This window comes from Trachypithecus francoisi, unplaced genomic scaffold, assembly GCF_009764315.1.
Source record: "Trachypithecus francoisi isolate TF-2019V2 unplaced genomic scaffold, Tfra_2.0 Contig01440, whole genome shotgun sequence".
In the NCBI taxonomy this organism is placed as follows: Eukaryota; Metazoa; Chordata; class Mammalia; order Primates; family Cercopithecidae; genus Trachypithecus; species Trachypithecus francoisi.
Genome location: NW_022681431.1, coordinates 4,364,146 through 4,486,148, shown reverse-complemented (window position 1 = coordinate 4,486,148; position 122,003 = coordinate 4,364,146). Strand labels below are relative to the sequence as shown.

Genomic DNA, 122,003 nt, shown 5'->3' with positions numbered 1-122,003 from the left:
ATCTTACATTGTAGGAAGTCAATAGTTAACAGGCTAAAAATAAGACCAATCAAAAAAAAATGTTGATAGAAACATATTATCTTGAAATACGAAGGTAGACACCAAAAGAAACTGCCAAAAGATTTGAGAGTGATTGCCTCTGAGAAGCACAAAAGATGGATGGTGTTTTTTTTTAAAAGACTATTTAGAGTTGTCTTTTAAAAATATATACACATAACTTTAATAAAACTAAAATATAGTTCTACGCAATCAAAGTGTATTCTAAACACAAACTAGTAGTATAGTACACATTCTTTCATACCTTACTGTGTTCCCATTAAAATATTTTACAGATCATGTCATATAAACATAAATGGATCTCCTACTTTTTTCAGTTATTATTTTAATAGTTATATAGTATTTCATTGAATGAATATATGTATTGACATGCAAATTTACTAACCCATGTTTTGGGATATGATAGTCCCACAAGTAAAATTTTGAGATATTTCTCTATTGCCCTCCAAAGATGTTGCACCCAAACTTAAAGCTCACCAGAAACATTCGAGAGTTCTAAATTGCCCCCCACACTCAATAGTATACATTATAAAACTATTCTTTCAATCTGCAACGTGAAAGGATATGTTGTCATTTTAACTTGCATTTCTTTACATTTATTTTCCCAAAAACTGTCTACTCAGTCCATTAAAAACAATCTATCTTCATTCAGATCCCTCTCCATTCTCTTATCTTTTCTATTCTATTTTTCATAAGTACACCTCTTTCTCTTCCTTCACAGTGTTGGACAAAATTTATCTTTCCCAGAAAACTTTCTCTGTGCATACAGTCACAATTATAGGTATATTCCTCCATTTTTAAGATGTGTGCCAAAAATACTGATTATGCTATATAGAGAACTACAAATAGAGTATTTCACAGAATCTAAGACAACATTGCAAGATGTACCATTATTTTGTGAACTACTAAGAAAGTAAAAATGCTACCAATTTTTTGACAAACCACAGTGATTTCTTATCACTTAGAATTTGTATTATACTTTCTGAATATTATGGAATTAATATTTATATATCTTTTGGAAGTAAAAGCACTATATTTTAAAAAGCATTAATTTACTGTATGACTATAAGTAGTAGGATAATAACTATTGTATTCTGAAACATTTCTAGGTGTTAGTAAGATGATACTTACAAAATTAATATTCCATTAAGTCACATGTAAACTTTCTGAAAAGCTTTCCAGTATCAATGACCATAGTTCTATAATTTAGGAATTCCTACAATATACTTTGAGAGGCTTTATAGCTCTGTGATTTACTTACCCACAAAGGTGTTGATGAGATAAATGTCATTGGCATGTGTTGCCACAGAAGAGGGAATAAAATCAAAAGAGGTTTAGTAACCCATAAAGATTTCCAAAGTTTGAAGGTTACATTTTCAGAAAGTCATTATTAGTCCACAGATACATATAAAAGCCAAGTACAACGTTTCTTGATTCAAGGGCAGGAATATTTATTTTAAGATAATATAAGAACGTAAGACAGGTTGCTTTGCAATTTATAATAAGAACAGTAAGTTGGAACTTAAGCTAAATAAGTTTATTATTATGAAATGATTCTGAGAAGTACCATAAACTGTTTATCATGTATGCTTTCTGTAAAAAGTTTAATGTGAATTTTATGTATAACTTAATTTTTCCAAAGAACAGTCTATAGAACGAAACACTGATACTAACAGCATACATGTCGTCAGCACGTTATTTCCAAACCATCAGCAAACTTTAAATTGATATAAGCAACAATTCAGGGAGATATTTTTATCTCTCATCTTAAAGGTGATAAAGTTCAAGAGTAAAAACATGAAGGAAATCACTGTAATTTACCACTTTCTTTTCTATTTTATCAGGATATTTATTTATTCACATTTTAATATTATGTTGCAGCCCTACAAACGTTTTCATCCACTCACTCTGATAAGCAATAAAGAATAAAATAAAGATTGCATATGTACAGTGGTATTCTTCCTTGGGAGAATGACAGAATTATAAAGGATTTCAATGGGCTAATTTAATTTTTAATCTATATTTGCAGGATTTGCCATGTATGCAACATACTATAACTTATAGTCAAGGATTAAAGGAAACTGCATCTTTTTCAATTACTTTAGGTATCAAATCATACTGAGAACATTCAGTGTAAGGTACAATAGACCTGAGGTATGTTCTATTAGTTGGCAGGCATTTTCATTTAGTCAATTAAATCAACTTTCAAAGAAAGTGAAATTAAATTATTATACTATATGGGATCCTTGAACTTATGAATAATATATTTTAAAGCTACTGTCATAAGTAATATTGGATAAAGAATGTAAAAAGTCTACTAAATCAGTGCTAAGAGTAACATTTTCTTGGAAATAACATTACTTTTACAAATAAGCTGATGCAGATCAATTTCACATTTAATAACTTATAAAAACAAAGTCGGTGTTTTCTATTTTCATATGCAAAAGCAAAGTAATAGTTGGAGTGTATCTAACCTACATTAAATATGTCTTAGAAAGGAAGATAAATGAACTTATCTTCCATATGATATGTAAATATATTAATTTAGATTAGTTCTATTTTTGTGTATTATTCTTGTATAAACTAAGCATTTTTAATTGAACAGATGTCTATTAAGTATTATCAAATTGTTTCTCTATGTACAAATCTAATTTTGTTGTGATTCAAAAGAAAGTTTTTATTTTCCCTTTTAAAACATATTCTTTTGAAATAATAATTTTATTTAAGTTACTATTACTGGCTGTTTAGCATCACTTTTGCGTGTGGTCCTTTTGCAAGAAACAAAATATTAGCTTCTACTTAATATATACATCAGTCTTATAAACCATTTTATATTAGTCTTTTACAATACTCATTTGATGCTAGACATATATTAACAATATGCAATAAGTTACAGAGTGTAAGACATTATTTTTACTAGTGTTATTAACATGTACCAGCTACAATTAGGAGCAGCTTCATGTTTAAGAAGATAATGACAATGACAATGATTACTGTTACAACAACTACCACTGCTTCTACTATCAACACATGACTTTCTTGGGGAGAAAAATTCTACACTTTAAATTTCTTTACTGTATACATAAAAGAATAACAGACATTCTGTTGACTTTGGCAAATGAACAAAAAATTTTAAAAACTTCATACAAGTCAAACAACATATGTTAATTAAGTACTTTTAAAAGTTAAAAGTACATGTAAACAATCGTTTTATATAGTAGCTTCATTTCTATTTGTTTTCAAAATTATCTCAGTGTAATTAAAAACTGGGAAAATAACAGGAATTTAATAATAATTCTAAGGGTCTTATAATCTCAAGCAATATTCATCTCCAAAAATAAGTTCACAGTCCAAAATCAGAGAAAATGCAATGTTCATTTTTAGGCGATCAACATTCCATGAGTCATAAATTATTTTGAAATGAGGCAAAGTTCTAATGAATAAATAAATAAATAAATATTGAAAATACATTCATATGTAGTCACTGGAAGTATTTATGTACTTCTGAAGGGAATGAAAAAGTGCAGAGTTCAGCAAATCAAGGCAAAAACTCGGCTTGATTTTATATATATAACATCTGTAGTAACAAGATGCATTTTATCTGTTTTATGTTTAAGAATTCAGTTCCAGAAAAAATATCAATTTCATAGCATTCACCTTTTCCTTCATTCTCTACTTCTTCTGACCTCAGACCTGCTTCCACTCTGAAAATTTTGCTTCTTGTTATTTGTCACACAGATAGTAATCCTTTAAACTTTGTTTTAGGAGTATCTAATTAAAAAAATAGTAACACAAAAGCAATATTTATTTAGGATACAATTCTGAGGTGATAGTGTTAATCAAATATTCTTATAATAATATGAAACAGTAAGGAACTCAACAGAAACACCCCACATAAAGTATAAGACACAAACACTTAAAAGCTGAGTGTTTTGTTTAGTAATTTGTGCAGTCCTCAGTCTTAGGCTTAGAAACAGGCAGCCACTTCCAGGTATGGCTCTATACACTATTACTTAGAATCAGTGGAGCCAGTGTGATACTACTACAAGTCGGTTGGGAGCACTACCTGTGTGGACATAGCAGTCAATGGTCCTCCTTTTTTTTAAATGTTTAGTTTAAGAATTTATAAGGCAGTTTAAAATTCCTTAAAATGGAGATTAGGAAGACCTGACTTCTTTTGTTAACTCAGCTACAAGGGTTACCACCCTAGACAAATAAGTAAGCCTGCTTGCCTCTAAACATTTTAGATGAGTATTTCCCAAAATGGGCTCCATAAAACAACAGATCCCAAACCTAATTTGCAAAATGCCGAATACTGCCATTTCCTTTTGGCAAGACAAAATGAATAGTAGCATATTACAATCTAATAAACTCTGTGGGGAAGAAACTTATTTAACCATTTTTATTATATTTCTTAAACGTGACTAAGCAACTTTTTTTTTTTTTTTAAGTATGCACTGATGTGCTGAAGAACCACTTCGGGAAACACCTCTATCTATCTATCTATCTATCTATCTATCTATCTGAGCTACAAGCTTGAGAAAAACAGCAAGAAACATATACATGAATATACTTGCAAGCATTTTTAAACAAACAGTAAAATCTCCATTGCAGAAATCTAACTAATAAAAACCCACAACTGACCAAAATTTTATAGCTACAGTTGACTTTTGAAAGAAAAAATAAAAAAAAAAACCCCTCACTTGGAGATTAGAAACAAGTCTGACGCATTTCTTTGGGTCATAAATAATACATAAAATGTGGTAAGGAATAATAAGATATAATAAATAGGAAATAATAAATGAATAGGATAGAATGAAGCTTAAATTCTGGTTTTCCACTGACTAGCAAGTTATCCTATGTGAGTTACTTGTTAAACATTGATTTTTCTCTGCTGTTAAATGGGATATCTGTGAGAATTAAATGAGATACCACCTGTGGAAGAACACTTAATATAATGCCAGGCAACTAAAATAACTAAAAAAATAAGTTGTTATTTTTTCTGGATGCTCAGAATCATGATCCTATAAAACAGTCACAAATATTCTTTGGGTGCTAATTATCCTATATTATACAAGTCCAATTTGGATTTATTACACTGTGTCTGCTCACATACAAAACTTCAGGTTTAACGTAAAATTTTTCCATCAAGATACTCTAATGACTTAAAAATTAAAAATAAATTAGATAATTGTATTTCTTTCAGCTATTTTCTAAATGTTATAACAGAAAAATAAATTATGATCCCTAGTGTTACTGAACAAATTTAGACAAATTTAAGCTAACATACTTATCTGCTATGAAGTTCTTTCTTCAGGCAGGATTTGAAAGTGGGATACTTCTGGACTGTTTTATAACCCTGTAGAATAGAAGACAAAGTGTGCAAATGTACAGAAAGACAAATGCAGCGTGATTTCACTTATATGTGGAATCTAAAAAGTCAAACTCATGGGAGTGGAGAGTAGAATGTTAGTTACCAGAGGCTAAAGGGCTGGGGGACTGGGGAGGAAAGGGGAGAAGTTGACCAAAGGATTCAAAGTTCCAGTTAGACAGGAGGAATATGTTTTTGAGATCTATCGTGCAGTAAGGTGACCATAGTTAGTAATCATGTACTTTATATTTCAAAACTGTTTTTAAAAAGTACATTTAAAATGTCCTCAGAAAAAAATAAGTATGTGAGCTGATGGATTTATTAATAAGTTTGATATAATCATTCCACTATATATATATATCAAAATATCACATTTACCCCATAAATACATGTTTATATGCTATTATTTGTAGATTAAAAATAAAAATTTAAAAAAGTGCAAATGTGAATAAAATGCTAAAGGCCACAGGTATGTAATAAATAAAACTAATAATGTAACACTTAAGTGAGCCAGTGTCAAACATTTCTAGCGTACTTTATATTTAATTTGACTTTGCTACTCTAACATTTTTGAGGCAAAATAAATGATTTTCAGTGTATGTTGTTTCAAGTACTTCTGCCATCATCGAAAATGTTATCAACTAACCACCAGGTGGCAGTTAAGTACACAGCATCTTTAACTCAAGTAGCTTGGACTTAAAAGTCATTAAAAATCTTTAAAAACACTAAGATGAATCTTGAGGTTTTAGATATATAACTTTTTCTCTTTTAAAATATATAATACTGGCCAGGTGTGGTGGCTCATGCCTGTAATCCCAGCACTTGGGAGGCCAAGGTGAAAGGATTACTTGAGGTCAGGAGTTTGAGACCATCTTGGCCAACATGGCAAAACCCTGTCTCTATTAAAAAATTACCCGGGTGCGGTGATGCACTCAGAAGGCTGAGGCAAGGGAATCACTTGAACCTGGGAGGCATAGCTTGCAGTGAGCCAAGATCACGCCACTGCGCTCCAGCCCGGGCAACAGAGCAAGACTTTGTCGTAAGAAAAAAAAAAAAAAGTATAAAACTTAGGGATATTTTAGAAAGAGGGAAGATTGAATATTCTAGCTCTTTATTTTAATAGAACATTTTTTCTCTTTTTCTATTTGTGGCACATCCATAATATGTTACATGTGTACACATTTACTGATTCATACTATATCTCTAGCTTTAAAACATGTTTCTTGGGGAAAAAAAATCCCTGAATTCCTGGTAATTAGTTTTTACTGTAAAATTTCAATAGACAAAAAATGTTTAACTTATTTTTCATATTAAAAAGTACTGATTATGCAGTAACATAAGAGCGTCAAGTTACCCAGAGGTAATCTGTCTCATCTAAAATGAGAAATAGTGGCCAGGTGTGGTGGTTCATTCCTGTAATCTTAGCACTTTGGGAGGTCAAGGCAGGAGGACTGCTTGAGCCCAGGAGTTCAACACCAGGCTAGGCAACAGAGTGACCTCGTTGCTACTAAAATAAATTATAAATTAGCCAGGCATGGTGGCATGCACCTATAGTCCCAGCTACTTGGGAGGCTGAGGCAGGAAGCTCACTTGAGCCCAGGAGCTCAAGGCTGCAGTGAGCTGTGATCATGCCACTGCTTGGGTGGCAGAGTGAGACCCTGTCTCTAAAAGAATAAATAAAATAAAATTAAAATAAAACAAAATGACAAATAGTGATATTTATTTGTATAGTAACAAGTCCAAAAAGCTAATATGCAGACTAAATTTTTTGAAAATATTTGGTAACATTTTTCTTCCAAAAACTAGGATGAAGACATTAGATTAATTGAATATGAAAGTAAATTATTAAAAGGTCAAACTGATTTTGTATTTTTAGAAAAGAATTCTCTTTTATCACCTCAAATTGTTTTTTAAGGGAAGTAAGACCTATGTTTTTTTCTTTTCAAATAAAGCATTCATGTTTATATTCTTAAGAAATTAAGACAAATTATTTTTCACCGAAGATGGATTTATTTCCCTCAGACTTTAAAAAGGATATCAATAGGTTTAAAACGTGTAGGTTTACCCGGAATCCTCTATGGAGTCTGTCTTTCATAATTCCAATAAATTCTTTATAACTTAATTGATCATCTTTGTCAACATCAAAAATCTTGAAGACGGTGTTCACTAAATGTGGTGAAAGTTTGAGTCCAGTAGCTACATAGACGGCACGTTTAAATTCATCTAGATAAATGTTACAAAGAAAAAGAATAGACTGTTATTATTTTTATAGTATGTGTTAATTACTAGAAAGGCTGTAAAAGAAGTTGTTTTCTAAATGTGAATCATGATCTTAGGCAACATGGCTTTCCATTAATCATGCTGTCTTTCAGGTAATAAAAATTTTTGTGGTTTAAATGAAAAGAGCCAAGCAGCAGCTGCATCTTAGGTTAATAATGCATTCATATTCAATGAATGTTTAATGAACACCTACTCTCAGTGACAGATACTTTAGAAGTTAGTAAGATGAATAGGTTTTCAAGAAACTTACGGTTCAGAAGAGATATGAGACCCTTGCCCAAATAATCATTACACAGGGCCACACAAAAAGTACCAATAAAATGCTATGAGAATCTGGAGATGAGTGATCGCTTCTGTGTGTAGTGTGGAGCAGGGAGAAGGGAGAGAAAGGCAGTGGTTAAGAAAAGGCTGTGATTTTGTCTTTGAGCTGAACACAAAAGGACAATTTCAGTTTATAGAGATGATAGAAATGGCAGATGAGATAACATGAATGAACCGAGGCATGCGGGGAGTTGGAAAGGCATAAATCACTTTCAGAAAACAGGGAGTCGGGTCTGGGTGGAGCCGGGGACATCTAGGATACGGAGAAGCTCTGCACAGGCACTTTGAGGCAGGGAACCAGAACATTCTTCAATACGCAATTGGAAAACTTAAGAGTTTTCCACTGCAGATGTGTCATAGAAAAGTTAATTTTTTAAGGAAGATTATTCTGTCAGGTGTGTAGGAAACATCAAAGAGGAAAGTAATTAGTAGCAGGACTGTCACTTTGGTGGCTACTGCAATATTCCTTTTAAGAAGTAATAACCTGAATAAAGATACTTGTGGTGGCAAAAAGAGATTGATGTATTTCTAGCGCCTGCAAGACAGGCGACACCATCAATTTTTTTCATTTCCTGGTTCTAAAAAACAAACAACTTTTCTATTCTGAACGCAGTAACCAGATACTGATTTGTTTCTTTACACGTTGATTAGGTTTATCACAGCAGTAAAAGTTAGTCTACAGAGGCAGAGTTCCCAAAGGTTTTAGCTTTAAAACACTAAAATGGGTTGAGAATATGTGTTATTTGAACATCCAAACCACAGAAAGGGTAAAATATAAAATTTTTCAGGTTTCTCTTATTCAATGAATAAATGAATAAGGCGACATAACGAAATCAGTATCTATGGTTTTGGGAAAGATATAATTATCATCAGCACTTAGGGACTGCAGTTTGGCTTCTCTCTAAAACATAATAAAAAAAGACTGTCCTCTGGGGTTTAAGTTTGTGCATTAACATATATTAGATTATGGGACAGACAGGTAAAATCACCTTAAAGACAAAGTCCCCATATGGCAAGAAGTTTTAAAAAGAACATGGCCATGAGGGGAGGAAAGGTGATCATGGCCACAGGATCCTAGGAAAAGGGCTTGGCTTCTTAGTCCACCTACAGCCAAAGACAGCTGGCTCGGAGGACACCAGCATTCTGAATTCCATGACCATTGTATTTCTTTGAAAATTACACAAAACTAATACTCAGTTTTACAGGTTAGTTGGCTAATGTAAGTCCATGGCTGAGCAGTGCCTCTGCTGAGAAAATTCCAGTTTCTGAGTCGGTAGGCATTAAATTAGTAAAATAAATACCATCCTGTGAGAACAGGACATGACCAGCTGGTTCTTCCATAGGTAGACGCAAGTCCCTCAATGTCACCCAGTGGCCAAGAGGTTTCTTCCTCATGGCTATTTTCTGACAAGTACCAGAACTGACTTGTCATTGAAAGTATACACCGGACTTTCACACAAGTTAATGGGTGATATGTCATATTTAATTAATTGGTTGACAAAATCTATAGAAACAACATAGTATTACTTCTTGCTTTTAATTTTTGTAGATGATTACTTACCTTGCCCTATAGAACGACTTGCAAAGTTATACATATTCAAGGCTATTGCAAAGTCTTCTAGGTTGTTTAAAAACTGGAAAAATGACCTGAATTCATCAAATGTGATGCCCTGTATTGGGAAAGGAAATGAAAATACATTTAGTATTGCCAAATTTATTAAAATAAGCATCTACACATAAGAGAAAAAAACAGATAAAACATTTGCAATGCATCTTGTAAGTAAACATTTCCAGGGTACGTTTTGGAGTTGTTCTCCAACTGGAATGTAAAATTCACTCAGACTTAGTTACACTGGGTAGTGCTGTCTGCTACCATTACAATATTAGGTAAAAATATTTTTTAAACACTGCCGTATCAGCACAAAATTCAAAAAAAAAAAAAAAAGCTCCAATAAAAAAGAATTAAAAACTTTCAATTTTGAAAATCCTCTATTTTAGGCCTGAATTTTTTTTTTAACCTTGTAAGGTAAATATAAGAAAAAAAAACAAAAAAACAAAAAAACAAAAAAAGCCGTAAAAAACTTTGCCCTGCACATGTATTCCTCAAATGTGATTCAGCATCAGCATTAGATTATGAATGTCTTTATAATGACAATGCAAAATCAAAGTGCTGACTCCATGCCAACGCAGTGTATTCACACTTGTTCCTGTCACTATAGCACTGCCGGGGCAGCGGCAGGAAGTGCAGTGCAGAGATACAGTTCTGGGTGCCTCCACACTGGGCTGCTATGGGATCATGTAAAAGACCGGTGGTCAGGGTGGCCTCTTCTGGAATGTCATATGTATAAACTGTAATTATTGCCATTGCTGTTACTTCAGGTGAATAGGGAAAGTCTTTGAAATAAGTACCATGTATCTCAGAGAAGACACATTTGGACAAGAGGAGCTGCATTTAGGTAATGTGTTCTCCTCAGCAAATTAACATAGAGAAAGAGCACAGAGAGAAGATGAGAAGGCCGAGTTGAGACCTAACAAATTCCTATTTAATATGAGGGTGAAAGGGGAAGGGACAGTAACAAGGCTGTGTTGGAAGGCTGGGGAAAGAACCACAGGGGTCTAGTTCCATATAAGCCATGTACTGATTAGATCAAATGGTTTACTACCTAAACACCCAGCTTTTGATACATGTTACTTCAATTACAACTCATCTTTTACTTGCAACGTGAGAATCCTTACTGTCTTTTCTCCTCACATTTTTTACTTTCCTTTCCTTACATTCATTTAATACCATTCCAATCTTGGATCCTGCTTTGTGACCCTGTCCCACTCATCATGTTTTCTGTAGAAGGCTGTTTGAATCAGTTAGGAGATCTGCACCAGAAAGGATCTGTCTTGATGTGGAGAGCTTGTTGCCAAAAAAACTGGTCACTGCTGTGGTTCTGCACCAGTTTATGCTGCGACCTGCTGCCATAACAGCAGTCTCTGGGTGACAGGCTACTGTTAGCAGGAGTAAAACACACAAAGATGGGATATTTTTAAATAAAGGGAAAACAAAAGTATCAATATATTGGGGGGCAGGCATGAAATTAAGAAATAAATTTTTTTTTTTTTTTTGAGGCGGAGTCTCGCTCTGTCGCCCGGACTGGAGTGCAGTGGCCAGATCTCAGCTCACTGCAAGCTCCGCCTCCCGGGTTCACACCATTCTCCTGCCTCAGCCTCCCGAGTAGCTGGGACTACAGGCGCCTGCCACCTCGCCCGGCTAGATTTTGTATTTTTAGTAGAGACGGGGTTTCACCGTGTTAGCCAGGATGGTCTCGATCTCCTGACCTCGTGATCCGCCCGTCTCGGCCTCCCAAAGTGCTGGGATTACAGGCTTGAGCCACCGCGCCCGGCCAAGAAATAAATTTTAAAATGACAGACTATAATGTTCCAACGTCTGAACTTACAGATTTTTCAACACATGGTTCTCATGTCTGGAAAGAGGTCATATTCAGAACATACATCATTCTTTTGTATAGATTAAACACTTTGTGTTTAGAAATATAAAATTATAAAATAACAAATGGGACATTTATTTTGATGGAGATTATTTAAAGCAATGTTTCTTAATGGCCAAGAGGGACAGACAGTCTTGGAGAAGGGCAGACAAAAGGGGTGTGGCCATTTCTAACAATGATAACTGAAAACCTGAAAGCATCAAAAAACACATGGACTGAGAGTACAGAAATAAATATCTATGGTCAACTGACTTTCAATAAGGATGTGGGTATGGTTTGCCTCTGCGTTCCCACCCAAATCTCATCTCAAATTGCAATTCCCACGTGTCCAGGGAGGGAGGGCCCTATAATCCCCACATGTTGAGGGAGGGAAGTGACTGGATTATGGGGGCGGTTCACCCCATGCTGTTCTCATGATAGTGAGTGAATTCTCATGAGATCTGATGGTTTGATAAATGTCAGTTTTTCCTGTGTGTTCTCTCTCTCCTGCTGCCTTGTGACGAAGATACTTGCTTCTTCTTTGCCTTCTGCCATGATTATGTTTTCTGAGGCCTCCCTAGCCATGTAGAACTGGGTCAATTAAACCTCTTTCCTTTATAAAAAGATGCCAGTCTCAGGCATCTCTTTATAGCAGTGTGAAAATGAACTAATATAGATGTCAATACCATTTATTGGGGAAGGAATTGTTTCTTCAATAAATGGTGCTATGACAAGTAGATATCCACATGCAAAAGAAAGAAGCTAGACCCTAACTTCATACCATTTATAAAAACTAACTAAAAACAGATCAAATTTCTTTTTTTTTTTTTTGAGGCGGAGTCTCGCTCTGTCGCCCGGACTGGAGTGCAGTGGCCGGATCTCAGCTCACTGCAAGCTCCGCCTCCTGGGTTTACGCCATTCTTCTGCCTCAGCCTTCCTAGTAGCTGGGACTACAGGCGCCCGCCACCTCGCCCAGCTAGTTTTTGTATTTTTAGTAGAGACGGGGTTTCACCGTGTTAGCCAGGATGGTCTCGATCTCCTGACCTCATGATCCGCCCGTCTCGGCCTCCCAAAGTGCTGGAATTACAGGCTTGAGCCACCGCGCCCGGCCCAAATTTCTAAATTTAATAGTTAAAGCTATAAGACTTACAAAATAACCAGACAAAACTTCATGGCCTCGAATTGCCAACAACTGCTTAAATATGATACCAAACACATAAGGAACAATATAAAAATAGATAAATTAGACTTCATCAAACTAAAAACATGTGCATTAAAGAACACTATCAAAATTAGCTGGGTGTGGTAGCATGGGACTGTACTCGTAGCTACTTGGGAAGCTGAGGCAGGAGGATCACTTGAGCCGAGGAGTTTGAGGTTGCAGTGAATATGATCGTGCCACTGCACTCCTGCCTGGGCAACAGAGTGAGACTCTGTCTGTAGAAAAAAATTAAAAATAAATAATAAAAATAAAGTGAAAAGACAATCCACAAAATGGGAGAAAATATTTGCAAATAATATATCTGATAAGGCTCTAGAATCCAGTTTATGTAAAAAACATGAACAAAGCAGTAACAAAAAGATAAACAACCTAATTTTAAAATGGGCAAAGGACTTGAAAAATCATTTCTCCAAAGAAATGGCCAATAAGGCCGGGCGTGGTGGCTCAAACCTGTAATCCCAGCACTTTGGGAGGCCGAGACGGGCGGATCACTAGGTCAGGAGATCGAGACCATCCTGGCTAACACGGTGAAACCCCGTCTCTACTAAAAATACAAAAAACTAGCCGGGCGAGGTGGCAGGCGCCTGTAGTCCCAGCTACTCGGGAGGCTGAGGCAGGAGAATGGCGTAAACCCGGGAGGCGGAGCTTGCAGTGAGCTGAGATCTGGCCACTGCACTCCAGTCCGGGCGACAGAGCGAGACTCCGCCTCAAAAAAAAAAAAAAAAAAAAAGAAATGGCCAATAAGCATATAAAAAGATGCTGAATATAATTACTCCCCAGGAAAATACAAATCAAAACTACATGTAAACATATATTCATAGCAGCACCAGTCACAATAGCCAAAGGCAGAAATAGCCCAAATGTCTATGAAAGGATGAATGGATAAACAAATTGTGGTATGTACATAAAATGGACTATTATTATTATCCAGCCATAGCAAAGAATGAAATAGTGATACATACTACAGTGTGGATGAACCTCAAAAACACTATGAGACCAGGTATGGTGGCTCACCCCTGTAATCCCACTACTTTGGGAGGTTGAGATGGGAGGATCACTTGAAATCGGAGTTTGAGACAAGCCTAGGAAAAAAAAAAAAAAAAAAAATAGCCAGGCACAGTGGTACATGCTTATAGTCCCAGCTACCTGTGAGGCTAAGGTGGCAGAATCACTTAAGCCAAGGAGTTCGAGGCTGTAGTGAGCTATGGTTGCACCACTGCACTCCAGCCTGCTGGCAGAGAAAGACCCCATTTCTTGAAATAAATAAAAGTGAATAATAAAAATACTATGAAAGAAGCCAAACAAAAAGGCTACATGCGTATGATTCCATTTATATGACATATCCAGAATAAGTAAATCCACAGAGACAGAAAGCAGAGTGATGGTTGCCAGGGACTGAGGAGAGAAGGAAATGGGAAGGGTCTGCGTCAGAGGTACGGGGCTTACTTTTGGTATGAGGAATACGGTTTAGAAGTAGAAGGAGGTGGCAGTTGCGCAATACTGTGAATTCACTAAATCCCACTGAATTATTCAGTTTAAAAGAGTTAATTTTTTGTTACATAAATTTTACCTCAATAAAATAAAAAACAAAAGACTAGGAAGAGGAAAAGACTAACTCGAGAAATCCAAACAAATCATTACAATATAGTATTGACTAAATACAAAGACGTTCAGAAAACATGGTCTAATGAGGCTTTCAAGTGTATATAAGCCATGTTTGTTTTCAGCACAAAATTCATGCTGATCCCATAAATTATGCCACAATATATACCGTTCAAAGTTAATTGGTAACTGATGTAAATGGCAACTATATAATAACTTTTAGAAAAAGAAATGAGTTTAAAAGGTTAGGAGAAATAAATCCAAACTCCGAAATTTACTGGCTGAATGATCTAAGGTAAGCCACTTAAATCTTTCTGAATATCCATTTCCTTAAAGCTTAATAACAATAATTATACTACTTTCTTGTTACCATTTGCATTACATGGTTAGTATGAGAAGCCATCTTTCCATCCCTCTGGTCACTATCTACATTATCTACTAGATAAGTTTACCTAGTCCCATGGCATTTAAACAATTTTTAAATTATTTATTTAATATGACAATATACTCACTTATTCAAAATTCAAAAGGCCCAAAGACTGTATAGCACAAAATCCCCCTTCCACCCTTAGCCATGTAGTTTCTTGCCTTAGAGGAACCATTTTCTAGTCCCGTTTATCCTTCTAGAGTTAGCATGTTTTTATACTCTACAAATGGCTCTAAATCATGCCCTTTTCACACTTAGTATATCTTGGAGATAGTTCTACACTAGCAAAGAACTTCTTTGATCTCTTTTCAGCTGCACCTTATTCCATTCTATAGATATATCATGATATATTTGATTAGCGACTTACTGAAAGACATTTAGGCATTTCCAACTGGTTACTATTACAAACAACATTATAATGAATAACCTTGTACATATGCCACTTCATCATGAGTGAATATATCTGTAGGTAAAATTCATACAAACAAAAAAGCTTCAAGTTCTACATTTTAAAATACCATCTATCCATCAATTAACAGGAGTTCAACATAATATATATATTTGCATACATATACATAAAATATATTTGTATAATGAAATAAGCAAATTACACAGTATGTTAGAATATGATAATGCTATGGAAATAAAAACAGATTCAGGTAGGAAGGAATAAGGAATGCCAGGAGAGGGAGTATCATTTATATAATAGTTTATATATTATTCATATAATAGGCTATTATTTATACATTAGAAAGGGTAGGCATCATTGAGAAATAGCATAATGAGCCGTGTGGCTATTAAGGGAAGAACATTCTCGTCAGAGGGGAAAACATATATAAAGCCCCAAAACAGAAGATTTGAGAAACGGTAAAGAGTTTCTGTGGTTGGTGCAGAGTGAATGAGGAGGATCAGAATATAGGAAGTGAGGTCAAAGGTGATGAGGGAGCAGTGTGTGTAGTAGCCACTGTAAGGATTTTGGCTTTTACTTTGAGAAGAATGGTGGTCTTACTGTGGTATGATCGAAATCATAGTCAAAAGCATTTCCGTGAATGCTACATGCTGAACAGATTGCAGGGAGGCAAAGTCGGAGGCCAAAGGATGATCTGGGAGGAAATTCCAGTAATCCAGGCAAGACAGAATAGTTACTCGGATGGTAGCAGTGGAGGTGGCTAGGAGTGGTTAAATTCTTATACAGGTAGTATCAACAGGATTTGCTGATAGACTGATTGTATGTAGAAAGTGAAAAGAAGGAGTCCAAAATTTTGGCCACAAGAACTGAGAAGAACCGAGTTTCTATGAACTGAAACAGTGAAGATGGTTTGTGGAACAAGTTTTATGGGAATGACCAGGAGTTCAGGTTAGTAACCATTAAGCCTGAGATATCTATTGGATCTTCAAGTGAAGATGCTGAGTAGGTAGTACAATGTAAAAGCCTGAAATTCAGGGGAGAAGTTTAAGCTGCAGACAGTGTGGAGGTTTATACACTAATGACTACTAATCAGTCGTCCTGACCGCACCCTTGACTGCTAGATTCACATATCCAACTTGCCTGCTTAATTTTTCATTTAGATAACTATTAGGAATCTAAAATATGACTGGTTCCTAAGAAAACTCTTGATTCCCTCCTAACCCTAAATTCATGGTGTTGCTTAGCTCAGCAAATGGCACTGTTCCAGCTTGTGGTTCAAACCAAAGCCCTAGGAGTTCTTGATTCCTTTTTCTCTTATAATGAAATATAATCCATGAACAGGTACTATCGGCTCTACTTTTTAAATGATCCAATCAATATCTGACCCCTTTTCCCTACTCTTACCCTGGTCCAAGCCATGCTTTTCTATTACCTGGGCACTTATACCAGTATCTTAACCTGTCTCTTCCTTTCAAACCCAGGCCACCTAAAATCTATTCTGTTATGTAGCAGCCAAGATATCTTTTGAAACATGAATCAGATATCTGGTGCATGAATTAGACCACATCTAAGTGTCACAGTTGATTGTCAATACTTGTTGAATATTTGCTGAATGAGTATCATGCCTATGCTCTAAAGCAAGGTTCCCAAACTTCTTCTGTAAAGGGCCAGAGAGTCAATATTTTCATTTTCACTGGCTACATGGTCTCTGTTGCCTCAAGTTTACCATTATGGTGCAAAATCAGCTGCAGACAGTATATTAAAAGAACGAGCATGGCTGTGCTCCAATACAATTTTACTTACAAAATTAGGAAGTGGGGTAGTTTGCTGACTTCCTGCTTTAAAGTTGAAACACTACAATGGCTTCCCATCACTTTTAGAGTCACTATTTGAATAAAGACTAAACTTCTTACCTTAGCCTACAGAATCTTAAAAGATTTGACCCATATCCACCTTTCCTTACTCATCTCCAATTTTCCCATCCACTTACTTTAACTTTTGGCATTTTCTCAAATAAACTGAGCTTCTCTGTCCTCAGGTCCTTGGCATTTGCTGTTACCTCTACCTGGAAGACTTTACCCAGAACTTTGCATAGGTCATTCTTCATAGTCTCTCCCCAGAAGCTACCTTTTCACTCTCCAGCAAAGCCCTTCCTGACAGTCTACTTTCTTTTCCAGTCCCCACGACTCTTGCTCCCTTTCATAACATTTATCAGTATCTGAAAGTATGTCGTTTTTTTACTTGTTTATTTTCTCTCCACTAAGATATATTTCCATGAGAGAAGGACTTTGCTTATGTTGCCACTTTAGCCCCAGTGGTTGGAATAAAGCCAAGCAAATAGTAGATGCTCAATAAATATCTGGTAGGTAAACAAATGAAAATAAAAGTAATTTAGAAATGTAAAGTGCTATTCAAATATTAGTAGCTGTTACTCTTCTGGAGACAAGGAGATGAGAGATGGAAAGAAGGGGAAGAGTTAAGTAGGTGGAAGGAAGGGAAAGACATAAGTGGAGCATGGTAAGAATATCACTGGCTTAGAAAGCCTTGGATTTGAATCCTTGGACAAGGGTCTAAGTATCTGAGAGCCTCAGTTTCCACTGTTGTAAAAGAAAGATGCCAAAGAACGCTGTCAAGCCTGGAAGGCTGCTCTGAGGATTGATGAGATAATGTAGAAAAAAAAAAAAATCAAAATCAGTGAGAATCAATTAATTTTGGTTCATGTGCAAAATTTTCCATTTCTACAAGTAATCATTTGTGGTGCTTAAGATACATCTAGAAATTGGAATTGTTCAGAAACTGAATTTAACTTTAAAAAACAACCTTTTAAGTTACAGATTTTAATGTTTCCATTTAATAAAAGAAAAAAAGAAAAAAAATGCAGATTCAAGGCCCTAAGTAATACCCCAGTAGCTGGAAAAACTGCACTACTACGGTAGTACAATTTTCAATATTTATTTTTAGGGAAGTACCTATGAATTGGAAAACTTCCATTTAACATGGAAAACAGATAAAAAGTACTCTAATTCAGAGATATTGTAAACTAATTGCCAAATGTATCAAGTCTTTTTTTTCCCCCCCATTCCTTAGAGGAAATGGAGAACTGTTAACATTGTCACAGTGTATCCATTCTAAACAAAGTAAAACTATTTGCAAGTTTTTCTTGGATGATTAACCTGATCCTTGTCTAAACACAAACAGAAGGCAATATATCTAAAACATCCCGCGCTTGAAGAGGTACTTGTAACACTAGTTCTATTTGCTTGCAGTGATGCATTCAAATACCACTAGATAATGCGACTGTTCAGAAGCGCTGACAACACGTTTGCTGCTAAACAAATAGACAATCAGTTGTCCCAGGTTCTTAACCATTCCTGCCATCCAAACTCTTTGAAAAACTTCACTTCAGCTGATGATAAGATCACTCACTCATCAATGGTGGTCTTCAAATGACCTTTTATTAAGGGTGTTATGGAAAGGAATAGAGTGTGACAGAAATGATGTCAACATCAACTTTTTTATGAGGTGATGTTTAGGTAGTAGTCAAAGCATAGAGCTAAGTGGAATTCTCCTGAAAAATGGTATTGTTAATTTGAATAAAACAATTGGTAGTAGCCTAAAGGAGTTTCGAAATACCTAAGAAAAATGTGGATATGTACCCAGAATTTACAATTAATTTATTTTTGAAAGTGTAGCCACAGCACTTAGGACACAGAATGAAATATATCCAAGATATCTTTTAATCCACAGAGAAGCAAAAGAACTAACAAAAGGGCAATGTGTTTTACAGGCACATATTATAAAACAGTAGCATAACCAACTAAATATGAGGCTAAGGTACCTTTTCTTCAGGTATACTGTAACGCACATTTTCTAAAAATACTGACGTATTTTCCACATTTGTATATCGTAAAAGAATATGAGCAAAATCTTCTTCACTGATGGTATTCATTCCATTAGAGTAGGAAAGGAATTCTATTTCTAGAACTTCTGTTTGGAGATTATCCATGAATCTATGACAAAAAATGTAATAAAGAATAAAAAGATAAATAAAGAGTTATGATAACAGGAGATGATGAAATACTCACTGTCCCAGAAAAGGTTGCATGGAAATAATTGTATGATGACACAAAGATTAACAAAGTTCCTCCCTGTAAATGAGAATGAAAAGAGCACAGGATCTGTGAGGCTTTACCACTTAATGATGGTAGCACCTGGGGCAAATAACCTAGCCTTTCAGGGGTGTAGTTTCCTCATCTATAACCTGGGGATAACAAAAGTACCTTGCAGAGTAGTAATGATACTTAAACTACTTGTTACTATCACTGCAGCTTATTGAGACAAGGAATTGGCAACATACTTTCTTCTGACTATATAGAAGATAACAATTAAGATATCTGGAATTTCAAAAAATCGTTCAGTAACTTCCTGTTATAATTATCAATATAACTACTGGTATGTAGGTACTGATAAATGTGGGTATTTATTATATAGAGGATCTTATTTAAGATTAAAGTAACAAAGGAGGTGAGTATTGCTGTACTAGACAATGTCTAAACAACCTCCTGATTTCAGTAGGCTAATAATTTTTAATAAAAATATAAAAATAAGCTCACCTATAAAAATCTTCAAAGTTGAGCTCAGCTTTTCCTTTCTTTCCAAAAAAGTGTACAAGAAGTGTAGTATCTGTTACTAAACTTGTGATGTCATCAGCACGCTTAAAAATAAACCACAATTTGAAAGTTAGCTTCAATAAAAGAAACAGAATAGGGACACCCAATATCTCTCAAATAATTTTGTTATCGACATACAAACATCAAGAATGTAAATATATTAATATTGGAATGAAAAACACGGGCATATTAATACATGCAATTATAGTTAAAATAAAGCTCACATTTTAGTAATCGAACTTCGAATGAAACTGATCTTTGTACTCAAAAAATTTTGAAGATGTAAGAAATGTTCAATCTCAAATTATGCATATAGCAGTCTATCTTTTAAATTATCTAAAATAATTGAAATCCTTTAATAATCATCTAAATATTCTATTTTTATTCAAGTAATGTAGTTTGGATTTTCCTAATCAATCTGAAAAATTATTTTTTTAAATGATGTTCCAAAAAGATATTGAATAAATGGGGCTGACACAAGAATGGTCTCAAGCTTCACAAAACAGCTTCCTTTAACCATTATATTCTGTAATTATGATACTTTAATGGATACTGTATTTGGAAAAAGAAAAACTAAGGTAATAATATGACCTTAAAAATTTATATGATCTACAATTTTTTCAAAGTCTTACATACCTTGTCAAATGGATAAAAAATTAATTCCAGAGATTTTTCCTTTCACACTCAACTGAATAAACTAAGTTCCAAGTATTTTCTTAAAACTGCTTGGTTATAGTCCTTATAAAGTATAATGGCCTATGAAAATCATCCACCTTCCTTTAATGTAGCTTTATAGATCTTCCTTTTCTCTCCTTCCCTTCCTTCCTTCCTTCTCCAGTTGGCCATTAACTCATTTCATAAACTTGGGTACAAAAAGCATACAATTCAAAGGATTGTAACTTTCCTATACATCATCCTAGGAAATGTGAAAAAAAAGAGTTTAAATAATCCTATTTTTTATTCAAGAAAAATAGCTGTAGATAGGCACATAGTTTTATTCCTTTTTGTCCAGAACCCTGATAGTACTCCATAGAAAACATAAGACAGAAAACAAATACTTCTCTACAAAGGATCAGTCTTCTGTGGCTGCTGACCAAAAGTCTCATTCATCCATACACTACATTTTCATATTCCTTTGATTCCTCACAGCCCCTCTCCCTAATCTTTCACAAAGATGGCAATTTTATCTTTCATAACATTTGTTAAATCTTTATTTCCTTTCTCCGTGGACCAAATCTGCTTCTCTTTTAATGATTAACATGGAGTAACAGAGACCACATCTGATTTCCCCTGCACATGTCCCCTTTTAACGCATTAAAATCCATTTCTAAAGTGACTAATTATTCACATTTGTCTTAAAAACTCCAGCATGTGGGGTATCTACACTTTAAATTATCTAAAACTGTTGACATTCTTTAGTAATCGTTTAAATATTCTACTTACATTTAAGTAATTTAGTTTAGATTTTCCTAACCATTCCAGCATATCACCTCCTTATTACTGGTTTGGTAGATCTCTACTACTACTTCTCAGTTTACTCTGTTGAGAAATCCCAAGTATCCTCCATAGCTGGGATACTTGAGAAGTTGTCTACAATAAAACCAACTTCTCTGAGGATTTGATAGTGGTTTGATCTGTTTGCCAGGAGAAAAAAAAAACAGCCAGGTAGCCAAGTGTCACATACTATGTTTTAAATGCGTCTTCTTAAACAAGCTTCTTATGAAAGTTGAGGAATATTAGTGGTGCCAGTCTTTTGGGGATCCATAAGTGAGAGGAGACTAGTATAATTGGAGTAGTTCTAAAAGGCATTACTTTCCCCAGAACTTTAAGTTGAAGAGGCAGCCTGCTCTAATAGAACAAGATTTAAAATCAGAAGACCTAGGTCACTGACTTTTTTTTACCGTCAGCTTTCTTATCTATAAAATGGGAACAATCCTAACCATAACAACAATTTTGCGGATAAAGTTAAAATATAAGCAAACAAATGTTCTTATTAGTAGTCATAAGATGCAAATAACTTTTGGGAAAAAAGAAATCTGATATTAATTATAGGCACTCTTTTTGTGATTTAATAGAGTCTAGCTTAATAAGGTTATCTTATTTATCATCAGTTTAAATTAGTAGTAGGAGGAACTATTTCAGAGGCTATTCCACGCCCGAGTGGAGCATAAGAGTAGAGACTCTTGCCTCTGTCTGGAAGCTAGAGGAATGGGGTGAGAAGAAAGGAGACAGAGTAGATCAGAAGGGGAAATGGTGGTTTTGAAAAAGTTGCTTACTTCACAAATAGCCAGTATTGTGGTGAGCAAATAAGATGAGTTTAAGAGTCAGATTGCTGGCTTTGAATCCAGACACTTCTCATTATTTAAGTGACCTTACAGAAGTTAATCTCTCAAGGATATCACTATCTTAAGGAATAATAATAGTATCTATCCCAAAGGCTTGCAGTAAGGATAACACATTTAAATCATTTAGCCCTGTGACTAGTGTACTGTAAATGCTACTAAGTGTTAGCTGTTATTATGTACTTTTATCAAATATATTTCAGGACACTGAAAAGGGACTAGACAAGACAGAAAAGATAAGAATGTTGAGGCCGGGTGCAGTGGCTCATGTCTGTAATCCCAGCACTTTGGGAGGCCAAGACAGGAGGATCACGAGGTCCAGATTTCGAGACCATCCTGGCGAACACGGTGAAACCCTGTCTCTACTAAAAATACAAAAAATCAGCCGGGCGCCTGTAGTCCCAGCTACTCGGGAGGCTGAGGCAGGAGAATGGCATGAACCCTCGAGGTGGAGCTTGCAGTGAGCCTGAGGTTGCAGTGAGCTGAGATAGCGCCACTGCACCCCCAGCCTGGGCAACACAGCCAGACTCCGTCTCCAAAAAAAAAAAAAAAGAAAAGAAAAGAAAAGAAGAATGTTGAATTGTAATAAAAAAAATTTTTTACATCGTACACTCTTACTTCTTTTTTGCTGTTGAAATTACATATTATATACATCTGGAAAAAAAGCCTTAAAATGAGTGGTTACAAGAACACCAAAAGTTAGTGAATTCAGATAACGTAATTAAGGAATGTTTTCTTACAGTGTGAGATGTCCTTTTCAAGACACAGTATACAAAAATAAGATGTCTTTGTCTTATACAGGTTTTAAATAATGACCTCATTCATGCCCACTGAGCAGAGATCTTCACTTAACAGTCTTTCAGCATCAAAATCTTATGAGATGTATGTTGCACTTATCCAGATAATCCAGATCCAGTGAGGCATAAGTAACAGTGACAACAGAGAGATGAAAATGAAAATGGGGAAAACTTTTCCCCCACTCAGAGAAACAGAGTACTGCTCAGTCACTGAAAACCACACCAGTGTCCTTGGTATCCTAACAGTTTACGTAACTTACATCACCCAAGGATTGAGATAAAAATAGAGACTTTAATCCTGTGATTCTTGTGCTTATTGTTAAAATAAACTGAATTCGGGTGTTTTCATAACAAAGGGAGAAAAAGCCACAAAAGAACCCCATGGGCCATTTATACAAAGGACATTATCTTACTTTACTTTGATTAAAAACTATTTCAAATGATTTCATCAAAAATAAACAAATTGCATGAAATATAAATATATCAAACTATTAAAGGGCTTAAAAATATTCTTTTAACATATTTTTATTGATTATAATGTGATAACAACCCTATGAAATATCCAAGGAATGGAGGAAATCTTCAAACTTTTCATTTTGTTAATAAAGTTTTTGAATAACCTATTGAAATTTACCAAGAATATATAATTGAACACAAATTGAAAGCAAAATTTTACATTTCATCTGTAGAACTCAAAATAGTATTTACATTTTTGACACTGACAGACTGTATTCAACAGTTGCATAATATACTCATCATACTGCACTAAGAATTTATTATATATGATTTTGGTTAGAAAGTGGTCTTAGCTATGATACTCAAATTTTCATTACATGGTTTCACAGTAATTGGAGACACAGAGTTTTACTGTAATTTTAAAAACCTATGGTTAGAAACAGCTCCAGACTAGAATATGAGGGGCTAATATCCAATTTCCCTATAATATTTAGAGATTTTATCTCAGTAATTACATATTAAATATATAACAAATAAATACAAATAACAAATAGATTTCCAAGCCTTCTTTCTGAACCAATTTGAATCCTGAAATACTAATACTATCAACAGTTCTGTATTCCACTGGTATTCACAGTAACCAATAAGGATTTATATAATTAGTTGTAACTGAACTGTAGTTAATTCTCAATTATTATTCTAATGTGGGAGAGTAGTAACAGATACTCCCCAAGTAATTATTTTACTTTGGAACACGATATTTAAGTTTTGTTTTCTTTTCCTCTTTTTCCTTTCTTTCTTCTCTCTATCAGATTTACTTTCAGGGAATTTGATTCAATTCATTCATTAATTTAGCAGCTTAGAATCAGTATGTGGATTAATTACAGCCAATAGTGTGCTAGCAAACTGAGTTGTCCAGAATAAAAAAAAAAAAAAAAGGCCGATTTGTTATGCTGGCCAGTTTCTGTGATATTCATACTCCTATTACAGCCACTTTCAAGTATCAAAGGGGGTGTCACACAGTGTTGAGTTGGGAAGACGTGTGCAGAATTAATTAGCTCTGTAAAAGCCCACCAGCTCCAGCCCATCTACAATAGAACCATATACATTTTCCAAAGATCTTAAACAAATCATATAATTCTCTGAGTACACAGGACCTGACTGGTTTTCCGATATTAAACTTACCAAGATTTAAGTTAAATTCAGTATCTAATTAGTAGATTTTGTCTACCTGAGAATGTCTACCAGAGTTAAATGGGATTAAGATGGTGGGAGGCTGGAAGGTGGATACTCGAGCATGGGGAGGACAACAATGGTGCGACCGTTGATTTGAAGCATGGAAGTTGGGGCGCAGCTGACTTGTAGGGACTCTAAGAGGTAGTGCTCCCAGTTGCTCTTATTTTTAAGCGCTGACTACTACAATGTACCTACATAAATGATTACAAAATAAAGTGCTTGTAAAATATCTGTAAATGGAACATCTGCCATGTCATACCTAAACATGGTTCATATTTAAAAGGTAATTTTAAAAGGTAATTGTTGGTCATAATTACATCACATTTATATATCACAGACATATTAAACATAGGACAAAATACTTTATTGGCTTTGGGACTTTAAAATTGAGCAAGGGTGACAAAATTAACATTTTGAAGTGTTTGCCCTAGTCTAGATATGTCAATGGAGTAACATTGTATACATGGATAACAGAAGTCACAAGTGATTCCAGTTTACTTCTCCAGATATTTTTAGGTGTAACTTTTAAAAGTTAAAAACAAAGTCTAGAAAAAGAAATGAGAAGCCCACTTTAAAGAGAAAGAGATAATGAAAAATAAATCTCAGTATTTATGAAAAGTCTTTTCTGGCAAGACTGCTAGCTGCCTCTAATAAAGTTCTTAGGAAAAATTCTTAATAAGAAACACAAAACAGTGTTTCTAAGATATGGCCCATCTTGAAAAACTAGAAATCCCTATTGACAGTGTCATAAGAATGGGATAATGGAAGCAGTCTACTTCAATGCAGCAGTAAGATACAGATCTGTACGATATTCAAAAACGGTAATAAGACTGAAATAAGGTCGGTCTGCTTTTTATTTTCACTATGCACTGGCAATTTTAGTATCAAGGTAAAATATTCCTCCCTTCCTTGACTGGCTGTTCCTACTCCCATACCTTCTCAAACTCCCACACCCTGGGCCCTTGGTAAGCCACTCACTATCAATACTGGGAAATTTGTTTAAATCTAACATAATTCTGAAGAGTCAGGTATCTTTTATTGGGGAAACATTTCAGCACTTCATGTAACATGGTAAACTGTAAGCTTAAAAGATTCAGTGAAACTTTAAAATACATATATTCTAATTTCTACATAGTGATCCTTACGTTAAAAAAAATGCCATTTCCTTTTAATTAAGTTGAACTGTCAAAGCTGACGTATTCAAATACACAGTTTATATACAGTAATTTTTGCTGTACTAAAAAAAGGGAAAATGTAACATACATGTTGGGTTTCATCACTGTGACTCTAAAATGAAATGAGGACCAGATTAACAAGATGGCAAATAGTACAAGGACCTTGTTGAGGCTTAATTATACCTCTGCGAGGTCTGAAAACAGTGCTTGGCTTGTGTTACGTCTCAGTGTATCCCAATAGCTTCTGGAGACAAGTTCCTCAGCATCTGTTTTAAGAACCTGTAGAAGTTTCAAGAAGCACAACTGAAATCTAAAGAATAGTCACAAAGAATGATAATTTATACACTTTAAATCTAACCAACCTTGCAAAGGAAACACATTAGCTTACCTTTTTTTCTTGTTTGTTTTGTTTTCTGCTGTGCACGACAGTATTGTATTACACTGCTGGTAACTCACATACTTTCAAAGGTGTAATGGTATATAACCACTATTTCTAAGTACAAGTAGCTTTGTCGAAAAGAATCAAATTCTCCCATCTCTCCTTCTGCCCTTCTACTGAAACGTGTATAACTTCTGAGAAAGGGTGAAAAAAATTCTATTCACACCTTGTGTGAACTAAATTTGTTTGGGAAAAATTGTGGTAATTTTGTAGCAACCTATTAAAAGATAAATTATTGTTGGCTATCATACATCTTGCTAGTGTATCAAAGATTCAAAATAACCTTATCAATACTTTACAGAAACAAAGTTTAAATTCATCCCAAACTTGTCAAAAAGAAATAGGCTTGTTTTAAGTCAAAGCACTCAAAACTACTTGAGATTTGGCAGGTGTTTCTATTGTGAATGGTTAAGGTACTTCTTAATCTTTATTACAAGGACAGGATACTAAATTCTATCTGAGAACAAGGTAGTCTGAAGGAGATACCAGGAAGTGTAGATTAAGAGGTGTAGTCAAATCACTCTTAGGAAGATTTCAAACTGCAAGCCTAACTTGGATCCCCATAAACAAAAATAATTAAACCCAGTTTCTGTCAGGATTCATCAGGGAAGATTTCACAGTTTCTCAGGCGATCTTTTGGTTAATGTGAGATGAAATGCTGCATGGTGTACTCAAGAGTGACTGGATGAAAATAGAACTTTTCTTTCTTTCATTTTGCCTTAATCTTTAAAAATCCAGTGCTACTAAAAAAATTATATGCATCTAGGAATTATTTCAAAGGTCCTCTAAGTTTTAATTCACTATTACTAACTAGAAACAATGGCCGCTGCCTATATTTTAATAAAATCTTTATAAAATGTTAATAAAGTATTATTTAGCAGGAACTATTTACATAACACAGACATAAATATTACCATAACTATAAATGTAGCAAATTGACAGAGAATCTGCATCACTCCCTTTATAATGATATAAGCTTTAAGTAAGCAGTTATAAACTAAACACGTAAAACTAGCTAAATATAGAACTAATACAGTTTTCTTTTACATAGATACGGAATAACCTCAGTAAATACCAGCTAGATCAAATGCTTGATCTGAAAATATTATTTACACATTTTGAATGTGGATGCATTTTAAAACTTCAACTCAGAAGGTTAATATGTGATAAAGAAAGGGATTGTTAAACCCACCAAACTAGAAAATACGGCTTACTGTGCACTATTATTAGAAGAGTAGCAGGAACGATTCACTTTGTGAAGCCATGCCTCATCCTTACTTCCAAACAGTGTCCACCATCACACACACACACAAATATATTTATAACATATTAAAAGCTAAAATTAGTTTAACCAACCATGTATTTTGTGGGCAAGAAAAAGAAGTCAATATATTAATTATCTCCAAATGTTGGGGTTAGGATATTTTTAATTTTCTTCTTGCTTTCCCATATTTGAAAATATTTTGAAAATGTGTACTTAGCTATCAGGATAATATACAACTTTTCGAATTTAAAAAGTCTTATTTAGAACGTAACACTTTTACAAGTGTCCTGCCGCAGAAAGCTTTCTGGCTCATCATTTAGCCTCAGGGATTAAATTATGCTAGAATATACTACTGAATTGCTGTAACTGGATATATTTGTTTTTGTTTTATCTTACATCATCTTTTAAATAATTATAAAGTTTCGGAGGGCAGAAACAATATCCTTACAGCAACTATTGCTGCAGGAAAAAACAGCTAATAAATCAGTGATATGCCCGGCACACTCACTGATTCCTATGTATGTATCTGTTCTGGAGACAGTTTTAAATTTTTTAAACAACAATTTGAACAATGAAGTTCAGAGTAAATTCTCAGAATATGCAAACTAGTAGGAATTTTTATCACCAGGAAAATATAATACAATAAGGATATTTTACATAAGCTTAAAGTAGCAATGAAAGTCTGACTAGATTTTAATAGCAAGAAATGCAAAGCAAATATAAAACCAGAACATATCTATGCATACAGGCTAAGTAAGGAAACGCTGATAGAGAAAAATGCCCAGGTGTAACTGGGCACTGGGATGGCTGTGAAACAAACAACTATGATGCTTTGATATGTAAATAGGCCAATAGGCAAAGACTTCCTGAAGTTTTCTCTGTTATCTTTGTTTGCTATCTGAGCTACTGGCCCCTTTGCCAGATGTCATGTTAAGTATGTAGACCTTCATTAAAAGAGGTAAAAGAATATACAGATAGGTAGCCCAGAACTTCACAAATGAAAGGCATAGGCAAAATGATGTCCTGGATGTAGCGTGTCCTGTAAGTCTGACACAATTTTTGCTTAAGTTCAGAGTTTGTTATTGATAGAACTTCCTTAAACTTTGTAGTTTTGGTCAAAAGTGCCCAATGCCTTTTTGGCTAAGCCAAAGCAGGATCCCTTTCAAGGCATTCCATGCCACATATGACTGACAGGGAGGAAGGTAGCAAGAAAGGAAGAGACAAAAAAGGAAGAGAGGAAAGAAGGAAATAAAGAGGGAAGGAGGAAAGGAGGGAAAAAGGAAGTTAGGAGGAAAGAAGATTGATTTAGAGATGGTTAATATATCACTGTGGTAAGCAGAATAATGGCTCCCTAAAGTTGCCCGTGTTCAGACAGCCAAATATCCTGTCTGAATAAAGGGTCTAAGAAGGTTCTATTCAGAGATTAAACAAACTAGGAGAAAATAAAGTAACAGTCCATAGGAACAGACAGTAAAGTACACTGTCTTTGCTATTAGTGATATTTAAACACAAACACACACACACAAATTAAAACTATACCTTTATACTTCATGTCACCATGACAACCATGGCCCTAAAAACTGTCATCTGAGACTTGTTATTTAAAGTGACATGGGACTGCATCCTAGGTATATCATAGGAAAAAAAGAAAAAGAAAACTGAACACAATCCTCCCAGGAAGAACATATCCTTAATCTAGTCCTCAAAGTATCTGAATAGAGACAACAACAATTGTATGCTCACAACACAAAACCGTTGAAGACAAAAGAACATAAGCCACCCTAAGTGAGAGCCAGCAGAAACAACAGAACCAGATGTGCAGACTTCCAACACTGAAATGGTTAGATATGAAATGCAAAATAACTTTGATAACTTTGAAAAATATGAAGCTAGATCTGAAAGGATTATTCAGGAAAAAACAGACTATCGAAAATTGTTGTACTCTTAGAAAAATAGCCAAGTAAAACTCTTAGAAATTTAACCACTGAAATTTAACATCAGATTACATGTATCTCTAGTAGAATTAATGAACCGGAAGATAAATATGAAGAATAGCATGAAAAGATAAAAATATGGCAAAATGTTAAGGAGAAATTAAGAGGCATAGAAGAATGATTTTTTTTTAATATTTGGTGTGATGGAACAGAAAGTGTGCATACAGCACTACTGCTGCATACTCAATTACCATGGTTGTCTTCAGAAAGAACACCTGTGTGATGATTTGTGTTGCAAGCTGAACTAGCCACTTTTTTCATGAGCCACCGCTTTTACTTGAAAGAACAACTAATAGACAAACCATGGTTATTCAGACTTCAGAAAATGAACCAAACGAGAGCCTGTCACTTCAAAGTAAACAACTGACAGTATTTATTGCCAAAATAACATACTGCAACAGATTGAATGCAAAACAGCTATGAGAAACCAGCTGTCTTCTGGTAAGTCAGACATTAAAGAGATTGGCAAAAAATGTAAAACAATACCACTCTCCTCACTACATTTTTTTTTTTTTTTTGAGACAGAGTCTCGCTCTGTCGCCCAGGCTGGAGTGCAGTGGCCGGATCTCAGCTCACGACAAGCTCCGCCTCCCAGGTTTACGCCATTCTCCTGCCTCAGCCTCCCGAGTAGCTGGGACTACAGGCGCCCGCCACCTCGCCCGGCTAGTTTTTTGTATTTTTTAGTAGAGACGGGGTTTCACCATGTTAGCCAGGATGGTCTCGATCTCCTGACCTCGTGATCCGCCCGTCTCGGCCTCCCAAAGTGCTGGGATTACAGGCTTGAGCCACCACGCCCGGCCCTCACTACATTTTTGAAGTTATTTTTCTAAATTAAAAAGTTTATGTTAACATATACTGAGTTTTTAAATTATTGCTTTAAAATAGACTAATATTTTTAAAATCTCAGTTTTAACTTCTAATACGGTAAATATACAATACATAACCTATGTAAACAAAATCTCTGTTGGATCCTCAACAACTTTCGACAATGTAATGGGATCACAGACCACAATGCTTGAAAGCCACTGTTTACAGCAAAAAAAAGTGAATTAACTAGGACTACATACAACACAGATGAAACTGGCAATCATGATTTGTTGAGCCCAAGAAACAAGAGATAGAAACATTCATATAACATGATGCCAGTTATATAAACTACAAAAAGGGGTAAAACTAAACTATACTGTTTAGGATGCATAAGTAGGTTAAAACCATAGAACAAAACAAGTAAGTGATTTACATAAAAGTCATGATTGTGTTTATCTTTTGAAAGACATTGAGGGATTATGAGTGGGGATACACATGAAGGGGATTCGTGGTATACGGCAGTATTTTACTTCTTCATCTATATGGTGGTTATAATTTTATCATTATTTATTTTATTGTATATTTACATTTTAATTATAGAAAATTCCTGAACTAAAATATATTTTAAAAATCAGGGAAAGTTTCATCATCACTACAGAAAAAAAAGAAAGTGGTATAAAACAGTAAAATAGAGGTAGGTAGTATATTTATTCTGATAACTAAAAGAGATTTTAGGGCAAAAAACATTTCTAGAGATCTAGGGATAGGATATAATAGAGGACTCAATTCACTAAGACAATATAAATAATCTATAATCTTATACAGGTAACAATTCAAAATATATAAAACAAAAATTAAGAAAATTGTAAGTAGAAGTTAACAAATCTATTGTAACGTATAATTTAACATACTAATTGACAAATCAAGCAGACAAAAACATTAGTAATGACATAGAAGATTTAAAACACATAACTAACATGCTTGGTAATATGTATTTGTATATATTACAATCCTGTACCCCAAATTGGAGAACACACATTGTTTTCAAATACAGATCATTTAAGAATACTGATACTGTTTTAGTCCATAAAAAAGTCTCAAAATACATCAAAGAATCAGTATAAAAACTGGTATATTTTCTGTCGGCAATGAAACTAGGAGAATTAAGAATATTATTTTTAAAAAATCCTGTAATGCATGCCAAAGTCAAATGTACTTGACTTTTGGCATTATTTATCCTTTTGAATTTTTGTATTTCTTTTCATCACTGTGCAATGATGAAACTAAGAGTTGACCACATGAGAAATATGAAAAGAATCAGGGTTATCTGGAACAGAAAAGGTTATAAGGTAACAGCTGTCTTCAAGAATACAAAAGTGTATGCTTAGTTTTATACTGTAGCAGGAAATACTGTGATGGAAAACAGGCAATAATCTACTGTAAGAGTGATTAAATTTTGGAACAGTCCACACTACAGGGACCACAGAACCTCTGTCTCCATAGTAAAAAACCAAGCGGGTCACTGCTTTCCCTGCGGAAACTTCTTCCTAAAGGTAGAAACTGGCTCTTATAAATCTCTTAGTTTAAATCCAGCTCTATGATCTATACTCAAATTAGATACTTGAGTTAATTTACAACTCTGGAAACTAGCAGATAATTGCTAGTTAATTCATAACACCATACTAATAGTTTTGTATAATACTTGTATCAATGATATTTCATATACATTTTCAGGCTGTTGGAATTTTTTTAAACTGTAAATGAATTTCCCTTGTTTGCTTGTAGTTTACGAAAATAATAACTCCTTATTGAGCAAATATTTTTCTAGTATAGGAAATATAGTTTATCTAACCAAATAAACTCATAAGGGAGTCGAAAAATCCTGTAACATTTAAGACTATATGTAAAAATGACATTAAGTTACATCACTTTATTGTGTGCATTTTACATAAAAGCTGTCTTCTATAAAATGAAATAAAGAAAAAATATATTACCACAATAAAATGTAAAAATCATAATTTTTTTATTAAACAGGTATAATATAAATAAAATCTGTGATTTAAGTCTGTTTCTCAATATTATTCTCATTAATGACTGCAATTTGCATATGTAGTTTAAACTAGAGCAATATTAGCATCTATTTTCTTTTAGCAACATTATTCTGAGATGTGTTTTTTTTAAAAAAATGTATAATCACCCTATATGAAAATTTCTTATGAGATTAAGGGAAAAATAAAAATTGTCAAAGTTAGAAAAATGGTTCATACAATGATGACATATTACATTAGAAAAATAAATCATAGGTCAGGCATGGTAGCTCACGCCTGTAATCCCAGCATTTTGGGAGGCCAAAGTGGCTGGATCACAAGATCAGGAGATCGAGACCATCCTGGCCAAAATGGTAAAACCCAGTCTCTACTAAAAATACAAAAATTAGCTGGGCATGGTGGTGTGTGCCTGTAAATCTCAGCTACTTGGGAGGCCGAGGCAGGAGAATCACTTGAACCAGGGAGTCAGAGGTTGCAGTGAGCCGAGATTGTGCCACTGCACTCCAGCCAGGCAACAGAGCGAAACTCCGTCTTAAAAAAAAAAAAAATCATAAAGTCTTAGGTATTGTATGGCATATGGCATTATAATCTGTGAGATTTTCATCTTACACATTCTAGAAATTTTTGAAATCATTAAGAGTAATCCTTTAAAAATTTAAAGGAAATGACAGGCTTTACTTAATGGAAAAGAGTAGTAATTTCTGTAGAAAAAAATTTAAAGTATCTTATGAGTAATCAAAATTATTTATATGAATCCTATGGACTTGGCTTGTTTCTCAACCCATTCCAGGTCCATTTTGTATAACGAGGAAAAACATCTTGGGTTTAGTTTATGGGGATCAGCCTCCAGTAGCTGTTTAAATCTATAACAAGAATTAGTTTTTATAGTTGGGAATTTTGATTACCTATCCAATATAGGAGGCAACACACCTACTTTTAGAATTGTACACTACAACTAGAATACTTTTAGCTGGATAATATTAAATCAGTGACCCTGAATTCAAGGGCTCCTATGATGGAATCTGTATAAATTGAGGGATCCTTGTAGGAGGCTTAAGGATCCTTGGGGAAATCAAGTGAACTGTACATGTTTACATTCAAAAAGGGCCATGGGCTGTTCTTCTTTAGTAGCTGGGCTAACCAAAAGTGCTGACTTTCTCAGGAGAAAAGAAAGAAGAAAGCTCAGCGTAAGAAGAAGAGTACATCCGGAAGGTCATCTACAGAAATTCACAATGTTTTCAAGACAAGTCTGAACGTCATTATCCTCTTTAGAAATAATATGATACACGGATATAAACATATCAAGTAGCAGCTTACACCAGATTTTTGTGTAGAGTGAAGGAAACAGCAGGAAACAAAGGCTTTGAAAAAAAGTTGTGAGCAAAAGTGAAAATGAAAAAAAGTCTATCCATTAAAACATTTCTTTACTAGAACTGAACAAAGACTGTACGTAAGATGGATAGATCTGGTTCATAAAATACCTGTGTTCTGCAGGAATATAGCCTGAGAATCTGCTCTCTCTACATAACTCTTCAAATACTGCTAAAAAATATAAAATTTCAATTATTATGTTTTAGTTGTTGTACACTTACCTTTTCCTTATTTCAATCTAAAGTTAAAGATACATAATTATTCTGCATATTTTAGTCTTTGCATAAATCTAGGAATGAAATGTAACATTATGGCTTCACTGCACGTATTGTATTCAATAAATTCTAAAACATTCTATGAATAAACAGCAGATACAGCTTTATATAAAGAAATAACATTATCAAGTATAACAGGTGAGGGCTATATACATAAAGAACATTTAAAGTATTGTACATACACTATTAGTAGGAGAATGGTATCCATAAAGTTGAAGACGCTGACATACAGCACAAAGGGCCAAATGAAGTGTCATATTTCAGAATGAACCCAAGTACAGCAAAAGAAAAAAGGAAAAAGACGACAAAATAATCAATTAGGAAGGGCAAATCATTATGCTACATTTTATATACACACGAACAATACAAGTGGGATAAATGTTAAAGATGAGTAGCAAAGTTTTAAAAATCTCAGATAATTAAACATTAAATGAATTTGTGCTCATTTCGACCACTTCACTATAACCTTCGAATAGAACTACTGCTTTGAGTAAAACACGTTGCCCTGAAGTATGCAGTTTGATTTGGACATGCTTCCGCAATGCTACATGGCACAGGGAGAATCCAGATGCAGCAGTACGGCAGTGGAAATGGTTAAGAGAGACCTGTGCTGGAATCCTGCTCTGCTATGATCAGTGCTGTGACATCAGGCACATGAATGTCTCTAAGACTGTTTTCTCATCTCCAAGCAGGTATAATACTTACCTGGTCGAACTGTCATGAGGACTAAATGGGAGTAACATCTACAATGACCACAGCATGGAGCTTAGCACATAAGGTTCCCAAGAAATGTTATGTTCATTTCCTTTTTCCCTTCTGAATCACAGTTTTATTTTGGCATATGAAAATTTTTAACTTTAGTTTTGATTTAATTTTTATTTTTATTTATTTATTTATTTTTTTGAGGCGGAGTCTCGCTCTGTCGCCCGGACTGGAGTGCAGTGGCCGGATCTCAGCTCACTGCAAGCTCCGCCTCCCGGGTTCACGCCATTCTCCTGCCTCAGCCTCCCGAGTAGCTGGGACTACAGGCGCCCGCCACCTCGCCCGGCTAGTTTTTGTATTTTTAGTAGAGACGGGGTTTCACCGTGTTAGCCAGGATGGTCTCGATCTCCTGACCTCGTGATCCGCCCGTCTCGGCCTCCCAAAGTGCTGGGATTACAGGCTTGAGCCACCACGCCCGGCCTGATTTAATTTTTATTTAGGTATGTTAAGATTCAGTTTAAAGTAGCTGCATGGTTCTACTAATTAAAGAATAACTTTAAGTGTTACTACTAGCTAACCTTTCTGAGTGTTTATTACATTTCACATGGTTAAGTGGCTATGTGCTTTAACCTCCATACCAATCACATGTGATCATCACTCCTAATGCCCCCATTGTACAAATGAAAACAACAGAGGAACAGAGAGGTTAAGGACTTTGTCCAAGGTCACCCAGGTAACGAGTGGCAGGGCTAATATTCAAACCCCAAAAATCTGGTTCCTGAGCCTGTGCTATGCTGTCTCTCTTATGTAATTCATATATTTTCACAACAAGCTAAATTTTAACTACCTCAAAACTCAGCCAAAATATTCTAAGAATATGTGGAATCATATTGTCATTTCTATCACCTTGATAACATCACCTTACATTTTACATATTCTTTTCTAAGTAGTATAACTAAAAAAAAATTTTATAACTAAAATCTTTGATAACTAAAGTAATATAAAATAAAACCTCTCTGGTTCAGATTTGCATTATTTAAAATGTGATTAACTAACAATGTTAACACTAATTATCATTATCGCTAAACACAGTAATGACTATTTGGAGAGCTGTATTATAAAGTGCTGTTAGTTCCAAAGATTAAAGTTCCAAAGATTAAAGATTATTTCTGAATTGTTTTAAGGAAGAGTTCTGATAGCTAAATTACGAAAGTAAGATTTTAGAAGCACTATTTAAGTTATATAAAATGAATACTTTTGAGGTACCTGTGGCTATCAAAGACTTTAGTAAGCATTCATTTATAAATAAACAAATTATATATTATATTACTTAAAAGTTATTTTAATCTGTTCTTTAAAAGAAATCTCCTTCCCTACATATTTGAAAGGGAATGGTTCATAAACCCATATAAACATAAAATAATACAATTGAGGGTATGCTGATATAATTTAGATTTTATAATTCAGATGGATTTTCCCTAATTAAGTTAATGAGGTTTTACTCTATCACTATCATAAAATATTTGCATTAAATCAATATTAAATTTCTTACACCGTGGCTGTAGTGATGCTCAGAGCCAAATTTTGTGCCAACATTGTAGGCTTTCTCAGTGTGCACTGCCTGCTATAATTTTTCTCTTTTTTATCTCCCTTTATTACTTGATGGATTTATTAATAAATGTTAATGATTAGAATAATACTGTGTTTTTATTGGAGGATGCATAAGTCCTCTCTGAAAGTAGTATAAATAAATAAAAATTATATTTATATCCATTGAAATACTATCTACTTTATCATTAAAGTATATCAATAGATTCATTAACATTATTCAACCTCCTTACATAGTATTTTATTAACAACTTGCCTATTCAGTCAATTATAGTTAGAGGTAATATATCAAAACTAAAATAACTGTTTACTCATTTAGTGTATTATTTACAATAAATAAAATTTAAGAAAGCATTCAATCCTCTAATGTTCTTTGCTAACGCTCTAAACAGTTGCAATTATGGGACTATTCACGTAGTATTTATTAATTACAATTTGAAAATCATGAGACCTGAATTAAGTAGAGAACTACTATTGCCCCTTTTAATACCTGACTAACATTACAATCAACTCTTTGATTTTTTTAAGACTGTCTTCCATAAGCTTTGTCAATAGTATACTGAGAGATGTTCAATGACTACCGAGAATAATAGCATAGTCAAATACCCTACAAAGCAGTATGTGCTACACAATCCTGATAAATCTGCTTTTATTCAACTAAATATAAATGTATACTTCATAAATATATTGGGATTGAATATGGCACCCATCTGCTATAGATAATCTATGTTAAGCAAAACCTAATATTCTTTTAAAAATGAGAATAACAAAAATAAAGTTTTAGCTCTCTGAAGTTAATCATCTGAATTCCATGTAGGACAATTAAACTACTGCACAGGGACATCAATTTGCAAATGAAACAAATATCATTTACATGCCAACAAAATTCACTGTATTTCTGGTTATCTAAGTATCAAAGAAGTATGTCACAGAGTGATAAAAGTGAGGTTTTGGAGGATAAAAGTGAGGTTTTGGAGCTGGCCAGACACAGGTTCAAATCTTTGGCTTTGCCATTTAATAACTGTGTAACTTTGGACAAGATGCTTAACCTTCCCAATTATCAGTTTCCTCATCTATAATTAGGGATAATAAGAGAATTGTTGGATAGATTAAATGAGAAATGTATGGAAAGCACCTAGTATAGTGCCTGATGATAAGGCCTTAGTACCTGTTTGTTATTTTTATTATGTGAACCTGGCCTATGGTCAGGCTGAAATACTTCAGACAAAAATAAAACTGGTTAGGAAGATGGAGTGTAATGTTGCTTAACTCTAACTTCAGAAAAAGATGAAAATATTATATATCCTAGAAGAAGAATCTCTAATATACACATCTAAGAATGCAAGAAAACATATTATTTCCTTGTATTTGTTTCAACAGTCACATTGTTATATTACCACTAAATTCTCTCACATTATAATTAAATCTTTGCAATTCACCTTTAAATTTTTACATGCATAATGATCTGTATAATCTATTGTATGATATACCCTTCAAATCTCACAGATAACAATATGGATGACAATGATTTAATGAATGATTATGGATACAGATGTTTAATATCAATATTTGAAGTAAATATTGATATCAATGCATATAAATACTGAAGCAATTTTTCTACATAAAAACTTTACAAAATTTTCAAGAAGGGGACAGCTTCAAAGTTACAAACTTTAATTACTGTTTCTTAACATGAATAAAATAATTGTTGCCTAGAAAACCCACCTAAAGCTACTATAAAGTATTCTTACCAGCATTGCACGCTTTTCTTCATCTCCTTTAGTTTCTCTCTTTTCATTTTTTTTCCTGAATATCTCTTGAAGCTGACAAAGAAATCAATCAAGAATCAAATATCCAACAAGAGTTTCTGGGCACCTATCTCCTATTCTGGACTAGGTATATTCCAAAAACAAAGAAAACAGCCTCATCCACCAAGAACATTTAAACTGCTATAGATATATTTTCTGATATCAGTTTTTTCCCCCAAGAAAATACATCCTTTGGTATTGGTAACCCATAATTAAGTTAAATGTACTTAATATTACAGTTTTACTTTATCTCTAAAATGCAGACATCCACACAGGCAACTTCCAAAGGACTGAATTCCAAAAGCTAATCTTCTACTTTAAGTCAGGGGGATGGAACCTGGCAGGGTGGACATAGAACGTTCTGTAGAAAAACAGGCCCATTCTGAAAGTTCCTAAAATACAGCTGTGCACTATCATAAGAAAGCGACACTAACCTTGGCCATTTTCGGATGGCAGAAACACATCTATATCTATTGTAATCAAACTGAAAGCTGCCATCTCCCCCATCATTCTGCAAAGCACTGGAATGAAGGCTCCAGCTTCAGCGGCTTGGCTCAGGGACTACACCTGGGCAAGGGCTGCGTGGGTGAGAATTTAAGCCTTCTGATAAATCCCAGTAATTAGTCTGCTTGTTTCCCTTTGAATGGCTACTAATTAGCTTCTGATGAGGATTTTTATATTTTCTCTTTCCTACTAAGAAAAAGAATGATGTTACAGACTTCCTCTGACTTTCAGCTTCTGAAGTAAATATGAAGCTCTTTCAGAGGTTTTCTGAGGAATTTTTAACAGCTACGTTAGAAAGGAAAAGTAGAAAATAAAATGGCTGTTTAGGAGGTAGGGCCATAATTTAAAAAGAAAACAAAAAAAGAAAATGGCTGTTGATTTCCCTTTCTTTTTACTCGGAGAGTGTAGGTAAAGACAGAGTGTAGGTAAAGACAGAGTGTAACATATATGCTAAGAGCAGACCACGTTACTCTAAGGAATAAGTTAATAGTATTTTCTATTTCAGAGAAAAAAACAGACTAGGCATTTTGCACGAAAAGAGATGCAAAATACATAGGTAAAAAGAAAGAGAAAAATTCTGGAAGGAGATTGTGTGAAGCTGAGTGAGCAACTGACCTCCCTGTCAGACCAGCACCAGAGCTGGACCAGTCAAAGAAATGTCAAAAGGTAAATACCTAAGAACTATCAGCCTACGGTCAAAGATAACAGAAAGGAACAGGGAAGTGGGGACAAGACTGGAATACAAAGCAGGAGCAAGTGGAAGAGAAAAGAGAAACAAAAATCATGAATCCTATATTGAGAAGGAAGAGAAGTTCCTATGGAAGGAGTTGTGCCTAGGTGGATGACATAATGGAGACTGAATATTAACTGGACATATATAACCTGAGGACTGCCTGTTATGCACCCAACAGAAAACACCTGATATATTTCACACTTTTGTGTAAAAACAACAATAATTATTATCATACACTGAAGAATGTAATTTCTATTTGTAAAATGTAAATACTGTTCAAAGTACCTGAGTATATACTTTATTAAATAAAGGCAAAAGTATACATTTTTCACTCTTTTCTCTACAGTAGTATTCCCAAGAAGGCAAAAACATAAAAATATAAGTAAGCAATATTTAATTATTGATAAAAACGCAGCATATAATATACATACCACCAAAAACTCTTTTTTATCCACCATCTCATTGCCATCGGTGTCAAACATGTTGAAAGCTATTCTGAACCCTGCATGTGGCTCTGCCAGAAAAAAACAGAGAAGGTATTCACAAAATGGAAAAATGTATTTTAAAGTACAAAATCCATTATTAGTTGTAAAGTTACTCATATTCTGTACAGAAAAAGTTTCTTTGACCAAGAAATTAAAAGTTAACATGTTATTATTGGTTAAATAAAAAGCATATAAAAGTATTTATATTTCTGCTTTATACATTAGTACACTTAATAAAAATTGCTAATACACTTTACAAGCACTTCTGTGATACTTGTTGCATAGCACTGAGAGAAAAATTTGAATACTTTCCTTATTTCTAAAAATAAATACTTCTCTTTTTTATCCAAAGTCTGTTTGTTTAAAAGGAAAATATCAACTTGTCGCATTTTAAATATATTCAGTATGTTCAGCTACTTAGTATGGCAGAAAAAAAAACATGACACAATGGACTAGTTCCGATTCTCGGGAAAATTATAACTAAAATGACCTATGAAAATAAATGTTAAGCATAAGAGATTAGAGTTAAAACTTCTAGAGGCTTCAACAACAGAAATATAAAACAAAAGAAGATTGAATATGTAATTACCAATTCCCCCAAAATACAAGGAATAATTGCTTTTCTGAGAAAGACTTTGACATACTATGAAGTGCTTCAATCCTTAAATTAATGAGGTTCAATCCCTTTCTCCTTTTCACTTCTAGAGCATAAAGGAGAAAACCTGGACAGAAGAAAACTTGAAAGCGTCCTTCAAAGAGCAGCTCAGTGGATGTGCCTTTCTCAAAACACTGGATCTTTTCTTTTGAGATGACTGGGGGGAGGGGCACAAAGTTGAAAAAGGGACCCCCCACAGACACATTTGCTACCACCTGTTGGGAAATCGTGAACCTGCAAAAGAGGCACAGATAGCGTCCTACTTTCTTAACTGGTAACAGTAGTCTCTGAAAATAACAGAAACAGAAGCCAGTCCTTTATGCAAACTCACTTCTTGCATGTATTTTAGAAATCTAATACAAATTTACACCATCTCTAATAACCAAGTTTTACACTTTAAAAAGATCTTGAAAATACATACAGGAAAGAAGTCCTCCTTACAAGCATTGTTTGGAGGGAAAAATACAGTACAAAGTAAAGAGAGAAACACTTATAGACAGATAACCAAGATTATGTAGCCCACTTCCTGCCAGCCCTCTTTTCACAGTTTTCTTAGTTCTAATGTAAACAATATCCCATCATTTTTCAATTCAAACTCCTTAGAAGCTTCTGTTGGTGAGTCCTGAACTCCAAAGAAGTTTCACAGCACCCAAAGATCCTAAGCTTTCTGTGCCAAAATCCACTATGTATGTTTTTTCTGACACTCCTAAACCATACCCTTGTCCCGTCTCAACAAGTAGCTTTCCTAGTCAACGCTTCCTAGTCTTGCCTTTCACTCCGCTGGTTTAGGTACTTAATTTAACTTCTAATATTGCAACCATCATTGTTCTGGCAAACAAGGTAACTTTCAACACATCTATGAGACACTCCTTTGCATCCACTCTAATTCTCAGGGTAGCATCATTGATTGGACTTGCTTCATTACCATGGCTTTGCAGAGTGGATCAACCTCAGGTAGCCCTATTACAAAATGTACAATACTAGTTCTTCAGCACTAACATTTTAATTTCATTTTAAGTCTGAAACTGCCACTGCAAAATTATAATGGAGACAGTGAAAGAGATCTGACTAACCAACTCCATCTTGCTTTAATCTCCAAGCTGTGTTTGCTCATTCAGTTGCTCCTTGTTTAGTTAGGCCAAACTAACTTTGGGAGGAACTTAATTTATAGTTTAAAAGAAAGATGATACGAGCCCTTTCCCATAACAAACCCCCTTCTAGTCCTTGACTAGGGACTAGATTGCCTTTGTAGGACTAACAAATTAGCCACAAGATTAGAAATTCTGGTTTAGGAGTCATGCAGCTGGAGCTACAAGATTCTGACCCTCCCTAAATTGCTCCTGGGGGTAACATTACTATTGTAAAACCTAAGACCTATGCTTGAGATATTTTGCAGACCCCACACTTGATGGATCAGCTGGCACTACACAGAGCGATAAACTGGCTCATCTGGTCTTGTGGTCCTCAACCAGGAACTGACTCAGCACGAGAGAAAAGCTTTGACTCCCTATGATTTCATCTTTGATCTGATCAACCAGTGCTCCTGACTCACCCACCCCCTACCCACCAAATTATCCTTAGGAACTCTGATCCCTGAATGCTCGGGAAACTCATTTGAGTAATAATAAAACTCCAGTCTCCCGCACAGCCAGCTCTGTGTAAATTACTCTTTCTCTGTCGTAATTCTCCTGTCTTGAAAAATTGGTTCAGTCTAGGCAGTGAGGAAGGTGGCAAGTCCAAGAGAAAAAAATAAGGAAAGATATGAGAGTGCATGTACACATTCCTTCTTCTCGAAACTTACTGTAACTGAACTCAATGTTAACATCATTCCTCACTAAGTTACACAATTAAGAATAGCACAGTGGTGTGAATTTTTTAATCAAAGAAGTACAAAGTATTTTTAGACTTGTTTCTAACGACAGAGTTTTATTGATGTTCTTGTTTCCATGCATCTTCCCAAATCTCCACAACTGGAAATTCCACTAGCAATATTCTTTGATGTATTCCTTTCTTCATTCATTCACTGACTACTTTTTGGGAGGGTACCATGTGCAAGGCATTGTTCTTGATACAGAGATGAACAAAAAAGATAAAATCTTTGCCATAACGGACCTTGCATTCAAGTGTGGGGAGACAAACAAGAACATGTAAACCAATAATACTTTCAAATAGTCTGATATAAAGAATATGAAATGCAGCAAAGAGATATAAAAAGAGAGGGAGCTATTTTAGAGAGGCTGGCCAAGTAAGGATTTGCTAAGTCTTCACATTTGAAAGGAAACCTGAATGATATTTATTATCATAGGGATCTTGAGGATAAGTAATGATGGCACAGAAAGCAGAAGGTACAAATCCCTGAGGCAACAATTCAAGAAACGGAAAGGCCAGGTGGCTGGAACACAGTAAACCATAAGAGAATTGTCTCCATTAAATGCAAAGAAATTTAACTGAAAACGTAGTAAACCCTTCATATATTTCCTAAGAAATGCTGCACATGAGAGGAAGAAAATAAAAGTTTTGGATGTGAACGACAGGTATTCTGATAGACTCGATAGTTAAGAGACACTCTCTCTCACATCAGTCTTGCAGAAAATATGACTCAAATGAGTGCAGTAGGAAATTTACAAATTATTACATGTCATGACCTTTCAAGTGTGAGGTAGATTAAAACCACAAGAATGGATACATAATAGTAAATTTATAATTTATTAGCATTTATTACTATACCATAAGCTGTAGCATTTACGTTTTTGACTCTTCACAGTGCTATGCTTAGCATTTTTCTGTGGCATTAAACATGAATTTTGCAGAACAGCATGGATATTGATTTTCAAGAGTAAGTGAATCTAAGATCTGCTTTCCAAGATTCTGTTTAAAAAATAAAGCTGCATCGAGAAATAAATTTAATAAGTATACTTACTTGTTAAAATACATAAAAGAAAAAGATATTCTGTGTAAGAAATCACACCTACAAGAAAAATAGTATCAGTTATATGTATAAAATGTTGTTCGAGAAGCAATAAATGCTATAATGAGCTTATACTTTAAAAATAAATGCTACATATTATTTTAAATGACAATTATTATTATAAAATCATAGCGAAAGAAGCAACAAATTTAATTTTACTTTAATTGTTCCACATGCCTCCGTAGATACTCATATAAAATCATTATGCTGTCAAATACATTGGCAAAAAAAAGCAAAATTATAATGCATACTTATAGCAGTAACTTTTAAACTTGTTGCTAGTTTCTAATGTATGACTCTTAACATAAAAAAGTTGTCAAGTCCAACAACAGAGCTTAAAGGAAAAAATAAGTAAAAATAAAAAGGTTGGACATGGTTAATGAACACTGCAAAGTGCTTACTTTTTATTAACACTTGGATAAAATATTTAGACATTGTTACTTAGAAATTTGATTTTTGTTTTGCATTTTAAGAATAAAGGTCTATAGTTAACACTTTTCTGCTTTCAAATTATCTTCAATGCTTCTATTATATGTACTCTAAGGAGTTTTTATTGTAATTAAATGTCTCATACTTTCTGTACGTCACATCCTGAATTCTCAGTAACTCCATACTTACAAATTTTAAAATGAGTCCATTTGAAGTAAATAAAAAAGTGCATTCTGTTACTTGAATTCTTGCTTTTGGAATACAAAACCCAAAACTAGATTTAGTGCTTGAACTGACCTTCCAAGTAGATACTGAGAAGATTGACATCAGGAATCTGTATCTACAATACTTATTTAGATATTAGATAGTTCTGATGCTTGGTAAAAGGGTATAAAAATCCTTAAAATAACCAGATTGTGAACTTTAAAACTCCATTTTATATGATGTTCTTTGAGGCTGACTTCTTTGTTACAGAACAAAGAGAAGAGGAGTCACTGTCAGGCAGTTTGTCAGAGACATGAAGGGCACTACCCAGGAAGCCCTGAAAGCATTCATTCCCTTCTTTTGTTTATATTAGAATATTGTGACCTATAGACAGATAGTTCTGCTTGATTGCCATGAATGTTATGGGAGAAAGATTCTGGAATGGTCAATGTATATAAAGATACAATACTTAAGAGTCCATAAGGATCCCTCAAAAAATGAAAGAAAAGCATAAAAGGAGGGGCAAAAAAAGGAAATGGGTTGGGAAACGGGTATGCTGTCTCCATAATCCTATCTCACTGACTGTTGTTCTAGTTGACCTGGTAGAATACACAAGAGATGCTGGTTGGTATAAAGAACTTTAGTAACTGCTATGCATCTTTTATTTGATAGTTAACTCAAGACTTCCCTCAAGTAAAGGACTACTTCATAGCGAGTGTCCAGACCATGACTGTCATGGTAGACACTTCTCTGTAGGACCACATGGTGATTGAGGTGGCTTAAACCACAGGGAAGAAAAATGAAGTGAAACCCATGATACACTATAATTTAATAAAAATAGTCAACAAAAAGAGAAAATACTACTGAAGATGAACTGTATATTTTTAACGCTTTCCAATTATAAAACAGAATACTATAAAACTCACTCTTCAATTTACTTATGGCATCCAGGATCAAAAAAAAAAAAAAAAAGCTAGGCATATAGTAATCGTGTGATCTTTAGAAACAGAGGATAAGAAAGATGCCAACTAGGTTTCTTTTGAAAATTCAATCAAAACAAATTTTAAGGGAAGTTCCTTAAAAGGATTATATTGTTTAATTCCTATACATGACACATTGCAGTTGGCTATTATAATTAAGTCTCTATAATACATGTTTTCACAAATGCATATCAATTTTTTATTATTTAAATGTATAACATTTTCTCTAGAGGTAATACTTTACATAGATAAACTTTTAATTTTAAAATTAGTCTTTAGCCAGGCATGGTGGCTCACACCTATAATCCCAGCACTTTGGGAGGCCGAGGCAAGAGGACTGTTTGAGTCCAGGAGTTCAAAACCAGCCTGGGCAACAAAGTGAGACTTTATCTCTACAAAAAATCAAAAAATGAGGGGGGAAGAATCGCTTGAGCCCAGGAGGTCGAGGTTGCAGTGAGTCATGACTGCACCACTGCACTTCCGCCTGGGTGACAAAGCGAGACCCTGATTCAATAAATAAATAAAATAAAACAAAGATAAAAATAAAATTATGTCTTCAATAGCTCTAAAGGTTTAGTCTTAAAATTTCTCTGCCACTTAATCACTATTTAAAAAAAGCAAGGCTCTTCTAACTTCTCTATTTATTCTAACTTCTCTAATGATTCTAAAACTTTCTGGGATCATGTATTACCCTGATGATCTAATTAATATGATACAGATACGCATTGTACTACAGGGTGTAGCTATTTAAATTTAAAATACTTAAAATCAAATACAACTAAAAATTAAGTTCCGCAGTTATGCTAGTCACATTTCAAATGCTTAACAGTCGTATGTGGCTAGTAGCTACCATAAGAGACAGCACAGAAACAAAGTATTTCCGTCATAGTGGCGCAGAATAGATTCTATCCCCTGGGGAAAAAAATGCAAACATGTGTACAACATGAGAAGGATTAGGATATGCCTAAACCTAGGACTTCTAGATTTAACCTTCCCCTTAACAAAAAAAAAGGTTCTTTCTTCCATGCGTTAGTTTTCTCAGATTATATTTGATCCAATTTGTATTTTCCCATGAGGTATATATATTAAGAAAAATGGTTGAAATTCACCATACGTACTTGATCCTTCTGAGCTTTGAATTTTCCTCATCACATTATCTCACCCTAAGATCTGAATGGCAATCTTTAAGACAATATCCAGGAAAAAAATTTCTAAGATTTTTTTTAAGACACTTTGGCCTAGGTTTCTTGAGGATTTAAAAATCTTACTTATGAAACACCTACAATAAAAGATACGGTGTCTCTTCCTTTCAGATTCTATGTAAACCATGTGGAAGCAATACAAACTTTCTAATTCTACTTAAATAAAATATATGAATTATAACTACTCTTTCAAAGTATTTGTCTTCAGGCTGAAGTACATTATTTTCAAACCAATATTCGTTAAAACTGATGAAAAGGGGGCCGGGCGCGGTGGCTCAAGCCTGTAATCCCAGCACTTTGGGAGGCCGAGGCGGGCGGATCACGAGGTCAGGAGATTGAGACCATCCTGGCTAACACTGTGAAACCCCGTCTCTACTAAAAAATACAAAAAAAAAACTAGCCGGGCGAGGTGGCGGGCGCCTGTAGTCCCAGCTACTCGGAGGCTGAGGCAGGAGAATGGCGTGAACCCGGGAGGCGGAGCTTGCAGTGAGCTGAGATCCGGCCACTGCACTCCAACCTGGGCGACAGAGCGAGACTCCGTCTCAAAAAAAAAAAAAAAAACTGATGAAAAGGGAAAATATAACTGCTTATATAATTTCTTTAATATATTGCACATTCCTGTATTTGAGGATACAAAAAATATATTTCCAAGAAACATTACTTTTTAAGATTAAAAAGACTAATACATTTTTTCTACAAATGTGTAAAAAGGTACACTGTAAAAGAAAATTACAATAAAAGCCATATAATTTGATTGCCAGGAAATGTATAAATTAATGAATTAACCTAATATTGATACCGATAATAGAGTAAATTGAAACAGGTACATGTGCAGTAAGTATTGGCCTTTAAAGGAAACATGTCCAAACTAGGCTGTCAAAGGACACATCCAGTAAATTTTTCCTGTTGATTAGTTTAGGAGCATCTATAATTCTCTCAGAGCGAAATGGAAGGAAGAAAAATATACCTTTGAAGATCTAGTATTTTTGTAAAATGTTTTCTTTGGGTAAATATAGAATAAACTTTTCAATATGGTTAAAGAACAATTTGTTAAACTATGTAAGTCTATTTTGTTGTAAAAAAAATTTGGAAGATACAAATAATATATAAACAATAACATGAAAACCACCCTTAATGAAGAGTGGAATTACCCGAGAACAACATTAATACTCAGAAATGTTAATATTTTGCTGTTTTCTTTAGTTTTTTCTCTATGCATACACATAGATGTAATTTTAAAATTATTTTAGGTATGGGAAAATATGCATATATAAATAGTATACATAATACAGTTTAAAAAAAGGACACGTACTAAGGTTAACTCACCTCTTTCTTTAAGATTTCGAAATAGCTTTGATGAGCCTTTCCAAACTGGTGGTGTTTCTGCGAGCATTTGATTTAATTCCTATGACAGAAGTTATTATACTACTGATGAACTGGTAAACCACTTGCTTATAAAATAGATCAAAAACATGTTTAAATGTCCATGCAAAATTCTCCACTTAAAAGACCTGAAACATGGCATTATTTATCCTATGTTATACCTGTGGTTCATTCAAGCACACAACACAGTATTTGCCCATGGTTCGAACATAAAATAAATGAAGAAGAGGCTACATTAAATTTAATTACAGCTACCTAAAATTTCAGATAAGATGAATAATGGGAGGTTATACATAAGACAACCAAATCAAGATAAAACAGTAAGTGTAAGTTCTGGAGCCAGTCATAAAGGGATCGTTTTAGGAAAACCATGGAAAAATGTGAATTTCCATATCAAGATCAGAAACGGTCACATCACCTGGCTTCACGTAATGTCTCTTCTTTGTAACACATTTGGATTTAGAGAGCTTCGTGTAGAGGAAGTAAATGAACAAAGGATTACGTTACAAAGGAATGAAAAGTACTTTAATGGTTAGTGACTTAGAGAATGATAACATTGGATGAAGCAGAAAGACAAGGGTACTGCGTTATTGTGGTCACTGTTTCAATTTGTTTCTAGTTTTTTTTTTTTTTTTTTTTTTTGAGACGGAGTCTCGTTCTGTCGCCCAGGCTGGAGTGCAGTGGCCGGATTTCAGCTCACTGCAAGCTCCGCCTCCCGGGTTTACGCCATTCTCCTGCCTCAGCCTCCCGAGTAGCTGGGACTACAAGCCCTCGCCACCTCGCCCGGCTAGTTCTTTGTATTTTTTAGTAGAGACGGGGTTTCACCGTGTTAGCCAGGATGGTCTCGATCTCCTGACCTTGTGATCCGCCCGTCTCGGCCTTCCAAAGTGCTGAGATTACAGGCTTGAGCCACCGCACCCAGCCAATTTGTTTCTAGTTTTAACTTAAAGAACATAGACTTCAACTGCTGCTTAGCTTTTTCTTTTTAAAAAAGTCAAACTATCAGTGCTGCTCGGAAACTATTGGACAACTTAGACATCTGAATCATTACTCATATGCTAAATCAATTTTGAATTTATTGTGTATAGTCTGTTAAAAACACTAAGTGAAAACTATAATTTGATTAATTGTGAAGAAAAATGATTAAAAGATTTGCTGAGATAACTTGAAATAATTTGAAATAATAAAATTAGTCTGCTTAGAAACACATTAGACAAACACAGAACCCACTTCTATTTTCAGATCTGATCCCCACTCCTCAGAGCATGTGGTTCCCCAATAGTTTGAGCATCACACCTGGGAGTTCGTGTGAAACGCAGAATCTCAGTGCCCATGCCAGACCTACCGAACCACAACCTGCATTTTTAACAAGATCTTCTAATTTTTACACACATTCAAGTCTGGAAGGCATTTCAGACAAATCATTCTTGATGCAGCTGTACCTAAAAATGCTTTCTGACATTTATAAATCATATTTGTTTCACTGCAAAGCTGAGCCAGCAGAAGTAAAATTCTTGGTATGTCAAAGGCAGGAACAGCATTTTTAGGGGATTTATGGACACCTTGAAGCCCATATGTGGATTCTTGTGTTTGTTTTCTTCATGTTTCTATATCTGCACTGCAGGTAAAATATGCCACCAAATAATCAGTGCATCTGATTATAGAATAGCAATGGCACAGAATAATTCAGCTCCAAATTGTAATGAGAAACTGGGATATTTATTGTTTAGACAACAGTAAACTCACATATTTTTGTTAGAGTAAGAGATGAAATAAAATATTCTGGGCTGGGCTCAGTGGCTCAGGCCTATAATCTCAGCACTTTGGGAGGCCGAGGCGGGGGCAGATGCCTTGAGCCCAGGAGTTTGAGACCAGCCTGGGCAACATGGCAAAACCCCATCTCACAAATAAACAAACAAACAACAATTAGCTGGAAATGGTGGCGTTCATCTATAGTCCCAGCTTACTCAGAGGGCTGAGGTGGAAAAATCATTTGAGCCCAGAAAGTCGGGCTATAGTGAGCCATGATCACACCACTGCATTATCCAGCTGAGGCAACAGAGCGAGACCCTGTCTCAAAAAAATATTAAAAAATTTTAAAAACAACATTCTGAATAAATCTTATGCAGCTTAATTTATGCCATATCTATTGTAACTGTATAAATATTAACTAATCTTTCTCCATTTTAACTGTTTCCATGTCTTCCAACCTCATCTGTTCTAGCTTAAACTCAGCTACAGTGTAAGACTGAAAAATCATAGCTACCTTTTATTGTGTGCCCTCTATGTGTTTGGCAATGGGCTCATACAGTAACTTCATTCTAAAAACAATCCTCATTATGCATATTTTAACAAGACTTAAAGTGGATAAGTAACACCCAAGGTCACAGAACTAATAAATGACAAAGCACAGATCCTTATTGACTCCAAGTAGCTTATTTTAGTAACAATCTAGTTTCTCCTGGTCTAAATCATCCAGCCAACACATTCATCTTGTCTTCTCTTTTTAACTTTAAGGACTTCTAAAATTTCTTAAAATCTTTATATTTCCACCCATGTCAGGAATCTCTCTCCCTACTCCCAATTCCCAGCTTGGTTTCATATGTAGCAGTGCTATATTACAAAGAGTTTGGTCTTTGCCCCTGGGTCCTGGAAAGGAGACTCTAAATCCTTCGTTCATACCTGAGCTAAGGAGATCACTCAGGAGGGGAGCTGCTTACCAGAAAGAATAACTGTGATTACAGAGCTGGGGCTTTAGCGAGCCTGACCTCTGGGGAGACAAGAGAGGCTATAGATTAAGTTCAATCCATGGACAACAATTCAATCAATCATGCCTATGTAATGAAACCCTAACAAAAAATCTAAGCACTAAGCTCAGTGGCGCTTTCTGGTTGTTGAACATGCTGTTGTGCTAGGAGGGTGACACACCCCAACTCCATGTTCTCAAAGAAGGCATAGAAGCTCTGTGTTCAGGACCTTCCCAGACCTTGCCCTCTCTCTTCATCTGGCTGGTCTTATTCTGTATTCTATCTAATAAAACCATAACCATAGGTACTGCATTTTTTGAGTTCTATGATTCATTCTAGCAAATCATTAAACCTGAGGGGAGCTGTGGCAACCTCCTAGACTCCTAGACAGTAAGGCCAGAGTGTGGGTGGCCTGGAGCCCCCAAACTTGCAACAAGCATCTGAAATGAGGGCAGTCTTGTTAGGCACTATGCTTAAACTCGGAGTGGTGTTAGAATTATATTGTAGGTAGAAAATAAATATTTGCTGAATTAAATTCAGTCTCCTAGAATTATAGTTGCCTTTTAAAGGAGTTACACAATTTTCTTAAATAAGTACTATTTTAAAAAAATTATACAGTTAGTAGCTATATATTATAGAAAAATTAGTAAATACAGAAAATAAAAACTAATTGTAATCCAGGGATGACAAACTTAAGTTTTAGACCAAACTTAATTGAGTCTCTAGGGGTGGCAAGTTACACACACACACACACACACACACACACACACACAGAGAGACACATTTTAACATCATTTTAGTCTGATTCTCTAGCTAGGCATATTTATATAGTATATAGTATTTATATAGTATTTTGTTAATATTTGTTGCTGCAAATATTAAATCATTCTCTACATACTGTTTTATAACTTACCCTTTGCATTTACTATATTATCACGAGCATATATATTTTCCTGTCAAATATTCTTCATTTTCATTTTAATGGCTACACAGAAGTTGTCTATAGTAGCAGTTCTGAAGGGCAACTCTTCACATTCTTAAAAATATTAGGGACCCAAAAGAGATACTGTTTTTATGGGTTATATCTATCAATATTTAATTTATTTGAAAATAAAAACAAATTTTTAAAACACAAGAATACACAAACACACATTCCATTAGTTGGTATAGCAATGGCATCATTACCAAACAGCCTCTAGAAAACTCCACCACACACTCATGAGACAATGACAGTGAATAAAACAAGCATAGTCTCAGTATTACAATAAAAATAGTTCTGACTTCATAGACCTTTGAAAAGGTCTTTGCAGTTTAAATGACTGTCAGCTAATATTATTTTGCAACTTGTTTTTACTCAACCTCGTTTTCTAGTTCTACTCATGTCAATGCACATAGCTGTAATGTATTTTATTCATTTTAACTCTGTATTTCTACATTTATCCTGGGTTTCTCTATTTCATAAATCTTTCATTCACTTGCCTAATGATTGACATTATATCGTTCCCAAATTTTTGTTATTACAATTGATGGTTCAGGAAACACATATAGCAACAATCCCCATCCTTTTTGGCACCAGGGACTGGTTTCTTGGAAGACAATTTTTCCACAGACCAGGAGCAGGGAAGGAGAAATGTTCTGGGGATGATTCAAGTGCTTTACATTTATTGTGCACTTTATTTCTACTATTCTTATAATCTAACATATGATGAAATAATTATACATCTCATCATCATGTAGAATCAGAGGGAGCCCTGAGTTTGTTTTCTTGCAACTAGAGGGTGCCATCTGGGGGTGATGGGAGACACTGACAGATCATCAGGCATTAGATTCTCATAAGGAGCACGCAACTTAGATCCCTCACATGCCAGTTCACAATAGGGTTTGGGCTCCTATGAGAATCTAATGCTGCCGCTGATCTAACAGGAGGCGGAGCTCAGGCAGTAATGTGAGCAATGAGTGATGGGGAGCGGCTGTAAATACAGATGAAGCTTCACGGGAAGCGGGGGTGGGGAGGATCTGATATATAGGATTTCTGTGGCAAACACGAAAACATTTCTCTAGTATGCATTTCTAGAAGAGAGATTTCTCATATGAATTTTCAACATTATTAGGTATTGCCAAATATCACTCAAAAGTAAATATACCCCAGCCTGGGTGACAGAGCAAAACCCTGTCTCCACTAAAAATACAAAAATTAGCTGGGCATGGTGGTGTGTGCCTGTAGTCCCAGCTACTCAGGAGGCTGAGGTGGGGGGATCACTTGAGCCCAGGAGGCAGAAGTTGCAGTGAGCCAAGATAGTGCCACTGCACTCCAGCCTGGGTGACAGGGACTGACTCTATCTCCAAAAATTTTAAAAAAGTAAATATACCAATTTACATTCTCACCTGGTTCCTTCTTGTTCTCCTTGCTAATTAGTGGTATTGTCAGATTTCTGGAAGCTAACAACCTGGTGGGTGTGAAACAGTATCATATCATTGGTTTAATTTGCATACCCTAAGCTACTAGTAAGGTTGACCTCCTTTACATATATTCAGCGGCCATTGTAGGTACTTTTGTCTATTTTTTTCTTATAAGCTGATTATCTTTTTTATAAAGATAAAAAAAGTGGTTCTACATGACTGCAAGACACTTACCCTCTTCTGTTAATATGCTGCATGCATATCCTCCCACCATCACACATCTTTTAACATTGTTTACACTGTCTTTTGATGCTAAACTTTCAAATATTTAATTTAGTAAAAATTGCTAATAATTTCAAGTTTTGCTTTGAGTCTTATCTAAAAAAAAAAAAAAACTCTCGTGCCTCTCATTTTGATTTTACTCTTATAGAATTTTTGTCACAAATAACTTAATCCATCTGAAATTAGTTTTTGTATATGGTAGTAAATCTGAGGCCTAATTTGCCCCCTCCATGGAAAAATGATTATTCAGACATCTATGATTGAGAGGTCAATCTTTTTACCAGTGATTTATAGATCTATCTATAAATGCCTGGATCTGTTTCTGGATTCTATATTCTATTACCTTGATCTAGTTTTTAAAATATCTTTGCAATGATGTAATACTACTTTATTATAGCTCTATTTCTAATCTTAATATGTCATAAGCCCCATTATTCTCATCTCAATGGTTTTTTTTTTTCCCTCTTTCCTTTTCAGAATTGTTCTAAATATTTTGGGGCCCTTACTCATCCAAATTAATTTTAAAAGTTAATTTCGAATCAATTTGGTTGGGATTTTAATTGGAGTTACAGTGCATTTATAGATAGATTTGGAGGATCATTATCATAACGAAATGGCTTATTACCAGTATGAACATGATATGGTTCTCCATTTACTTGTACTTTTAAAAATATAATTTAATAATGTTTTGTACATCTTCTGTTATGAATTGCTTTTAAGTACCTAATAGTTCTTGTTTCTATTATGAAATGCATTTTATTCAATACTAGTTTCTAATTGCTCTCGCTGGTGTGGAGCATCTTATTAACTTTGGTTTATTGCTCTTATATATAGTAGCAATCTTGCTAAACTTTTATTAAATTTAAACAAATATAAAATGTATATATTTTTACATTTTTCTTCCAGTCATATTCTATTCTATGCCTCTATTCTAATCCTTAGAGCCTCTTCTTTTTTTCATACTACATATTATGGTCTCAATTGTGCCTCTCTCCCTCACTCATATGTTGAAGTCCTAAGCCCCGGTACCTCAGAATCTGACTGTTTTGTAGAAAGGACCTTTCTTTAAAGAGGTAGTTAGGTTTCTATATAAGGTCATCAGGACGAGCGCTAATCCAATATGACTGATGTCCTTATAAGAAGAGATTAGGACACACGCATGCCCAGAGGAAAGACCATGTGTAGACAGAGGAAGAAGACAGCCACCTAAAAGCCAAGGAAAGAGGCCTCAGAAGAAACTAAGCTGCTGACACCTGGATCTCAGACTTTGAGCCCTCAGAACCATGAGAAAACAAATGTCTGGTGTTTAACCCATTCAATCTGTGATATTTTGTCATAGCAGCCCTAGTATACTATACTAGCCCAGACTTCCAGTAAAATGCTACGGAACAGTTGTGATAGCAGGCATATTGGCATTGTACAGTAGCTCCCCCTTATTTGTGGCTTAGTTTTCTACAGTTTCTGTGACCCTCAGTCAACTGCAGCCCAAAAACATTAAATGGAAAGTTCCAAAAACAATCCACAAGTTTTAAGTTGCGCACTGTTCTGTGTAGCATGATGAAATCTCACACTGTCCAGCTCTGTCCTATCCAGGACGTGAATCATCCCTCTGCCCAGTATATCCACGCTGTATACGCTACCCACCTATTAGGCACTTAGTAGTACTCTTGTCTACGACATTGAAAAAACATAGTATATATAGGGTTCAGTACTTTCCACATGTTCAGCATTCATTACCAGGGGTCTTAGAGCATATTACCCACTTTTCCCACCTAACTTGAAAGACAATGTCTCTCAAGTTTCACAAATGACCATGAGCTGTAGGCTTTTGGAGGATTCCCTTTAACTAGTTAAGGACGTTCCCTGGATTTCTAATATTCTTTTTTAAAAAAATAATAAAATCATATCTATAAAAGGAATATATATGCAATTTAAAGTTAAGAAATAGTGAAGTTAAAAAATAGAAAATTAGCAGTACTTTAGAAGCCTCTTTGAGCCCATTACTGATGATATTCCCTGCTATCATCCTGAAGACGAATACTTTCTTGAATTTAATGTTAATTACTCCTTAGTTTTTCCACGTATGAATGTATCCTAAATAATATGATTTCATTTTCCCCGTTTTGGACTTTATACAAATAGAATTATACCTTGTATTTTTGAACTGCTCATTTTGTTTACCATTATGTTTCTGAGACTTGCTTAGTTAAAGCACTGTTATAATTCATTTGTTTTCACTATTGTGTAGTATACTATATGAATAAATCAAAATTTATTTATGGTATAGTATTGATATATTAAAGTTTTGGGGCCATGACATATAATCTATAAACATTCTTATGAACCTCTCTGGCTAAGCAAGAATTTCCCTAGGTATATACACTGGTGTATATTAGATACCAGTGTATTTAGTATAGAAATTACTAGATCATAGAGTCTATTCAAGCTCAACTTTACAAGGTACATGTGCATGCACTATTGCAGAATTTAAAGGCAGGCATGCATTTACTAGGTATAGGGTAGACATATCTTCAATTTTAGCAGACAATGCCAAATTGTTTTCCAAAGTGGGTATACCAACACATGAGATTTACCAGTAATCTACATTTTCACCAACCCTTAGAAACGTCCACCTTTTCATTTTCTGACAAACTGGAGGATAAAAAAAAAGGAACCCTGATGTGATTTGATTTGCAAAAAAATCATAAAATATATAAAAATACATAATATATTTCATGAAATATATAATTTTATATATATATATATGTATGCATGCATATATAAAATTTGTGTATATCCACCAAGAGCTTTAACTCACCTGTTTGGAAAGTGACTTCCAAGTTTTGGCAACTAAAATAAACAAATGTAAGATAATTAGATAATAAATACTTCATGGAATATATATCCATATTTGCTAACCATCTACAGCCACAACTTATAACAAAACTTTTATGTCCAAAAGGCCAAGATTTTTTTTTAACCTCAAAATTTAGATCTGTGATATGATCTTATACATGTTATCTACTTGTTTTATATACTATGCACTGTTTATAGTAAGTATCAGTGATACAGGAAACATTTCTCCATAGCCATATCATCTTAAATTTGGGCTTTCTGGACTAATAAAGTAAGTTAACTTTCTCCATGTTAAACATCATGTGGGCTTAAAAGTACAAATAATGATACTTACAAAATATTCAAACTAGAATATAAAATAATATTAACACAGATAAACTATAATTTTAAGGTATTACTTGTGATCTTTGCTATACTAGTGCTCCATGACATAATTCATAGGTCAGGTCTCTCTAGAATGAAGAAGGATTGGGGAAAGAAAAAAAGAAAGGAAAGGGAGGCTAGGTAAAGTGATGGGGAAACTTGTCCTGTTCCATTATTCTTCCCTACAACTATTCAAGAAGCATCACTAGAGTAAGAGTGTTATAGCTGAATAAAATGTCAGGGATCACTTTCTTTTTGTGATTCCTCCTCACACCCCTAAAGATCTCAAACACTGTAAAACTTTTAACATTGGGAAAAATGTGTAGTCAGTATTGCTATTTCCTTTGCTCAGATTTGAATACTGTAAATATTTAATGCCTGCCTAAGAATTAGCACCAGGTTTACATATGACTAAGCCCTGTAATACAGGTGTATAGGAAACTGGTAAATATTAATTACTTCAGCTACATTACAATAATGCCAACCAACACCTTTTTCTACCTGGCAATGGGGCTATTTCTATATAATTAACAATATATCAAATTCAAAATTACAAAAAAAGCAATTTTTGCTATGTAATTTTTCTTTATTAGGCAACAAAACAACTCAATTTAAAATCAAAAGAGAAGAAATATGTTTCTAATGATAGATTTCTTTTTTAAGCAGCAACACCATCCTTCGTCTATCCAAGATAGTTTATACAAATGTATAATCAAGTGATTCAAATAACAGGTCTACAAATTAGAAGTTAGCATGTAACCTTAACTATGATACTGTCTATGTTTATTTTGCAAAGACACTTCCCTTTTAACAACGAACAGAACGCAAATAATATTTATTATTCTGTTGCTCTTAAAATATAGCAGTAAGAAAAGAAGAAAAATAAATGGCAGAAAAGTACACGCACATGCTCTTATGCAATGCTCAGAAGACACTTATCAAAAGAGGAAGTTAGACGTACTCTTGAGTTTTGCAGCGTCTATGAGATTTCCATGGTAAATTATTCACAAAAGACATATTCATTCTGTCGGAAATGTCACCATGTTCAATATGATTAGCTTTTTAAATAAAGACTAAAGAGCCATTAAGATTGTTCTTCAAAGGATTTTCTGAACTCCTTATTCCATATGAAGTTACTGCATATATAAATATAACTTAGGTGGAGAAGGACTTCAATTCTATTGGAAATATTATTTCTTAAGCTGTAGGTTGATGTTCATTACATTTTTAATGCGTTTTTGCATGTCTGAAAAATTTAATTTTTTAAAAAATCTAATTTAAAATAATTCTTGATACTATGTTGGAAAATAATTACTGATTTTAGTTCTAGAAAAGAAAGTCACCATTTAGGTTCTATTTAAGTATGCAAAATAAGATTATAATGCAAAATCACAATCAATCAGATATTTCAACATTTATTTCATCTATAATTTTTAAGCAAATATTTACACAGCATACCATTTTTTTCCCTGCTGAATGTCATCATAAAATGATATCAAAGACTTTAAAAAATCATGGCTATGATTTTAAACAGGGAAAAAAATGGTATGCCATGTAAATATTTGCTTAAAAATTGTCACAGCTATGTGCTGGGTGTGGTGTCTCACGCCTATAATTGCATCCCTTTGGAGGCCGAGGCAGGAGGATCACCTAAGGTCAGGAGTTTGAGACCAGCCTGGCGAACATGGTGAAACCCCAGCACTACAAAAATACAAAAATTAGCCGGGCATGACAGCAGCTGCCCGTAATCCCAGCTACTCAGGAGGCTGAGGCAGGAGAATCGCTTGAACCCAGGAAGCGGAGATTGTAGTGAGCCGAGATCACCTCATTGCAGTCCAGCCTCACTGACAGAGCGAGACTCCTTTCAGTGAAAAAAAAAAAATCATGGCTATGAATTCAAATGATGATGATGATGATGATGACCTATCAATATTCAATGTTTACTGTGTGCCAGGTACTATACTAAGCATAATTCATTCGATCTTCAAAAAAAACAACTTCATGAGGCTGTTATTTTTTAAAATGAGGAAAGAGAAGATAAAACAACTTAACCAAGTTTTCAAAGCCAGTAAGTGCCAAGGTTTAAACACAAGTCAAATTTCATTATGCTACAGTTTTAACGTTTCTGATTTAATACTCAGTACATGAAACATTTTTCTGTTCTTTTTCTTTTCTAAAACCCCAACTTTCAAAACAGGCTTTATGAATGTCTCGATCTTTTGTGATTGTTCTTAATTATGTTTGAAAAGTGCTGGTTAGAAATTAACTGAGGTTGTGGTTGTAAAACATCCTGTATAATTTTTTAAATAATAAAAACCAGTTTTTTACTCTTAAGTTATGGTTTTAAAATACCTATGAGAAGAATCACCACGAAAGTTATTTCCAAAAAGCAAAACCCAACAGTGTGCTTCCAGTGAATGTATTGTGAAGAAAAAAATTCTAGAAAATAATGAAGTAAAATTTTTTCAAAATATGAAACTGTGGCCAGGCACAGTGGCTCATGCCTGTAATCTCAGCACTTTGGGAGGCTGAGGCAAGTGGACCGCTTGAGCACCAGGAGTTCAAGACAAGCCTGGGAAAACATAGCAAAACCCTGTCTCTACAAAAGATTTTAAAAATTAGCTGGTGGCATGGTGGCATATGCCTGTAGTCCCAGCCACTGGGGAGGCTGAGGTGGGAGGATCATTTAAGCCTGGGAGGTTGAGGTTGCAGTGAGTTGTGATTGTGTCACTGCACTCCAGCCTGGGGGACAGGGCAAGATCCTGCCTCAAAAAAAAAAAAAAATTATACATTATTAAATATCACTTAACAAACAGCTTCAAATATGTTTGAAAAAATTATAGAATTTGATATAAAATTCTATTTAGCATCTAAGAAATTCCTTCCTTCAAGAAATATTTATTGTGTACCTATCGTGCCAGGTAACCATATTCTACCTTGGAGTTGGTTGTTTCTGTATCTTATGTCATCTTACAATATTGTAAGTTTCCTGAGTACACAGACTTTGTATCCCCCTCAGCACACAGAAAAGAACCTTAATACAGAAGTAGTCGTACAAATATTCCATACATTTTTATTTAATCGATTTGGTACAACATGGATTCTTTATATTTATTAGCAAATTAGTATTAAATCTATACTAACTCACAAATAAAGAATCTACGTTGTACAGAATGGATTAAATAAAAAGGATATAATCCTTATCATAGCCTTAAAATCCTAAAAACAAAAAACTCTAAATAAGTTTCCGCCTTTCCTATCACTATACGGTCCTACATATTCCCAAAGTGGCTACTATTACTATACCATATACTGTCTTGATTTCATGTTTTAGCTCATGTAGTTTACATTTCTTTAAATGCTTCTCTCATAGTTTCTGGTTAAAATCTTTTTTTTTTTTAAATTTAAAATCTGGCATGATCAAAAGTGTCTACTTCAAATTCCATTCCAGCTACCTTTCAGTTCCTTTCTCTTTTGCAACCAAATATTGTAAGACGGTCCTTTACACTCATCGTCTTCATTTTTTCATCTGCTACTCACTCCTGCACTTGCCCTAATGACTCCACTGAAACATCCTTTTAAAAAACCATCAATAACCTTCATGTTATTAAATCTAGGGGACATTTTCCTATCCTATCTAACCTGAATTCTCAGTAACACTGCACTCACTTGGCAATTCTGGCTATTTTACTTGGCTTCTATGACTACATACCCTTATGATTTTCTTCCTATGTCTCTGGCCACTCTTATGTCCCCTTTCCTCATCCTTTCAAAGCCTTTTGTCCACTCATCTTTTAAAGAGCAGAAATTCCTCACGGCCAGGTCTTTGGTTATCTATATTCTCACCCTATATGGCTTCCCTAGACAATTTCATTCATACACATCGTATGAATTAGCAATAATGCAAAGACGAATCCTAAATATATACCTGAATCTCTTCCTTGATATCCAGTGGAAATAATCCAAAGAATCAAAAATTCATTAAAAGTTAATATGTCAAGTAGCCAATTTGCCAAATTATTGAGGATTTATTTTACAGTTCGTTTTTGCCATATCGCTGACTTTGGAGAAAAAAATGGCTATAATTGTTCTAGTCTAAGTTAAAGTATTTGTGTGACAGTTTAAAGCAGATATGGGTCAAACAACTGATTATTTGTTATACTGATTTTTTGTGAGTGATCTTTCAGTGAACTGAAATGAATTATTAAAAAAAAAATCCAACTGTATCCTTTTACATATCCAAGGTATCTCAAATAGATCATGACCAAAATTGAAATTGTGATTTTTCTCCTCAAACCTGGTCCCTACTGCCATCCATCCAGGTAAGCCAGTCAAAAAACCCTTAGTTCTCATTATTCTTTTACCACCATCTGCAGAGACTTCTGAAGCCTCAACTATCACCAGTCAATTGTGATATAGTATCAAAGGACAGTATCTATAATTATCTAAAAAGGCGATTAAAATACTCTTTTTTTACTGTCTATATCTGTGAGGTAGCTTTTCTTCACATACTTCATGGAAAACAACATATTGTAACAGATCAAATAAAAAAGCACATATGAGAATACAGCTGTCTTCTGTTAAGTTAGATATTAAGAGATTTGCAAGAATGTACAGACTGCCAAAAAGTTTGAGAACCATTATTCTAATATATGAAAAGGTGAGACACAATTAAACTATTAATATATTTACACTGCAGGAGCTATGACAAATGCAGAAGAGATACAGGTAGAATTCTTGCCCAGAGCTAACCTCAAAGCCAGTCCTCTGAACTACTCTGTTCAGGTTTGATATAAGAATGAATAGGCAGAATATGAGTCTTTTATAAAGAGTATCAAAAGTAAGGTGGTGTAGAGCTGAGAAAGATAAAGCAATTGAAAGTTTCTGAAAAGAGAAAAGATGTGAGTAAGAGTTTGTAAGAAATATCAGTTTGTAACATTGAACAGCACAGTATCATGTGAAATACCACATTACTCAGTTCTTCTAAAAAACTTATACTGCTCCATACATTTACAAGCTAGAGATAAAAAAAATACAATTATTAAGATAATTTCAAAAGTATACTTACCTTTGGGCTCATCTGTTGTGACAGCCAAAATAAAATCATACGGAGTCATGAATAACTGCCCTTCACATTCTATAGAAGCAAATAAACGAAATCGCCTCTCCCGAGATGTGGCACAGAGGTCTAAGTCTTCAATGTCTGTTCTGCCAATAGTAACCTAAGTTAAGAAAGCAAATAAATTTGGATCATGTGAAGTAATACCACCCTCTAGAAGATACTTTTAATTATGTTGAAAGTGAATTAACAGAGTAAATGAAGAAGTGTGAAAATAACATCTTCTGAAAAAGTTAATCACTTTATAAATAAATTATTCACATAAATAAAATTAATATTTGAAAGATTCTACAATAAATATCATTAAGAGCTTAAGGATTTTAAACTGGCACTTGGAAGAAGTGATTTGTAATGTTTTTGGTTTATTTCTTAAGCTTCAGTCTTAGAGAGCATTAAATTATGGAGCCAGTGGTACCTGTAGAAGGAACACCAGCACCTGATGAATGCCTACTCTGCACTCTTACAGGCTAATGTAGTTAATTTCAAGTCTATTCACTAACATCCATTAATTTTCTAAAAGAATAAAGTAAAATCCCAATAGGCTACTTATAACTACCACTAAGGAAACCATTTAGTGGTAATATTTAGATTAGAAGTGAAATTGCTAATTCTAGGTCACTACAGTATAGTGACCATCATTGGTCTGAATTTTATCTAGAACTCCAGTTTGCTGAAAATTAATAGAATTAGAAAGTGTTTGTATATGGGCTGAGGGGTCTCTTTTCCTTCAAGACCTTTCCTTGCAGATAATTTTCCATTGTTATTTTCTCTCTGAAGTAACTAGAGCAAATTTATTTTTTTAATAAAAGGATTTATTTTCCTAATTACAAGAGAAATGCAAAGCTCTTACATGTAATTGACAAGACAGAATTTTAAAAAATTTGTTAAGTATAATTTTGTTTTCTTTTTGGCAAAAAAGTGGGATTTTACCATACATGCTGTTCAATAACCTGATCTTTTTCACTTATCAATTATCAGGGCCATTTTTCTATGTCACTAAATATTCTAGTAGTTACTGCATAAAATTGGAAGACAGAATATAAAAATTTATAGATAGAACTGTTTTTGCTTTCTTTAGGCAAAGAAAATGGGATTATACCATATATATGGTTCAGTAGTCTGACCTTTTTACTTACTAAAACTTCAGGGCAATTTTCCTATGTCACTATTCCTGTAAAAGACCATGTTTGTTAACTGTATAATATTCCATAGTAAATGTTTATAGTGTAACATAAACAATTCTACAAGGTTATTCAGTTGATTTCTAATCTTTAGATATTACAAAACAATGGTATAATGACCAACCTTGAAAATATTTAGAAATATCCATAAATAGTTTCTCAGGATAAATTCTTTTTTTCTTTTTTTTTTTCCAGAGAGAGTCTCACTCTGTCACCCAGGTTGGAGTGCAGTGGCATGATCTCAGCTCACTGCAACCTCCACCTCGTGGGTTCAAACGATTCTCCTGCCTAGTCTCCCTTAGTCCTTAGGAGTGAAACTGATAGGTCAAAGAAGACCTTTTAGTCAGACTTCAGGGAGTTTATGGCAATTTACATGACTGTCGGTAACACACAAATTATATTTTCACATATTTCATAAAATTATTTCATACAAGAAAAAAACTGTTTAAATATTTAGCACCTTGAGAAGCCATAACAAAAAAACCCATAGAAACTTTTGGCAAGAACACTACTTTATTTCTAAGTTACACCTTATTAAACGAAAAGCCAGGCAAATGATTAATCTTTTCCATCATTCTGAAGACTAAGACTTCTCAAAACATTATAGTTGTAGTCAAATAAAAACTGGAAAAAAGTTTCGCTCCCCACTTTTAAAGGCATAAGAAATGAAATTTGTGGTGTCTGTCTTTAAGGAATGAGTATCAATCTATATGGAAAGACAGAATACTAGCTGGAGAGACAAAAGGCACAAACAGAGAAACACAATGGGTTAAATGCAAGCAAATACAAGACAGGTGCTATACGATGGGCTTAAAAAGAAGGCTTCAGGAAAAATTATAAATTTGAATGTCAAGAAAAGATATGAACATTTGGGGTTTCTACAGCATATTTGAAAGATGGCCATAATCTTCCTGGGCAGAGGATTCACATTCATGGAAAAGTGTAGTAAAAGGATGGTGAGTTAATGATTTCTGAATGCCAGACTAAAGCCCTGGAGTTTAATCTGACAGTAAACAAATGGTCTTAGGAGATTCTTAAGTGAAGCAATGATTCAAAGAAAATGGTGCTTTAGAAAGATAAAGCAACCTGGTACCAAAGACAAGTTGGCTCAGCAGTATATTGATAACAGTTGCTCAGGTATCCACAGGTATTAGAATATTGTTTTGGCTCTGCCGTGGGTGAGACATGAGATACTGAACAGGTCACTGGTAAAAACGACCAATAATCTCCCTGAATAGTCCCTGGGTATCAGACTACCATCTTAGTCCCCTTGTACATGCATATCCCAGGGGGTTCTTCTTCCTCTCAAGGTGGGAAACCAACCTTATCTGTGACTAGAGTTTACTTTTCTGCCTTTTTCTTGCTAGGCCCATTTCCCTGCGCCCTAGGTGACATCAATCAACCATGATTTATCACCAGTGAATTTCATGGAGACCACTCAGCCTGGAGCTCCCACTGTTTCTGCACCATGATCTGGATGTAGCATGCCTCGGTCTACCATTCTGCACCCCAAGTTTCTGTCTATAACATCTCTATTTGCTCTGACCTAATACAGATTTGATCTGTGGCTTCTGTTTCTACCTGGTGCTACTACTGTTCCTGAGATGTCTGTTTTCTCATCAAACTTTCTTTCCTTAATCATAGTCTATCAATCCCCCAGCTTACCAAACCCGCCTGACCACTGCAGCTGGTAATGTGATCCACCTTCTATGAGCTAATGCTGATAATTTATCCTCCTCCTTTACCTCTACTAACAGTCAACTAACAAAGTCTGCAGTCCTCTAATTTCACACATCAAAACCACTGCCACCACCTTTGTTCAGGGACTCATTACTACTTCCCTACAGTTTTATAGTAATGCCCTAACTGTGATTGTTACCTCTAATCCATCCTATGCTGAAGTGAGAGAAAACATGCAGAACTGTAGAAAAGTTTGCATTCTTTAACCACCTGAGCAAGGGTATGAGAAGAAATCTCACTAAGCAGAGTTGAAGGTTTTCATTAAAACTCCACTTTACGAATCCACTCCTGTTGTCTTAGCAATAGTATTAAGTGGGGCTTTTGACAATGGTATTAGGTCTGTGCCCACATTTATATTTACCACCACTTTAAAGGAAGGTCAGGAAGGAGTTTGGAACGGGTTTGTGCCCCAAGGAAAAAAAAAAATAGAATATGTACAAAAGAGATAACCAGAGGCCTGGTGCTTAGAAGGGCTTGCCAGTACCACCAACTCATTGCTTCCTCCATTGTCTCTGCTCAATTTAGTGTAATAAAGTATGTAGTCTAATAAAACACATTAATACCACTCAGATGAAAAATGGACTGGTTAAAAGTAAGTAACGGCCAGGTATAGTGGCTCACGCCTGTAATCCCAGCACTTTGGGAGGCCGAGGCAGGCGAATCACTTGAGGTCGGGAGCTCGAGACCAGCCTGGCCAACATGGTGAAACCCTGTCTCTACTAAAAATACAAAAATTGGTCTGGTGTGGTGGTGCATGCCTGTAATCCCAGCTACTTGGGAGGCTGAGGCAGGAGAATCACTTGAAATCATTTGAAACCCACAAGGTAGAGGCTACAGTGCACCAAGATCACACCACTGCACTCCAGCCTAGGTGACAGCGTGAGACTCCGTCTCAAAAAAAGCAACAACAAGTAAACAATTTCCCCATGATAACCCAGTAAATTCGTCTGATCCCAGAATAGTCTACCTATCATCAACTAGGAGAACTCAGCTCATCTGGTGGGAGAATGAGACGGGACGGAGAGCACAAAAGGAATGCAATACTTGTGTTGGTTTTTAAGTTCTCTATTCTCTTCTACAGACTTATTTGTCTCTTTCTACTCAAATACCATACTGTTTTAATGACTATATCTTTTGAATATGTTTTGACGTTAAAACAAGACTGTACCTTACTGCCAACCTTTATAAAAATATATGTAACGACAGATATGTAATTTTCTATTCAAGGTAAACTTTAAAATCAATGTATCAAATTCTATTGCACAAATCCTACTAGTATTTTGTTTGAGATGACATGAAATTTGGGAGAATTGATAGTCTCACAATATTGATTTTTCCAACCTAGGAACACAGATGTCTATTTAGTCAAGTCTTCAACTATGTCTTTCAATAAAGTTGTGTAGTTTTCTTCATATAAATTTAAAAATTTTTTTGGTAGATTTACTCCTAAGCATTTCATAATTTCTGTGTAATTTGAATCGGGAATGGGATCTTTTATTCTATTACTCTTTCAGTTGGTTATTTTTTATGTGTGGAAAGGCTATTAACTTTAGTATATTTGCTTCATATCCAACTTAATAAATTCCTTCACTAATCTTAACTTTTTTCTCAGATTTGCTAAGTAGGTAATCACAAATTCTTTCAAAATGGTGACAGTTGTAGCTTCTCCTTTTCAGCATTTAATCTCATTTTCATTGCCTTAATTGCTAGAGTTGTAGGTCTATAAAAATGATGTTGGATATATCAGTAATATTAAGCACTCTTGACTTTTTCTCTGTTTTGAAGAGAATGCTTCTAATGAATTGCCAATAAAAGCAATGTCTGCTGTTAGTTTTGATAATGATCTTCTACCTTTTATCAGGAATTGGTATTCACCTGGCCTCCTTTGTTCTCTGAAAATGAGTTTAGAGTTAGATTGGTCCTCAGAGATCATTCGGTCCTCTTGTTTCTTCACCTTTTTATCAGTATAGAAACGTAAATATTAGTCCCCAAACAAATACTTAAAATATGTTGGGTGAGTAGCAGCATAAATAGGAATCCTCAAACAAAAACTCAAACTATATTGGACAAAACTATTATTTGCATTCTTTTAAGCCTGTATAGTTTCTAAGATGAATATTTAATGTCAACAAATGACTTAATGTCAATTCATTCACTCATTCAACAGGTACTTGCTGTGTGCCTATTACATACAAATGAAATATTATAAAATAATTAGTCAATTGGAAGATCACCAACATTAACTAAAACTGTTTTAGGACAAAAACAAGTAAATAAGCATGGTTTAATCATGTTCTGTCTACATACACCTAACTACTTTCAAACACTTCAAGAATCCATATGCTTATTTCTCTGTAGTTTATCAATAGACTGTTTACTTAGAGAATGATCTAATGGCATAAGATGAATAATTTATCATTTGTTACTATGATACAGTTCTGACCAAGCTAAACTTCAGAGTGCATAGGAGACTGACTTGGAGCAGTCCATGAAGTTCTGCTGAGTATACTCCTACTGGAACCTCTGAGAAAGAGGCAGCAGCTTGCCAGCAGACTATCAACGTGTCACAAGGAACTCAGACCTTTCAGAGATTTAGCTTTGCTTCTGAACTTTCCAACGTTAAAAAAAAAAAAAACAAAAAAAAACCCACACTCTCTGAAGTTTTAACATCACAATTATAAACATTCAATAAAAAAAATCAATAATAAAAGCGGAAGAAGACATTAAAGCAGTTTACTAAACCTCTTGTGAGTCTTTCTTGCTTACAAATGACAATGATCTTGTATCACATTCATGTTCTGGACCTTTTAAAAAACACACATAGCCATTTCACTGGAGCACAATTAATCTGTGGTTCTGTGATTAGGGGTATATCCTTATATTACTAGGAATAGGTTTCATTGGCTGATCTACTTCATTTTTAAGTACCTTTTTTGCTTACCTAGATCCAATATATCTTTTAAACGTTAATTTCTAATTTAAAAATCCTACTAAAAATCAACGGAAACATCTTTCATTACTATGCATTATTTCAGTAAATGGTACTTTTGGCATCACAAATTGCCAACGCAGTAAAAACTTGTCGGTAAGTATATTATGTCAAAGGTCAATAGGGTACTTTCGAAGGCCGAGGGGGGGGGATCACCTGCAGTCAGGAGTTCGAGCCCAGCCTGGCCAACATGGCGAAACCCCATCTCTACTAAAAATACAAAAAAATTAGCTAGGTGTGGTGGCAGGTGCCTTCAGCTACTTGGGAAGCTGAAGCAGGAGAATCACTTGAACCTGGGAGGTGGAGGCTGCAGTGAGCTGAGATCACACCATTGCACTCCAGCCTGGGCAACAAGAGTGAAACTCCGTCTCAACAACAACAACAACAACAAACGAAAAAAAGGTCAACAGGGAAAGCTAACCTTAAAGCCAAGAAAACCCGAATTATATTCATTCATTTGTTAAACCATAAACCGCTAAACTGAAAATCCTTATCATCAATTCAGTGTTATATACTTTAAAATATGCCTTTCAAAAATGGTAATATAGGAGGAGACCATTTGCAAATGGGTAAGGAAGAGACTGAGAGGAGTTATAGAAGAAAGGAATTATACGAGAAAAATTCTTAATTTCTGTAGATTATAACATATTAATTACAACATATTAAGTTATAGCCGATTATCAATGTTAAAAATTTACTCTAATTAAAAATTCTTAGAGATTGAATATAATTAATACTGTTTGAACCTTGAATTATTGTTTTCATATGAGTTTTGGAACCAATCCTGTTCCAAGTTGGAGGTAACCACATAATCTCAGGCCGGAGATCAAGGTGTCGCCTGTTACGTTCTGGGAACAAGAACTGAGCTCCTGATTCGCTCCCTCTCCTTAGAACCAACCCATCCCTGATTTCCCAGTGTCTGTACCTGGGTTCCTGTCAACCTGTGCCTGAGACGTCTTCCTCCTACTCCACAGGTTCCCTCTGGAATTGCAGTGCATGCTTACCTACTCACCCCAGGACTTGGTGTTAGGCTGCTACTTACCAGATCTCCTTAATGATTCTTTCTAAACTCTGTCTGCTTAGAGCTCTGCTAGTTATCAACACATTCAATGATTATTAACTGATAGAGCTTCATAAAATCAACTAAGCTAATACTAACCAAACTCTAGGCTTAACCTGTTGACAGAAACAAGAATGAGTCTAATTTCCATCAGACCACAGGATAAACTCTGGAAACTATAATGGTCTCTGCCATGGCCAGCTCCAGGAATATTTTAGATCTACTTCAGTTCCCTGCTTAATTTTGCAATTTCTCTGGCGATGACTCCAGTGCTTTTCCAGTTATTGCCAAGGAAATGAATCCATGGTGTTCCATATCAAATGGAATATATGATTCTTTTACTCAGACTCTCAGGAAGGCCACATTCCAGAAAACTGCTGCTGCCACACCCTCTCTACTGTATAAGCTACTGCTCCACATCGATTCCTAATTAATCACATCCCTTGCAATAGCATACCTTAGACCCTGACCACACAGCTTTCCTGCAAACCAACACAGTATCTGGAAAAATCTTAGCGATTTCCTTTACATATCCCTATTATATCACTTGTACTCCTTTCCTCCATTCACACCAGGTTGCAATTATCTGTTTATCTAGTCTTCCATTCAATCATGAATTCCTTGAGCCCTAAGTTCTTGCGAGAAAAAGAAAAACATAAATATTACTCGGAAGAGGTTCAAATGAGCAAGACTGAGGAGGGCACTACATGGAGGATTGCAGGAGCAGGCAGCAGTGGAGGGAAGAAGCCAGACAGGAAAGGTATGGGAGATGCAGTGTATGATTCATTTGGCACAATCCTAAATCAACTTCAAGACCCAGACTATGGACCTCAGCCAGGAACAGAGATTACAACAAGGTTCAAGCAGCAGGCAAATTGGCTGGAGCCCACTATTCAAGGAAGAGATAAGTAGATAAGAGGAGCCTTGATTCAGGAAGAAGAAATGTAGTCCCTGGGGAACTGGCATAAGGTGACTGGGATTTTTTAAGTGACATTCTAAGGTAGGAATCTGAAACATGGGCTTGGGATAGAAGACTGGGGCTAAATCACAGGGATCAATAAGTTACATTAATAATGTCAAGTGACCAATTAGCTATTAATCTAAAGCTCCTTATATTCTGTGGCCCTTAGTGTATGTGGTGAGGCTGAACCTACAGGCAGGCAGTTAGGTGAACTTTCATACTAGGAGAACTTAAAAGACACGTCTAACTGACAGTTAATTCACCTGTATCCAGAAACAATCATCTCCCTTCTCAATGATCAAGACCTTCACCAATTAATCCCTTCTCTACCGTATTAGACAGGGTAGGCTAATTTCTCAAATGTAATGGCTCCCACACAACACAAGTGTTTGTATCTCCTTCTCATGTAAGAGTTCTGAGAGAACATACTAGGACTGGGGCTGGGAGTTGGATCAAGGAGCTCTGCTTTATATAGTCATTCAGAGACCGAGGCAGATGATGTCTCTGTCATTATCAACCAAAGGAGAGGGAAATAAACTATGGGAGAAGTTCATGTGAGAAGCTTTCATAAGCCAGGCCTAGAAGTGGTATAAATCACTTCTGCTCACCTTCAGCTGAAGAGAAGGTAAGTCAAACAGCCACACTTAAGTGCAAGGAATGATGGAAAATGAAGAAGAGTTGGACGTCTATACCCTAACTATCATGGAAAAGGAGAAGAAATTGTGGCCAACAGTTTGCAGTCTCTGTCATACTAACTTCAGGTAACAACATCAGGGACTCATGGAATATAAAGGACTGAAAATAAAAACATTAGAGTAAATTTAAGAAAGACTTGGAGAGACTCACTTCCAAAACCAACCACATGTGTAGAACTAAAAGCCTCATGGGAGGTAACACTTCTAAATCACCTTCATCAATGTTTCAGGAAACACTAAACTGCTGTGATTCACTTAGGTTGACAGTTTCATCCATTTTAGCCTCTGCAGACTGTATCGCTCTTCCCAAATTCTTAGACATAGCCACCATCGGCTTGAAATTTAATATTTGCACTTGTAATCTCCCTGGTCTTGTTTTCCAAATTTGGCAAAATGCTTCTTTAACTCTGACCTTTTCTCAAAACACTGCAGTGAGATTAAGAAAATGTTTGGGGCTGGTCACGGTGGCTCATGCCTGTAATCCCAGCACTTTGGGAGGCTGAGGCAGAGGGATCATGAGGTCAGGAGATCGAGACCATCCTGGCCAATATGGTGAAACTCTGTCTCTACTAAAAATACAAAAATTAGCCAGGCATGCTGGTGGGCACCTGTAATCCCTGCTACTTGGGAAGCTGAGGCAGGAGAATCGCTTGGACCTGGGAGGCAGAGGCTGCAGTGAGCCGAGATCGTGCCACTGCACTCCAGCCTAGTGACAGTGCAAGACTCCATCTCAAAAACAAAAAAGAAAAAGAAAAAGAAAACATTTGGGTCTGGTCCTCAGTCCTTGAATGCTGACAGACGTTGAATGTAAACAAATGTTTTTTGCTCTTCCTCCACAAACCTACCCACGTTATCTAAGGGAGACTGAACAGTATTATTACTAACCTACAGTTTAATTTACAAAAACCGACTCAACCACCTACAGGTCTTCACATTTTGCTCTATAATTATACAACTGAATTATTCCTAAACTTGGCGGCAGATTGTTATACTCAAAGTATCTAACAAAAATAACCAAAAAATTCTAAATCTAAAATCTAAGTAACAGAAACAAAATATAAAACTCCCTGCAAATACATGTATGTACATAAACTTAAGTTTTAAATCCTAACAACTTCACTTCTTTCATTCATATAGTAAAATCCATTCTGAAAATACAATATAATCATCAAACTTCAAAGTAATGAAATCATGGCATGTATGATTTTGTCAAATATTACCCATTAAATGTAATAATATTACAATTTCTTGGCTTCATATGGGAATATTCTAACTAGATATGTGAAACTTTTTATAGTGCTATTTTTCACCAAATAGGAAAATAAAGACATTGTAAAGTTCAAGGTGAGGTATCACTGCAGTATTTTTAGACGTGGAAAATTTTGCTGAAATGGAACTTTTTTTCTATCAAAAAGACCTTACAAAGCTCCTACAGAAAATTGCCCAAGCACAGACCACAGATTCGGCACATGACTTATCTTATTTATAAGTGTGAGGCCACACAGTAGAAACATAATCACAGAAATTGAGAGCTAAAAGATAACTGAAATTTGCCATTTCATCTTACTCCTTCTAGAAAATTACACCTTAGACCTTCTAGGAAATTATTTTATAGGAATTGCCTGACACCCTTTTCACACTTGCTAAAAACGTTTAGGGAATCTTCTTCTTTCTACCTCTAGAAAGCTCTATTTCTCCTGTTTTACTGAGAATTTGTGGGCTATTTATGAGAATTTATGTGGAAATAATAAAAATATACATAATTGCTTCATAAAAATTAACTAGTAATTCTTTTTAGGTAACTGTGTGGATGCTGTAAGTCATGCTGACAGAACTAAGATGATAAGCTTAAAAAATGACAAAAGGTTCATTTTTAAGTTACCTCATCTTTCCAAGAGAAATAAAAATACAGTGTCAATACAATTATCCTCTCTGGAATTTCCAAACTCAGACCTTTGCAACAAGTACTTAGATGTTACTTGTTAAGGTAGTGACGCTAGGGCCTTCAGGCAACAGAGTACATCATTAGCCTTCCTATGAAAACAGAAAGCAAAGGTTCACTGCCAAGGCACAGGCTCACGTTACTTCAGGTCAGCAATTCAAAAATTTACTCAGTGGTAAGGTCTAGTTTTCCCAGGGAGGCAAGATTAAATGCCAGATAAAGGATTCACTACTTGACAATTAGAGAAACTTACGCCTACCAGCTGATAATACCCTAAAAGAGGCAATTCAAAACAATTATATCAATTATCTAAACTTCATAATACCTTACTCTGCACAATACCTTACCTTTTAGCAACCACGAAACAGAGAAATGAGAATGAACAATGAAAGAAGAAAAAATTAAAACCATCTGTATTCACCAAAATTATTTAGATTACTCATCCTTATTAGTTTCTTCAAGACACATTTGTTTTATACTAAATCAAATCAAAAATTTTAAAAATAAAGTGATTTTAAAATCTATTAATTTCATGTAGGGAATGTGCACTGGTATTAGGATTTACCTCATGTTGGCAACTGTACAAACATTTTTATAAAACATAAAAGTAAATAATCTTGTAAATTTATATTTCTACACTATATTATCTGGGCAAGAATCTTATGGACTTGCATGGGATTCTATTCAAGTAGCTAAAAAAGATGTTCATGGAAGTATTACATTTGGTTTTCCCAAATGGCTTCAGGCCTATTTAAGGCATCTTGAAGATAAAAGAGGTAGCATTTTCTTTGCTTGCTGGGTGGTCGAAAGGTTAAACCTCAAATTCCCAGTGTGGGAAAATCCCAAGTACTCTAAGTGAAATGTTTTGATGCTTAGTAAATGTGTCTGTGTGGAAATACACACAGCTGAAGACAAGCCAATAGTATCTCCCTGGCTGAGATCAAAGATTTTAAAAGTTGCTAGACAAAGCAACTGACCATTTATAATTTTTAAGGCCTCTAATTGCACAACGATAGTTACCAGACTATGGGAAGGGTGAGTGGGGGTTGAGGAAATGAAGACAGATTGGTTAATGAGTATAAACATAGTAAGAATAAATAAATTGTAGAGTTCAATAGCACAGTAGGGTCACTATAATTAATAATAAAATTCACATATTAAAAAAGAGCTAGAAGATTTGAAATGTTCTTGACACAAAGAAATGATAAATGTTCAAGGGGATGGATAACCTAAATACCTTGATTTGATCATTACATACTGTATGCATGTATCAAAATATCATATATACCCCATAAATACATACAAATATCATGTATCATGTCAATAAAAAAAAATTAAGTCTCTACTTGTATTATAGTAGCTTACATTATAGGGTTATTTAGAAGTTTTTAAAGTGCTTTCACATACATCATCTCATTATTTGATTGAAAGACAATATAAATGAAAGTCTTTTTCTCTAGAGGCAGTATAGCATAGTGGTTCAGCGTGTAGACCTCCTCTTTTCCTGCCTATTCAAAGACTTTGGTTCAGCAATACTCCCTGGCCCTGCCAACCTATTTTTTCCTCTTCCACTGTATACTTCTCTTCAGCTTACACACGTTCCTATTCCTGCCACCTTAGAAAGTGCCTTGTCCCACGTCTCTATGTAGCTACCTTTTTGTTCTCCTCCCTGCCATTTTTCTCCTTCCCTTTACAGCAAGGCTCCTGGAGAGTGCTGTTTACATTTCCTCTCATTCTTTTTTTATCTTACTCCAGCAAGGCTCTCTCCTCTACCATGCCACCAAAACTGCTTGTCAAGGTCATCAATGACCTCCTTGTTGCTAAATCCAAAGATCACTTCTCGGTTTTCATCTTATAGCATTTGACACAGTTGGTGGCTTGCTTCGCCTGGAACTAATGTATTTCCTGTCTCTAAGACTGCACTCCTTGCTTCCCTCCGATCCCTCCGGCTGTTCCTTTTCGGTATTTTTGCCGGTACTTCCCAACTACATACTGCCCTAGGGCCAATCCTTGGACCTCCTTTCCTCTTTTAAATCTACAATTACCCACTTGATAATCTCATCTAGTCTTCAAATATTATAAATATGCTGAGAAACACAAAATTTGTCTCCTGCATTCCACAATATAAATTCCATGAATGCAGTAATTTTTTGTTTACTTGGTACACTTTAGTTTCCCCAGTTCCTACAAAAGTTTTTGGCTTCTAGCAGGCTCTCAAATATTTGCTGAATAAATGAATGAGTGAATGTGGGTGTGAAGCTTACTATAATTGTTAAATTGTGATTCCTTTAAAAATTAAACTATAAAAAAATTGAAACATTAAAAAACCAATACCTAGGTGGTACTAATACTGCAGTAGACTTCAGAAAAATATGAGGTGGGGAGGGCCATTTAATAAAACATGTTCAATGAACTGTCTTTTTTGGAATAAAAAATTTTCTGATAGTCATTTTTCCTCAAGTTTCAGACGTATATAAACAAGTCTTTAAATGTTATGTGTAACCAATTGAAGACCAGAAACAGGATGTATGACTTTCAAACTACTGGAGGGAGAAAAATAAGAAGAAACAGGACCATTCTAATGCCAGGTGATAAAGAAGTAACACATGCTCATAATAATACAGCAAAAATATATGCAAACATGTTCTCAATCACAACAAATAGGACAGGTTTAAACTCCCCCAATGAAAAACAGCAATCACCAAAAAGATACTACACACACGAACTAAACAGCTTAAAATTACATAATGCACAAACTGTTAGAGAATGGCAACGAAAATTTATCAATTCACAATCACGGCTGAGAGCTGAATAGATCTCAACTAGAAATGGACAGATCAAATAGAGAAGCCACGTAAGAAAAAGGATCTGAGTCACAGAATAAGGTGCTTGTTCATTTTGTTTTTAATAAACAGGGACTATATAAACTGATCATTGATCAAGCTTCACAAAAATATCAATAAAAATGTTAATTATATCAGTGTAATGAAATATTAATAAAGTAGTATATTTTACAGTAATGAAAGTAAATTAACTACAAGTACATGTGTCAATATGTACAAATTTCCTAAATATAATATTAAACAAAATAAATACATTACAGAAGGACATATTATATTTAAAATTTACAAAAATATGTGTATATTGTTCAGGGATACAGCACTTGTAAGAAAACTGCTCATTACTTATTAAATGTAGAAGTAAATCTTAGTGTACCATTTTGAAAAATAATTTTAAGTTTCTATTAACATTTAATAGCTATAGACCCAGTAATTTAATATTTGCAGGTACTTAAGATCCTTGGATAGTCATTGCAGCATGTTTCCAATAGTGAAGAAATAGAAACAATCAAAATTTCCAGCAGCAGGACAATGGTCAAATAAATTATACACACCCATAGAATAGTTTGTGACTATGAAAAGGGGTATGGTAGATATAGAGGTGCTACCATAGAAACAGTCACAAGATACACACTAGGGTGAAAAAAACAGGTTGTAGAAAAATGGGTAAAAAAACAAAAGTTCATGTTTTATAGGAATATATGTATGTAAAGATGTAGATAAATTTTGGAATGGAGTACTATTTTTTTTTTTTTTTTTTTTTTTTTTTTTTTTTTTGAGACGGAGTCTCGCTCTGTCGCCCAGGCTGGAGTGCTGTGGCCGGATCTCCGCTCACTGCAAGCTCCGCCTCCTGGGTTCACGCCATTCTCCTGCCTCAGCCTCCCGAGCAGCTGGGACTACAGGCGCCCACCACCTCGCCCGGCTAGTTTTTTGTATTTTTTAGTAGAGACGGGGTTTCACCGTGTTAGCCAGGATGGTCTCGATCTCCTGACCTCGTGATCCACCCGACTCGGCCTCCCAAAGTGCTGGGATTACAGGCTTGAGCCACCGCGCCCGGCCTGGAGTACTATTTTTTAAAAGGCAAGCAGAACATATATTATTAGTGCAACTGTACAAAAGAGTTAACTTAATCTACAAGGGCCTTCAACAGGGTCACACAGGCAGCAAATGGGTCTGGGACCAGAACTTGAGTACTGCAACACACAACCCAGTGTTTTTTCACATTACACAACTTGGTATACTGGAATCAAAGTATACGGGTTTTGTAATCCTTCCGGCCTATATTCAAATGCCAGCTTCATCCCTTCCTAGTTAGGTAACCTTGGGAAAAATAATTTACTTTCTGCAAACTTCAGCATTTTCAACTATAAAATGGACAAATAAATACTAAGCCCACAGACTGTAAAGATTAAATGAAAACTACATGCAAATACTGCCTTTTCCCTTGGCCCACAGAATCGAGAGAATCTGCCTCTTGATGTATTATTAACTAGCTAGGTCCAGAAATAATGTTTGGCTCCTCAACTCCAGGCCCAAAGTTTATAAATATCTAGAACCTCTGTGGCACTACGAGTTAGATATTCTCCAAATATGTGACAGGAAATAAAACTATTCCAACTGCCTGGCTTTTTCTTGTGGGTCTCACTGCTTCATGCTCTACCACCCTTCTTCCCTCAGTCTTCGTGGTTCAGTGTCCCAGGATATAATGGAACAATAGGCATAAATGGGTTAAAATTTTTACTTGAAGAGTCTTGTTTAGAAATTTAGTCTCATCATCTAAAAGTCTGAAATGTTCCCAGTCTGAAATATTCAGTTACCTATGAAAGAAGAGAAAACGGCTGACGTTCAAAGAAATGGAGTTATCTATCCCCAAAATACAGAACTGTGTACTGTTTATTTGCATGGATCCATAATAAGCTCATAAATTTCCAGCACATTACGGAGTATATGCACCTAGACCAGGTTCAAAGACATAGGTTGGGTGCACTGCTCACGTCTAAAATCTCAGCACTTTGGGAGGCTGGGGTGGGAGGATCACTTGAGTCCAGGGGTTTGAGACCAGCCTGGGCAACACAGTGGCAACCTGTCTCTACAATTTTTTAAAACATATATTACCTGGGTGTGGTGATGTATGAGGTAGTGCCAACTACTCAGGAAGTGGAGGCAAAAGGATATCTTGAGCCCAGGACGTTGGGGCTGCAGTGAGGGGTGATCACACCACCATACTCCAGCCTGAGTGACAGAGCGAGACCCTGTCTCAATAAAACAAAATGAAATAAATAAGTGGTAGTTGTGGAGAAGATTCTATTCAAAATTTCATCTTGAATTGTAGTTCCCATAATTCCCAAGTTTCATGAGAGGGACCCAATGGGAGGTAACTGAATCATGAGGGTGGGTCTTTCCCATGCTGTTCTTGTGATAGTGAATAAGTCACACAAGATCTGATGGTTTTATAAAGGGGAGTTCCCCCACACATGCTCTCTTTCCTGCCTCTATGTACAATGTGACTTTGCTACTCCTTTGCCTTCTTTAAGGCCAGTGAATTTCTATTTCATTTTCTGTTGTGTTTCCTTTTTCTTATTAATTTGTAGACATACACATTTAGGATATGTAGGCCTTGTGAGGGCTATGTACTATAAATATCTTCTTCCATTCCAGGACTTCTTTTTATTTTATTAAATATTTTAAAGGAAGTGAAATGTAGTATTTTCCATTCTAGGTTTTGCTTTTTATCTTGTTTCAAACACCAAAACACACATATTCCTCTAAATATCTCAAAGTTTTACTTATCACATGTGGGATTCTAATCCACCTGGATAATTATGACATGAAGCAGGGATTTTGGTTTCCCCCATTAAACACTTGAACTCACCATGCCTGTCTTGTGTATCAGTTGTTCACTATTTGAAATTCACTTCATTGTAACTTCTTTTAAAATAATAATTATTATTGTTATAGACAATCAATGGTTAATAACTGCTCTCATCTTTACTTTCTTTGTTCTCCATTGCTTCTTGAATTTCACCCTTTTATGTTAATTCATTTCATTTCTTCCTGATATGCACTCTTCAATGGTTCTTTCAATGATGATCTGATACTGGTAAACTCTCAGTCTCTTATAAAAATAAATTTATTTTGTTCTCATTCCTAAATAACTTTCCGAGGTATAGAGGTCTAAGTGGCAGTTCTTTTCTACCACTTTTGAAGATATAGCCCACTGTCCTCTGGCTTCTGTCTGTTGCAGTGGATTAGTCTATAAACAGGCCAACTGCAGTCCCTTTGTAGGAAGTCTGTCCTGTCTCTCTTTATCTTTGATTTTACAGTTTCACTTCAATGTGACTAAATATTTTTATTTATCCTGCTAAGGACTTATGAATCTGAAGATTAACGTCTTTGTTCCTTTCTGGGAACTTTTCAACCATTATCTCTTGGGATACTGCCTTTCTCATTCTCTCTCCTCCTCATCTGTAACCCCTAATAGATGAATTTTAGACTGTCTCAGTCTATTTTCCACATTTTAAAAATATTTCATAATATTTGACATATCTTCATTTCTGTGTTACATTCTGTGCAGTTTCTTCAAAATTATCTTTCAGATTATTAACTGCTGCTACAGTTCTTATATGCTGTCTAGCCTACCTGGCTTCCAATGGCTATATTTACATTTCTAGAAGTTCTATTTTAATCTTTATAGCAATCTGCTTTTTCATGCTAATTTTTCATTGTATCTTCAATCACTTTGCATATACTTAATTTACAGACCCAACCAAATTATCCTATTATCCAGCTGTTAGGAATCCAATCATTGAGTTTACTAACTCTTGATCACAGAAGTTCATATATTTTGTACTTTGGATTACGAGCTCATTCTCATCTAGATTTTATCCATAGGAACCACATATGGCCAGTGTTAAGGGCTTTTCCTTCCAAAGAAGTTCTGCATTTCTTTCTGCCAGCTATGCCTGCTCCTTCTCTGCTTGGGTAATGTAAGTTCTAACTCTGAACCCATATGAGGTGGTATGGAGCCATGTGTATACATTCTCAGGAGACTCTTCTTTCCTATTCTGAGCATAGGAGGAAATTTGCAGCTTTCATGTCATCAACTGATACCAGACATAACATTTTTTCCTTGTCCATCCTTTTGATGTGAATTCTGGCTTTCAGTAGGTGGCATCTCACTTCCAACTTCCCAAGGTCTAGTTTCCTGTCCGCGCATAAGCACTAAAGTCCAAGTGCCTAGAATTCCATGAATCATGACCCCTCTCTTCCCCCAAGTAAGTCACAGTTCACACACCATTGTAGTTATTAGTTCCTTCTTTATTTCTGTCCCTGGCAATTTCCCTCAATTTCTTATAAGTACAGTGTGGTATTTAGTTATATTTAAAAGATTTTTATGACTGATTCTATATTACCAAAACCAAAAGGATAAACCATTTATTTTATCAAATAGGTATTTGTTTGTAAACGCTTAAACCATGTTTTTCCTCTGCTCTCAGACCAATACAATCATCACAGAAGACTTCTGTGACCAAATGTGAGGTGGGAGGAGGTTCACCCCACCACCAAGCAATCAATCAGTTCTGCAGCAGCCATCAACTAGGTGTCCTCCAATCAGTTCTGACACTGTGTACCTGGAGATAGTGCTAGATCCCACAGGTTAAGGGCTCAGTTCCCAAGATTGCCCTCTTCAGTGAAATTTACAAGTCCTGGCCTCCAGAACTTCTGACTGACTGGCTTCAAGGTGGGGTTCACATGATCCCTCTTTGGATTCAAATAATTTGCTAAAGCAGCTCACAGAACTCAGGGAAACACTTATTACATTTATGGATTTATTATAAAGGATACTGCAAAGCATAAAGATGAAGAGATGCTATGGTTTGGTTGTGTCCCCACCCAAATCTCACCTTGAATTGTAGCTACCATAATTCCCATGTGTCACGGGAGGGACCCAATGGGCGGTAACTGAATCATGGAGGCAAGTCTTTCCTGTGCTGTTCTCATGACAGTGACTAAGTCTCATGAGATCTGATGGTTTTATAAAGAGGAGTTCCCCTGTACACGCCCTCTTGCCTGCCTCCATGTAAGATGTGACTTTGCTTCTCCTTTGCCTTCTGCCATGATTGTAGAACTATGACTCCATCAAATCTCTTTCCTTTATAAATTACCCAGTCTCGGGTATGTCTTCATTAGTAGCAGAGGACAGACTAATACAGATGTGTAGGATAGAGTATGGGGAAAGGGGCAAGCAGCTTCCCTGCTATCCTGGGTATGCCACCCTCCAGGAACCTCAACATGTTCAGCTATCTGGAAACCCCCAAACTCTGCCCTCTTGGATCTTTTTATCGGGACTTCACTGGGGACTTCTTATGAGGTCTTTTTATGGGGACTTCATAGGCATGACTGAAACATGGACAACCATGTCAAAATGTGACTGGATAAAAAAGGTATGATCTAAACCCAGCAGACCTGTCTGTTCAGATTCTTCTTGACCTCTCTGTGCAGCATTCCTTCCTCCAAAGTATGGGGCAGGATGCTCCCTGGAATGAGAGTCTTATGATCCTCAATCAGATTACAGTCCTGCTGTGGAAAGGTGAAAGGAAGGCAGGAGAAAGTCAGAGAGAGAGTTTGCTTACTGTAACAAGGACTATGGTAGTTATGAGCCAGGAACTGTGGACAAAAACATGTTATCTATCTATCTCATAACATGAAAGTATCTCATAATTTATTTTTCAGCATTTTCATTTCGTTTAAAAGCCACTTTCTCAACACAATAGGCTTCGTCTAACAAAGACTAACAGATACCTCCCATTATTCATTCTCCAATTTTCCTTTAAAAAAAATTAAAAAAGAGCCCTGCTTTTTACCCAGACATATGAAATAAAGGTTACCTTTTTCAGGCTGTGTTGCAGTTAGACAGGGCCATTTGACCAAGTTTTGGCCAGTGAAGTACAGACAAAATTGTTTTTTGAGAATTTCTGGAAGACCAATTAAAAGGTGTTCCCTTAGCTCCAGGAGCAGAGGTAAGGAATGGCAGCACCATGATTTTCATTCAGGTCTCCTGACCCACTCCAAGCACAGATAAAATTGTTTTTTGAGAATTTCTGGGAGGCCAGTTAAAAGGTGTTCCCTTAGCTCCAGGAGCAGAGGTAAGGAATGGCAGCATCATGATTTTCATTCAGGTCTTCTGACCCACCCCAAGCCAACTGCTCTTTATTACACCAGCTTTCACTTATTTCAGCCTATGTTATTTCCTTAATCACTGTAATCTCTGAGCCTCAAGCTGCTGTAGAGGGCAATTGTAAATAGAAATAGGCAAGGAGGTCACTGTAAAGTGAGGACATGTGGAAAGGGAAAAGGAGGAAGATCTATATTTTCCCAAGCACAAGCTAAACAACTACATGAAGATCCACCCTGCTTTTGGACTACGATGTAGTACTGTGAATCAGTCAACCAATATACCACAATGGTTTCACCAATTTTTCTAGGTTACATTCCTCTGATCCCTCTGCCTCCCAGTGCTTTGCTTTTCCAAAAAAAAAAAAAAAAAAAAAAAAAAAAAAAATTAAAATTCCTAGAAAATTCTAAGGAGCTACTCTGCTCTCCTAAAATTAAGAAAACACTGCTGAAGAAGATACTTGAATTACACAGTACCATCTAAGAATGCTACTTTCTCTGTAGATCCTAGAGACTGCTTCCTGAGTAAAACCTATCACCAAAATATATGAGATATGTTTTCATGACTTCTGTATTAGCTTGTAATCAAACAACACCCTCCTACTACCTGAGTAACTTCTGCTCTTATATATCTGACATTCAGATAATGAACTTTCAAGTTCATATTCTTCCCATTTTGACCACTCTAGTGAACATCAATGTTCAACCCAATCTACCTTAAGTGTGCCTTATTGCCTAAGGTTTTAGAAATATTTACAACTACTATAATTCAGAAGAACTTCAGGATTTTAATTATTTGGTGACATATATGTGGGCTATTTTTCATAGTTCACTATTTAATGCACATTAGAACCCAGTATTTGTTCTTATAACTCACAAAATTTAGAATATTGAATCCAAGTATGAAATATATATTTTACCTTTCTCTCCAAATAGGATGTCTTGACTTTGATTTGTTAAGTCCATATTATAAAAGACTTCAATCAAAACTCTTACCTGACTTTTATGAAGATCAACAAAGCTGGCAGGTAGAGAGAACCACACAGACATATTTGATAGCACATCTTCACAGTACTGGACCAAAAGGTTACTAAGTGTATTCTTTACTATGAGAACATAAAATGCTAATGTGACCCATTTATTTGGATAGAAAGCAGTCTGGAGGAGATCATGTGACAACAAAGACTGAGTCCAGAAAGGAAGTAATGTTTAAATCACACTGATCTCCATTCACTACAAGCCCTTGTCCAAAACCTGCCTATCACTGTCCTTATGACCATATTTTCAAGCTTCATGGTAGTAATATCTCACAACCTTTCTCAATCTCCTGGGGACAATGTACGTATATGGACAATTACAAGTAAACTCTCACTGTCAGATTAGTAAGAATAATTTTAAAGCAGTTGGAAGAGGTTTAGATGACATTATTTTAAAATAACTAATTTTAATAGGTTGGAGCTAGCTTAAACTTTACCTAAATCATAAGGACCTTTCTGATCCGATGTGAAGCCAGTTAGAAAAATTCACTTTGAATTGCTACAAGCAGTTTAAACCATCTATTACATCCCTTTGAGGAAAAGGGACAAACCAAATATCTCACCTAGTCAGGACTTACAGTGTCAACTGGATAGATACCATCCTTATCAGACGAGAAAAAAGGATTGTTTTGAAATTCTTTTATATACACTTCCTGTACTCTAAATTCTAGAGATGGAGTTTGAGTATTAAAATGGTTAAAAGACAATTAATTAGTAAATAGGAAAAAAAGCAGAAAATACAGATTCTACTTTTCTAGTTTAGAAAAATAACTCTTTAATGAGCAAAACCACTACTGCGCTATGGTAGCACTACTATGCTAACCAATTAAACAATTCAGCACTAAAGTTCCATATTTTACTTAGATTACATAACATATCAATACATCAGAGAATAAAGGGGTAAAGAATTACTTAAAGAGGAAAGGAAAGAAAATAATAAATCTTGAAAATTCTGTTTAGTACACAAATGACTAGGCATTTTCTTTAATGCTAGATAATGCCATAAATTGAGATGGTTTGATTTTTTAAACACATTTTTTCTTTATCACAAGAGTGTTTACATAAAATAGTTACATTCTCAGTGTTTGGCACAACAATTACAGGAGAGCAGTGAGATCTAATATTATCCAGTTAAACTTGTCTATCAAGTTTAAATAAAAATAACAAAATCTGTATTGTATTATAAGTTTGGTGCATTTGCTGTGTAAGTTAAATATTGCATCATGAGTTTAAAAAAAGTACTAATTAGATCAGATTACTAAGGTTTACACAAATCAAAATAAGTTGTTGATAACATCAACAAGTTATAAATCAGAAGAGTAAAAGTTGTGACCATGTAAAAACTGCATTTCATGAGCAAGTTAAAAACCACTTTGTTAAAAAGCTCATATTGAGACTTGCAGTTACAAAAAATGAACAAATGTAAAGATTTCATGGTTTTCTAGTTTTTTTGCAGTGGCTAAGTCAATCCTCCACTTCCCCCAAACATCTATCATAGTTACTCCGCATATTTCTGTATCTTGCTCTGAGAAGATGACATCACCTCCTATTTCACAGAGAATACAGAAGCCATCAGGCAAGAACACCTTCAACTACTTACCACTAAGCATATATACAGTGTCCTTGCATCCCATCCTTCTGTCATAATGGAAACAGCATCCCTCCTATTATCTAAGATGAAACTCTTTCCTTGTGCTTTAATTTGTATCTCCTACTCCCACCTGGGTCCTTATCAAATCAATTATTCTCTCTTCCCTTTAAATTTAATCTTCTTTTTTCCATCAGCATTTAAACACAATCAAGGGTCTTCCATCTTAAAAAAAAAAAAAAAACAATTCCATGTCCCTCAGGCTATTATCCTCTCTCCTCTTCTTCAGAACCAAATTATTGATATGGCTGTCAACACCTCACTTTGTCCACGTTACCTTTTCTTCACGTTTACTCAGCTTATCCAACTGCAATCTGATTTTCACCTCCAATGTCTTCACAGAATCACCCATGACTCCCTTGTTGCTAAATCCAATGCACACTTTCTATGTCTATCTCAGTTGACCTCCCTGGGTAGCTTTCAGTATAACTCACTGCTTCCTTTCTGAAAGTACAGTACTTTTTTCGACTTCCATGGCCCCCCGACTTTTTTTTTTTTTTTTAACCTGTCTGGACCCAACTTTTCAGCTTTTGCAGACTTTCTTTTCTCTGCCAGTACTTTAAGTCATGGATGCTCACCAGAGTTCTCTCCTTAGATGTTTTTCTCTTCTCATTCTACATATTCTGAACAATGTCATCCACTCTTAGATTTTTAATACATGATGATTCCCAAATCTGTTTCTATAGTAAGGATTTCTGTCCTGAGCTTTTGACCTATGCATCCAAATGGAAATTTACCTTCAGCTGTTCAAAAGACACCTTGATCTATTGTACAGGTTATAAACTTATCATCCATGCCCATAATTCCCAACCTGTTTTTTCTTTTCTTTTTTTTTCTGAGATGGAGTCTCGCTCTGTCGCCAAGGCTGGAGTGCAGTGGCCGGATCTCAGCTCACTGCAAGCTCCGCCTCCCGGGTTCACGCCATTCTCCTGCCTCAGCCTCCTGAGTAGCTGGGACTACAGGCGCCTGCCACCTCGCCCGGCTAGTTTTTGTATTTTTTAGTAGAGACAGGGTTTCACCGTGTTAGCCAGGATGGTCTCGATCTCCTGACCTCGTGATCCGCCCGTCTCGGCCTCCCAAAGTGCTGGGATTACAGGCTTGAGCCACCGCGCCCGGCCCAACCTGTTTTATCTACTGAGGGCCTAGTCTCAGTGAACTGCAGCAAATCCACCCAGTTGCCCATGACAAAAACTTATTGGATAACATTCTTGAGTCTTCCATTTCCCTGACCCCTAAAACCCTAGAATTTTCCATTTATTATTTTCAGACAGAGGTTGCTCGCTGGTAACTGAAATCATGGAAAGTTAACCTGCAGATACAGTGGGACTACCACATATAATTTTACATATGCCACTATCTAAAAATAAGAAAAACCTTAAAGCATTTGACAAGCCACTAATACTGAAGTCTAAGGATGCCCCTAAATAAAGTGAATTTTTTTTCTCATATGTTTATGGGGAAGAAAATAAAAATGTACAATCTCTGCGTTTGCTATTTTATGAAACTGTAATTAGTTACTAAATTCACCATTACTGCTAAAGCTACTATGACTCAGTATCCAATCATTAATCCTCATAGGTAACACAAGGTAACAGACATCTATTATTTTCCCCTTCTGCTAGGGTATTTAGATGATCTTCTGATCGCCATAAAGTCCAATGCAAATCTACATGAATGAAATGATTTTGTAAAAGCAAGATTTCGAAAGAACTGTAATAATTAGAAAAACTGTAATTTATTTCTGGATTTTTAATTAATTCGGTTATTAAATAAAGATTTATTAAAATCTTTTGAGATACAAGACTTATCTTTTATAGCATGGGTAATGAATAAATCTTCCTCAAAGAACTGAAAAAGTTTAAGGTTAAAAATACGATAATGGGGCCAGGCACAGTGGCTCACGCCTGTAATCCCAACACTTTGGGAAGCCGAGGCGGGCGAATCACCTGAGGTCAGGAGCTTGAGACCAGCCTGACCAATATGGAAAAAACCTGTCTCTACTAAAAACACAAAAATTAGCTGGGTGTGCTGGTGCATGCCTATAATCACAGCTACTCAGGAGGCTGAGGCAAGAGAATCACTTGAACACGGGAAGCAGAGGTTGCAGTGAGCTGAGATAGCATCACTGCACTCCAGCCTGGGCAACAACAGTGAAACTCCATCTAAAAAAAAAAAAAAGTAACAATGCAAGATGATGGATACCTAAATTAGCTTGATTTAATCACTCTACAATATATACACATATCAAAATATTACACTGTGCCATAAATATAAAATTATTTTACAGGGTTAATGTCATTGTTTAATGATCTCAAACGTTTTCTTTAATCCTTGGGTAGAAAACAGCATTCATTTCTCAAAAATTACTAGAGATAAATTACATATTCAGTCTGTAAGAGGGCAGCTACATATTACTTAGTACTTATAAAATAGTCCAGCCCCAAATTATGTATGTACAACCCTATAAATAGGACTCTACGTGAGGATCAATTAAGAAGTCACATTAAACCCAAATATTTAATAGAACTGAAAAGTAATCTCTACTCATATCATTATATATGAATCTATTAGATCTTCAGGCCATTATAAGGCATCCAGACTCTCGTGGACTTGTGACAAGGTGATTAAAGAAACTAAGAGAGGGGATCAGCTATTTAGCTTCTCATACAACAATGCTATTCACATAGAATTAGCTTATCTTCAATTTCATGTATATGTAACTTCCCTTACTATAAAAAACTGGGACTTTTCTCCATTTACAGGCACACTTTGGACATACTGCAGGTTCAGTTCCACACCACCACAATAAAGCAAATACAGTAAAGTGAGTCACATAAATGTTCTGGTTTCCCAGGGTAAATAAAAGTTATGTTTATGCTACAATTAGCCTATTAAGCATGCAACAGCATTATGTCTACAACAGTACATATCTTAATTTAAAAATACTTTATTCCTAGAAAAGTGCTAATGATTATCTGAGCCTTCAGCAAATCAAAATGTTTTGACACTGAAGGGTCTTGCCTTGATGTTGATGGCTACTAACTGATCAGAGTGGTGGTTGCTGAAATTTGAGGTGGCTGTGTCAATTTCTTATTTATAATTATATTTTCATTTTTATTTATTTATTTATTTATTTATTTTGAGACAGAGTCTCACTCTGTTGCCCAGGCTGGAGTGTAGTGGTGTAATCTTGGCTGACTGCAAGCAAGCTCCGCCTCCCATGTTCACGCCATTCTCCTGCCTCAGCCTCCTGAGTAGCTGGGACTACAGGCACCCACCACCACCCCTGGCTAATTTCTTGTATTTTTAGTAGAGACAGGGTTTCACTGTGTTAGCCAGGATGGTCTCGATCTCCTGACCTTGTGATCTGCCTTCCTCAGCCTCCCAAAGTACTGGGATTACAAAGAAGACAACAATGAAGTCTGCCACATCGACAGACTCTTCCTTTCGCAAAAAAAAAGATTTCTCTGTAGCAGGTGTAGAACTTCTCCAAAACTGGAGTCCATCCTCTCAAACTTTGTGTATTAGTATGTTCTCATGCTGCTAATAAACATATACCCGAGAGTGAGTAATTTATAAAGGAAAGTGGTTTAATTGACTAACAGTTGCACATGGCTGGAGAGGTCTCACAGTCATGTCAGAAGGCGAATGAGGAGCAAAGTCACGTCTTACATGGCAGCAGTCAAGAGAGCATGTGCAGAGGAACTCTCCTTTATAAAACCAGCAGATCTTGTGAGACTTATTCACCATCATGACAACAGCATGGGAAAAACCTGCCCCCATGATTCAATTATCTCCCACTAGGTCCCTCCCATGACACGTGGGGATTATTACAATTCCAGGTGAGATGTGGGTGGGACACAGAGCCAAACCACATTATTCCACCTCTGGGACCTCTCAAATCACATTTCAAAACTGATCATGCCTTCCAACAGTCCCCCAAAGTCTTAACTCATATTAGCATTAACTCAAAAGTTCACAGTCCAAAATGTCATCTGAGACAAGGCAAGCCCTTTCTGCCTACGAGCCTATAAAATCAAAAGCAAGTTCGTTACTTCCTAGATACAATGGGGCTACAGACATTGGGTAAATACACCCATTCCAAATGGGAGAAACTGGACAAAACAAGGGGCTACAGGCCCATGCCAGTCCAAAATCCAACAGGGCAGTCAAATCTTAAAGCTCCAAAATGATCTCCTTTGACTCCATGTCTCACATCCAGGTCACGCTGATCCAAGAGGTAGGCTCCCACAGCCTTGGGCAGATCTGCCCCTGTGGCTTTGCAGGGTACAGCCCCACTCCTGGCTGCTTTCATGGGCTGGTGATGAGTGTCTGTGGCTTTTCCAGGTGCATGGTGCAAGCTATCAGTGGATTTACCATTCTGGGGTCTGGAGGATGGTGGCCCTCTTGTCACAGCTCCACTAGGCAGTGCCCCAGTGGGAACTCCGTGTGTGGGCTCTGACCTCACATTTCACTTCTGCACTACCCTAGCAGAGGTCCTCCATGAAGGCTCTGTCCTTGCAGCAGACTTCCACCTGGACATTCAGGTGTTTCCATACATCCTCTGAAGTCCAGGCAGAGGTTCCCAAACCTCAATTCTTACTTCTATGCACCCAAAGGCCCAATACCACATGGAAGCCTCCAAGGCTTGGGGTTTGCACCTTCTGAAGCAATGGCCTGAAATATACATTGGCCCATTTTAGCCATGGCTGGGACACAGGGTACCAAGTTTCAGGAACGTACAAAGCAGCAAGGTCCTAGTCCCAGCCCATAGAACCATTTTTTCTTCCTAGGCTTCCAGGCCTGTGATGGGTGGGGATGCTGTGAAGATCTCTGACCTTGCCTAGAGACATTCTTTCCATTGTCTTGGCGATTAACATTTGGTTCCTTACTTATGCAAATTTCTGCAGTTGGCTTGAATTTCTCCAGAGAAAATGGGTTTTTCTTTTCTATCACATTATCGGGTTGCAAATTTTCTGAGCTTTTATGCTCTGCTTCCCTTTTAAACATAAGTTCCAATTCTAAACCATATATTTGTGAATACATAAAACTGAATGCCTTTAACAGCACCCAAGTCACATCCTGAACAATTTGCTGCTTAGAAATTTCTTCCAACAGATACCCTAAATTATCTTTCTCAAGCTCAAAATTCCACTAATCTCTAGGGCAGGGACCAAATGTCACTAGTCTCTTTGCTAAAACATAGCAAGAGTCACCTTTGCTCCAGTTCCCAACAAGTTCCTCATCTAGATTAGAGATCACCTCAGCCTGGACTTTACTGTCCACATCACTATCCAGGATTTTGGTCAAAGCCATTCAACAAGTCTCTAGGAAGTTCCAAACTTTCCCATATTTTCGTGTTTTCTTCTAAGCTCTCCAAACTGTTCCAACCGCTGCCTATCACCCAGTTCCAAAGTCACTTCCACATTTTCGGGTATCTTTACAGCAGCACCCCACTCTACCAGTACCCATTTATTCTATTAGTCTGTTCTCACACTTGTAACAAAAACATACCCGAGAATGGGTAATTTATAAAGGAAAGATGTTTAATTGACTCACAGTTCCACATGGCTGGGGAGGCCTCACAATCATGGCAAAAGGTGAATGAGGAACAAAGTCATGTCTTACATGGTGGCAGGCAAGACAGTACATGCAGGGGAACTTCCCTTTATAAAACATCAGATCTGAGTAGGGGCGGAGCAAGATGGCGGAATAGGAACAGCTCCAGTCTCCAACTCCCAGCGCGAGCGACACAGAAGACTGGTGATTTCTGCATTTTCAACTGAGGTACTGGGGTCATCTCACTAGGGAGTGCCGGACAATCGGTGCTGGTCAGCTGCTGCAGGCCGACCAGCGAAAGCTGAAGCAGGGCAAGGCATTGCCTCATCTGGGAAGCGCAAGGGGGAAGGGAATCCCTTTTCCTAGCCAGGGGAACTGAGACATACAACACCTGGAAAATCGGGTAACTCCCACCCCAATACTGCACTTTAAGCAAACGGGCACACCAGAAGATTATACCCACACCTGGCCAGGAGGGTCCAACGGCCACAGAGCCTCCCTCATTGCTAGCACAGCAGTCTGCGATCTAACCGCAAGGCAGCAGCAAGGCTGGGGGAGGGGCGCCCGCCATTGCTGAGGCTTAAGTAGGTAAACAAAGCCGCTGGGAAGCTCGAACTGGGTGCAGCTCACAGCAGCTCAAGGAAACCTGCCTGTCTCTGTAGACTCCACCTCTGGGGACAGGGTACAGCTAAACAACAACAACAAAAAGCAGCAGAAACCTGTGCAGAAGCGAAGGACTCTGTCTGACAGCTTTGAAGAGAGCAGTGGATCTCCCAACACGGAGGTTGAGATCTGAGAACGGACAGACTGCCTGCTCAAGTGGGTCCTTCACCCCTGAGTAGCCTAAGTGGGAGACATCCCCCACCAGGGGCAGTCTGACACCCCACACCTCACAGGGTGGAGTACACCCCTGAGAGGAAGCTTCCAAAGTAAGAATCAGACAGGTACACTCACTGTTCAGCAATATTCTATCTTCTGCAACCTCTGCTGCTGATACCCAGGCAAACAGGGTCTGGAGTGGACCTCAAGCAATCTCCAACAGACCTACAGCTGAGGGTCCTGACTATTAGAAGGAAAACTATCAAACAGGAAAACACCTATACCAAAACCCCATCAGTACGTCACCATCATCAAAGACCAGAGGCAGATAAAACCACAAAGATGGGGAAGAAGCAGGGCAGAAAAGCTGGAAATTCAAAAAATAAGAGCACATCTCCCCCTGCAAAGGAGCGCAGCTCATCGCCAGCAACAGATCAAAGCTGGTCAGAGAATGACTTTGATGAGGTGAGAGAAGAAGGCTTCAGTCCATCAAACTTCTCAGAGCTAAAGGAGGAATTACGTACCCAGCGCAAAGAAACTAAAAATCTTGAAAAAAGAGTGGAAGAATTGATAGCTAGAATAATTAAGGCAGAGAAGGTCATAAACGAAATGACAGAGATGAAAACCATGACACGAGAAATACGTGACAAATCCACAAGCTTCAGTAACCGACTCGATCAACTGGAAGAAAGAGTATCAGCGATTGAGGATCAAATGAATGAAATGAAGTGAGAAGAGAAATCAAAAGAAAAAAGAAGAAAAAGAAATGAACAAAGCCTGCAAGAAGTATGGGATTATGTAAAAAGACCAAATCTACGTCTCATTGGGGTGCCTGAAAGTGACGGGGATAATGGAACCAAGTTGGAAAACACTCTTCAGGATATCATCCAGGAGAACTTCCCCAACCTAGTAGGGCAGGCCAACATTCAAATTCAGGAAATACAGAGAACGCCACAAAGATACTCCTCGAGAAGAGCAACTCCAAGACACATAATTGCCAGATTCACCAAAGTTGAAATGAAGGAAAAAATCTTAAGGGCAGCCAGAGAGAAAGGTCGGGTTACCCACAAAGGGAAGCCATCAGACTAACAGCAGACCTCTCGGCAGAAACTCTACAAGCCAGAAGAGAGTGGGGACCATATTCAACATTCTTAAAGAAAAGAATTTTAAACCAGAATTTCATATCCAGCCAAACTAAGTTTCATAAGTGAAGGAGAAATAAAATCCTTTACAGATAAGCAAATGCTTAGAGATTTTGTCACCACCAGGCCTGCCTTACAAGAGACCCTGAAGGAAGCCCTAAACATGGAAAGAACAACCAGTACCAGCCATTGCAAAAACATGCCAAAATGTAAAGACCATGAGGCTAGGAAGAAACTGCATCAACTAACGAGCAAAATAACCAGTTAATATCATAATGGCAGGATCAAGTTCACACATAACAATATTAACCTTAAATGTTAATGGACTAAATGCTCCAATTAAAAGACACAGACTGGCAAACTGGATGAAGAGTCAAGACCCATCAGTCTACTGTATTCAGGAGACCCATCTCACATGCAGAGACATACATAGGCTCAAAATAAAGGGATGGAGGAGGATCTACCAAGCAAATGGAGAACAAAAAAAAAGCAGGGGTTGCAATCCTAGTCTCTGATAAAATAGACTTTAAACCATCAAAGATCAAAAGAGACAAAGACGGCCATTACATAATGGTAAAGGGATCAATTCAACAGGAAGAGCTAACTATCCTAAATATATATGCACCCAATACAGAAACACCCAAACTCATAAAGCAAGTCCTTAGAGACTTACAAAGAGACTTAGACTCCCATACAATAATAATGGGAGACTTCAACACTCCACTGTGAACATTAGACAGATCAACAAGACAGAAAGTTAACAAGGACATCCAGGAATTGAACTCATCTCTGCACCAAGCGGACCTAATAGACATCTATAGAACTCTCCACCCCAAATCAACAGAATATACATTCTTCTCAGCACCACGTCGCACTTAGTCCAAAATTGACCACATAGTTGGAAGTAAAGCACTCCTTAGCAAATGCAAAAGAACAGAAATTATAACAAACTGTCTCTCAGACCAACCACAGTGCAATCAAACTAGAACTCAGGACTAAGAAACTCAATCAAAACCGCTCAACTACATGGAAACTGAACAACCTGCTCCTGAATGACTACTGGGTACATAACAAAATGAAGGCAGAAATAAAGATGTTCCTTGAAACCAATGGGAACAAAGATACAACATACCAGAATCTCTGGGACACATTTAAAGCAGTGTGTAGAGGGAAATTTATAGCACTAAATGCCCACAAGAGAAAGCTGGAAAGATCTAAAATGGACACTCTAACATCACAATTAAAAGAACTGGAGAAGCAAGAGCAAACACATTCAAAAGCTAGCAGAAGGCAAGAAATAACTAAGATCAGAGCAGAACTGAAGGAGATAGAGACACAAAAAACCCTCCAAAAAATCAATGAATCCAGGAGTTGGTTTTTTGAAAAGATCCACAAAATTGACACTGCTAGCAAGACTAATAAAGAAGAAAAGAGAGAAGAATCAAATAGATGCAATAAAAAATGATAAAGGGGATATCACCACCGACCACACAGAAATACAAACCACCATCAGAGAATACTATAAACACCTCTACGCAAATCAACTAGAAAATCTGAAGAAATGGATAATTTCCTGGACACTTACACTCTTCCAAGACTAAACCAGGAAGAAGTTGAATCCCTGAATAGACCAATAGCAGGCTCTGAAATTGAGGCAATAATTAAGAGCCTACCCACCAAAAAAAGTCCAGGACCAGATGGATTCACAGCTGAATTCTACCAGAGGTACAAGGAGGAGCTGGTACCATTCCTTCGGAAACTATTCCAATCAATAGAAAAAGAGGGAATCCTCCCTAACTCATTTTATGAGGCCAACATCATCCTGATACCAAAGCCTGGCAGAGACACACACAAAAAAAAACAATTTTAGATCAATATCCCTGATGAACATCGATGCAAAAATCCTCAATAAAATACTGGCAAACCGGATTCAGCAGCACATCAAAAAGCTTATCCACCATGATCAAGTGGGCTTCATCCCTGGGATGCAAGGCTGGTTCAACATTCGCAAGTCAATAAATGTAATCCAGCATATAAACAGAACCAAAGACAAGAACCACATGATTATCTCAACAGATGCAGAAAAGGCTTTTGACAAAATTCAACAGCCCTTCATGCTAAAAACGCTCAATAAATTCGGTATTGATGGAACGTACCTCAAAATAATAAGAGCTATTTATGACAAACCCACAGCCAATATCATACTGAATGGGCAAAAACTGGAAAAATTCCCTTTGAAAACTGGCACAAGACAGGGATGCCCTCTCTCACCACTCCTATTCAACATAGTCTTGGAAGTTCTGGCTAGGGCAATCAGGCAAGAGAAAGAAATCAAGGGTATCCAGTTAGGAAAAGAAGAAGTCAAATTGTCCCTGTTTGCAGATGACATGATTGTATATTTAGAAAACCCCATTGTCTCAGCCCAAAATCTCCTTAAGCTGATAAGCAACTTCAGCAAAGTCTCAGGATACAAATTAATGTGCAAAAATCACAAGCATTCTTATACACCAGTAACAGACAAACAGAGAGCCAAATCGGGAATGAACTTCCATTCACATTACTTCAAGAGAATAAAATACCTAGGAATCCAACTTACAAGGATGTCAAGGACCTCTTCAAGGAGAACTACAAACCACTGCTCAGTGAAATCAAAGAGGACACTAACAAATGGAAGAACATACCATGCTCATGGATAGGAAGAATCAATATCGTGAAAATGGCCATACTGCCCAAGGTTATTTATAGATTCAATGCCATCCCCATCAAGCTACCAATGAGTTTCTTCACAGAACTGGAAAAAACTGCTTTAAAGTTCATACGGAACCAAAGAAGAGCCCGTATTGCCAAGACAATCCTAAGTCAAAAGAACAAAGCTGGAGGCATCACGCTACCTGACTTCAAACTATACTACAAGGCTACAGTAACCAAAACAGCATGGTACTGGTACCAAAACAGAGATATAGACCAATGGAACAGAACAGAGTCCTCAGAAATAATACCACACATCTACAGCCATCTGATCTTTGACAAACCTGAGAGAAACAAGAAATGGGGAAAGGATTCCCTATTTAATAAATGGTGCTGGGAAAATTGGCTAGCCATAAGTAGAAAGCTGAAACTGGAACCTTTCCTTACTCCTTATACGAAAATTAATTCAAGATGGATTAGAGACTTAAATGTTAGACCTAATACCATAAAAACCCTAGAAGAAAACTAGGTAGTACCATTCAGGACATAGGCATGGGCAAGGACTTCATGTCTAAAACACCAAAAGCAACGCAGCAACAAAGCCAAAATTGACAAATGGGATCTAATTAAACTAAAGAGCTTCTGCACAGCAAAAGAAACTACCACCAGAGTGAACAGGCAACCTACAGAATGGGAGAAAATTTTTGCAATCTACTCATCTGACAAAGGCTAATATCCAGAATCTACAAAGAACTCAAACAAATATACAAGAAAAAAACAACCCCATCAAAAAGTGGGCAAAGGATATGAACAGACATTTCTCAAAAGAAGACATTCATACAGCCAACAGACACATGAAAAAATGCTCACCATCACTGACCATCAGAGAAATGCAAATCAAAACCACAATGAGATACCATCTCACACCAGTTAGAATGGCAATCATTCAAAAGTCAGGAAAGAACAGGTGCTGGAGAGGATGTGGAGAAAATGGAACACTTTTACACTGTTGGTGGGATTGTAAACTAGTTCAACCATTATGGAAAACAGTATGGTGATTCCTCAAGGATCTAGAACTAGATGTACCATATGACCCAGCCATCCCACTACTGGGTATATACCCAAAGGATTATAAATCATGCTGCTATAAAGACACATGCACACGTATGTTTATTGCGGCACTATTCACGATAGCAAAGACTTGGAATCAACCCAAGTGTCCATCTGTGACAGACTGGATTAAGAAAATGTGGCACATATACACCATGGAATATTATGCAGCCATAAAAAAGGATGAGTTTGCGTCCTTTGTAGGGACATGGATGCAGCTGGAAACCATCATTCTTAGCAAACTATCACAAGAACAGAAAACCAAACACCGCATGTTCTCACTCATAGTTGGGAACTGAACAATGACATCACTTGGACTTGGGAAGGGGAACATCACACATTGGGGCCTATCATGGGGGGGGGGGGGAGGGATTGCATTGGGAGTTATACCTGACATAAATGACGAATTGATGGGTGCTGACGAGTTGATGGGTGCAGCACACCAACATGGCACAAGAATACATATGTAACAAACCTGCATGTTATGCACATGTACCCTACAACTTAAAGTATAATAAAAAAAAAAACACATCAGATCTTGTGAGACTTATTCACTATCAAAACAACAGCATGGGAAAAACCAGCCCCCATGGTTCAATTACCTCCCACTGGGTCCCTCCCACGACATGTGGGGGTTATCACACTTCAAGGTAAGATTTGGGTGAGACACAGAGCCAAACTATATCACCTTGCTACTGCTCTATAATAAAGTTCATGGAATATTCCAAATCTTTGTTGTCATTTCAACAATTTTCACAGCATCTTCACCAGGATTAGACCACATCTCAAGAAACCATTTTCTCTGCTCATTCACAGAGGCAAGTCCTCGTCTGTTAAAGTTTTAACATGAAATTGCAGCAATTCAGTCTTATCTTTAGGCTCCATTTCTAATTGCAATTTTCTTGCTATTTCACCACCTCTGCAGCTACTTCCATCACTGAAATGTTGAATACCTTGAGGTCATCCATGAAAGCTGGAATTAACTTTTCCAAACCCCTGCTAATGTTGATATTTTTACCTCTTCCCATGAATCACAAACGTTCTTAATGGCATCTAGAATGGTATATCCTTTCCAGAAAGTTTTCAATTCACTTTGCCCAGATCCATCAGAGGAATCACTATGTATGGCAGCCATAGCCTTATAAGATGTATTTCTTAAATAATAAGATGTGAAAGTCAAAATTACTCCTTGATCCATGGACTACAGAATGGATGCTGTGTTAGCTGGCATAAAAACATTCATCTCCTTGTAAATCTCCATCAGACCTCTTGGGTGTCTCGGTACATTGTCAATGAGCAGTAATATTTTGAAACGAACGTTTTTTTCTAACCAGTCGGTCTCAATAGTGAGTTTAAAGTATTCAGTAAACCATGCTACAAACAGATGTGTTGTCATCTAGGCTTTGCTGTTCCCCTTACATAACACAAGTAGAGTAGATTTAGCATAATTCTTAAGGGCCCTAGTGTTTTCAGAATGGTAAATGAGCACTGCCTTCAACTTCAAGTCACCAGCCGCATTAGCCCCTAACAAAAGGGCCAGCCTATCCTTTGAAGTTTTGAAGCCAGACATTGACTTCTCTGTAACTATCAAAGTCCTAGATGGTATCTTCTTCCAATAAAAGGCTATTTCATCTCTATTGAAAATCTGTTGTTCAGTGTAACCACCTTCATCAATTATCCTAGCTACATCTTCCAGATCACCTGCTACACCTTGTACATCATCATTTCCCACTTCACCTTGCACTTTTATGTTATGGAGATGGCTTCTTTCCTTAAACCTCATGAACCAATCTCTGCTAACTTCCAACTTTTCTGCTACAGCTTCCTTACTTTTCTCAACTTTAAAAGAATTGATGGTAGTTAAGGCCTTACTCTGGATTAAGCTCTGTCTTAAGGGAATGTTGTAATTTGGTCTTCTATACAGGCCACTAAAACTTGCTCCATCTCAGCAGTAAGGCTGTTTTTTCTTCTCATAATCTATGTGTTCACAAAGAGCACTTTCAGTTTCCGTCAAAAACTTTTCTGCTGCATTCACAACTTGGCTAACTGTTTGCACAAGAGGCCTATCTTTTGGCTTATGTGGTATTTCAACATGCCTTCCTCATTAAGCTTAATCCTTTGTAGCTTTTAATTTAAAGTGAGAGATGTGCAACTCTTTCTTCCACCTGAACACTTAGAGGCCATTCTAGGGTTAGTAACTGACCCAACTTCAGTATTTTTGTGACTCAGGGAACAAGGAGGCCTGAGCAGAGGGAAAGAGACTAGGGAACAGCTGGTCCACGGACTAAACCACACATAACATTTATTCTTTGCTGTCTTATATGGGTGTGGTTCATGGTACATGGTACAATTACAACAGCAAGGTCAAACATAACTGATCACAGATTACCATAATATACAATAGTAATGAAAAAGCTTGAAATATTAAAAGAAATATCAAAATGTGACACAGAAACATTAAGTAAGCATATAATGTTGGAAAAATGGTGCCAACAGATTTGTTCAATTCAGTGTTGCCCCAAACCTTGAACTTGTAAAAAATGTAGTATCTGTGAAGCACAAGAAAATGAAGCACAACAAAACGTATGCCTATATGCATCTGGCAAATTCTTCAGTATTCTGGGTAAAAGCAAGCATATCCTCACATCTCAAGATATGCTGCCTTGAGAAAAGAGGCTGGAAAAGATATAAAGAAACATAATAATGTATGACTATTTGCGATTATTATAGATATGAAAGAGATACAAAATTTAACTAGTTTTCCACTCCAGAGTAATACTCAAATATGTTGCTTGAAGCTTCTTAAGGCAAACAAATCATAAAATAAGATCATGTCTTCTGCACAATTAAGTAAAACACTGAAGTATGTTAAGCAATCTAATCATTTTTTTATTCTGGGCCTGAAAAACAAGGCAGTTCTAGAACAAAAATTTTTCCTACTAATAAAAATAGAGCTTTAAGGCTAAAACTTTGAGGTTCTAATCAGAATCATCTCTTTATAATATATATAACGGTCAAAGCCACAGTTCACTAAAAAATTTGGCAACCCAAACTTACACAATTAAAATAAATACGGTGCCACGTGACCTGATCTCCCAAAGCCTGGAATTTTGACCTTTACTGAAGTCATCCCAATTCAAATGCTAAAAATAACTGCTTTAGCTGAACAAAATATCAAACTCAATTCTCAGTGTATGTTCCATACAAATATTTAGCATGAGCTTATTTATTCAACAAATAGATATTGTGCCTATCAGGCTACGACGCTTACCAGGCAATGAAGATATAAAGGTGACAAAGATGAACACAGTGCCTCTCCTTAAGGGGCTAAGACAAGTAAAGAAGACAAACAATGACTAAATAATTACAAAAAAGTCATTATCTGAAAGTAAGGAGAGATATTTCAACAAATCTATGGAGTCAGGGAAGGCCTTCCGAGTTCAGAGCCAATGTCTTTGACATAAAAATCTTCAAGGCTATCATATAAGAGAACTGTATTTCTGTAAATTACTGTTGCTCACTTCCATCAGTTAAATTATTCTTATAACACATACAGGTTAATTTACATGCCAGGCTTATGCTCAGCAGCATATTATACTTAAAAGAGATTTTATAAATCAGAAGTTCTTAGCTATAGTTTTAAACATCGAAATGAATCATTTCTAACACTTCAGGAAAATCAAAAACAATAAACGGGCTGGGTGTAGTGGCTCACGACTGTATTCCCAGTACTTTGGGAAGCTCAGGCAGGCGGAACTTGAGGTCAGGAGTTTCAGACCAGCTTGGCTAACATAGTGAAACTCTGTCTCTACTAAAAATATAAAAAACTTAGCTGGTCACGGTGGCAGGCGCCTGTAATCCTAGCTACTTGGGAGGCTAAGGTGGAACAATCGCTTAAACCTGGGAGGAAGAAGTTCCAGCGACAGAGATCACGCCACTGCACTCCAGCTTGGGCGATGGGGCGACACTATGTCTCAAAATAATAATAATAATAATAATAATAAATGAAGTGGCAGCATAGGTTTAAAATAAAATTTCTTTTTCTTTTTTGAGACAAGTCATGCCCTGTCCCCTAGGCTAAAATGGTATGGTGCAATAATAGCCCACAGCAGCCTTGAATTCCTGGGCTCACGTGATTCTCCTATCTCAGCCCCACTGAGTAGCTGGGACTACAGGTACATGCCACTAAAATAATATTTCTGAAAAATGGCAGATTGACCCCACCATTCTCTTTCAACATCTTCGTCCCCTAACCACATTAAATTCACAGTAAAGGAGTATGAAAAGGTAAAAATACAAAAGAGCTAAGATACAGAAAAGGAGTGGAAACTAAAACACTCAAGAGAATTTATAAAATTTTTACAAAATTAAAGAGATGGAGGAGTCATAACTGACTTAAGAGAAAAGAGGCACTACCTGAGTTCTGCAGAGAAGACCAAATGGAAGTAAGGTATTAATATTTGCTATACAGAATCCCAAAATGGATAAGGCCTTGGGAACTATGGAGCTATGGAGTCAGAGTAAGTAGTGGGGCTAAAAGCAGAGGATGAAATAACAATACCTAAGTATATCATTAGATACTCACTAACATACATGTGCACATGTGTCTGCTTCCAGAAGACTACCGCACCTCCCATCTCTCCTATTTTTTGTAGAAGTTCAACAGCATCAGAGAAAAAGAGCTATAAAATACTGACATTTGGACGCTACATTAATAAAAAGCCCAGATCACCAAACGAAAGGACATGTTATGCACAGAGACCTTCTGAGACGTTCTCAAGTAACAGACAGGTACCAATCACAAATATGTGAGGAAAACCTCCAAAATGAAAGCAAGAGCTTACAGAATCAAACAGAAATAAAAAGGAACCTGGAAGAAAAAAAGCAATGCACAGAGAAGGCCAAACAAAGTTATAATTTATATCTTTAGAAGGCAAAACAAAGTTATAATTTATATCCTTAGAAGGCAAAACAAAGATATAATTTATATCCCTACAGCAAAAAGAGAAAATACAGCAGCCATGAAGCAAAATAGAATGCTATAACTCATGAACATCAGAGAATACAAAATTGTTCTTTGAATTAAAAAAGTAGAACAGTAGAAATAAAAAAAATTCAGTAGGAAGGTTGTAAGATAAAGTCCAGGATATCTCCTATAAAAACAAACAGACAAAAAGATTTTTAAAAAATGAAATATAAGAATGATTAGAATTAGATTAGGATCTGTCAGGAAATTTAACTTCAAACAAACAGCAGTTCCCAGAAAAAGAGAACAGAAAGAGGAAGAAGAGAAAAATCATTAAAGAAATAATACAAGAAAATTACACAGAATTTTTTAGACATGGATTTCCATATTGAAAGGCCTCTTAAAAACCTAGCACAATCAATGAAAAAATACCCACACCGACGCTCATTACTGCGAAAATTTCAAGTACCAGAGATAAAGAGAAGATCATAACAGTTTTTGGAGAGGGAAATACAAAAGACACGACAATCAGAATGCAGGACTAGAGGCTAGGGAAGGGTAAGACACAGGACTTTAGCATTATTTGACTTGTAAAACAATGAACAGAAATTTTCATAAACACTAAGCAATAATAACATAAATGCACAAAAGTAGACAATAAATAAACGAATAAAATATATATATATATAGAGAGAGAGAGAGAGAGAGAGAAAGAGAGAAAGAGAAATTGAGAGAGAGAGAGAGATGGAGTTTCGCTCTTGTCACCCAGGCTGGAGAGCAGAGGTGTGATTTTGGCTCACTGCAACCTCTGCCTCCCAGGTTCAAGGGATTCTCCTGTCTCAGCCTGGCCAGTAGCTGAGATTACAAGCGCCCACCACCACGTGCCCGGCTGATTTTTGTATTTTTAGTAGAGATGAGGTTTCGCCATGTTGGCCAGGCTTGTCTCGAACTCCTGACCTCAGGTGATCCACCTGCCTCGACCTCCCAAAGGGCTGGGATTACAGGCGTGAGCCACTGCACCCACCCAAAAAATAAATGTATTGAAAGTTCTTTAGTAGTACCATTGTTTTAAATATACTGTGTGTTTGGACGAAGGGAGGCAAGATGGCGCAGTTCCAGGTTCTTCACCGTCAACTTTCCCCGCGCCTGGGAAAGACACGGGTCGACTGCGCAGGCGCAACCCGACCTCCGACGGAGAGGAATCGGAACCCGCCTAGCCACGCCTACCTACCCGCCCCCGACCCGCCTATGTCCCGCCCACTGCCCGCCCACTCCCGGGCCCAGGACACAAAAGCCGCTCCCGGCGGGCGCGCGGTGCGAACTTCCTTGGCCCCTCCTCGTGCAGGGGACCTAGGAACCTTGTCCGAGAACGCCGGAGCGAACTTCCTCGGCCCCTCCTCCTGTGCGGGACCCAGGAACCTCGTCCGAGAGCGCCGGAGCGAACTTCCTTGGCCCCTCCTCGTACGCGGGACCCAGGAACCTCGCCCGAGAGCGCCGGAGCGAACTTCCTCGGCCCCTCCTCCTGCGCGGGACCCAGGGACCTCGCCCGAGAACGCCGGAGCGAACTTCCTCGGCCCCTCCTCCTGCACGGGACCCAGGAACCTCGCCTGAGAACACCGGAGCGACTTAGTCGGCCTCCACCGCCGGGAACAGTGAACCTCGCCCCTCCCTCACATTGGTTTGTAAATAAAGTTTTTTTGCCTTGCCTACTTGCCTTTTCTTTGGCATTTGCTCTGGGGGTCGCATTAAAGCAAATCACTGTGTTAACTCATTTAACTCTCATAACACCCTAGGAGACTATATTAGCCTCATTTCACAGGTGAGGAAACAGGCATTGACAGGTCAAGTAATTTCTCCATAATGACACAAGTAGCAAGTGGTGGAGCCAAAGTTCTAGTTTTCTGAATGTGGTCTTTTTAAAAACTGTGCGATACCATCTCTCAACTGTAAAAGTAAAATTAATTTTAAGAAAGAAAATAGTACTTGAATTCCCTACCTTGCTGATCTGTTCCCAGCTCAACTATGGTTAATCAAAACTTCTGTCATCACGAATAACACTATGCTCCTTGCCAAGCCACAAAAGAGTATGTGTATGTGTGAAGGGGGTGGGGGTGGAGGTTTGAGGGTATTTCCTAGTATTTTGAATATTCATGTATAAAAGGACTTTATGTTATGTGCTTGTGATCTGCTGATGGTCCATAAAGCAGATTCTGTAACCTAATTGTACTGACAACCTCCACCAAAGGAACTGATGAACTTACATCAGATCACCACTGTGTATTAAGAAAAGAACAAAGGCTATATAAATTGCATTAAAGTTAAAAACAGCATAGCTCCCTGTTTCCTAAATTATTTTCATCTACGCCTTTCACACTCTTCGAGTCTTGAAAGGAAAATCTCCCTAGACAATTTTCCTAATCATTTACATGACTATTAAATATACTGATGTCACAAAAAAAATCACGCTCCTTTACTCACTGTTGCCTTTCACACACCTTTACCTTATATTATTAACTACATAATGACAGTTGAACATTTTCATGTGACTTTCTTCTGAAGGAGTTAGCGTCATTCACAGCCTCGTACATTTGCTATCCTATCCATTTTGTGTTTTATTGTACCTACTGATGGGATTCTGGCTTTAGTCGGGGAGGGAGAGAGAAATACATGTCTCTTTTTCAACAATTTTTTTTTTCTTTTCCAACCTGGTAACATCATCATTCCTTGGGTATAAGGAGGTTAGCATGCAGGTTTAGCATTTCCTTTCTTGGGACTAATAAATTCCCATATGCTAATGCAGTGGCTTTTGAGATCTCAGACCACTGCTTAGAAACTCATCCTAATGCAACAGACCTCCTGGGTCATTTGCTGTTGCCCTGCGCAATCTAGGTGTTCCTTTTCCCCACACCTACAGCGGTCCACTTTCTGCCTGTCATGGCCTTCATTTCTGAATCTTTTTTTTGGAAGAGGGGAGGGGTGTTGGTTTTGGGTTTGTAATGCTACTTGGTAGCTGCAGCCACCTTTAAGGTCCTGATGCATCAGTGACAGCATCACCTGTCTTCCCAACACGTGGGTGACCGGATCCCAGGCTGTCCGGTCTAGGTGTCAGCCTCGCTCACGGGATGTTCCCCACTCGCGGCCACAGCGCCCCCGCCGTCCCACATCCTCCAGGGTCCTGCGCACCAGGCACGAAGGTCACAGCCCCCGCGCAGGTGTGACGCGCGCCCGCGTACTCACCGTCTCCTTGGCAGCTGCCACCGGGATGGGCAGCAACCCCCGGCCCCGGGGCGGGTCCTCGGGCTCCGCGACCGCGCTCTCCGAGGGCCGCCCGGTCGCCGTCGAGCCGGCCCTGGGGTCCCCGTATAGCTGGTAGCACACCAGGCCGACCAGCCCCCCGCCGGCCGCCGCCGCCACGCTCAGCTCCCCCCAGCGCCGCCGCCGCCTCCACGCCGCCTCCGCCACAGCCCTCTCCTCATCCTCCCGGGAGGAGAAGGGCCGGCCAGGAAGGCCCGGGGCCGCCCCCGCAGGCCGCCCCCACGGCCCAAGGAGGGGCTGGTGAGCGCAGTGTGGCGGCAGCAGCCGGGGTGGCGGCCACAGGAGCCTTCGCAGCGCAGCCATCGCTGTGGGTGCCCACTTCAGAGCTGGGAGGGGGCGGAGAACGGAGGGGCGGGGGCGAAGGGGGGCGCCGAAGCCTCGCGAGAAGTCGGTTCCGCGAGCTTCGCGGCCGGCCGTGAGCGACCCGTATACGGGGACCCGCGACGCCACCTTCAGCGCAGGGGACTCCGGGCTCGGCCCGGGAAGAGCCTAGAAGAGGCGGCGGATCCCGGCTGCTCCACGGCCCCGAACGCCCAGCCCAACCACGCAGTCATAAATTACCGCGCCGGCCCGGCGACACCTGGCTACGCGGCAGGGCGACACCTCGGGCACAGCGGAGTCAGCAGAACTGAGGCGTGACAGAGTGCGGGGCTGCCGGGCGCCCCAGGCTGTCTGGGGCCCGTGCCGCTGCTACGGGCGGGGTGGGTCTCCGAGCAGGAGTCAGCGCCCGTCTGGGACACTCACATCCCCTAACCGTCTCCTGACCTTCAGACTCAAGGTCGTGAACGATTTGCAATTGTATCTTCACATATATGACAAAAATGAGGTATAAGCATTTGGCTCAAGTCATAACGATTGCAAATTAAGGCAAACAGTTTGACGACTCAGGGGCAGCTTTGATGGGAGAAGGCTAATGCTGTTTTTTAGAAACATGAGCACACCCGCGGTCACTTAATTCAACAAATCGGAGCTGTCTTGTGTCTATAAAACGAAGGATTTAAAAACTTCTGTGAGTAAGATAAAACCTTGAATGATACCCTGATTTTTGAGGGAAGGGCTGTTGATACAAATATAAAATACAGAAATGATAAGCGTATTGTGTCATCGTTTTGTTTTTGCTATACTTTTTGTTTGCTATATTGTCAGTATCAGTTTTTATGAGAAAGTGCAGATGAAGTTCCTATCAGTTACTCTCCCCAGACCCCGATTTCGGTAACTTGAATTATGTTAGCTTTCTTCTTCATACTATGGAATGGTGCCGGGAGCCCCTAAAATATTGTGGATCTAAGGAGATAGACAACTAAATACAGTGGTCTCAGTTGGGCTGCAGTGACAAGAGAATACAAGATCAGTTGATTCTGGCAATTATAAAGACTAAAGGCTTTCAGTGACGACTAAATGAGTTTTTTTCTAGCTCATGTCCTGCAATTTCTATTCCTAACACCTTGCATGTAAGTAGCCCATCAGGTACACCCCGTTACCTCTTGTTTTAATAGAGGTTAATGGCATTTTGCTTTCTTAAAGCTGCTAAAAGTGATACAAAGAAAAATCTTCTGTAGCAGATGAACAAATTGTGTCTATTTTAAAACCCGTCTCTGGGTTTTTTTCAGTTTCAGCCTGTTGGTTTTATGTAATCAATGCCTAAGAAAGACTCGGTGATAGCTTCTTGCTTTATCACCAAATTTTCCTCTATTTATGCTTTCTCCATATTCTGGAAAATGTTAGTTTCCCCAAATTAATTATTTTCTGGGTAATAATTATATATATTATATATAACATAATAATTACATTGACCGGGCGCGGTGGCTCACGCTTGTAATCCCAGCACTTTGGGAGGCCGAGACAGGCAGCATGAGGTCAGGAGATCGAGACCATCCTGGCTAACACAGTGAAACCCCGTCTCTACTAAAAATATAAGAAATAAAAAGACAGGTGTGGTGGCATGCGCTTGTAGTCCCCACTACTCAGGAGGCTGGGGTGGGAGAATCGCTTGAACCCGGGAGGTGGAGGTTGCAGTGAGCTGAGACTGCGCCGCTGTACTCCAGCCTGGGTGACAGAGCGAAACTCTGTCTCAAAAAAAAAAAAAAATAATAATAATAATAATAATAGTTCTGACATTGTTTACTTTGAACTGAACATGATTTCCTGATTTTCTCATAAATTCTCAGTATAGCCTAATGCCAGAATTCTTGGACAGACATCAATTTTTATTAGTTGCATGTTAAAAGCTGAGTAGCTCTAGGTGAAAGAGTGAGGCTCTGTCTCAAAAAAAAAAAAAAAAAAAAAAGCTAAGTAGCTCTAAACAGGATTAGGGAGGTAATACAATAACATCACATTACAGATGAGGAAAATGGCGTTCTTTGTCTAAGGTGACAAATACACAGACGTATAGATTTCTATGTAGTGTCTCTACAGTTTTCTAAATTTGATAGAGCTCCTGCAAACATGCAAACAATTTCTCTGGTTAGAAGCTAAGTACTGATGTGAGAAGGGCTAAGTTGAGGTGTGTAGAGCAGTCAGAGAGCTTTGGATAAAATATCTCTCACGTGCAAAAGTAACTTTACTAATAATTTTCAACAGTACCTTCCTTCTAAAGGCCAAATTTCCTTAAGAATAGTTACTGTTTTCTTCCCATGTTTGATGCTCTGTAACTATAGCTACACAAAAATAACCAAATTCCCTTGTTATGTGGATATTTTTCTGAGTTTAATTCCCAGAGGAAAATTTTTAAGAAAATGTGATATTAGGAATTTGGAATCTTTTTTTTTGAAATTTCAGATATTGTTGGACCAATATAGAGTCAGCCCAATATCCCTTATCTTTTATGTCAGTTCTACTGAGCGTTAAGAATAACCCCCAAAATGCCCCTACTGCACAGTGAGAGCCCACACCTTGAAAGAAATATCCACTTAACATTCACTATGGTCTAGATAAAAAGAAATATTCTGAAACATTAAAAATGTTTAAAACAGCGGGAATTCAGCCAAAAAGCGTTTTTTAGGAAAGCATATACCTCGGTGGATAAGTAATAAATTAGAAGTCAAGAAATCTGGACTCTAGCCTTGGATTTTCTACATTTTAATTATAATGCTTTGGAAGCCACAGTCTCTAAAATAGTGGAGTTGAAATCGGTGATCACCTCTGAACGCATGTTTCTAACGAAGTAAAATGCTCCAAGTATATCAGTAAACCATAGAAAGATACTTCATAGCATTTTTCATATATCATTTCTCTTCTGAAAATCTACACTTGGCCGATGATTGCTTTCTTGTTTCAACTTAAAATTCCATCCCCTGACCACACAGGGTAATGTCTGTAATCCCAGCACTTTGGGTGGCCAAGCTGAGTTGATCACTCAGGAGTTCGAGACCAACCTAGGCAACATGGCAAAACTCCATCTCTACAAAAAATACAAAAATTAGCCAGGCATGGTGGTGCGTGCCTATGGTCCCAGCTACTTGGGAGGCTGAAATGGGAGGATTGCTTGAAACAGGGAAAAGGAGGTTGCAGTGAGCCATCATTGAGCCACTGCATTCCAGCCTGGGTGACAGAGCAAAACTCTGTTTAAAAAAAAAAAGAAAAAGAAAAAAAAATTAATTCCCTTATCTAATTATTTTGAGCTTCTACTGCATTTAAAATTGCAAATACATTAGTAATTTTGAAAAGTTTGAAAATGTAAAATATAAGTGTAATAGGCAGGAATGTCTTGTTTAACAAAACTTCTATTGAAATAGACTGCTTTCCTTATTTTGGTCATTGTGACCTCCAGATTCTTGACTAGTTAAAAGAGTAGCAGTTATATCTGAGATCTATATTAGGGTACATGAACCGCCCCATCTCCAGGTCCACTCAAGTCTACCAGCAGAGAGCAAGGCTGCAACCATCTTCGTCCTTCTTGGGAAAGTTGTGGTAAATTTCTCAAATTGTCTCCCACTTTCGATGCTGTCTTCCTTAGGGGAAAATTGACAAAGGAGACAGTGTTGGGGAAGGTATGTTCTTGTTCTGTTTTCTGCAAAGTGCTGGCCACCAGCAGTCTGGAACTCAACTCCTCAGCCTCCAGGGCTATGGATACCAAGTTACCCAAGACACTGAGGGTCTGTTTTCTGTTTTGATGAGCTCTCACTCCCAACTACTGTGATCTGCCTCTCACTCTTTTTCCATTAGGCAAAGCCAAGCTGAGTCTAAGCAACATGAGGCCAGGGCATGCATCTTCTAGCCCAGTTCCTGGCACACATTAGGACCTCAATCATACTTACTAAATGAAAGCCAACGTCTTGAGAAGAGGGGAAGGTAGAGGCCAACACAGGAAGGCAAGTTAGGAGACAAGGAAACACAGTGGGGCATCAGACACTAAAGAAGCTGACAAAGCCAGCAGCACATCTATCAGGAAATGCAATTAACACAGATGGGAGGCCAAAGGGAAAAATCAAGGGATTGGCAAAGAAGGATCAGAGACAGAGTGTGGGCTGGGTAAAGTGGCTCACACCTATAATCCCAGCACTTTGGGAGGCCAAAGCAGGAGGATTATTTGAAGCCAGGAGTTCAAGGCCAGCCAGAGCACCATAGTGAGAACCTGTCTCTACAAAAATTAAAATTAAAATTAGCCAGGAGTGGTGGTGCATGCCTGTAGTCCCAGCTACTTAGGAGGCTGAGGTGGGATAATTGCTTGCACTAGGAGTTCGAGGCGCAGTGAGCTGTGATTGTGCCACTGCACTCCAGCCCCTGGGTGACAAAGCAAGACCCTCTAAAAAAAAAGATGGAGGGGAGAACAAAGTATGATCATGGAGAAGGCTTGATTCAAGAACAAATTTCGCAATTTAAAGATCCTAGTGCTGAAGTTATCCTGTTACATATTGTTTGGCAGTATCCTCTTGAACTAGAGCCTGAAAGCAATAGGTTTCCCCCAAAACTCTGGCTCTGTCCATTCTTCTTCTTTTTTCTTTACTTTTCTTTTTTTTTTTTAAGACGTAGTCTCGCTCTGTCACTGGCACGATCACGGCTCACTGCAACCTCCGCCTCCTGGGTTCAAGCAGTTCTCCTGCCTCAGCCTCGTTAGTAGCTGGGACTACAGGCATGCACCACCACATCCAGCTAATTTTTGTACTTTTAGTAGAGACGGGGTTTCACTATGTTGATGCGGATGGTCTCGATCTCTTGATCTATGATCTGCCCGCCTCAGCCTCCCAAAGTGCTGGGATTACAGGCGTGAGCCACTGTGCCCAGCTGACTCTGTCCATTCTTTTGGTTCTCCGAGGAAAGTGCAGCATCATCCATGGCCAAACATCACTAACTTGACTGGCCACACCTCCCCTTTTGTTCTTAGATCTTTCAGTAGTGACAGTAACCAAGCTGGCAGTTGTACACATTAAACTACCTAACTTCCAGACCAGTAACACCTTCACTTTGATTACTACATCTATCCAGTCTGTTTCACATAATTTCCAGGGACTTTGTTGATGGTGTCTCACTGTTCAATTCCTGTTGTTTAAGTCCCGCAATCCCCTGTGTCTTTTTTCTCCATTTGGTGGTAGTGACTTCTTATGTACTTGGGACACAGGCAATAGTGGAACAGACTTACTACCAGCAAAGCCTCCCACCCAAAAACAAGGAAGCTCTTTCTCAATTGTCATGTCGTATTTTCAAGTCTGATGGTGATTAAAGCTTCTATGCTCATCAAAAGGTGTCTTCTGGTACAGAATAACCTCCTACTAACATAATGATCACCCATTACACAAGCATGACACTTTGGTAGCAAAATGTTATGGGATCTTAGGGGTGTCATTTTCCTGTCCAGAAACCTCTATGGCCAGTGGTGCCTTTGCCTGAGTTTTTCTTGGGCCCACTGGGCTAAGCAGTATCTACTAGAGCTGGACATATGCGTATCATATCTATGACCCATCAATTTCACTTTTTAGGTGAAATACTCATGAAAAGAAATGAGTACTTACGTCCATCAAAAGACTTATAGAGGAGGCCAGGCATGGTGGCTCATGCCTGTAATCCCAGCACTTTGGGAGGCCGAGGCGGGAGGATCACAACGTCAGGAGATGGAGATCATCCTGGCTGACACGGTGAAACCCCGTCTCTACTAAAAGTACAAAAAAATTAGTCGGCGTGTTGGCGGGTGCCTGTAGTCCCAGCTACTCAGGAGGCTGAGGCAGGAGAACAGCGTGAACCTGGGAGGTGGAGCTTGCAGTGAGCCGAGATCACGCCACTGCACTGCAGCCTGAGCGACAGAGCGAGACTACGTCTCAAAAAAAAAAAAAAGTTATATAGAGGACTATTCATAGTAGCATCATTTCTAATTGGCAACAAACCAGAAACTATTCATATGTTCATCAACAGTGGCTTGGATTATTTAAAAATGTGGCATATTCACATAATCAAATGATATAAAGCAATGAAAATTACTGAATTGCAACTACATGCAATCACTGGGATAAATTTTAAAGAAAAAGTGAGGTAAAGAAGGCAGACACAGAAGAATCAACTATATTATTCTATTTTAAAAGCTCAACAACAACAAATGGATACAAATAATGTTAGCGATTAGGATGGTGGTTTCCCTAGGTGTAGGGAAGTGATCAGAAGGGAGAAAAAGGAGCTTTGGGAGTTCTGTGTCTTGATATGGGTGCCAATGATACGTGTATTTACTCTATAAATATTCATAGAGCTGTCCACTTGCAATTTTTATAACATTTTTATATATGTAACACTTCGATAAAAAGTTTATATAAAAGAAAACACAGATTTTCTTCCTAATGCTCTTATACTAATGTGTTATTTACTAGAGGACTTTGTTCAGTTATGAACTATGCAACTTAGAAGGAATGTGTAGAGCTTGAAAAGAGTTCAACTAAGAACAAAAAAATTGATCGAAGAATTGGAAACTAAAGGAAAAGTTACATAAGCTTGATATAGCCTGAGGAGATTTAACCAAGGAGTATTTTAATGAACTTCTTTTACTACTTGAAGACTACTAAGAAGACACTATTAGTGATTTTTCTTATTTATTAAGGAAAAGGCCAAAAGGAACTTGGTATTTTAAGCAAACAGCGTAGTGTTTTATCTTCTTTAACTTGCAGCATTTTCTCCTCTGAAATGTCCACATGGACAGACGCAGTAGGTATGTGGTCGTAAGGCCTAGTGCAACCAGTACATACCCTTGTTTCTGGCTCTAACCCCAGACTGTCAGGTGTTGGATGGGGAAATTGCTTCAAGAGCAGATAACCAAATAGAAGGGCAGTCTTCAGAACAGATGGAAAGCTCAGCGTAAAGAGGGAGGCTTTAGAGACATCAAGAATAGCCTAAGGTTAGTCACTGTACATACCTGCAGAAGTTCAGTGGCATGGCCAACCGGTTTCATCCCCTGCCAACTTCAGTTGATTGGTATTAGTTATCCAGAACACTATGCTAAGCAAAATTATCAGGCCAGGCCCAGAATTCACAGAAAAAAGTAGGTGGGTATCTCTGCTAAGATTGGGCTATTAAGCTGGGACTGAGTTGAGCTGTTAAGTCCACCATGGTTCTTTGGAAATGCTCTACTAAGAGAAGATAATGCAAACAACAGCAGGAGCAGAAAAGCTCAAAAAAATGTCCAAATATTTTTGTAATATGCATGGGAACATTTAATATCTACCCTGTAACGTTATAGAAGACCGAAAAGAATTTAGAGATAGCTTAGTCTGGGAATTTTGTAATCTTTCTAAGTGTTTGTTGGGCGTGGGGTGGGGACGGGAGTGCTTAGTAAAAACTGTTTGTCAAAAGAAATCTTATTTCTTAAACCCCAAAATACAAAGTAGATAACAGCACAGTGTCTTTAGTTGAAAAGGAGGGAAATCCGGACCTTGTCCATTTAAAGGCTCCTTTTCAGCTCCCATGGTGGAGCCTGAAGTGCCTTTGTAGACTATTGGGGCTTAAATACCACTAAAATGTACACTCTTCCCACTTTTACTGACGAGGAAACTGAGAGGCTGCCAGGTTAAATAATTTTCTCTGAGTTATACTGCCAGAAATTGAGCCTAGATATTCTGCCCTATTATAGATAGTTCCTGTATTAGAATCATCAGAAACTGAGAGAATTTAAAACTGTTTTTCTTAAGGCACACTAATTTGCAAGGAACAGAAAAGCAATTACATTAGCTCGAGTAAAAGACACATTTTAAGGATAAAATTGTATAGAATCCAGAGAAAAGTGGTACTATGAGGTGTCAGGAGGTGTGTTAACCAGGTCAGCTCTAGGGACCTACACCACAAGAGCTCAAGGACATTCATTCTAGCACACTGCTGTGAGCATGACTTGGCTACTAATTCCACAAGTCTCTATGAATCTTAATGCAAATTCTAAAGAGAAAGCATTAGCTTGGTCTGGACTATAGACGTTTTCTTCCTTTGTTAGTTTTTCACTCCTAGGCCAGCCAGCTGTGTCTGGGAGGAAAGGTGTGGAGTCATATGGAGATGCAGTTTCTGGGAAAGGGAGAACAACTTCCCTTAGAAGGCCCTGTGAGCAGGTACCAGTGGTGTGCTGGTAAAGCGTTAACAATGGGTTCTGGGGTAGAAGAGGTGGGGAGTCCCAACTTGTAGTGTTTTCAGATTTCCATGGCGTAACTACTCCCACCATGGTGATTTCAGGCTACCAATATGACATTACTGATTGCACAGTTGGGAAGAGATGCATGGCAGCATATTATCATGTATAATTTCCACGATCTACATCATATAAAAGACAAAATAGATAATGGTAAAGTAAAAATGATGTTTTTAGTACTTATTGCATCGTATACATATATTTATCAAATAAATATAAATTATATTAAATTTAATATAATTATCTAATTGTAAGTTTACATAATTTAATTTTTAATAACATCTCTAACAACTGGCTCAAAAACTCCTGAAAATTTAACAATCAGCTCTAGTGAGTTAGTGCAAGTTGGCTCCAGTCCACCAATATGATACTTAAAGATCACCATCTCTACCTGAGTTTGGAGGCTCTTGAAGACTGCTTTTGACATAAGAAAAGGACGAGATGAGTGGGACATATGACTAAGCCAAAAAATATTAGGATTAAGAATTTGTGTTTATGGAAGGTTCACTTGCACCCAGTGAGCTACATTCACATCACTGCACTGCAGCCTGAGTGGCAGAGTGAGACTCTGTCTCCAAAAAAGAGTAAAAATTAAAAAAAAAATACACCGGGCACAGTGGCTCACACCTGTAATCGCAGCACTTTGGGAGGCCGAGGCAGGGAGATTGCTTGGACCCAGGAGTTTGAGACCAGCCTGGGCAACATGGTGAAACCTGGTCTCTTCAAAAAAAAAAACAAAAACAAAAACACAAAAATTTGCAGGGTATGGTAGTGTGTCTCTGTAGTCCTAGCTACTCCAGAGGATAAGGCCAAAGGATCCCTTGAACCTGGGAGGCAGAGCCTGCAGTGAGCCAATATTGCGTCAATGCACTCCAGTGTGGGCAACAGAGCCAGACCCTGTCTTTAAAAATAAAAAATAAATACAGATAAATGTAATAGAGAATTTGCCTTTAGCCACAAAGGGCAAAATGAATTTAGCCATCCTTTAATGAAGAGGAGGAAACAATCCTTCTCACCCTCCCATGATTGTTAATTGGTTTCAATCAATGTATATGCAGATACTACTATGGAATTACTTCTATTCTCTCAAATTAATTTTATTTGTTGTTCCAAAGACTTGGAATTACGGAATCATCTCAGGTCTGTAGATACTGGACAGGTACAACTAACTACTCAGATGAGGGAGAGATTATTCTTGAGCTGAGTTTGTAGGTATTCAGTTAAAAAGGTGTGCTTTTAACAGCTGATATCCAATAGGGAGCAGCTCTCATTTGATATTGCCAGGTAATTAAGTCTTGCTTTAGGTTAAGATCAAAATATACAATTTCAAATTCACAAGTATAAAATACATCTAATCAATTCTTAAATTTATGATACTTAAATTTCATGTTTTATCCACATGAAAGTATTCATTCTTAAGCCAAAGTAATTACTGAGTGTTTAGGTCACTATGCAATATATTTTTCCGTTAAAATAAATTAGTTTGCCTCAAACACTAGAGATTGATCTAAAAGCAGAGTCTGAAAATATGGGTGTTCATAAATTCCTTGGCAACTGAAGCGTATCAAAACCCTTGCACTTCAAAAATGATTGCAATTCTTTTTTCAGGATGATCTCAAATCTTATGCTCAGGAACCTGCAAACCTCGGACCACCACATCAAGGGAAATGAAGTAAAACTTTCACTTGATGACAAGACTTTGTAGAAAACCACTAAATTAGCTACACTAACATCATCACGCAGGTGCACGGGTCTCCTTGAACAAAGTATTCCAGAGTAAGATGGCCTGTTCCTCCATCATTCTAGTGTTATACTGGGAAACTAGGTTCGATTAGGATTTCATTGTGTGTAGCATTTGGTTCAGGGCATAGGCTTTGATCAAAATCTATGTAATGAAGACCTATACTCAGTGATATCTAGAATTAATCAGTGAACTACGTCTACAGCTAAACACAAATGTTACACTGATTTACTTATTAAACAAACACCTATTTGCCTGTGAAGAGTTTGTCTCAAAGTGAATTTTAAATACAGAGGAACACCAAGCAATAATAAAATCAGTATATAAAACTTGAGGTTATTATCCAAATCAGGTGCTTTTTTTAAACTGAGAATTAACCAAATGAAGAAGGAAGAGCTGAAAGATGTACTAACAGAACACTTCATTACTTTAAGTCCTATGAAAGTAGAAACACACAAGAAATGAATTTCAGCATATGGTGTGAAGGTTCCTTTGTTCTCACTTCCAGTCTGTACATTAAAATTAACTTTTCTTCTAATCTTTCTTCAATAATTATAAAGGACTGAGATGATAGTCAACCGGAAAAGGCAACCGGGCAGTTGGAGATGTGAAACTATAGCCTTGGGAGAGAGGTCTTAAAGGTGGTAACTGATTACTGCATGGAGCCCTGTATTGGAATTTAAATGAGTTTCAAATGTGAGATTAGTAAAAAGGAAAAAAGCTTTGAAAGTTCACATACGCAGTAAATGGATTATGTTGCAGTCAAAAATTTATAAATTACATAACGTTTATATCACAATGAGTAGGAACTTGCAGATATATCTCTAGAAATACGTATTAGGATTAAGGGAACTTCGGAAATTGGAAAGTCAGGTATCTATAAAAGTATTTTATCTGGATATTTGTTTTGATAAAATCGGTCAAATATCAAATCAATATAGAAGTCCCATAATTGGAACCCTCCTTATCTTCTTTAAAGCTCTGATTTTAAGGGAAGGAGAATTTAAGTAATTTGAAGAGACAGGCTTGTGAAAATTAGTCTACAAAGCAAAGTTATTGAATGATCTTTTCCTATTAAATTTTGCCTTCAAATTGCCTTCACAGAATGTTAGACTAAATGGAACCACAGAGATAATCGAATCTAAGGACCGTGTTTTAGGGAGGAGGAAACAAGAATTAATCACATGTTACCAGGGGAAATGTTCTGATCTGTTTCCTGTCTGTTTCCCATCCTTTTTCTGGCACTCTCTAATAGAACTTCTTCCAAAAGGCCTCACCTTTCCCAAGGCTGGGTTAGCACATGTTGCTGCCTATGTTTTATTTATTTATTTATTTATTTGCCTTATTTTAAGTTCAGAGGCACACGTGCAGGTTTGTTACATAGGTAAATTTGCGTCATGGAGGTTTGTTGTGCAGATTATTTCATCACCCAGGTATTTAGCCTAGTACCCATTAGTTATTTTTCCTGATCCTCTCCCTCGATAGGCCCCAGTGTGTGTTGTTCCTCTCAATGTGCCCATGTGTTCTCATCATTTAGCTCCTACTTGTAAGTGAGAACATGTGGTATTTGATTTTGTGTTCCTGCATTAGTTTGCTAATGATAATGGCCTCCACCTTCATCAGTTTCCCTCTGCAAAGGACAAGATCTCATTCGTTTTATGGCTGCATAGTATTCCATGGTGTATATGTACCACATTTTCTTTATCCAGTCTATCATTGATGGGGGAAAAATTTTGCAAACTCTGTAAAAAACCAACAAAGGTCTCATATACAGCATCTATAATGAACTTAAGTAAATTTACAAGAAAAAAAAACCACATTAAAAAGAAGACATGGTCCAGGCACGGTGGCTCACACCTGTAATCCCAGCACTTTGGGAAACCCAGGCAGGTGGATCACCTGAGGTCAGGAGTTTGAGATCACCCTGGCCAACATGGTGAAATCCCGTCCCTATTAAAAATACAAAAATTACCTGGGCCTGGTGGTGCGTGCCTGTAATCCCAGCTACTCAGGAGGCTGGGCCAGGAGAATTGCTTAAACCCGGGAGACGGAGATTGCAGTGAGCCGAGATAGTGCCATTGCACTCCAGCCTGGGTGACAAGAGCAAAATTCCATCTCAAAAAATAATAATACTAATAAAATTAAATTTAAATTAAAAATAAATAAATAAAAAGAAGACATACGGCCAGGTGCAGTGGCTCATTCCTGTAATCCCAGCGCTTTGGGAGTCCAAGGCTCGTGGATCACCTGAGGTCAGGAGTTCGGGACCAGCCTGGCCAACATGGTGAAACCCCATCTCTACTGAAAACACTAAAGTTAGCCGGGTGTGGTGGCGGGCTCCTGTAATTCCAGCTACTCGAGAGGCTGAGGCAGAAGAATCGCTTGAACCCAGGAGGCAGAGGTAGCGGTGAGCCGAGACTGTGCCATCGTACTCCAGCCTGGGCAACAAGAGTGAAACTCCACTTAAAAATTAAAAAAAGAAAGAAAGAAAGAAAGAAGGAGAGAGAGAGAGAGAGAGAAAGAAAGAAAGAGACAAAGACATACATGCAACTAACAACCATACGAAAAAAACTCAACGTCAGTGATCATTAGAGAAATGTGAATCAAAATCACAATGAGACACCATCTCACATCAGTCAGAATGGCTATTATTAAAAAGTCAAAATAGATGCTGGTGAGGTTGTGGAGACAAAGGAACACTTATACACTGTTGGTGTGAGTGTGAGTTAGTTTGTGGAAGACAGTGTGGCAATTCCTCAAAGACGTAAAAACAGAAATACTGTTAGACCCAGCAAGCTCATTACTGGGTATATCCCCAAAGGAATAGAAACCGTTTCATTATAAAGACATGTGTATGAATAGTTCACTGCAGCATTATTCACAATAGTTGCTACCTACTTTTAATAAAGGACCTTGAACTCCCCCAGTGATAGCACTACAACTAGAACGTAATGTGCTCCTTTACTTGCTTGTCTCCACCAGCTGGACTATAAGCTTCAGGAGGACAGAAATCATATTTGCCTTTTAATGAACACAGACATTCTCTATTGTGTAGCACGAACTTACGTATTTTTTGGATGAATGACAAATACAGCATTTGTTTTTGTAAAATTACTGAGAATCCATGCAAATTTAACCTGAATAGAAGTTCTTTCTTCAGGATAATAGAGCTGTGAATTGAATTATTGTTCAAAATTCAGAAACCCAAGTCAATCATTTACTAGATCAAAATAAGATTGTCCTGAAAAATACATCTCTATTGTGATCACTCATTAGAAATACTTACCATGTATTATATGGGTAACTTTAAGGAAATAATAGCAAATCTGAGTTTACTGAAGTTAATCATAAAAGGCTGCTATCGGAATCTTCCATCTTTTATTTTAAAAAATTCAGAGGTTATTTACTGATGTGACTGTGTATTTTTGTTGCTCATTCTGATAAAATGCAGTTTTATAGGTGATGCAGTTTTCAAAGAAGAGCTTGTCTTTTTACTTGTTTTGTATGACAGCAAACTACTCCAAATGCAGTTCCTTGCCATTTCATTTACTTGACTCAGCTCCTTGCCCTTAAACTCGTTTCACAATTTCATTGCCAGCTAGAAACTTATAGCCTTGTTCGCAGGAAGAGCTTGAGTCAAATATTTTCAGTGTCAACACTTTTGCGGTACCCTGACAGCTGCACAGTACCTGCTGAGCCGCTTTTTATTCCTCCTCAAGACTTTGACATGTTCACAATTTTTCTGTGATTTTTATCTTCACTAACGACCTACTCATGATAATTGTGCTCTTTCTTTTTTTCATTTTTGGAAGTGAGACTTGAATGAAGACTTACCAACAGTGTGACTAGAAGCTGGAGAAGTGAAACTTGGAAGCACTCATTCCTGCGTATCAAGGTTCCTCTTGGCCTTATCAAGGGTTTGGCAGCGTATGTGACCACATCGTCCTCTAGTGGCTGACCCCATGAGAGGCCGGTGGCCACTCCCACTCTATGGCAGAGAATGTCCTTTCAGTTCATGGCTTTATGACTAGAGGTTGTTATTTTTAAGGTAAAGGATATTTTTCTTAGTAAGCACCTGTTTTCTAACGATCAAGTTACATTTTGTGTCTTGAAACAAACATCCAATAACTTAGAACTATCCTTAGTTGGAGGAAACATAAAAATTAATTCAAGAAATCGAAGCAAATATTTCAGATATCTGAAACAGTCTTAACGAGCATATTGATCAATCAACAGATACTTATCAGGTATGTAAAATATGCTAGGCACTATTGTAGCTGCTTGATGTACATTAAAAAACAAAATAGACAAAGATCCCGGCCTGCATGGAGCTTCGTTATAGTATGAGTACTTCACGAATGAATGTGAGTTTCTTCCAGGCTATCCTCAAATCAGACTTCTTGTAAATGTGACATATTTCAATAATCATATTCTGTGTTCTGTAAACTGTATTCCGAATATTCAGTAATGTAATTGTTTTTGTCTTATCTGCTCCAGACCCCCTTCAGGGCAAGTAGGAAGTGACTGGCAACACATCACATATTAAGCTGGTGACAACACATTGCATATTAATCACATATTAATAATCACATATTAATCACATATCAATCATGCCTTGTCGTTCAGAAGTGTTACTCAGCTCTCATCCACTAGTGTTTCTTACTCTAGAGTGACCATTATAGAAATCTAAAATGGTGTGCCAAAATTTGAGAAATGCCCTTTTTAGTCCTTTCTCTATTTCTCTTCTCCCAGTTCACCTCTCTATAAGGGATGGAGGTTTATTTCTGCTCCTCCAGCAGTCATTTGGGTAAACTCTGGAGGGGCAGTTCTTGCCTAAGGCTAGATTTCGGTTCAGTGTAAACAGGACTAATTTCCTCAGGCCTCTAGTTAGGACATAGAAATGGGTAAACAAGGCTTTAGTTGCTCCCATCACTTTGCTTGAGAGAATGAAATTTCAATGTAGTTTAATAAATCATCATGCCATTTTCTGACTTTTAAAGAGAATGTAATTTATCTATATTTTTGATCTTACCATAGATTAAACATTTGTATCTCCATTCCTGTAATGGTATTTTTTTTTTTATTTCTAGCGAATTCTAATGAGAGACAATGAACAAATACATTAATTGCATAAATCTACTGACTTCTTAAATTTTAAGATTCAATATATATATTTTTTTGATACAGAATCTCACTCTGTGGCCCAGGCTGGAGTGCAGTGGTGCGGTGATCTCGGCTCACTGCAGCCTCAACCTCCTGGGCTCAAGCTATCCTCCCACCTCAACCACCCAAGTAGCTGGGACTACAGGCATGCGCTCCCATGCCCAGGTAAGTTTTGTATTTTTTGTAGAGATGGGGTTTCATCTTGTTGCTTAGGCTTGTCTTGAATTCCTGGGCTAAAGAGATCCTCCCACCTCGGCCTCCCAAAGGCTTGGGATTACAGGCGTGAGCAACCATACCTCACCATGAATAAATTATAAGAGTACAATTTTAAAAAATCAGAATTTTGATGGCAATTGTATACCCTTGGAAAGACAATTTAGCTGATTAAAAAATTTTTTTAGCTTCCACAAAACTGCCAGAGCTGAATATCGATTATTTAATTTTTAAATTCTTATAATAAAAATACTCCTCTCATGTTTACATTGCCATTATCTTTTAGAATAATGCAGCACATTTAATTTAAAATACTGTTTATTTGAAAATGGAAAAACTAAGAACAAAGAGGCTTAATAGCATTTGTGGATACATTCATAATAAGTAAGTAATAAAGGAATGGAAAAATGCCACCTATAATTACTTTTCTTGACCCATTGTTCAGTTGATGATTCTGGGAACAATAAAGTATAGTAATGCATGTGAACAGTGATGTCAATTTGAACCACACTTTTTTAGGTATACTTCATTTGCTCTAGAGAATCAATGTTTATTACTATTTGGAAACTTGCAGCATAATTTGGTGAGAACAGCATTGAAATTGGATTTGAAACATTTTAATTTCAATTATGATTTTCCCATTAACTAGGTGAGATGAATCTGAAAACCATCTTCCTCATCTGTAAAATGAAGGTGTTTGGTTAAGGTAATCTGGCAAGTTTGTTTTATACAGTGAAAAAAATATAAAATACTTACATTATAAATACTTATATTATAAAAAAATAATTTTATAATATATTTAAATGATAACAGAAGATCATATGTAACACTAATGAATTAATGTATAGGAATATGTAACATTAATGAATGTATTTAGCCAGGTGCTATAAAATAGGCTACTTCCGAAATAGCTTGTTTATTTTAGAAGTATATTTAATTCCTTCATATCCATCTCAAAATGCTATTTTAACATTTAACATTTCACTGTAGGAAGCATAAAAATTATTTTTTTGTACTCCAAATAAAGAGCATTGTTAATTTTGATGATGCTATAATTCCACAAATCATTTTTACCTTTCTGCATCCTGGAGCAGAACAATGGAATTTTAAGTGGGTTAAAACCCAGGGAAAATTGATAATGATTATCACCATTAAAATGATAACTTAAATGTTGTAGCACTAATGGATTTTCATACCCATTTATCCATGTAATTTCTATATCACGTTTGCAAGTTGGATAGACCACATGTTGTTATCCTAATTTCAGAGGAAAAAAACTGATTTCCAAGAAGGTGGTGCAATTTTCCCAAGCTCTCTTAACTAGTGAGTATCAATATTCTGCTTATACTTAGCAAGGTGAGAAGGGAAAAATAATACAAGGTAACAAAATTGAATTATGTGTTATTAGTCTTTCCTGTTCTTTGTGGGGGATAAAATGCTCTGGATTACAGTAGCTGCCATTCCTGAAATAAGCAAATAATAACCAAGATGTTCAATTTGTGCCAAATTTTCATTCTGCTTGAATGTGATCCCCCAAATTATGTGACCTCATGGTCAATTAATATTCCTCTTTTCATGTGTACCCAGTACTTCCCACGGAAAATACACAGCCTGTTCTCATTAAGGTGTGGGATTTTGTGTAGATTGCAGATGTTCTATGCAAGTCATTCAAATTCAGGAACTCTGATTTATCACAATTATCTTAAATAATAGCTGTTGAATTTAGATTTTTCTCTCTTATATGAAAGAGTATCTAATATCTAAGTTACGACTTTAAAAAGCACATAAAACTTTTGACATACTTCCATATTTACAGAAAAGTTACAAGAATAGTATAAAGAACTCCACATACCCTTTACTCAAATTCTTCAATTGTTAACCTCTTCTCTCTCTTCTCTTCTCTCTCTTCTCTTCTCTTCTCTTCTCTTCTCTTCTCTTCCCTTATCTTCTCTTCTCTTCTCTTCCCTTCTCTTCTCCTCTCTTCTTTTCTTTTTTAAAGTTAGGATCTTGCTATGTCTCCCAGGTGAAAGTGCAGTGGCACAATCATAGCTCACTGCAGGCTTGCACCCCTGGGCTCAAGTGATCCTTCCGCCTCAGCCTCCAAGTCCTGGCTAACATTTTTTTAAAATTAATTTTTGTAGAGACAAGGCAACCCATGTCACTCAGGTTGGTTTAAAATTCCAGGCCTCAAGTGATCCTCACACCTTGGCCCCCCAAATTGCTGGAATTATAGGCATGAGTCACTGCACCCAGCCAATTGTTAACATTTCACTCCATCAGCTTGATCGTTTGCTCTCTCTCTGTGTCTTGTTCTGTAAGCTTTTATATATATTTTTATTTAAGTTTAAATAAATATATATATTTATAAATATTTATATACTTATTTATATTTAAATAAATATGTATATATAGTTTCTGAATGATACAAGAATAATTCTGCAGATATAATGCTTCTTTATCCATAAGTCTTACTTTGTATTTCTTAAGACTTTTCCTTATGTAACCACAGTTCAATTATCAAAATTTGAAATTTTAACAATGATATAATACTATTTTCTTTTTTTTGACTTTTAGGTTCAAGGGCACAGGTGCAAGTTTGTTATATAGGTAAATGGCATGTCATGGGGATTTGAGGTACAGATTATTTCATCACCCAAGTAGGTAGTTTTTGATCCTCTCCTTCCTCCTAATCTTCACCCTCAAGTAGGTCCCTGTGTGTGTTCTTCCCTTCTTCGTGTCCATGTGTACCCAATAAAAAGCTCCCACTTATAAGTGGGAACATTCAGTATTTGGTTTACGGTTCCTGCTTTAGTTTAGGATTAAGGCTTTCTGCTCCATCAATGTTGCTGCAAAGGATACGATCTCATTCTGTTTTATGGCTGCATAGTATTTCATCGTGTATATATACCATCTTTTCTTTATTCAGTCTATCACTGATGGCCATTTAGGTTGATTCCGTTACTTTG

The 122,003-nt window shown here is 36.8% G+C and overlaps 1 protein-coding gene and 1 long non-coding RNA gene across 4 annotated transcripts; both read right to left on the bottom strand.

Moving 5' to 3' along the window:
- Positions 1–1,487: 1,487 nt before the first annotated feature.
- On the bottom strand, positions 1,488–103,680 carry MICU3 (mitochondrial calcium uptake family member 3). Of its 3 annotated transcripts, XM_033226042.1 has the most exons (15): positions 103,256–103,680; positions 61,417–61,570; positions 55,948–55,979; positions 47,644–47,722; positions 43,455–43,502; positions 39,826–39,908; positions 38,101–38,172; positions 34,222–34,260; positions 26,025–26,120; positions 19,779–19,879; positions 19,004–19,175; positions 9,591–9,699; positions 7,494–7,651; positions 5,348–5,416; positions 1,488–3,828 (listed from the first exon to the last, which is right to left on the bottom strand). In XM_033226042.1, the coding sequence occupies exons 1-14, from the start codon at positions 103,634–103,636 to the stop codon at positions 5,348–5,350; spliced, it is 1,593 nt and encodes a 530-aa protein (XP_033081933.1). In that variant the 5' UTR covers positions 103,637–103,680; the 3' UTR covers positions 1,488–3,828. The 3 variants fall into 3 exon arrangements, with proteins under 3 accessions (XP_033081933.1, XP_033081951.1, XP_033081941.1); XM_033226060.1 differs by lacking the exon at positions 26,025–26,120; XM_033226050.1 differs by lacking the exon at positions 34,222–34,260.
- LOC117092467 lies at positions 84,221–85,664 on the bottom strand. The gene is made up of 2 exons (XR_004440823.1): positions 84,857–85,664; positions 84,221–84,545 (listed from the first exon to the last, which is right to left on the bottom strand). It is a non-coding gene; the product is annotated as an uncharacterized LOC117092467 (long non-coding RNA).
- Positions 103,681–122,003: the final 18,323 nt, after the last annotated feature.

Coding starts and splice junctions, on each gene's coding strand:
- MICU3 (XM_033226042.1), bottom strand. CDS start 103,636: ATGGCTGCGCTGCGAAGGCTCCTGTGGCCGCCACCCCGGCTGCTGCCG. Junction 47,723..55,947: donor GGAAGTCACTTTCCAAACAG/GTGAGTTAAAGC, acceptor CTTCTGTCATAG/GAATTAAATCAAATGCTCGC. Junction 39,909..43,454: donor TCTTTTATGTATTTTAACAA/GTAAGTATACTT, acceptor TTTTTCTGGCAG/AGCCACATGCAGGGTTCAGA.